Below are 128,293 nucleotides of genomic sequence, written 5' to 3' on the forward strand. Positions count from 1 at the left end.
AAGTTTCATTCAGTCCACCCATGTTGATTTGAACATTTCCTGTTCAAATATTTAAAAGTTGGTCAATAGCATTTAGACAACTTAAACTATTACACGTCTAGCACAAATTGTTTCTATAGTGCAATGATTAAGTTCAATTAAATGCATTGATAAAACTACTTACTATAATAAAATTTAAAGTAGAAACCAATTGCTGCATACTTGGCTTAAACTCTGCTTAACAAATGACTTAGACTTCTGCCTCCAGAAACAGGAGAAGGCCATGGAACAGCAGTATAGAGACCAAGTTGATCAGCAGAGATGGTGGCTGGGTGGGAGGGGATGGGGGAAGTTCTGTTTTCTTTCAAGTAGCCATCCCCACTCCCCTTATGTTCTGGGGTACCTGTGATAGAGTATCTTGCTGTCAGTCAGCAGTTTAGTTCAAGTCTTCTACTACCAGCTCAGAGCCACATCTAAGATGTGGCCTCTAATTTTGACTATCTGTATTTACTACCTGTATTTACAAACGAGAGATGAGTAAGTACTAGCATCTTGAGTAAGCAAAATGAATGTTACTGCAAAGTTTGTGATCAGATTGGAACAGTGCCAAGGATTGAACTTGCACTGTATATCATGTTATTTATAAAAAAAAGATAAAATATAAGCATCTAATTTAAAGTTGTACTGGAATAAAAAAGCATTTCAGTAGGAACACTGTATGTGTAAAATACAGAGTATTTGTTGGTAGCTTTTGTTATCCCAGAATGAAACATACTGCTTACATAAAAATCTTTCACAGGCATTTACCCTTGTTTCACACAAAATAAGCAGTATAGACTATTGAAACCTCCCAAAAGACAACCAAATGTTAATTTGCACAGTGACAGACCTAAAATTAGGTTGCTTCCAATAATCAGTTCAGTTTAAGGAAAACAGATGCAATTATGCTGTGCATACACTAATGTGTATAAGTGATGGCATATAAGGAATTATTTTTGAATCACAGTTTTTCAAGGGGTTGTTGTGACATCAGTCCTTTGTTTGCCAGGCTTCAATTTGAATTGACAAAATGAAAATTGAGCTTTATGTATACTTTTATATATATATATTATATATATATATATATATATATATGTAGCTTCAGGTATAAATAATTTTTTTCCAAATCTTAATGTATAATTTAAAAGTGCAAATATATAATAAATAATAAGTGTATAATAAAAAAGTGGAAATAAAAGAAGTTGAACTGTTATACTGAGAGTTTTACCCATTTTTCCTTTTCTTATTGCCCCTTGGCTAAGTGGGTGGTCATAAATTTCCTGTATTAAATATACAGCAGAACTTAAAATCTTCCCATGTTTACAGCATACAGGTTAACTTGGATGCGTAACTGCTGCAGTGTTACTATAACATACCAGTTTTTTAAATTTTCCATTATTTCTCTTTGCACTTTCAGTGGTTAATACAAATAGGAGGTAGAATTTTATCTCTATGGTAAAGGACACAATGAGAAGCAATGTTAATTTACCACTCCTTTTACCTTGAAATTCTCTCAGGGAATGTCCTAACTGGGTAGGGTATGTTTAATTTACAGTTTTCTCAAGCTGTCTTTCAGCTTTGCATTTTTGTTGACTTGTTGAGAGGATTCGCTATAGAAACGGAAGGGGTTTGTAGTTTCAAAACTCAAAACATTGTGAATGATACCATAAAAAAAAAAAGAGATTTTCCTTTAACATTAAAACAACAACCCCCTCCAAAAAAGTGTAAAACTGTTTCACAGCTAAATTTTAAGGTGGTATTTTTCTTTCTAAAACCACATCTTGACACAAAGCATCTTTCAGTGTCTTCTTTTAATATAATCATTATCTCAAAAGAAAAGTTTGAATCATTTTACATGGTGGGTTTTTTTTTCTCCTTAATGTATTGATGGTCATTGTTTTGCATATACATTTTTCATTGTGAAATATACATGCTCAAATAAACATTTTGGAACCATGTATGTATATATATGCACCTTTTCCTTCTAGCTTTGGAAGATCAGATGAATCACATGACAAACTAAGAAATCAAGTATTCATTTTTTAAAATTCTTTACATACCATAACATAAAGCAGCAAGATTGTTGCATCACGTTCTCCAGTACTCTGCCATAGGAATATGTAGCTAATTTTAGTTTTGCTTATCTCCATCCTCATCAAAGGCCTTGCACACCAAAACTCTTTTCAACATTGGGCCAAAAACAGATGGAAGCTAGATGGAACCTCAGACCACAGCTCTCATTGTGTTGCAAGCAATTCACTCATGCAAGGAACTGTTTCTCAGTCCGTAAAAGGGCAGTGTTTAACACAAATAATCACCTGATGTACAACTCAGAGTTTCATTTTTCTAATTAACAAGCATAGGCATTTGGCTACTTTTATTTCTCAAAAAAATAAAGCCCAAACCTCACTGTCTTCTGTGTGTGGAGACAGGAGGCCTTGGCCTTCTAAATCATTATTAATACAGGTCTGCACATCTTCAGAAGCAATTAGGCTTTAAGAGTTTTATTGAGGTGATAAGGACACTGAAGTTCACGTTTCTTCCAGTTGCTAAAGCTGGCTGCCATTAGTATGTGTTAGTATGTCAATCTATGGATGTGAAGAACCAAAGGTAAGAGTCAATTTCACATAGTATTACTTTTGCCCAAATGCAAGCCATTCACTTACCATCGTGTTCATACTGACATTCTGATTTTTAATGTGCAATCCTAATTAAGGACATGTATAACCAAATCATTTTACCTCTTTCACAATATTTCAATAGCTGCTGCTTACCTAGACAGCTAAAATATCTGTCCAGACCAATACCTTTCTCTTTCATTATTTCATTTACTACCTTGCATAAACTCAATCCCAAGAATTTGCACTTCTTTTTGTTAGTACAGTAATACTTACAAGCTGCCTTACAAGGACACAAGCACCATCTGTTCTTATACTAAGCTGTACAGGAGTACTTTCCTGAGGTACCACATAATCTTAATAGTTTGGCTTCAAATCCTTCTACCACAATTACCTTTTCTGTTGTATATTATAACCAGAGTGGAGAAGATTTTTGTGATCTGAACACCATCTTGCTTGTGCACTAGGTATTGAGGGGCACTTTGGTACTAAATGGTTGTACAATCAGAGCTTGCTCTTCTAAATACTTCATATTTCTTTAAATTTGAATGTTTTAAACACTTCAGGTTTTGTTGTGTGTTTTTTTTTTCCTTTAGGTTATTTTTACTTGTTAACTGCAAATAAGCTGCTCCAAGTTCATTGACTGACATACTTGCAGGTAAGTACCTAAAGCATGTATGCAATGTTAAATATATTGATACATCAAGAATATAAATTCAACTAACCATTGAATGTATTCTTGAGAGTATAGCAGCATAATAATTTATGATGTTTCACAGAATATTCTGAGTTGGAATGGGCCCACAAGGATCATTGGGTCCAACTCTTAAGTGAATGGCCCTTACAGGGATTGAAGCCCCAACTGTCATGTTAATTAGCACCATGCTCTAACTGAGATAATCTCAGGGTCATGTTATTTCCCCATCCTACACAGAACTTAGATTAAAAAACTCAGTATGGTGTTTCCATAGTAATGCACCTCCTGAGTATATTAGAAATCTCCCAGATTTTTTCACGCAGGGCTGAAATGTGAAAAGAAGTCAAAATGGAACCTACAAACATTAAGCTATTCATGTTTACTAGTGCTTTCTGATCCTTCCATTTGACTGAAGGTTGATTTGATGAAACATGCTTTTGGTAGCAACAGAGCAGAAGAGTAAAAAAAGGTGGAGTATTAGCACCAAATGACTCACTGTGAAACAATGCTGTTGGGTTCATAATTTAAGTAATGGAATTAATGAATGGGATGCGATCAAGCTTGGTGTCTAAATCAAGAGAAGTGTGCATTTAAGTATACAGTGAGTCAGATGGTGCAGCCTAATGGAATACATCATTCAGGGATGTTGAAAACTGTCATTAAAACTTGCTGCAAATCTTCAACAGAACACATTCCTAACTTTGAAATAACTTCAATTAGGTATTGCACTGAGTTGAAAGAAATTCAGTTGATCTCTTACTGTAATAACATGGCTATAACTCTGTGCACAATTTTTTTTTAATCTCAAACTTAGAAATTACATTAGAGACACCCATTCTACCTAAAAGTGTAATGTAGGCCATAATCTCACCAGTGTTCTCTCATCAGACCACAATTTGAGTTTGTGCATGTATTTCAGAAAAGGGCCTAGCCTAGCCTTAAGGCAATCTTGTCTGGGAGAAAGATTTGAGTAGTTCTTTTAGCAAAGACGATAAAGAAAGAAAATGCATGTTTCAAGGCATATCCTTAATCTAATAAATGAAATATGTATATGGTATATAAAATGGTTCCACCTCCATCTGCTTCTTCAGATCCTCTTTAAAAATTAAGTGCAGTGTTAGAGTATTTATTTTACCTGAGTCAGTTTCTTACTCTTTTTTAACTTATTAAGAACTCTAAATGTCAACTGGCTCTTTGACACTACATAATTACATTAAATAATGTAATAATCTATTTATTTTTGGCAATTATTTGGACTATTTTTTTTTTAATCTTAAAATTAGCACATTCAGTTGTGCATTCTTGTATTAAGGGTTTGCTAATAATTGAATACAGTTACCTTCCCTAGAGTTCATGGTCCATTTTCAAATGGCTTAGACATAGAGCAAATTAACTTAGTTACTATAGGTAAAAATAAAATATACAGTCTTTATTTTTGTTGAAAATAAGTTAATATTAGCACTTATAAAACAAAATGCTGGAAATATGGGAGGATGGATAAATTGGGATGCAGATAGCAAACTGCACAATCAGGAATGATTTTCTGAAAGGGTAATTCTAAGCTAGATACTTCCTTTCACATGTATGCAACCCACATTAATGCCAAATGTAGAATACTTTTTCAAAAATTAGGATTATATTCATAAAATATAACTAGTTTACTAGTATAGCTAAGAAGTCTCTTTAGTTCTTCATATCCTTCTTGTGAGGTTTGTTGTTGTGGCTCTTTAACTTCGCACTCATGTTGATCACAAAAATGGGAGAGGAACTGCTTTTCTTAACTTAAAAAACTGGCAATCCAGAGAACTATTTGTATCTTTCATGAAAGACACTGAAAATATGCAATGGGAATTCTTGTTTTATTATACAGGACTCACCGTGTATTTATGGCTGTCAAAATAATGTTCCTTTCTGTCCACCTCCATTGCACCAAGAAAACAGAAGAATGACTGTACTGGGACAAAGAGTCTACCTAATCCAGTATCCTGTCCTTGGCAGCCAATACCTAGAGTAGAAGTTAAGATTAAAGAACTATAAATGTTGCTAATGCAAAGTATTTCCAAAGGCTTCACTAACTTGCATATCAGGGAGTTCCAGAATAAGGGACATTGTCTCTGCTTTTAATAATCCACTCTGGATTTCTCTATGTAGAAAAATTTAGAAACATACGTACTGATCCTGATCATCATCCCTGTCAAAGTGGTTTTCTATATAAATGCACCTGTGCTGGAGGATATACCTTAATATTCATGTCTAAGATTGTGCATTTCATTCGAGTTTATGTGGAAAGCTGTTGTTGAAAAAAACTGAGGATGTGTTCGCTATTTTTGTCATGCTGGAATGCTGAAGAACTGCAGCAGTTGCTTCACATCTAGATGTAGCAGTGTATAAGGGGTTACTACGTAGCTTTGAAAATGTGGAATATGGGAACTCTTCTGTGAAATGTAAAAAGGAACCTGACTCTTCTTCCATCATATCATAGTATCTGGTCCTGTGAAAGGTATATTTCTATCTTCTATGGAATAGAAAGCTTCAGCTTTGATCATGCAGCTTTTATCTCACTGTTTGCCCTAGTGTATATCCTTACAGATCACAGTGAACACTGCAAAATGTACTATGATCATATGTTTTTTCAGATCATAATGAAGACTGTTTGCTTATATCAATTAAACAGATGCATAAAGGAGTTTTCCCTAAATGTAGTCCAACAGCATGTTATTACTGTTTAAAATTACGGTACACATGCTTACTACTCTTATCAAAAGAGAGAGATCCAGATCTAACAGTCTTGGGACTTTAAAAGAAATTAGTGCTATGGAAAGGATCCAGAAGTTTTCTCTGTTGTGGCTTTGGCAACTTGGCAAGCTTTGCATATACTGGAACTTTGGGAGAACACTGCTAGAAAGAAAGGAACTTCTAAACTCACCTAGGAACTACAGGAATTGATGGACTAGAGCTACAGTCATTCCCTAATAACTGTAATACCAGCTCAGAATGATATTGTTCATCTTCCATGAAAGTATCTTTGGTAAAAGTAGATGAAATTCTATAGCTCCGTAAACTTCTGAACTACATTTTTCCTAACTATTTTCCTTCATGGAAGTCTTTACTTAGCATAAATTTGATAGAAGTTGGTGAATTCATCAGGTTCTTAAGGATGACCTCAATGTTCTGATCTATCCCTTACCTAATAACTTACCAAACAAAGTACAAAAACCATCAGTATTAAGTTGAAGACAGGTGAGGTTTTTCAAACCAGAACTAATAGGGTTTCTGTCAGGGGGAAGGGAGCCCCTTGAAGACCCAGCAAAGAATATCAGCATCTTAGTTTTTTGTATCTTGGATAAAACTTTGTGCTGACATAATCATAGATCAAGTTGGGATAAAGCAGGTTTGCACTGGACAATGAGCTGCAGCCTGTCATATTGCTGCTTAGACCTGGTCCTCTAATTTTAGTCAATAATGAAAACCTAACTGCTGTTTTGGGCAATGAATCACCTCATTAAGGTAGAACAGGAACTCTTTGGGGTCCCAGAAAGAGCCCAGTCGTGCTGACTCTGCCATAAAGAGTATATATACACACTGAAAAGGAGCACTCCAGGTACAGACTGGTCACAGGTGGCACTTAAGTGGCTCCATGTTCTGGACCAACAATTGGCATCACCCCTGCTGGCTAATAACCTATCCCAAATCAATGAAGGGTCTGGAGACTGAACTGTCATTGAAGATGAGTCAGAGTTTCTCACACTTAGGCTTTAGATAAGGTACATCTCTGTTAGGACCATGCGACTGGAATTGTAAAATCCTGTGGGAGGATGCAGTTAGGAGGGTACACTATGCTTTATCAGTAACATTCCCTGCAGGACTAGTCATCATCACCTGCTTTGAAGGACCTTACCCTTCTTGGCTGGAACAAGGCTTGGCTGTGAAGCCACTTCACTGAATCACAGAACATTCTGAGTTGAAAGGGACCCACAAGAATCACCAAGTCCAACTCTTATCCCTGAAAAGGACATCCCCAAGAATCACATCATGTACCTGAGAGCATTGTTCAAAAGCTTCTTGAACTCTGTCAGGCTTGGTGCTGTGACCACTTCCCTGGGGAGCCTGTTCCAGCGCCCAACCACCCTCTGGGTGAAGAACCTTCAAACAGGAGAGTCTCCTCTCCTCCGTGCACCGTGGCACTCAGTGTAGCCGTTCCCTAGTGGTTACTCCATACGTGTGTGGGGGTTTGCTGGAGGTTTCCGAGCCTGCCCTCTACAGCTGTGTCCGTGTTGCTGCAGGCCGGCACCTCGAACCGCCACCCTCCCGAGATGGCGCCCCGTATTTCTGGCTGCCGGGGCGGCCGCCTGCGCGGGAGCGGCGGCGGCGGGGCGCAGGCGCGGGGCTGGGGCGGGCCGGGAGGCGGCGGCTCCGTCACGGGAAGGGCGAGCGCGCGGCGGCGCCCGTTTCCTTCGGCGGCTGCGGCGGCCACGGCCGGGCTCGCCGGTGTTGCCGGGGCGGCGAAGGAGGAGGGGATGGCGTACTTCGTGGAGAACTTCTGGGTAGGTCGGCGCCGCGGGCCGGTGCCGCCGCGCCGCGGGGGGAACGGGCAGGCGCGGCGCGGGGCAGCCGCGGTCTCCCCCTGCGGGACCAGCCTCGGCTCTTACGCCACCCCCGGGACTGGGCCAGGGCCTGGCGGCGAGGGGCTCATGTCCGCCGCCCTGCGCCCGGGCAGGGCGTGCGGCAGAGGAGGACCTGGAGCCCGCGGCAGGGCAAGGGCACCGCCGCCACTGCCCCGCCGCCGTGCTCGGGCTCCGCTACGGAGGAGACGGCGGCGGAGAGGGGCGGGATGGGATGGGTGGTCGCCGCGGGGCGCTGGGCCGAGGGATGCGCAGACGCGACCGTGTGCTCGGGGGTTGTTCTGGCGGGCACGGCGGTGCCTGGGTGTGCCCTGGGCTGTCACGGTCTCTGCTGTGCGGGGGAGCCGCACTGGCTGTAGCAGCTTCGCGTTTGTGCCGTGCCAAGGCAGAGCCGCCCCTCGACGCTCCGCGCTTGTGGACCCGTCGCTCGTCTCCTTTGCCCGTGAGGAGCTACAGCCCGAGCACCGGCCGTCCAGGGAAACAACAGGCTTTCCCGTTGGCTCCGGACACGCGATTTTATAAGTCATCTCTGCGGAAATATGCGTGTTCTTAAGTGGGTAGATACATATGGATGAAAAGCTAAACTATGGGTTTACAAAGTTTTATTTCTTTACATGTTTGGTTTTTTTTATGTACCTCTCTACCAACTAATAAGGGAAACATAAAAATTGTTATTTGTTGAGACTGAAGTGACAGAAAAATGTCTTTTACGTGTTTGCTTTTTCAGTGTAAGCAACAGTTAAAGTTTAGGGAAAAGTATTTTCACAATTATAATACACTGTTCTTGCATATAGGGTATAGTTCAAATCTGTGTTTTATTTGCAGCTTTGTATTTAGTTTTGACTCCTTACGTTTTGCTCTCAACATACTATTAAAATTTAATGAAACAAAATGTTAGATTTGCTCTCTTGGTATACAAAATCTGTTTAATTTGAAGCCTCAATGTGGGAGATCAGTATTAAACTAATGTGAAAAATTTTTATCTTTCCTAAAAAGAAAATTTATGTAAGAAGATGCATTTTCATTGGAAAAGTTAATATTTCCACCTAAGATCAAAGTAAAATAGGAGTTGTTTATTCAGCTATCGCAATGGAAATCAAACACTTTTCTATTAAACTATGTTAAGTACTATGGTACATTCATTTAACTGTTTGTCTGATCAATTGTATTTTATTTTGTTAATTAGTTAGTAATTTTGTTACATCGTTAAAGACAGCGGGCCATTCCCATATGTTCTGTTTCCCTGTCTGTGTCTTCAGAAATCCTATTGGCAAATATGAGGTAGTAGACATATACCCAAAATTCCCATCCTCTCTTTCTGCTCTGCAAAGTCTCTGCCTTTTAGCTCTGTTAGTAAAACTCCTAGTGTGGGTCATCAGTGCGTGCCAGGAGAAGAGAAATTTCTTCTATTACTGCAGATTTTTCTCCTACTTCCAAAAATGACATAAGGTAGAACAAGACGTGTTCTTGTTTGTATTGCAGTGACAACAAAGACATTAGACAGGATCTTAACTTGCAAAACTTAACCAAGAAACTTTTGTAATACCTGAGCAGGGTTTTCTTTAGTGTAGAAGTAAAATTAAAAGGAATGGGTAATATTCCTTCTTTACTCTTGTGGGTAAGTGTCTTTCAAGATTAACTGTAGTGATGGATTTGTAAAGTCCTAAAGTATTGAGTTTCTATATATCAGCAAAACTAGCCGTAAATTAGAAGTTTGTGCATTTTGAATCATAAGGCTTCTCCATTTCTACTAACTTTTCATAATAGGTTATTGTTCAGTATTGCTACTGCTGTGCTTTGAAAGACTTGGGACACAGTCTCTATAGGCTTTGAATTGTGGTGAGAAAGTTAAGATGGAAATAAGAATGTTAAAATGTACTGAATGCATAATAACTAAAAGTTCTAGATGATTAAAATGAAGAGAAGTGTGTAAGGAGAAAGGAACATGGTAGTGTGTAGAACTTATGAAGAATTGTCTTTTATTTCTTGCTTTTGCCTTACCCTTCTAAGTAACACCAGGTAAAATATTTACGTCACCTATGAAATTGAATAATCAGGCTTTTTTAAGTACTGATGTGAAAATGAATCCAAAACATAATTAATATTTGACATGCATGCTGTCAGCAGTTTGCAGCTGAAATTGTTCATTGGAAATGGAAGTCTGGATCTTGAGCTGTATGGTGCTTTCCCTTGATTTGGTAATTTGCTGCAGCTGATAGGAAAAGACATCAGAGACTTGACTGTCTTAAATGATTTTTTCAGAAAAGGAGAGGGACAAATATGTTAATGTATCAATTCCTTACATACTAATTAAGCTGTTGTCTTGCTAAAAGTACTCGTGTAAACAAAACAAATCTTACCTTCTTTGTTGTAACAGTCTTAAAGCTTATGAGGTTTTCCTCTTGCATTGCTTTTAGAAGTATCTGAATAGTTACATGTGTTGTTGTTAGAGGACGTAAGAAAATTGAATGTTTTATGGACCTACCATCTCTTGCCAAGGGGTCTTGGTAAGAGGTCCTTGATAGATAAGACTCTGAAGTACAGAGGCCTGTACTGTCTCTTGAAAAATTTTACTATCACTTGAAAAATGCGGGAGTCTGCTACAGGAGCGCGGCAGTCTAAAGCAGCGGTTTTCAAAGTCAGGAGGGTATTTTTGGGTATCAAAAGTTATGAACTAGTAGTACAGGATATAAATGGCTTTGATTCTTATGACTGAATTTTAGGCATACAAGTCACGTGGCCAAACATTCCCAATTCCTAATTAGGATGTTGTCATAAAACATTGTGTACTTGCTGCTATGTATGTGTTGAATCAAAACAATATTGTACCTTCAAGGTAACACTATTATAACACTATTAACATTAAACATAGCTGCATTTTGTCACTTTGAGTACACTCAGACTGGTATTGTAGAATAGAAAGTGTTCTTTATTGTTGACTTACTGTTTCCTTAACAGAAAATATTGCTTAAGTTTTGACATTGTATTTAAACTGGCTGGGGCAGATGATGCTTTTGACATAGTTAAATAGAATTACTATTAACAAGTCAGAAAAATAAGCCCCTTCCATACCAGTCAGTGTTTGTTTATGAGTAGTTTAAAATTAATTTGATTAAACTGTTGGAAGTTCTGTGTATAGTTGAAACTGATTTCTGTGTAATTCTGTGCTTGGTAACTCTGGAAGTTCTGGGATATAAAAATGTATGTTCATATTGGCTTTGATGAATTTCTTTTATATTTTGAATTGGTTGTGTTACTTGTAACTTTTAAGAATAGCTGTGTGGAGGATTCATTTTTTCAGGAGCTTTTGTAACATGGCTGGCAGTATCTAGGTTTAATAATCCTAGCTTTGCAAAGAGACTTGCTCTTTTAAGGGTAAAATGTATTTTCCTACAAACATGTGAGTATATGAGTGACACCGAGACTTGTCATGCTGACATCTGTAGTTCCATTCATATGTTTACACAGCATTACTCTCCTGCTTGGCATACAGCTGGATGCTCTGAGCTGTTGTGCAATATTTGCTTAGTCTCCTTCCTGTGCATGTGTGCATCTAGCATGAGTTGCCATCTTTCCATCTATTTGTTAGAAAATATTTTTAGTTGTCTGTTTATGGAGAAAAATATCTGTCCTTCCTCATATGTGTACAGCTTCTCTGGAGCTGATCTTTATTTAATATATTGAAGCTGGAAGAAGGAAAGTGAAATTGCCAGGTTGCTTCTGTATTCAATCTTCTCAAAACTTCCAGAACTAAAAAAGATATGTTGCATCTGTAAGCATCAGGTGACTGCTTTTTTTAAGTACTCCGAGGTTTTTTACAGCTTTTTCAGACACTCACAATTTGAAATTTACTAATAGATAGCTTTCAGAAATGTAACACACATAAGATTAAACACAGGAATGTTTTCTCTATGCAGGGCCCAATAAATCATTATCTAGGTGGAAAGCATGAAACACATGTTACTGATTTGAAACTGCAACAAGGAGTCACAGTCTAAAAAAAATGACAACAGTGTTTTTCAGAGTATCTAAAATGAGTTTACATATCCCTGAATTCAGTATCTGATCAGTAATGGAAACTTTAGACTCACCCCTGTAGGAACTGGGTAAATAGAAAGTGCTTTTAACAGAATATAAGCTTTTTACACTAATAGATGTTAATGTTGAACAGTTTTGATCCAGAGGAGATAGTGCTTGCACTCAATTTGATTAGAAACATAGGAAATAAATGCTACTGCAGATTGCCCAGAAATTTCTGGCTACTTTACTAAATGTAGATTTTAAATTCAGAATCACTTTTATTGCAACAAACAAACATAGTCTTAAAACTTTTAAAATTATTTCAAGTAGTTCGGTGGAACACAGTTCCTGTAATCTGTTTCCTGTTATGCACAAGCCATGGAAATGCTGGTTTCTGAGTTCACATTTGCTGACAGGGCTACTTTCATTTCCATGAGGAAATCATTGCAACTAGTTCTTGATGAAGGGAAGTGGAAGGACTGCTTGCCCTTGCTTTCTGTAACTTTAATTTGTTTTGTGTGCCAGGTTGGTCAGTAGTGCTTCATTGTTGGCTTATTTAAGTGAGGTGTTTACTTGCATTTGGAGTTCTGTTTCCTCCTACGGACTGCTGTGGGGGACACCTGTGCTGTAGATACAAAAGAGCTTTCTTACAGCAGGATATAATAGGAAACCTCAACAAGAACACCAGCTTCCGAAGAGGTTTTGTTAGCTCTGAGAAAGAAGGAGAAAACTGCTAATGAACTTCAGAGCAATTAAATGTTGCCTATATGGAGAGGGGACCACTTATTTTGCGTTCTCATACACAGTTTTACAGTTGTTTTCTGTTGAGTAATGACAGGATCATCCTCACCAGATGGTGGTTTACCTGCAGAATGACACTCAGAATGGTCTGTCAAACTGATCTGGAAGTCTGTTACAAAGAACCTGATGTTATACATGACAACAGAGAATCCTCTTTCTTTGATATGCAACTTGTAGAAGAATATTCATCTGACTTTGCTGTTTATCTGTTATAGCAGCGGATGGTAGCTGCTTCTGAATGGGAGTGGAAGGTTTCACCAGTTCCTTCTACTATGTGCTGCATTAATTTATTTTTAAGTAGGCCGGTACTGGTCTTTTAGTGATCACAGCTGTACTGTTGCCCCTAGAAAAGAGCAGGGAAAAACACCCAATGAAGAAGAAGTGTCTAGGCACACAATTTCCATGGACAGAATTCTGTGCAGTACGTGTGGGGAGGTGAACTGTTGAGGAAAAACAACCAAAACACAGTGTTTATGGCCTGTGTGTATGCAAGAGAATACATAGTTGGCTTTTGGAAATTGAACAACTTTTCATCTTAGCCACCACATATACAATATAAATGTTAAATACAAAATAACTCTAGTTGCTGCTCTTCACAAACATAACTACTGAATGGAGAAACTGTGAATATGTTGTATAGCTTTTCCTAAAGCTCTCCGCACTGAGATGCTGTACTTAATTTGGCTTAGGTACACATGTGTCTCCAAACATGAGGAACATTGTCATCAGGTTAGTCATCAGAACTGTTGATCATGTAAAAGAGTTTTGAAGTCTAGATGTTTATGCTTTTAGGTAGAGCCTGATATTGGTCAGATAGGTTGTACTTCACATTATATGTGAAGCTATGTCTTTTAGTTGTGCCAGGCTTAAACCCCATGAACCCTCAAATCTGGGTGCCTGCTTTCAGCTTGGTGTTTTGTTGAAACTTTAATGTATTTTGCACATAGACTCTTAAGCTCTGATAACTATTGATAACGTATAAGGAATATGGCTTTCAAGGGACTTATTTTAATTAAGAACAGTATCTGTTCTGATTCTCTGTCATGCTTTCTACTATTCTATGTGAAGTCAGGAACAAGAGCAGGACTGATTAAAAAACCTAATAGAAGTGGAAAAATTACTTCCTTTGCAGTAACCTTCAGTTACAGTTTGGGAACAAGATAATGATGGCAATTGATTGTTTTGGTTCGTTCCATTCTCTAAATATTTGCACAGTTACATTTCTGACAGTTTATCAGAAGGGCTGCAGCCAGAGACTGGGTCATGGCTAAGCTATCCTTCCTGCATTTCTAAAGTGACAGGAATTTATGGAGCTCCAGTGTAGAAAAGGCCCTGATGGGACCTTCTCAAAAATTTGAGAAGTGACCTATGTTCAGTGCATTTTGACCCTGTTGGTTTAGAAAGAATAAACACTTTACAGAAAAGAACATTTCATAAAGGAGAATTTTTATTAGTTTTTTCTGGAAGAAATGCCTATCTCTAAATGCTTATCTCTCAATTTCAACACAGTAATAACTTTGGAGTAGTTTAATAAGAATTATATTCTGTATTCTAATTGAAAGCATTGGTGAAGTCTTAATTATAGTGCAGTGGCATTCAGGGTTTATATTGATTAACTGCATAAAGTTAATAAGTTAGTGTACCAGTATTCAAAGTTACCGTGGGCTTCAAACTACAAGAAAAAGCGTTTAGATAGGAGCGAAAGGGGAGTGAAACTATTTAAACTGGTACTTCAAAGAGTAAAACAACATTTAAAAAGAAATTACATTTTCTACTAATTGGTGTTCTTATACTTTTATTTTTCAGTCTTGGTAAAGCCTTACTCTGTGGATAGTCCTTTTGGAGTTTGCTCTAATGTGTTCTGTTTATACTGCTTGTACTTTTTACAGACTGTAATTACACTCATGCCAAACTGATTTGAATTTTGATGCACTTTTTCAGGTTACAACTTACTGCAATCTTAGGAACCGTGATTTTATAGGATTTGTTTTCTCTTTGTTTGGTTTTGCTTTCCCCAGTGCTTGGAAGAAGTAAAGCAAATAATCCTGGCTAGTAATCTGAATCAAATTGCCTTCAGTTATCTGTTATTTGTAAATTTATATGTCTGTGTATGGTATCCTTTAAGGCAATTTGCAGCTTCGCAGAAGTGGAGTTAATACCATGGCTGCTGTGAAGTTCTTCTAGACTGCTTCTACTTATTGAAGATGGCAGATTCCTGCTTGCCTTCTTCTCCTTGCTCCCGCCTCTTTGGCTGAGCAATGCAGCTTGTTCGTGTCCTTGTAGTGATCTGGATCAGTGCTCCTTGTTTTTATTTGCCAGCTTTATTTTTCAGCTGTATAATTTCCCTTATCAGGTTTGCCTTTGGCTGCACAAACAAATTTTTGCAGAACCGAACAGACAGAAATGTTTGGAAGGGTATATGACCAAATTCTCAGGCTCCTCTCACTGACAATATAGAGCTGCCTTTGTGAAAAGTCCAGGATTTTAAGGATGTGAAAGTACTTAGATGCATCCAGAGGAGAGCAACAAGGCTGGTAAGAGGGCTGGAAGGCATGTCCTGCGAGGAGCTACTATGGACTTTGGACTTGTGTAGTTTGGAAAAAAAAGGAGGCTGAGGGTGACCTCATTGCTTTCTACAGCTTCCTGAGCAGAGGAAGTGGGGAGAGACATGATCGTCTCTTCTCCCTGGAATCCAGTGATAGGGATGCATAGGAATGGTTGAAAACTGTGCCAGGGAAGATTCAGATTGGACATTAGGAAGCATTCCTTTACTCTGAGAGGGTAATCAAAAACTGCAACAGGGTTGCTAGAGAGGGTGGTCAATGCCTTGAGCCTGTCAGTCTTTAAAGGGGCATTTGGACTATGCCCTTAACAACATGATTTAACTTCGGGTCAGCTCCGAGGTGGTCAGCCAGTTGGGTGAGATGATGACTGTAGATCTCTTCCAGCTGAAATAATCTATTCCATTCCATCCTATCCCATCCTAGTCTTCTTTCCCTTCCACTCGGAACACGTGTGCAATTTTCATTACAGCATGCTTCTGTATCTTTTATAGGAGCAGCATTATAGATCTGAACCTTCTGGAAGAGAGGAGGGGAATGGATAGTTTGACAGGAAAACTTTTATAGTAGCAGTGCTATTATGCCGTGTCTTGCGTCTCCTTCCTCTCATTTCTATTGTTGCATTCTCCTGTCAGGTGGAAATTCACCATAGTGCCAGAGGTCATAATCTGACTGAGTTTATTAATCAGTGTTTAGGGCAGTGTCTCACTTTTATTACTGAGGTATGCCTTACTCGAGGGAAAATGTTTTAAAACTTAAGAACAGAAAAAGGAAAGCTTTTTGTTAGAAGGAAGAGATTAGTGATTTTTTTTTTATAAAAAGCACAGGAAGATAAATGACATGCAATGTATTGGGGAAACAGGATATCTAGTGATCTCTAAGTGTGAATTTCAGTTCATGGAAAATAATGGAAGATATAAAAGAATGAAGAGATAGTACAGTACTTAGTGAAAGAATACAAGATTGCTAGAAATCTACAAAAGAAATGGCTTTGAATATCATCATCATGGCTGGGCTTCGTGAACTAAGATTTGGGAAGGGCTCTACCCATGTTTGTTGCAAGCGCGTTGGTGGCTAAAAAGGCCAATACGAGACAGGCACGTCCGATTCCAAAAGCACAGCAGAAAGAGTCCTTAGATGGTATATTCTGCAAGGCACAATTCTTTCTGCGTTGTCTTTTCCCCTCAAGAGTGATCCTGCGTGTGTCCTCAAAGGCATCAGCAGCGTTACAGATGGTGTGTCTGCAGACCTCCTGGTTGGAGGCCAGAGTAGACCAGTGATGTTGATCAATATGACCAAGGCTGAGATGTTGTTTCAGGGAGTCCTTGTGTCTTCTCTTTGGGGCTCCTCTCATGCAGCAGCCAGTGGCAGGTTCACCATAGAGAGCGATCTTAGGGAGGCAGTGGTCCTTCATCCTGGAGATGTGCCCTGCCCAGCGCAGCTGTGTTCTCAGTAACATGGCCTCAATACTTGTGATATAGTCAACAAATATGTGATAGATGGGTAGTAGTAGCTGTGAGGTGATTTTAGTTTGGCTTACATTTATGGGATTAGTGGGAACTAACAGCAGTTTTTAAAGAGCTGAAGCATTAGAAATAATTCACTTGATGAAACTTGAGCAGTTATTAAAATGCATAAGTTCAAACACATTGTGTTTCATAGTTCTGCTTTCTATTTATCTTTAGGGAGAAAGGAACAATGGCTTTGATGTCCTCTATCATAACATGAAACACGGACATTTGTCCACAAAAGACTTAGCAGACTTTATAAGAGAAAGGTAAGTATTCATCCTTGGTAGTCCCAGGTCTTTAATATAATGTTTGTGGTTTCTATTGTTTATCATTGCGTTTTAACAGTAATGTGCAAAATATGTAAAAATCAATTATAATTTTAATATATCTCTTATATCCTACAGGAATATCTATATTTATTCCATTCACGTAGAACTGAATAGAGACCAGTTAAGCACCAGTTCATAACAACCTTCTAATTTTTCAGGTTTCATTAAAAAAACTAGAGTAAAAGTCTAGAAGTGTCACATTAGCTGTCCAGCAATTTATTTAAATTATTTGAAATTTTTCATCCTGTTTGGAAGAAAAAAGATAATTTAAAGTTGCAAAAATTATCAATTTTACACAGGTTTTGATTAGAGATGCAGAATTACAGGAACTGCTAGTATAATCTTTAAAAAATTTCAGATATTGAGAGAATACGTTTGTTAAAGAAAAGAGAGTGATATGTAGGCACAGGAAAATAGCATGCAGAAAATAACACAGGTTCTTCTCTGAAATGGAAGGAACAAGACTGAAATCTGAAAATGTGACAAGTTCCAAAACAGTGCTTTTTTTAGTTCTTTTTGAAAGAAGAGTGCTTCTGCTGTGCTGAACAAAAGAATTTCCTTTCTGAAGGAAATTGTATGTTTGCTTCAGGATTTTGTCTTCGTTCAGTTACGGACACTAGATAACACATGGAAAATACTCGCAAGGGACTGATTGAGGAGGGCACAGCCCAAGTAATCTTGTGTTATAAGAAGCCCTGATTTCAGAGAATGCATTATGAAGCCACACAGGATTCCAGTGAATTCCTCTGTTGGATTGAGCAGACGGATATCACATTGTTCACAAGTAGTATGAAATGCTTAACGCTTCACAAACTTGCACATATTAAAACATTCTGGCCCAAGTTTCTGCTAATTAGTTCTTGTGGTTTGTCAAGAAGGGGTCAATTTTTTTTCCTCATTTAAGCATGCATTTAAATAACTTCTGAAGAGTAATGACTATGTAGGAATACATTATCCTTCAGTGAGAAGTCAAGAAATGTTTTTTCCTGTGCATGGATCAGGATGTGCCAAAAAGATATGCAGCCATCTTACAGCATTTTTTGTAAGATTTGTTAAAAAAATTCAGTTCACGTTAACTCACTGAGATTCGCTAGAATTTTAATGCTACCCTGGAATTTATTTGATAAGACCGCAGTATAGTTCCTTAAGAGCGACTCCCTGGGATTGGAAAACATCTGTCAGTGATGAAGACCATAAGCACTAAGTTTAGTCCTTTCCAATGACCTTCTCCCATCAGGATATTAAACCTCCATGGAGTATTCTTCAACCCTCTTTTACTGCCACATCTGAGTGTGCCAGGCTGCAATTAGAAAAAAACAGTTGAGTAATGAATAGATACTTCTTTTCAAGTGAGAGGATGAATCACTGATCAATCACAGCCTAAGCTACCAGTAGTTTGTGGCATACAGTTTAGTTTCAGAGAAATGGAGACACGTCAAAATTTGGTGTCCTCACTGTACTAAAACCTTTTAGGAGATACATCTAGGCAGTGAAGCCCTTTGCTGCCATTCTGAAGTTATTGTGGGATGTCAGTCAACATCCTGGGAGATTAAAATGGTTGAGTAGGACACATTTTTTCACATGAGTCAAATTCTTGGTCTCAAAAAGAAATTTGATTGCACAGTATTTCAGCAGTATTTTACAATGGTCCAGTTGTCTTGTCCATGATCTATTTTGCATATTTGTTTATTGCAAAGAAATTGAGATGTTGCACACAATTATCTGCTCCCCTCCTTGTTTTGCAGATTACAGTCTAAATATTGTTTTACAGTACTGTTTTCTGCTAGAAATATGTTAAGTGGATGGGCAACATTTATTAGGAGTCGCTGAGATTTTATACTCTGTTGTTTTTTGCCTTTTTTTTTTTAATAAGTGGAGATATAAGAGAGTGAAAACTGAGAACTATTGAACAGGTAGAGATCCAAGGTAGATCCAAGTTTTTGGTGATACTTTTAACAAGTTAGAGTACTTACATGTTCTTGGCACTGTGTTTGGATGTACAGACTGCTTAGGGCACAAAGGAGACATGTCTATATGAAGCCCATCTCTGTTACTTGTACTGTTCAGAACAAATAACTAAACTACTGCTTAGTTGTGCTTAGCCTAATTAGCATACTGTTTCCTTTTCTCCAGGATTAGTAATGAAAAAAAGGAGAAAATGTATAAGATATTGGATAACTTTTTTTAATTATAGTTAGCATAAGGATTTCTTTTTTAAGAATTTTCTCTCAAAATTTCTGTAAGACCATTCTGAGATTGTTAAGTTGTTCTCTCTGAGAAAAACAAAAGTGTTTGAAGTATATTAATTTGTAATAATATTTCTATGCTGTATCTACTATTCCTAGTGGATATCCCTAGAAGGAGCAGAGATTTTCCTCTTTGTCTGTGTTCAGTGAGTCAATACCAATTCAATTTTCACTTTTTCAGTTTTGCTCTTGAGTATTTGTTATTGGTCAAGTACTAAAAGAACTGAAAGGCAGTAGGTTCAGGAGCATGTAATCCAAAAGAGTTTTCTGGCAGGCAGTCTGCTCAGAATTGGGGGGGGGGACAGGTTATCAATCTGCTAAAAGAGAGATACCTTTTGTTAGAATCACGGAATAGTTTGAAGGGACCTTAAAGATCATCTAATTCCAACCCCTCTGCTGTGGGCAGGGACACCTTCCACTAGACCAGGTTGTTCATGTCCGATCCAATCTGGCCTTGAATATAAAGGCTATGCTTTCTTGATAAAGCATGTAGAAAATTTTGGGTTTTAAAGAAGTGAAAATAAGAAGGTTGGGCTGCCCACATAGATGTTTTTCCTTTTAATACTGGGAAGATTTTGTAGGTGAGCTGTCTTGGTTTTGTGTGTATTTAGTATCTAAACTGTTTATATGTAAGAAACCACTCTGCTCATCTAGGAGCCAAATAGGAACAGGAATATGTTGGCTTTTCTCCAGTATTTAATGTTTTTCTCTACCAGTTGCCTGTAAGCATTGTAAAAAGAATCTTCTAGATCAGATGAAATTGGCAATGCATATATTCCCATTTAACTTTTAAATGTTAAGCAAGTCTCAAGCAAAGACAGATGTTCAAATGGGTGAAAATTAATTTAATTTTTTTAATTTAAGGAGTTCATTGTGTGTTACCTGTACGTCAGAGTACTCTGGAAAGTCAGTTGATAGGACAAATCTAAATATATATTCCCAGCTGGTCCGTAACAGCATCTTCTAGTTGCTGGTGTTTATAATGGATGTATGTTGATGTTGTGTGGTAAATGACAGAACTCCAGTTTTGTGAAGATTGCTCAGGTAAGTATGCTGTAAATTGGTCCAAGGAAGAGATGTGAATTTTGGTCAGAATTCTTGTATTTAAAAAATAAGGAGGATAAATAAGTCATTGTGATAATTAAAAAGAAAACAAACACTGCCTCTGCTTGGTGTGTATGTTCTTGCTGCTGTACAGTAAGCAAGAATTCCAAACCTTGGAAATTTAAACTTAATCAAAGGTATGTTCATATGTGGAAGTAGGATAAAGTTAACTGAAAGTTAATTGACTTTTTTTTGTGTGGTGAATAACTTCACACTAGATGATATTTAAAATGTAGTTTATTTATTCCATATTACAATTTAATCCCCTTTTCCAAATTGATTTTCAACTAACAGGATAGTTATTTTGGAAGGTTTTAATACATGCCTCTGTCTCAGGTGACTACTGCTGCTTTGTTACATATTTTCACAAAACAATTCTTTTCACTTGGAAAGCATTGCTGTACAGGAGAGATAAAAACCTTTGTCTTAGATTATAGTCGTGCTGTAACTTGAGAGAGGGGTGAATTCTTCATTTCCCTTTTTTATTCTCTTTTCTCCCTGTGTAAAGGTATTATGCAGCAGGCAAGAAATTGCTTCAAGCTTTTCAAAAAAAGGCAATTACAGTATTTACTGAAGTACAGGATGCTTCTAAATCTAAGTTGGTGCTACATAATTAATATTGGTTTAAGGTGGAAAATACTGTGTGTCTTCAATAATAGGAGGGTGAGGAAGGACTTGCACGGTCACTGCTGCAATAGTTATTCCATGTCAATTGCCCCAGCAGAGGCTCTAAGGAGGAAATCTGTGCTGACCCATGGATTTCGCATCTCTGCAAGATAGGTGAAATTATATGTTCAAATGAAGGAAAATATAATAAAACTTTGTGTAGGGAAGAAATTTTCCAAAATAAATCTGAATGTACTGAGACAATCTTCTTTAAAAATAAGTATTAAAAGAAGAACACAAGACTTACCACTGCATATTATTTGGCTTCCAAACTCAGATATCACTATGCAAAGAATTTAAACAAAGGAATAAACAACCCCCCCATAACAAGACTAGACAAGACCTCATTTTGTTTAATGTGATTGCTCAGTAAGCATTCAGTTTGTTTATTGTGATATTTTCATTACAAATATATTTTATTTTGTTGCTGTGTAAGTCTCTCCTGCTTAGACAGTGCTAGACAGGTGATTGTTATGACACTTCATTCTGTCTGTTACTAAAAAATGTTAAAAGCAGTTGAGAACAGCAAACAGGAAGGAAGGAATGGTATTTTTCAAGTCTTCAATTCCTATGTTTTACTTGTTCTGTTCCCTATAATGTTCTGTCACAGGGTTCTTAGATTATTTTTTTAAATATAGTAATGTAATTTTTCATAAAGATTTTGAGGGGTCATTAAAATGGAGTAATTTTCAGCTAAAGTAAAAAGTCCTTTGTCTTGTACCTTTAGAATGCGTATTCAACTCTCTTCAAATGTCTTCAAAATTTCAATTATGCTTTTGATGGTTTTCTTTGTCAGGGCTACAATAGAAGAGACATATTCAAGGTCAATGACAAAACTAGCCAAATCAGCAAGCAATTACACTCAACTTGGGTAAGTAAGTGTACATAAGAGAGAAATAAATATCTGCATACCTATTAAGAATCAAGTTTGATTTTGAATATTTTATTGCTGATGTTGAAGGTTAGCATAACTTTGCCACCTTTAAAAATGATTGTTAGTTCTTCAGTAACAATGCAAAATATCATTCAGCTATGATAAAAACTAAGACAGCACAGTTTTTTAAAACTATGAATAAAAAGACCAAAGCCCAAACATGGAGAAACTGTCTGTTCCCCTGTGCTTAAGGCACAGTTCTTTTCAGACATATGACTTCTGTTATGTGTTCTCAAGCCTGTGGAAATTATTTTGAAGAGAGAACTTGTGGTCTGTAAATGTGGTAGTTAATTTATTTGTTTCTGGTTTTTTCTGGTGTTGGAGTGCTATCTGTCCTCAGAGATGTTCAGAATGAGACTTTTCCATAGCTTAATGGAAGTTTCTATACACAGAGTATAAAAAAAAAGGAATGATTAATGGATGCTTTTTCATCAGAAAGATTAGACTAGTGCTTTAATGGGTATGGTTAGTATTAATTTTTTTTTTAGCAACATTAACCAGGAAATTGAGTTAGAAATGTATCTTTAGAATATCTAGAGAAGTCAATTCAGCACAGAAATCTCAATCTGAGAAATGATCCCACCTTCCTGTGCCATACAGGATCAGTAAATTCCTTTTACTGATCAACAGACCATCTTTGGCAATATATTTTTCTGCATCTTACACCTGCAGTGGTGTAAGACAACTACATATTAACTGACCAATACATTTCTGATTTGTTCTCACTGTTCAAGTATATACATAAAAATACTTACTGCATGTTAGATTATTTTGAGCTGCTCTTGCACCATCTTACCACTTGGTATTATTGTGTGCTGATAATAGAGAGGATTAAATTAACTTTGCTTTGTTTTACTAATAAGAGTCAATACGGGTAAAACAGAAAACATAAAAAATTAGTAGATAGGATGCCAAGTACATTTGGAACATATTTAATATGAATTTACAGCAGTTGTTGGGGGGTTTGTTTGTTTCAATTTTAGGAACTGAACTGTAAATTTCTTGATTACCCTTTGGCACTATTAAAAAAAATGCTACTTAAAGAAAAAAATCCAGATGAACATTAAGTATTATTTTCCTCAATCTAGGACATTTGCACCAGTTTGGGATGTTTTCAAAACCTCAACAGAAAAACTAGCAAGCTGTCATTTGGATCTTGTGCGGAGATTACAAGAACTAATAAAAGAAGTTCACAAGTATGGAGATGAACAAATCAAAGCTTATAAAAAGGTTATTAATTTTCTCTTATGCATGCCCAATGACTTGTTAACATTAAAGTGATTTGCTTTTGACAACCATGTGATATTTGGCAGACTAAAGAGGATGTTTCAGGAACTTTGGAAGCAGTGCAAAATATTCAAAGTATCACTCAGGCCTTGCAGAAATCAAAGGAAAACTACAATACAAAGTGTGTGGAACAAGACCGCCTGAAAAAGGAAGGAGCAACACAGAGAGAAATTGATAAGGTAGCTCTGTCTTACTTTAACTGTGTTGTTAATCAGTAATGTGTTCACCTTGTGTTAATAAAATGCTTTGAGAGGGTTAAGTGTAATTAAAAGTAGTAGTTGCGACTTTTATAATGTGCATGATATTTTGAATACCCAGTGATGTTTTGTTTATTCTTACTTCCTTCTCTGTTCTAATCACACTGCAGTTCTAATTCTTTATTTTGTACATACCTGCATTATATGGTAGTATTGTTTTTAATGGCTTTTAGAGAAATCGCGCATAATTTTTTTAGCATCTATTATGTTTTTGATTATATTTCCTTATATAGTTTTATGTGGTGTATGGATATTTCTTCCCTAGACTTAATTTTTTCCTTCATAAGTTCTTCTGATACACTAGTTACTAGATTACCTGAAATAAAATGTCAATTTTGTTTGATTGACACAAATAGTCAGTGCCCTTGTTACTGAACTAAGGAGTAATTGTGTTGTCCCTTTTATGGGTTAAGGTAACTAATTACACGAATATTTGAAGTCTGTTCCATTGAGAAGAAAAACATGTAATCAGTACCTTCAGTGCTAATTTAAAAGGTTCCAATTTCATGGACCAGAAATTCAAGGGATGAGTATCTTGATGTTGTATTTAGTACTGCCCTTGGGTTATGGCAGGATTTGATCCTTTCAGAGAAGTACAAAATGTCTGAGGTTGGCAGAGACCTCTGGAAGTCATCCTGTCTATGCCCCATGCTCAAGCAGGGCTACCTCAAGCCAGTTACCCAGGACCACATCTAAAGGGCTTTTTAGTGTCTCCAAGGATGGAGATTCCACAGTCTCTCTGGGCAGCCTCTGCCAGGGCTCAGTCACCTTCACAGGAAAAAGGTGTTTCCTGAGGTTCAGAGGGAACTTCTTGTGTTTTCTGTTAGTACCCATTGCCTCTGGTTCTGTCACTGTGCAACACTGCAAAAAGCCTGACTTTGTCCTCTGTGTTACCCTCCCTTCAGGTATTTATATGTATAGATAAGATTCTCCCTAAGGCTTCTCTTCTCCAGGCTGAACAGTTTCAGTGCTCTCAGCCTTTTCTCATGGGAAAGGTGCTTCAGTCCCTTGATTGCTTTCACTGCCCTTTAATGGACTCTCTGCAGCACCTCCATGTCTCTCTTGCAATGGACAACCCAGAACTAGACACTACTGCAGGTGTGGCCTTGCCAGTGCTGAGTGGAGGGGAAGGATCACCTTCCTTGACCTGCTGACATCACTGTAACTTTTTCCTGTTTTCAGGAATCTAACTAGTAGAGGAAAGAGGTCACATTTCCTCATCTCTGACTAGAACTTCTCTTATTAAATCTTGATTTCTCTACTGATTTCCACTTTCATTAACTGATCTGTGTAAGATTTTGTGCTTATTAAAATGATCTTTGTGCTTTTTTTACTATTATCTTGATAAAATTGGTTATTGCCTTTTCACTGGTGACAAAAGTGATTCTGTTCACCATGTTCCAGTTGTTTCAGATTGATATAAATCTAGCCTTTTTTTCCCCCTAGCTTTTGTCTCAAACAACAGTTGATGTTGGATTCTAGATGTGAATCAGAAATATGTGTGTTGGCAGATGTTTTCCTGCCAGTATATTCAGAGTATAATTTTTCTGAATTCTTGTAAATACATTAAAACTTTTCAGTAGGAAAAGCTGACTTGGTGGAAAGCTTGTTTTTAAGATGTAGCATTGCCCTTATTAATTTGGAAACAGAAAAGTGTTCAGCCTGAGAGATGACTACATGAGAAGAGAGAAAGAGGAAGCACTGTAGGAGGAAGGTCATTTTTTACTGGTTTGTGCATCTTCCTAGATACAATTAGATCATAGTTGAATGCTCTGCAAGTACTTAAAAAATGTTTCCAGTGGGAGCAGGTAACCGGTACTGTCACATCTCTTCAGTCATGCATCTATGCAAATTTACACTTGTAATTTCATAAACAGGGTGACTAAAGATTGTATTAATTTATTTTTTCTTTGGTAGAAAATAGATTTATTACATTAAGCACAACATGAAAACTATTTTCTATCAAAACCACAGAATAACTGCTTTATAAGAAAACAAGGGATCTATACCAGTATACAAAGCCAAATGTTTGGAGAGATACTTTATTGAAGAATCTGAGGAGGTATCTGCAGCTGAAAGTTAATACTAAATTGTGTAATGATTTCCTGTTGTTCTCTGACATGTGAACTTCTCTATGTATAGTGACTTGACAAAAAATTCTTGACTGATCCTTTTCTTTCACTTACTGTAAATTTGCTAAACATGGTTCTAGCAATTGCTGCACCTGAGAATAGTCACATCCTGTTTTCAGGAGACATTAGTTGCTAATCAGTGTTCATGTGTTTTGTCATTTTGTCTTTCCTACTGAGTAGTTAGTTTTTTAAATGCTTTTCAGCATTAATACTCGGATTCTGCTCATCGTTAAACATGATAGGAGATGGAGAATGTTTTTGTTTTGTCAAAATCCCTTGCACATGGGGTTCAGTTACATAATGCTTTACCAGAAAACCCTTTTTTTTTAAGTCTTTTAACTTAGCATTTCCTTCCTTTTCAGTGGTTATATTTGGAATGATCTTACTGCAAAGCAGTCTTAATCAGTTTTAAAAACAAGATTTCATGAAGTACCTTTTACTTTTATCACAGTAAATGGCATTTGGGAAACAGGATAGGACTGTGTGCTTCTTCATGATTCCCCTGTGTGAATGTATAAGAGTGAGAATCATGAAGTAAAATTCAGGATAATTAACTGATGGGTTTGATACAACCTGTCATGCTCCTTTTAATGCCATGTTCCTCTTTCATGAACTGTTTTCAGCCCCTGTTATGCTGAGTGTACATGACTATATGACTTAAGATCTGATTAAGCTTTCTTTGTAACTGGAAAAGTGAAACTGTAGTTTTGTTTCCTTATTCCTTTGAAGTCTTGGTTATGCTTCTGCAGGGGAACAAGTGCTAATGCTATATTGTTACTCATGATTTCTGTTATTTTTCTCTTGGAAATTGCAGAGTCAATCTCTCTATTGCCAGAGGGCATATTTCTGTTAATTCATTTGAATGTTAGAGATAATGATCAGCTTTACAACTCATTGCAAGTAAAAAATAGTTTCTGTTTTTACTGTGAGACAGATGAAATTAATTGGAAAGGGGAAGAGGGCTACTCAGAACTGGAACAAATGGTGAATATACAGCTGTCTTTATTGATGTCATTAACAATTCAGGAGTTCTTTTGATTTACAACTGATTGGAAATTTCAATGAGATAAAGTAGGCACATTTAACAAAAAAGCTTAGGGGAAAAATGATGTTCAAAACTATTTTTTTCATTGGCATTTAACTTGGAAATAGAATATCAAAGGTTTGAAAGACTTCATCTCGTTCATCATGCTGTAGACTTTGAAAATAGCTTTTTCTCTACCACAATCAGTCACTTCATTCAGTTTTGTTCTCCATGTAATACTGAGGTTCTCCTGTGTTTTTGTTTTGTCTTTTATTTGACTCCCAGAAAGGTGATTTTGGTTTATTACCAACAAATAATGAAAAAACAATTATAAATCTCGCAAGGACTATTATAAATAACACTAACTTGCATAAATCTGATTATCAGTGTGTTCTGCATTAGCTTCACTTTCAAGTGTCTGTTAATCCATTGATAACGCCTCTTAATCCGTTGATGTAATGCTTTTACTTTTCAATTTCTTCCTTTTTTTCTAAGAGAGTTGCACCATCTTGGTTTTTTTTACCATTAACTCTTTCAGAATTGCACATATAACTTGTTGTTCTATATTCTAACCTAGCTTTTTTTCCTGTTTGCTGTTGCAAATATAAATTTGTTGTAAATGTTTGACAGAGCTAATGAGTTATTGTCAGCAATAAGAATTTGATTTCCAAATAAGTCTATTATAAATTTTTCACTGCTAGTAAGTGGAAGGGATTTAAATGACATAACAGCTTTTTTAGATTTTTTTTTATGTGGTTTATCGTAGTTCTAAATAGAAATCTCTCATAGCTTGAATATGAGTTATTTGGTGATAAAATTTTTTTATGACACTTCCCTGTTTTGCTATGTCCCTGGATAATTTTTAGGGATCATCCTAGGCTATCTTTTAATAATGACTGTAAAAACCTTGGCTCAGCCCTTATGTGTGACATTTGACACTTTTTGTACTGATCTACAGGCAGCAGTTAAAACAAAAAAAGCTACAGATACCTATAAACTATATGTGGAGAAGTACGCTGTGTTTAAAGCTGATTTTGAAGTGAAAATGACAGAAACAGCACAGGTAGGTGTTGTATTAATTGAGTTACCTTTGAAATAGACTAATGCCTATAGACTTTCATCTCTGAAGCCATCTGAAATCAAAGTTTTTGAAAAAGTGGTTAATTTGGAAATAGATTTGTTTGAAAGACAGACACTGACTGTGGTGGTTGTGATAGCACTGTCCTTGAATGACACAGTTGAGCACTAGCTCAAGAAAGACTTTTTGAAGAAATTTTAGGAAGAAAGCAAAAGGAACTTCTGGACGTATTGTAGACGCATTGTGATTTTGTGGGAAATCCTCTGAATTGCTGGGCACCCAGAAATCATTCATAGAAGTTTTAATATTGAGATACATTGTGGCTTTTCCATCAAAACAGTTTAGTTACAGCTTGTTAAAGTGTCTTCCCAGGTTTACCTGAGATTTTGGAAAGCCCTTACATCTGTTAAAGTTTCTGGAATACAGACTGAGTCTTAAAAATTCCCAGAGGATATCAAGTTCTCTGTATCATTGCATGTGCCATTCCTTGCTACATTTTAAACCAAACTTGTCTAAATGTGCTTAGTTCCTTAATTGTAGCAATCCTTTTACTTAAGGATTAAATTTTCACTTAATGTTATATTGGACATTTGTAAACTTTCCACATCTGTCCATATTGGAAAAGAAAATTGCCATTCTGCAAGTTTTGATTTCAATCTTGATTTACAAGTTAGAGTTATTGCTGCAATAAATATGGAAAGGTTTGTTGTGATTGAAGAAGTAGGAAAACACAATTCATTGTTTAGAAATTGGGTTTGACAGAAATTCCTCATGTGGAGGGACATTTTTGAGTACATCTATAGTATTGTTATGCACTTGCTATGCAGTTGCTTAGAAAACATGTTGTCTTATTTGCCAGATCTTCCACTTTGCTGGAGGGTTTTTTAAAATCATGTAGCTCAGGCAATTACTGGAAAGGATCAAATAGTTGAAAATACTGTATTCTTTGAAAGTCCTCTACCTTTTTTAGAACTGGGTAGAGTTGAATTTTGATAATTTTACTGTTGAGCAGCCTGCATATGAATAAATGTCAAGAATAAGTAAGAATGCATTTTAAGAAACACTGTAAATTTACAGGAAAACATACATGTTTATAAAAAAAGATGTAGTGCTTGAGTAAATGGTGTATACTGAGTTGGACAGCTAAAGATTCTGATGATGATTTTTCATTTGTATTGTAGCTTAAAGCACTAAGCAGCGTCATGTATTTGTTGGGTTATTAACATTACAGATCCGTTTCAGTACATCTTTTTAAAATTGATCTTTTGAAAGGGAAAGTAAACAATTTGGCTAGTGATTAGAATTATGGGCTTGTATTATAATACCTAGCTTTATTCAAGATGGCTACACTTCAGAGACTTTAAATCTGAATTATAAAACAATAAAAAAGAAGGAAGAAAACAATTGGGGGGATGCTTTCCACTAGCAGACAAAAAATACGTGTCTGTATGGACAACTGTTTTCATGTGCTTTAAGGAGAAGAGTTTAAAGAACACATTGTATACATGTCTTGACACCCCTGTGACTGAGAGCAGATGTTAGAGACAGACCAGACATAGTCTACATAACAAGGCAATCAGTACAAGAGTAAGATCATAGCATAGGCTACAGAGGATAACCATATCCTCTGTATTTAAGAGGAAGGCTGCTGGAGAAAAAAACATAATTTTAGTCTGCCCGATTGATGGCTAGAGAGGTATGTAAGTATGGCAGAAGATTGAGGGTTTAGAAGTTACAGATATTTGTCTTGTCTGGACGGAGTTGTATTTATGAATCAGAGTAGCAGGAGGTATGAAATGGGGAGAGATGATCTTTAGGGAACCCTGTGCAAATTGGAGAGAGGATTAAGTGGTGCTCCAAAGTTTGGACACACTTGAAAGGGAAGTTACAGAAATAGGCAGAGAACAAGGAAAGAGCAGAAGTAAACAAAGATTTCCAGACAATTATGGTTGACCGTTGGGGAGGATGAGGACATTTTTAGTTCTGATTTTTGGCCAGGAAGGAACCATTGAGAAATTTGGAAGTGATTTTAAAATGGCTGTCAGCTGGAAGCCTGAGTAAAATGGAACAAATTGCAAAAATTATATGTGATGAGTTTAAAATTCACACAAACTAATCATATTTAAAGAAGGAAAGGATGTATACTTAACTAGAAAATGAGAAAGCATGCGTATATTTCTGAGGAGGAGGAGAAGGTACTAAAAAGGAAGTGCAAAACATATCCAGAAATAAGACTTGTCAGTAATGGAGGAAAGAGGGGTTATTTGAACACCCCCTAAACCTATTTTCTTTTGGTGGAAATGGATCAGATTTTTTTGAAAATAAAGATTAGATGAAAGTTCAAAGAGTAAGTAAAAAAACCTCAGTAATGGTTCTAAAAGGATATGTTTCTTTTTAAAGTGCATTATTTCATAACTCTAAATTCTGCGCCTTACTTAAGTATTCTTAAATAATTATTCTTAAGTATTTACAATATTCTTAAATGTTGTAATTGCCATGGTAAAGATTTGGAAGGGAAAAAAAGTTATTTGTTTGGGTTTTTTTCCATTTAATGTATTTAATTATTAAAATAAAAAGTTTAGTCTTTAAAAAAATTTTTGTTATGACTAATTGCTCATATTGGTTTGCAGAAATTTCAAGACATTGAAGAAACACACCTTCTTCGTATGAAAGAGATTATAGAATCATTGTCAAATACTATAAAAGAAATTCATATACAAATAGGAGAGGTAACTTTTATACTATTTTTTGTTTGTTTGGATTATGCTATATATTTTTCTTAACTATTAAATGGAATATTTCTTACTGTGTTTGTGGCAATTACATTTTTCAAATTATGGAAATTCAAATAAGCTCAGATTTCCATGGCTTCCTGTTGAATTTGTAAGTTCAGTCTCACAAAATTTACAGGATAAGTCTGAATATTGTCTTAATGGAAAACAAGATATTATGACAATTTGAAGAAATGTTAGTGTATTTCTAATTGATGCTCCCTAGATATTGAATTAGCACTCATTTCACACATAATCAGGATACTACTTCTTTGATTAAAACTAGAAATTAGATCACTTGGAAAAGTTTCCAAATTTTTTTATACACCTGGATTTTTATGAGCAAAAGATTTCTAGTAACAAAACCTTATATAGTATGTTCTTTTGTTTGGATATAAGTTGGTTTGGTTAATAATCGTTATAAGCAGTTCTATTTTTTTAGATTTTTTTTGAAGTGTCTTTTTATTTCCATACACTTAGAGTCACTATTTTCCTCAGTACTGAGGTTTTCTGCTAGTGAACAGTTGTCACAAGGGTCATGCTATGTATTTCTAAAGCATAAAGCATATACACATACTGCTTTGTTGGAAAAACCTATCAACAACATGTTGCTGTTTCTTTGTCAGACCGAAAACATTACAACAGTAATGCTTTTACTTAAGCAGGTGGGAGCTGTGATAATTAGTAGTAACAGTTCACACCCTTAACTGGTGCTGGCTTAAGAAACTGCTTGTCTTCCTGACACTGTATTGCGACATGTTGCTGACAAATTCAGAAAACTATATATACACAAGTTTTTTAGATGGAAGAAATAGAAGTAAAAACTAGACCTGACATTCCATTTTTAATCTGTATTGTATCCACACTTGCTAATACTAAAGCAAAGTAGGGATTTCCTTGTTAAAATATCTGTTGATGTCTCTTAAGTCCTGTAATATATTTTGGAGGAAAGTATTTTGAACCTTAGCTACAGAGAAAACTAATTTTTAAAATTAATTGCATTCTTTTTTTTTTCTTTTGAAGGTACACGAAGAGTTTATTAATAACATGACAAATACTACAGTTGAGAGTTTAATACAGAAATTTGCTGAGTCAAAAGGAACTGGGAAGGAAAGACCTGGTAAGAGATTAAAACTAACAAAATAGGAAAAGTTGGCTTTAAAACTGGAAATTTCCACTCTCCGTAAAAGGTCAAACCCATGTTTTTTAATGTGCAATATTTTTAATGTATTTGCAGTTTCAAGCTCTTAGTATTCATTACCTTTGATATTAAATGATTCATAGAAATTGATAACAGAATTTATTATATGCATGTGGTATTTGTGTTCATAAAACTTGGTAATTTGTAGATTTATACTACTAAACTATACTTTTTCTTGGTACTCAGTGAAATTTGTCAAGCAACTGTAGCTCCTTGTACAAACTATGTGTTGTCTCCTGAGTGTTTCTGCATAAATTACATTTCAAATCTTTATTTATTAGAAATTTATTAATATATTCAGAGGAGATGTCTATACAGCTGCTTACTGATCTGTTGAAACAGTTGTATCAGTTTGGTTAGCTTACAAAATTAACATTTTAATAGATATGTAGTATATTTTTTATAAAATATATATTTTAATATACAATAATGCATATTGTTTCTTTACTAAGCAGCAAATTGAATGCTACTTTCTGAAGGTAATGCTGGTTGGGTATGGTGTATAAGACTTCCCTGGACTGGCATCATAAAGCAGGCTCACAGTACTGCATATCTAGTGTCGCTTTTAATATTTGCTGTGAAACAGTCACTAGGTGTGTGAATACAGGAATTAGTACCTCTTAGCTGTTTTTTTCAGCACTGGGAGTCCTTACTAACATCTCTGTCTTCTAGTGTAGGCGCAGAAAGATTTTTTTTTTTCAGAGCAAGAATGTACATACTAACGTAGATCATGAAAAATTATAGTAAATTGTTAAATATGATTACTAGGTATCTTGCAATGTGTCTGTGAGGTGTTTTTAACGTAGTATGGTTTCATATTCCTTCTGCGTTCCACTAATGGTCGTAGTAGGCTGCAGTAAGATTGTATGTGGAATGATTTCTGAAAGCTTCCTGTGTATTTTGCAATTTTTCAGTAAAGATTAAGAAAGAAAATGTATGAATGTCAGAGTTTCAAGTTCAGTTGTTTTGAAATCAGGACAAAGACACATGAAAATTCAGTCTTCAGACCTCTTTGATTAGGTGTTGCTGACATGTGATGGGATGGCTAGGGGTCTCCATCTAGTATTCAGGATTCTGACTGCCAGGGTTACAAAGACCCTTGCTAATGTATTCTAGAGCGTGGTGCACTTCAAGTCATCCACGTTATTTTTGTGGCTTTTACTAGACAAAATAGTAATTGTAAGAAAAGTAACACTTCACTTTTTAATTTTATGGAGAAGTTATATACATTTTGTACTTATTTGCTGCTTTATAGTGTTCTTCAAATCCTATTTGTATTCTCTGTAAAAACTTCATCAAATGTATTCTAAGGAATAAGCAAAGTATTCTAAGGAAGGATAACACATTTAGTGTGTAAATATATGCACCTTGAATTTTCTTTTATAGCATTAAATTATTGTATTGATATCAATTTTGTAAAGCAGTCATGGTGCAGAGGGAAAGCACAGTTAAATTCAGCAGCAAAGGAAGACAAATTCATAAGAAGTGTCAGAGACTAGAAACACGGACTAGTAGTGATGTTAATTATAGTTTCTACTTCTGTTATATTTATTTTATTAACTTAGAATCATAGAACTTTGACAGTTACAACGACGTTGAAGGTAGAGTGAGGTATCAGCCTTCTAAGGATCAAATGAAAACATCCACTGTGTTAAGGACTGCTTTTTCTTGATTATAACCTCACTTTTTTCTATTTGAGAACTTTTCATGGTAGAAAGGTATTTTAAGTCATAGGGCAAATGTTGGAAGTCTGTGAGATGTATTTTTTTAAATAGGCTGGAGAAGGAGATGACTCCTCAGATAAATCTAAATATTCAGTGTAAAAAATTATACTAACTTGGCATGCAAAACAAATGCAGCAAAAATGTCTTATAAATGTCTCTGTTACTTATGATTCCGGTCCTAAATCTGTTTGAAGGCAACACTATAAATTTCCCAGGTCTTCTCTCATCCATGTTATTTGTAGGCTACTATGGTAAGTTAGATGGTGGGTATTTTCAAACAAAATAAACTAAAGAGGTAATGTATAGAGTATTTTAGTTTATTTCAGCATATTCTAGATATGGTTATAATTCTTCATAGTTCACTTGGTTTTATTTATATCTGTAAAAATAAGAATGAATCTGAAATGAAGTACTGAGAAGGACTGTTTTATTATGTAGACGACAAACCATTCACAGTAAAGTTTATTGCTTATCTGAAATACCTGTACAGTGATGTCCTTGTACCAGACTATATGGGCTCCCTCTGGTGGCTAACTTCCATCATCTGGAATCATAATACACAGGGACATCTGGCGTTTTAAGTTTTTCTCGTACAAATAAAATTTCTTTCAAGCAGTCATGCTTTGTGAGCATTTTTTAATTCACTCAGGAACTTCTTTACAATAGCTCTTTTTGAACTGCTACCTAAATAACTTACCTAGTCAGCTTTATAATGTACTTCTTATGAATTTGTTTTAATTCTTTTTTTTTCAATCAGTTTAGAATTTACTGGTTTTAGTAACACAGTATTTAAATTATATTTCTTATTTGTTTTCTGACTTCTATTCAGTGCAAAACGAAAAACCAAAACAGAACAACAAAACCCAAACCACATACATAGAGCTGCAAATATTTAATTTTAGCTGAAAAAAAAGTCACTTAATATAAAACATTGAAAAACAGGAAGAGAGCTGCAGGACCAGTAAGGCTTCAGATCAGAATTTACTGTGTTTTGTGAACTGTCTCCAGCATGCAGAGGAGCCAGGACAAGCTCAAGAAGCAGGCCCATGTGATCCTCATGAGGTTTAACAAGACCAAGTGCATGGTGCTCCACCTGGGTCGGACAACCCCTGGTATCAATACAGGGTGAGCAGATCAAGAGCAGCCCTGCTGAGGAGGACTTGGGGGTGCTGGTGGATGAGAGGCTGGACATGACCCAGCAATGTGCACTCACAGCCCAGAAAGCCAATTGTATCCTGGGCTGCATCAAAAGCAGTGTGGGCAGCAGGTCTAGGGAAGTCATTCTGTCCTAGAGTAGATGTCTCTACTCATTTTGAGCAGGATGGACTAGAAGATCTCTAAATCCTTTCCAACCCAGGTTATTCTATGACTATGCTGTGTTCCTGCTGTTAGGTCTAATAGCAGGTTTGATACCATCAATTGTAAGATGCTTTTGTCACTCACATGGTCGTGCATTGTTCATCAAAACTTGTTACCACTTCTGCCGAATCAGTTTTCTGTTTGTGATAGCCTGGAAGTCTGTTGCTTCATATTCCTTGGAAAATTCATTTAATGCATGGCAGAAAATGCCTGCTCTGTTTCTCTTCCACCCAATTTATATGTTAAATAGGTCAATAATGGAGATGATACCAGAATAATCCTATTCCAGATTAATGACATATCAATGAGATCTAGCTCTATATACTTAATCCTATAATAATCTATTTAAAAATTGGTTTGTTCTAGTGTGGAAAGTTGATGCCACAAGGCAGAGACTGGTATGAAATTCAAGCTCATGTTTTTCTTCGATTTCACGTCTGAAATTGTCAAGATAATGTCAAATGTCTCTTAAGAGATTAGTCAATGCCTATAAAGCTATAGTTGATCATGAATATTTTTTTAATTTTAGTTACTGAATTACTATGTCCTCTTCTTATGTATGGAGAGCTAAATGTGTGTGTTTGTTCTTTATTAGTTTTTGCCCACTACACAGTTCACTCAGAAGGCTCCATCCAGCCTGGCCTTGAACACTTTCAGGGTCGAGGCATCCAAAACTTTTCTGGGCAACCCATTCCAGTGTCTCAGCACCCTCACAGTAAAGAATTTCATTCTAATATCTTATCTAAACCTACTCTCTTTCAGCTTAAGGCCATTCCCCCCTTCCTGTCACTACATGTGCCTGTGAAAAGTCCCTGTCCAGCTTTCTTGCAGGCCCCTTTTAGGTACTGACAGGCTGCTCTAAGGTGTCTCTGGAGCTTTCTCTTCTTCAAGATGAACAACCCCAACTCTCTCAACCTTTCCTCATAGGACAGGTTCTCCAGACCTCTGATCAACTTAGTGGCCCTCCTCTGGACTCATTTCAATGGAATATTGTCTTTCTTGTGCTGAGAACCCCAGATTCTGGATGCAGTACTCCAGATGGGGTTTCATGAGAACAGAGTAGAGGGGGACAACCTTCTTCAACCTGCTGGCCTTGCTTTTTGTGATGCAGCCCAGGATACAGTTGGCCTTCTGTGAGTGCATATTGTTGGGTCATGTTGACCCAACAAACCCTCTGAAATCTTTCTCCCCCAAGGCTGCTCGCAGCCCATTCTCTGCCCAGCCTGTATTTGTGCTTGGGATTACCCTGCCCCAGGACCTTGCACTTGGCCTTGTTGAACTTTACGTGGTTTGCACAGGCCCATCTCTCCAGCCTGTCCACTTCCCTCTACATGGTATTCCTACCCTCCAGCGTGTCGACCTCACCACACAGCTTGGTGTCATCGGCAACTTGCTGAGGGTGCTCCCACTGACTGTGTCACTGACACATGTTAAACAATGTCTGTCCCAATACTGTCCCCACACACTTTTGGGAGCTCTGCCTGTTAGCAGAATCATGAAACATTAAGCTTCAATTTAGTAAACATTTAAAAATCAAATTTTACTGAGGCTTTAATTCAACTGATTTTTGATTCATTGAACTCAGCTGAATCATTGATTATTTGATTAGAATAACATTTTATGTGGCTGTCTGTTGGCAGTGATGTGGGGTTAGTGCAAAGATTCGTGTAAATTTATGACCTGCGTTTAAGTTTTGTAATTGCTTATGTGAGCATTTTAGTCCTGAATGTGCATGAAAGGTATTGCTTATGTGTTTTTTCCAAAGCAAATGCAAGTGTCAAAATGAGCTGCACCACAACTGGAAGGTAGTGCCAATAGTGTTAATGCACAGTTGTGCTCACTCCGTGTTAATATTCCTGTTTAGTTAGTGTGTTGTGTTAAACTACATGTTTTCTATCTAATGAAGAAGTATACCAGGTGAATAAGATAAAGCAGGGGGGGAAAAGAGGGTTAATGATAACTGTATTACTCCTAAAAAATTTTAGAAATAAGTTAATCCTTTCCCAGAGCTCGAATGGCAAAACAGGAGCAGGGAGTATTGAAGCTTGCTTTGATTAAAGCTTTTTTTGTGCTTGAATAATGAACTCCGCTTTGAAAGAAGGACTTGAAACAGTGCTAGGTGTGGCATTTATTATTTCCATGGGTTTGTTTCATAACATAGTAGTTTATAGCACTTATAAAAATACTTTTCTAAGACACTAAACAGCAACAAATATATGGAAATAAACACTGAAAATCATTAATAATGACTTTTGAACACCTCTGCAGGATGTCTTTGAGCTTCTTTTCCACAAGGAAGTGTAACAAAGCAAGTATTTATTTTATGTTGTTATAAATTATTTTCTTTATATTTTCTGTAAATATTGTGAATATTTTAGTGCTGCTGACACTTTTGATTAGACGCCAAATAGCCTGAAGTGCTAGCACAATTTCTCAAAGCCTGTGTCCACACCTAATTCTACACAGAAGGCTGACTGAGGAATGAACTTAGTTTATCAACACTGATAGTATCTAAGGGATTCAGGACAGTAGTCTTTGTAAAGGAAGGCAGAGCACTGCTGTATCTCAGAAGCTAATGGAAGAAATTAGATGTGGGTATCTTTGAGAATTTTTATGAGAAGCTGGGCTTAAGGTAGATAAAAGAGTCTTTAAGGGTCCTGTGCTGTAGAGTCCCTTCATAACCAACAAACCTGCTAAAACTTCTGTGGACTTTAGGAAGCCTCATCTGCCAGAGTAGATTTTTAATAATCACATATATCTAAGTTGCAGACTTGTTTTAGGTTGCAGTTTATTGATTTTTAAATGGTAGTGGTGGTCTGGACAGCTATAAATGTACAAGTTTTATTGAAAAGTCTCTTAATGCAAGTGGAAGGCTAGTAGCATTGATAAAAATATCTTAGACAACTTCTCTAGATACAACAGAGCAAAAGCTGGCCTTTCAGATCACTGATGTTTCAGTGATCTGAAACACTTGGTAAGATTAAATACTTTTTGATCCACTTGAATTTTCTTGCTACAAACAAACAAATCAGTTGCAACCTGACACTAATAGTTTTATGGGACTGGAGGAGCAAAGCAATATCCATTTCAGTAACTTAAGTAGGAAGAATATATTAATTAGGTGGTAGTCATCATAAAATGTGGTAGTATGCAGGATAGATTCTACTGTGATAAAAAAGTATTGAAGAGTTTTAAAACACCTGAAAATAGAAATAACATACTGAGATGCTAGTGAAGTAAATAAGACCTGTATTCAGTTGCAAAAGTAATATAACATTGTATGCAATTAATATTTAGGGAGAGGTTTGCAATTATTAACTTATTTATTATTAACTTATTTATTTTTCTTTTAAGATAGGAAATGTTCTTTTTTTTTACCAAATGAAAAAAGATTTTTCTATCTGAAAAATTCTGGATACTATAAAATACACTAGCCTGTTTTTGCTCTTTAGGATCACATTAAACATATTAAAGTCTAACAACTTCATGAGTTTAAGTTCAGAACTTCAGTAAGAAAACATACCGTCTTAGTTTATGGGGAGAATGTGACTGTTACAAAAGATATGCTTCTCTGAAGTGGTCTTTAAAGATGTAGGCTATAACTTTACATGTTTACAATGTCTAGTGTTCCAAAATTTTAGCTGAAAAGTACTTGAATATGTCTGTGCATTTCTTTCATCACTGCGTACTTGCATGGTCTGCCTTCAGCAGCTGAATCATGCACCATGCAGTCAGGCAGGGCATTTGTTACAGATACTTGTATTTCTAGACTAGAATTATGCAATTCTGCTCTTCTTAGTATTTTTTCCAAACACTCCTTATAATTTTCAGAAGATTTTGCTACTTTTAACTCAATTTGATGGAAAAGTAGAAGTTTCAAAGAAATTGTAATAATGAGGAGTTTGCTAGAGAGAAAAAGGACCCAAACTAGTAATATCATATTAGGGAAAGCCAGTTAAGTGTTGTAAGCTACTCGTTTAGAGAGCCAGCAGACAGCTTAGTGTGTGTTTGTATGTATTGTGTATGTTGACCAACCACTTAGTTTGTGAATAGTTAAAACCAGCCATATTTCACATCTGTTTTTTATGCAGTCAGAAAGGAAATATGAAGTTGAAGAAAAAGCAAGAGTAGAAGAGGATAAGGAAAGAGACTGGAAGTGTAACAGTCTGTAGATTAGTGTTTGCAGTCTAGTTGGACCTCTAACTTGAACCGTTGCATTTGGTATATGTTTCCTGTCTCTTGAAAATTCTTGTGTTATCAGAGCAATAAAAAATACTTTTTAACTGATGTTTGCCACCTTTTTATTTTAGAGAAAAAAAATCTGATCTCTCCTCACTGTTGAAAAACATCTTGATTGATAGTAATTATTTTAAGGCTACTCAGATTATGATCCTTTCCTGCTTTGTTTTTGCTCCGTAAGCCACATAGAAATACTGTCCCTTGAGTACAGTGTACTTGCTGTATTCACAGCACCATTGTACCCAGAGTACGAGAAAAGCCTGAGACGAATAATGTTTCCTTTGATCCAGTGAACTGGGTGCAGGGCTGGAAGCCTAGTAACAGAATCAGGGTTAGAATTGATTGCTTGTTTAGTAGATGCTCCCTGGAAGTGCTACATGTGTTGATAGTGATAATAGTTGTTATTTCTGATGCCACTATCACCTCTGCCTTTTTTTTTTTTTAATATATATATGTATATGAATACTATTACCATGCTATAATTTTATCTTTTCAACATGATTTTTTTTTTTTTTAAAAGAAGGATTTGGTCAAACCTTCAGCGTCTCTAGAGGCTATATAGCAGCTAGGTTGATATATAGTCCTAAGGATGTAACAAAGAGCAGTTGAAAATTTGTTGTTGTAGTGGAACTGTATTTATAGGATTAGGTTAAAGGATATGGTTTTACCAATATTATTTCAATGTTTTCCCTCAGACTGACAGGTTAACAGGCCAGTTTTATTTTCTGTTCCTTATCCTCTTTTTGTAAAGAAGAGGTGACCAAATCCATAAACTAACATTTGCCTGTGGCAGTCTGGTACTAGCATGATAGATATATCACATATATGTTATTTACCTCAAAGATAATAGCCATTCATCTTTAGTCTGCATTCCTACAAATAAGATATGCTTGAATTTGGTTTTGTTTCTTCTTTTTTATATGTAAAATAAGAAGTCCTATCCCTGGGAAAAATAAAATTCTCTTTGTCATTTTATAAAATTACTTCTCATGTTTGGACAGGCAATAAAAATTGAAGTTAGTATTAGAAGCAGGGATGTTGAGACAATATATTTTGGCTTGCTGGCTTCTAAATTTGAAAGCTTGAAATTTTTTGCTAAACATGTCACAGGATCAGATGATAGCAAGAAAAAGATTGCTTATATGTTTGTGTACTTACAAAATTGACCTTTGTGATGCAGCTTGACATCTAAACACTAAAAGCAGTCATTTGTTTTGACAGCAGAATTAATTGAGGCTAAAACAGTAGAAATTCCACTTGTATCAAGCTGTTCATTAGGAATTGCTGTCTGGCTTTAGTGCTGTCAGAAAAATAACCTGTTCTGCTATGATTAAATAGCAGAATGATGGTCGGTCCACTGAATTTGAGAGTGAGGTTGAATAAACTTTCTACTGCGGAAACAATTCAGAAGTGACACGCTGCAAGGGGGGTCAGAATGTGCATTGATATCCAGCTGAGCTGTCAATTGGCACTGAGCCAGGCACGCAAAGCTTTGCCATTTGAAGCAGCATGCGAAGCATATGCAGTTTAAAAAAAAATTATCCTACTTTCATGCATGACTTACACTCAGAGACAAACTTGTGTTTTTATCAAAAACAGGAACATGGTTTTTTATTGTAAATGTAACTACAGGTACAGATTTAGACAGTGCTTTTTAAAGCTTTTGCTTGAAACAGATATGTTAATGTTTATATGTGTGCATGCATGTGTGTAAAGTGATTCCTCAGGTTGCAGGGAAGGGCAGTTTTGGAGGGGGAATTGAGTGTCTGAATGCTTGCAGTTACTGAAAATTAAATGCAGTTAATACCAATATAAGCTTTAGTGGGATAATGTTTCTTTCTGTCATGCATACGCCCCAAAAAACAGAAAGGAGACCATTTTCAAAAGCAGATGCAAATGTAAAGCAGTTTTTATTTGATTTGTTGACTTCTTGATTTGTTTACCTTTTTAACTCTGCAGGATTTTCCAGTTCATTAATATACTTACTGGGGGCACTTTTTCAGGGTATGACATAATATTATGTTTTCCTTCCTAGTAATAGTAATTGACTTTTGTATTTGACTTGTTTATTTAAGAATCCAAACAGTAAAACCTTTTTTTTCTTCTCTGTTGAGGAAAGTGCAAATTTTTTTATTGTTTTGACCTGAGCAAAACATTATCCCAGTGTCTCTCTCACACAGGTCTTGTATGAGAGTATTACAGATAGACTGGAAAACCTTTATCTAGATTTTACAGAGAGGTTTTGTAACTGTTCTTTGACTGTCCTCAAGATGATTAGTGTCACTGTAGATAAATTAAGAAGAAGGTATTAAATAGTAGTGTCTATAGTTGCCTTGTGTATACTCTAAAAATACTGTTCCCATGGATGTGGACTAAATACGTAGGAGATACGGTAATATAATTTACAGTGCAATTACATTTTCTCTATTTGTCTTTCAATAAGAACAGTATCTCCTTATTGCTAGCCATATACTTTGCCTTTAGTGGCATGAAAGCCCACATATCACGTGCCACTTGTAACAAGAGAAACAATACATATAGTTACTGAACAGTCTAGGAGATGCATCCTGAGCTGCAGACTCACTGGTGCTTTACTTATGCCGGTGTCACTTATTGTAAGTTATGGGATTAACTAAAATGAAAATTTTCCATTTATTCAAATTACCTTTTGCCTTTTCTGTTCGAGCAAACCAAAGCTTCCTTATTTTCAAGAGCCTAAGGACTGACCCAGTCCTGACGTATTTACTTCAGTCTCTTGTCAAATAGCAGCTGTCTGCCTTATGTATTTGTGAAACCACCATCCATTTGCCTTTTCTTTGTGTCCTTATTTGTCCCAGCTGGTAGAATGCTGTGGCATTCAAAAACTCAGTGCAGCTTGCCTTGGAAAATGCTTTAGGGTGATGCTTGGTGGGAATGTTTACATACAGTTAGAGGAGCTTACTAATTTTTGATACCTGCTCCTTTTGCAAAATACTAAATTTTCATTAGCATCCTGATAGCTAGGTATGTATTCTAAAGCAACTGAAATCCCACTAGATACTCAGATCTCTTTCTATTATAAAGGCTAACCTTCATTTATGCACCATATTTATTCTTTTTTTTCTGTTCTGCAGTATCAAATACATGCAAGTCTATGTAGAGGTATTTGAGATGTTTAAGCTGTAGTTACCAATAATGTAACAGATCAATGTAACAACAGGCCAGACTTTAAAAGTTGCCTTGAGCCTGGAACTATCCATGCAACAGAAGGTTAAATCAGAGACTTTTGCAAGGATTGGACTAGATCTCCGCTATAACATTTTACTTACTCTGATGAGAGTCTTCAAATGTCTTTTTGATTTTTACAGTACTGCTTTAGTTTTAGTATTTACTTTTGTGTTCATATGAACGCTTGAGAACAGTCTTCCTTCTCAATTCACATTGTTTTCTTGTTAGGAGAAAAAGAGCAAAGGAAATTTCAGTGCTTTGCCTGCAATACTGCTGAAGAGCATTAGTGTCAGCATTATCACCTGCATTGCAGTCTGGCAACATCTAGATAGTCCTTTCAGTGCCTTAGGCTACCATGGGGCATGGACTTTGATAAGTCCTCAACTTCAGCTCTATTTTTGAAGTGTCTGAAGCAACTGCTTTTCTTTCTTTGGATGTTGCAATGGACAGTGAATCTGTTTACTTGCATCCGAAGTTAATACCAGCCCACTGGTAATTTTTAACTATAGCAGCTAATGATTAAGGAATCAGAAAGATAGATGTTATGGTGCTTCAGAGAAGAAAGCTTTCTGAGTTGAGTTGTTTGTTTGGATTTTTTCAAGTGCTAGTGCAGATGCTTTTATTTCCATATACACAAGGACAGTGGGCAAGGCAGAGGGAACTTCTTAAGAAACCATCTGAGTTGGTTATTTGATGTAAGCAAATAATGCAACATGTGTTATATTGGTGGGGATGTATTAAATACGAGCTTTACAAAACCAGCTTTGGACATCAGAGGAAAATGCTGAACTTAATTTTTTTTGGATTTTGTTTGTGGATTAATCAGAGAGAGCTACTGGCATGAACTTTTGGGATTCCAAAGCAAGAAGGTCCCTCTGTAAATTCCAGTTAAGTAGGAAAAGTAAGTTAGGATCAAAAGATGTTTTTGGATTTTAACTGATTCATGTGATATCTGTGTGTTTCTGTACTAAGGATGAATGTGTATTCAAATTAAAGTTTATCAAGCTGTACGGCCAAGTCAGATATGACAACACACTTTCTGAACCCTTTCTAATAAAGAATGGTGTGAAACAAGGCTGCGTTCTCGCACCAACCCTATTCACAGTCTTTTTCAGCATGATGCTCCAAAGGGCCATGGCAGACCTCGATGATCAGGACGGTATCTACATCCGATACCGTACTGATGGAAGTCTATTCAACCTAAGGCGACTGAAGGCCCACACCAAGACCTTAAACCACCTTGTCCGGGAGCTGCTCTATGCTGATGACGCCGCCCTTGTTGCCCACACAGAAGCAGCTCTGCAGCGTTTAACATCCTGCTTTGCAGATGCTGCTGAGCTCTTTGGGCTGGAAGTCAGCTTAAAGAAGACAGAAGTTCTCTATCAGCCTGCACCTCAGGAAGTCTTCCATCATCCCCATATCACCATTGGCCAATCAGTGCTAAAATCAGTTCAGCAGTTTAATTACCTAGGCAGCCTCATCTCCTCGGATGGTAAGATTGACAAAGAGATAGACAACAGGTTAGCAAAGGCATACAGTGCTTTTGGAAAGCTTCATAAAAGAGTTTGGTGAAATAAACACCTGAAGAAAAGTACAAAGATCAGTGTTTACAAAACCATAGTGCTGTCTACTCTCTTATACGGATCTGAATCATGGGTCATCTACCACCACCACCTGCGTCTCCTAGAACGCTTCCATCAACGCTGCCTCTGTACAATCCTAAACATCCACTGATCAGATTATGTGACCAATACATCTGTTCTTGAACAAGCAGCAGTCACAAGTATTGAGGCCATGTTGCTGAGAACACAGCTGCGATGGGCAGGGCACCTCTCAAGGAGGAAGGACCACCACCTCCCTAAGATCTTGCTTTATGGTGAACTTGCCACTGGCTGCCGCAAGAGAGGAGCCCCAAAGAGAAGATACAAGGACTCCCTGAAACAACATCTCAGCCTTGGCCATATTGATCACCATAACTGGTCTACTCTGGCCTCCAGTCGGGAGGTCTGAAGACACACCATCTGTAACGCTGCTGTCTCCCTTGAGAAAGCACGCAGGATCACTCTCGAGGAGAAAAGACAACGCAGAAAGAATCGTGCCTTGCAGAATATACCACCTAAGGAGTCTTTCTGCTGTGCCTTCTGCAACCGGCCGTGCCTGTCTCGTATTGGCCTTTTTAGCCACCAACACGCCTGCAACAAATGTGGGTAGAGCCCTTCCCAAATCTTCGTTCGCAAAGCCCAGCCATGACATAACATTATCAAGCTCTAAAAAACCCATGTTCAGAAGCAAGTGTTTTAGGCGAGTGCAATGGGCAAAACAGAGGAAGTTGGATGGGTTGTTGAAGAAATTCTTTACTTTTTGCTTATTTTAGAAGTGAAAGTTAAAGATACTGATCTGAATAAGGATGAGCTATTACACGAACCTTTAATATTTATTTTAATCCTTAGTGTAAAGGTCTTAATAGTCTGGGGATCAGTCTTAGTATCTGGAAAGGGTAAAGGAAAAGATGGAATTCTGAAAAAACTTGAGTAGTTTATTCCTCTAAAAATATGTTTAAATCTCAGTTGTTCACAGGTTTTTTTCCTTTTGTTTTGGGCATGAGTGGGGTTGGGTTGGCTTTTTTTTTTCTTTTCCCAGGCAAATGGGAATATGTATAGAAGCAAGAAACAGAAGTAACTGAATCATTTGCAAAGTGATGAAAAATGTGCTATCTGAAACGTAGTGCTGAAGAAGTAATGGATTTGTTCTTCAGCTTCTGTATTTTATGGCATTTTTCTGAATTTCTTACTTAGTATCTATTGAACAATAGAGTTTAAATTCGCAAAATAAAATGTTGATGAAATCAGTGTTGAGATGTAGACATGTACAGTTCTCTAAAACTGTTTTTCTGGATTTTTTTTTTCTGTGTTTTGTTTTGCAAGATACCTGAGTTTGCTGATTTTTGGAGCATGGTGATTTGGGTTTACTGTGAATTTAGTGGAGAGCAAAGGCGAAGGGATTGGAAAACCAGCTTAAAATGCCCATATATTTACAATTTGAAGAGACTGAGAGAGCTGTTAGGAATTTGCATCTTGTCTTGTTCTATTGAATAATTAGTCTTGCATTTGAAATTATTTAATAATTGAAATTTAAAGAGCTGTTGAGACTGCCATTTGAGATTTGTCTTTTCTTATTCTGCTTTCAGGAGCATCATTTGGAGGCCAAACAATTTTATTATGATAAATGGGCTATTGATAGGTTCTAATCCCAGATTCTCATCCTGTTGCTAGTTTTACAAGCACTCTTTTTACAGGTCTCCTTTTACTGACTGGGAAATTTTTGCAGACATAGTCTTAGTTACAATAAATACAAGTCAATACTTTGAGCCTGCCTTAATTAAAGAAAAAAGTCATTAGAACTGTTTTTTCCCCCTGTCTTATCTGTAGTATGTCTGTATATAAACTTGTGTGCATGCCCTCAAAGTGATTACAGAAAGGTAAGTAATAACCCCTGTAGCACAGTACTAGCATGCTAAACTTTTTCTTCTGTGGGTACAGCTGCAAACCACTCCAACATGGGTGGAGGAAAAGGTGCCTGCCTCCGTGAGCTCTCTGGGTTTTTTTGCACTTCCACAAGTGCTGGTATGATTCTGCCGTTTCCTGAACAAGGTCCTATGGAAATTCAGGCTTTTTTCTGCACATTTTCTCCTTAAAGTGACTCTAATAAATTCTAGAAATGACCAAACTGAATGAATGAGGGTTAGGACATCACTTTGCAATTGCGGTTGACGGTCACCTTGTGTCAACTGTAATTTAATGAATTTATTTAGATACAGAAATTAACTAGTGTTCGCTGCTTTTTTTTGGTCCTGTTGAGACTTAATGATTATTTTTTTTAAAGTTTATCTCCTTTATTACTGTGTTTAAGGTTCTATATGCCACTTTTAACTGTGTAGGTAATTGGCTGTGGAGAGGAAACACTAGAACTAGCAATGCAGATTTAGCAAAAGTGTGAATATCAAAATTAAGGCTATAGCTATGCTTTTCTCCTTTTTTATTTTTCTTTATACAACTCTTGTTCATTAAAAGAGGATAAATGTAAAACCTTACGCTAATACTACATTATAGATACAATTTTGAATGAGAAGAGGACACCAGATAGATGTTTCATGTGTTTCTAATAGCATAGGTAATTGAATTGTATTTAGATGATGGGTACTAGTATTTCAATTTTTCAGTATGAAAGAGTCAAAATATTGCTTTAAATGTATGATTTTGTAGTCTCTTTGGCCACTGGCATGGTAATTGTGCTTTTTAGTTGCCACCTAAATTTTTAGTTAGATTATCTTGAGATCTTCAGGAAATATTAATAGTCACTAAAATAGATTAAATTTGACCTAATGTTTATCTTCATTGTCATTTCTTTAAGGCCCTATTGAATTCGAAGAATGCAACACATCCAGTGTAGTTGAAGGTGAGTTGCCGTGGCATAGTTATTTACATGAGAATGCTATGAGGCAAAGGGTACTCAGTGTGTGAATCTGTGTAACTCTGAAGTGCTCCAGTAGTCTGAAAAGCAGTTTTCCTTTTGGGAAACAAAATACAGTGACAATAAGACTAATGCACAAATGTCAGAGAATTTGAGTGTTTATATCAAGTATATTTTGGCTAAGCCCTGTCTTTGCAGAGGTTTGGATTTAATTCATTTATGACTGTGTTGTAACTTAATTTACAAGTGTCAAAACATGGCCCAGGCTCTTCCCATTGTTACCATGTTAGTTATACCAAGTCTAATGTAGTGTTATGGTTGCAAAGTCTTTCTTTGTTGCCATTGCTTATTTTGCTTAGGGGATTGTTTTAAGTGATTAAGAACTGCTTTATGTCCATAAGCTATGTATTTACTTGTGAGACAGAGGAGTTGACAGTATAACTGTAGCATATAAAAACTTTTAAGTTGCCAAAGTTGCAGCTGAGTCTTAAAATCTCTTGACTGAAGCAGAGAGCATCTGTATTCAGAAATTACTCTCGTACTTTGTTTGCCATTGTTTTGGGCTGCGTAAGGCACAGAAAGAAAATAAAATAAAGCCTGGACATTTAAAAATAATCTTGGAGCAACTGATGTGCCTCTGTATATATGACTGACTCTACAGCTAACTGATTTGAGAAGTTTTGAGTTATTGAACCCTGAAAATTTAAGAGAGGGGAGAGACTGCACATACGCACTGTGTAACGTATTACTATGAAGGGGAATATAATAAAGTGCTTGAATTGTCAGTTGTTAAATTTTGGAAACCAAATTATTTCCACTGTTCTGCTCAAAAGCATGCTCTCAGTAGTATCATACATTGAAACAAAATTATAGACTACAGTTGGATCAGATGCTTGCACGTAGTCATTTTGTTTGGCAGTCCACTTTGCTTAAGCAAATGCTGTAAGAAGCAGATGTGACAGTAAGTCTGGTGGAATATTTAAATGTATTTTAATTTTAGTACATTAAATGGGAATGAAAGCAAACTTTTTTCAGTACTGTAGCTATATGTATCCAGTGCTAAAAGCAGGAAAGAAACAACAGAGGAGAACCATGATTCCAGACTCAGTGAGAACCAGTCTTAGAGCTGGCTACAGCACTGGGAAATCATGAGCTCAGCATCAAGTGGAAATCCAAGAGACAATCTCCTTTTTATAAGGACCAGGATCCTACTTTTGAGGAAAAACAGGGTCTTGCAGCTGCTGGGAACATGCGGAGAAATAACAACAGGATATTGAACTGCAGTAGCTGGGGAAGGCAATGTTCTGTTTCTATCCAAGTGCCTTGGCTATTCAGGATCACCTGGACCAATAGCTCCTGTTGAGTTTCTTTGAGCAGAGTCCTGTTCCTCAAAGTTGCCAATGCACCTCTTGTCAATCGAAAAACCACAGTCTTCACACCCAACTTGGAGATGCAAATCAGTTTTATAAGAACCTAGGTTATTAATGTGAACCATATTTAGATTTTATTTTTTGATTGGTATGTTAATTAAAACAAATTGTAACAATGTTCCCTTAGTTTTACTCCATACCTGTCTCCACTGTTAAATTTTTATAACAACTGAGGCCAATGTTTGACAGTACTAAACATGTATTTATCTCCTTGATCTTTAAATGAAAAGTGTTTGTTCTGTAGGAATAAAACCACGGAAGAGGAAGCCTTTTGGTTTATCAGGAATAATGAAAAAAGAAAAAGATACTGAATCTGTGTAAGTATATTTCCATCCTGAAGCTGTGTCTTATATGAAAACTAGTAAAAGCATGGGAGTAAAAATCAGCTGATGTTTAACCGAAAAAAACTAGGTTTATAACTGCAATTTAAAGGAATGCAATGAATATGAAAACATCATACCTATTTACAGTTTTTGTAACCAAGGATATTAAGGAAATAACTTAAGTGTATTCATAGTAGTCTAGTCATGTTGCATTCTTTCCTGTGCATAGGTAAATAGTTTTCCCTTCTCCTATATTTGAGTGTTGTAGATAATGTAATTTGCATGTGTACTCCTAATGAAATAGTAGCTCTGTGCGTGGTAAAAGTACTGGATGCCCATGTGTGCAGAATTGAAGCTTTCAGTTATTCTTCCATCAGAAGAATATATAGTATATAGTATTGAAGGAGAGAAAAATCTTTGGATGTTTTTGCAATACATCATGAGCACACTCCCTGCTCAAAGACTGTCAAATCTAACTCAGGACTGATATCCCAGATATACCTTTTGCCATATTCTTTGCATGTGCTCTGTCTGACAGGAGTTAAACTTTCCAGAAAGTGAGTTTGAATAATAGTTCTGAGATGGATTGGTCACAGTGTCTGTATTAGTAATTACGGTTACTGTATTTCAGTGTATTTTTTTCACAATTTCTACATGTGTTTCCTCAATGAATTAACTTAACAGAAAATAGCTTAAAATTTGACAAACTTAGCAGTATAGAAATATTCTCAGAGGCAACATCTGCATACATACTTTTTAAAATTACTTTTAAAAAGTATTTTACCAGCCTTAGTTTTCTTTACATAATGCTGAAAAATTCATGACCTAAGAAAGCAAGTGCTAATACAATTTTATTTCTACAAAAAAGAGTAGATTCTGAGAGCAGAAAGAAAAAGCTATGATGGCACGATATCAACCGCTATGTAACATGTGACATGGGCTTTTACAGAGATTCTTGCAATATTCCATGACTTCTAAATGAACTAGAAAATTGCAAATAAATGACATAGGATTCATTCTGCTTTTGTAAAATGCTCTAACACTTTTTTATGATCTCTTTAAAAAATTTTATTGCTTGTCTGTATTTTGTCTGGTTTCGTCTTCAATTGATGATCCTGTTAAAGACTGCACATAATAAAACTATGTCAGCAGAAACTTCTCTGCACATAGAAGTCAAGTCCTCTCTTAGTCTCTTGTTTTATTAGTCTATATACTTGTTTAGTTTGTGTAGGGCTAGCTTTCCACATCTAGAAAAACCCATGATTAGCAGACTTTTCAGTTTATCAAGACAGTTTTTAAACTGTTGACGCCTGAACTGGTGGTGTGTCTAGTAATGCTTTTACATGGGGAAATACCATACAGGGTGTATTCTGTTGCATATTACTATACAGTTTAGCCAAGGATTTCACTTCTTTTTCTAATCACTGCTTTGCACGATTTGATTGTTTTAGTTTTTATATACAATTACTTTCATTCATTTGCCTCATATTTCACATTTCTCAATTTGAATTGGACTTCAGTCTGTCTTGTTTGAGTACAGGCGCTTTTGAAACCACGTCTTGAGAGAAGTCTAAGACTTTTTCTTTTCAAGCAATAAAATAGCTTTCAGAATACCTCTATTGCTATGAATTCAGTTCAGCCAGCAGAGGGAGATAAGATGTAAATCAACTAGAAACTTGGTAACATATGTCCTCTTTTATGTGAGGCCTCTGAGAGGACATGAGATCCTTCATCTCGCTGTCAGTTCCTTAACAGGCTGTACTGCATTTCATATTAATGCTTCCATGTTAGCAAGTTTTTGTACCTGTTTTAATGCAATGTAGTAAAAACTGTGTTTTTTATATTTAACCTATTTAGCTTTTCAGAGATGTTTTAGATTGCAATAAGTTTTATTTTTTTTACACTTTTTTTCTCTAAGTGCATATTTAGGATGTTCAGATTGATGATATAAAATCACTGTTGTTCAGTTACACCATCACTTAAGGCTTTATTTGTCAGGATGCAAATTAGAGAGGACTTGTATGCTATTTAAATATTCCTACACATTTCTTCAAAGTGCTTACTAGGAGGGTACTCAGTTATTTTTTCAGCATCTTCTAGTACTTGACTGCAACTGTGCTTGACAAACATGTACTAAGAATGAAATTCTGGAAGAAGAGACTTTGAATTCTTCTAAGAATAGTCTTAATTTCTTTGGGAACTGGTTATTGTCCAAAATGTTTTGCAATTGTATATGGACTATTTCATTAGCGTTGATGACTTCCACTTGTTTCACACATCAACTGTGGAGACCTGAATCTTAAAGTATATTCATCCAGAGTACAGTGTGGTAGTCATCACTTTCCTTAATACTTTTTTTTTCCACCCACTAATATGTGATTTTGCTTTTTCATAATTTCTTTTGAGTTTTTCTTTCGCAGTATTTTGAGCATAAACTGTCAGCTATTGTTTAAATTTCATTCAGTTGAATGTGGATTGTTAAAGTAAAAATTTCAATAGTCTGAGAGCCAAAGGGGTCAAAGGCACTGTTTCAAATTAATTGAAAATATTAAAGGAAGTACTTATAACTGCATGAATAAAATAACCTGAGCATTTTATAATTGTAAATTTCCTTTTTTTTTTTTAATAGGGAGTGTCCAGATGCAGACTCAGTTGTAAGTACTTATTTCTAAAATAAATGCATATGCTAATATTAGCAAGCACTACAGTCTGATGAAACGTAATTTACATACAGTCCTTGAAATGCATTGTTTATCTGATAGAGGATTTAGTAGTTTCAAAGCATACTTAAAGTGTTAATTTTGCTCAGTAGGTAATCTTCAGCAGTATATACAAAGGTGTCAGTTACATTCAAGTACATTTTGAGTACGATAACGTTTTGAGTAACATTTTTGTTGCCTAATAATTTTAGGTTTTAAGCAAGATCTTTTTACTGCAAGTGTATGTTACTTTATTCTTCAAGTTAATAGTTTAAATTCCTTGGTTAATAGATTTTAAGTAAGAAAAAGGGTTGGGTTATTGTGGACCTAACTTTGTGTTACCATATTCCTGTTCTTACCACTGCTTTCTTTGAGAAATCCTTCTAGTATTGACAGGGTTCTGCTTTACCACTGGCAACAGTGTAGGAATATACCCTTTAAAACATGGCTTTAAATGCAGTATGTCTAGATGCACTTTATTAATGGTCTGCTTTTCATTGATGTTAGTTTGATAGGTCTTACAATTTTATTTAATAAATTTTGATAAGTGACAGTTGCAAATTAAATTGGTATGTTAATGATTTTTTTATTTCCTTAATTGAATATTTTTATTTAAACATGTATGTTCTCTTGAATTAATGTGCAGCAGATATTGTAGCTCCCTATAGCTATAGTAGGCAAAAATCAACAGAATAATTTAGTGATTTTCTGGAGACTAATTTGTTTTCCAGTTCATTTCTTTAGATGCCAATTATATTATACAATTTAAGTTTTAAAGTTCACTGTTTTGTGGATTTTCTTCTTTGTATTTAATAACTGGGAGGTTTTAGTAGCTAATATTAAAACTTCTTTTGAGAAACTTGATCTGAAACATCTACTGGAACCATTCTTCTAAACAGGGAAAAGTAAGTTTTGTCACATAACAAAACTATATACCTAAGAACAGCTGTGTAATCCTCATCAAGACAGTTATTTTATACTGTGCAGTCATCTTGACTTGGAGCAAATTTCTTTTTTTGGGTACATTTAAAATAAAGTAACTTTGGAGTTGTCCTTACAATTATCAGGCTTTTCATGGAAGTAATATCGTTTGACGGTTCAGGTTGAGTCACTGGAGTGAACTGCAACTGGGTTTGACTTGCAGTGTTTATTTTCTTCTTTATTTATTTTGGTCTCCACATTTATTGAAAATAATTAGTTAAAAAATTCAACTATAAGTCGTTTTGACATTCTTTCTGGCTGCACTCCATATGATCACCTGAGTTAATTATTCTGTCTAGATATGTTATATTTTGTTTTTTAAAAGAGAGAACTAATTTTCGTTGTCTATCAATAAAAACAGATGCTTTTGTTGTATTTTCCTTTTTTTTCCCTGCCCAATATTTTATGACTGTATTTGGAATTTAAAGTTCAGTCTCTGATTTCTTCTTGCTTTTTACAAGCAATAGTATTATTCTGAATATGGTGTTAGAATGCTTTAATAAACAGACACCATTACTGTAATTTTTGTGAGAACATGATGCAGCATACCACATATGAGATTTCATTTCACCCCTTACAAACAAGCACCCCAGAATGCTTTTATGTTTTGTGGTTGGAGTCCTCTTCTGGAACGTCTCATTTCAAATGTTTTTCATTTTTCTTGACTTCTTTTAGATTTCCTTTCTGTTTAATTTTTCAAACTTCATCTAAATAATTATAGCCATCTATATTATTATCTCTATGAGGATTTGTTTTGTATGGATCTTTGCAATAAATTACACACTTCAAGAAATAGAACTTGAAAAAGTATTATTGAAAAAAATTTAAGGCAATTATAATTTTTGTTTGATTGCTAGGAAGTGCTGAGGACCAGACCTCAGAAAATTCAAGTTAAGATGTCCCAGTTACAGTTTTGGTCAGTTTTGGTCAGTCACAGAAAATCTGTCTGGCTTATATATGATTAACATAATCAATTTTTTTAAAGGTGGCTTTTATTTGTCAAGAATTTTAATTGTGTGAAAGGACTGTCAGAGGTAACCATTCAACAATTATTTATAACTGTAGGCACTGAAGTAAATACATTGAAATTTTAAAAGTTAAGAGTTCAGTAATAACTGACTTCAATACATTATCTGCCAGTTCTACGTGTACTGTGCATCTTTGAATGCACAGTTATGGCCTTCTCACTAGTCCAAAATGTATAATGCAGTGTGTTTGAATTTGTATTCTCTGTTTCCAAAAAACAAAACAGTGAGACATCCTAAAAAATGTCTTTTGTCCAAAAGTGGAAGTTCTCGAATTTATCTGTGGCAAACCACTTATGCTCATCCTTTTTGTAGCTGCCAGGTTATATATATTGGAAAATAAATTAATGATATATTAATTCCTCTAAGTATTTTTGTTGTAACTGCCGTAAGTTTTCATGTGCTCATGAGTAGGAAGGTAGATGTGAACTGAGAACTGTTTTTTGTTAAAAAGGTTGACCACTTCAATAAGGAATCTCAGTTTAAATATAGGTGACAGTATCTCTTGAGATTTAAAATTTCTGGGTTTTTATATGTCAACCTACACATGTAACTTCCATTAAGTTAAGCCTTAGAAAATTAACAGTGTGAGCACTAGAAAGAGATAGCAACCGAAGTCTGGCTCTGTATGTGGTTTTTGCCTAGAAAGTTTTTCTAAAGGATGAACTAATTGTCTTGTTTCCCATGGGTTTGCCATGTCTCTAGGGATGGTCTCTAGGAAGATAGGAGCTCTAAAAGAAACTTCTATTTTGGGGAAGCATTTACAATGTTCCACTTGTGTCCAGTAAGATCTGAATTGGAACTGCAACCCTTCTCTTGGTTGGGATACTTGCTGATCTCCTTCTTCTACTTGACTGCATATTTTCATGAAGAGTGTAGTAATGTAATTATCTTTGAGTTCTCTGTTCTGTCTGTCAAATCCATTTGAAATTGTCCAGTAAGTTTGAAAGTAATTAACAGGGGAGTCACAGATGTACAGAACATAATGCTTAAAGTTTTCTTCATGGGAAAGTAAAATGCAAACATATATCAAGGCATACAAGACTATTCATTAACCTCTTCACATATGAGTGTAGCATAACTACAGTTATATAGAATTATAGACTGTTTTTATTGCTTTGGAACCACCAAATTTTAATAAGGGGAACACAAGTGTATTTAGTGACATTCAAATGCTTTTCTTTCTTTGCGTTTTACAATGTTTCATTCTGGCATATTTTGAATAGCTACCATTGATATAGAGTACAAGGCTTTCTAGTCACAGAACAGGATCAGGGGCACTTTGAATACCTGTTTTTCTTTCTTTCTGCATTTCTAACAATGGGAGAAACTGATTGTCTACTCTCTTCTTCTGTGTCTGTTGGCTTAATAGGCACCCTAAGGAGAGGAGGCCAATAATATGCCTCCGTCTTAACCTAAGGATATGCCAGAGTCAAATTTACATCTCAAATATGTCAAAAGTGGAGAGGCTTTTTGTTCTCTTGTTGCAGCCTATGAGCTTCAGCTGCTTACTTTGAATCCACCTCAGTCCTCGTCTGGATTACAGGAAGTTGAGTTGTGGCATAAAAAAAACAGTGAGCTGTTCAGCTATGCCGTATCGTGAAGCATACCTTGAGGAAAACTTGACAAGGAGCTCTCATAACCACTTAGTTATCCCAGGACAAGACAAAGTGGAAAGAAATCAAGCTGAAGCATAGTGAAGGTTCTTCACTTTTTGACTAATGACCCAACTGTAGGCAGCACTAGTGTTGCAGACGAAGGGCCAAATAAAGTAGCTACACTGCAGTATGCTCCTCGTATTTCTTTCTTGTCCTTTGTATGCAGCCCAGAGATATTAATGACAGGGTAATGGTGTGACTTCTTCCGTTGCTTTTGGGTGACAGGTGGGACAGAGCAAGGAAATTAAAATAAAGTATTCACCAAAACTAAAAAAATATGTTTTGTCAATAGAATGCTTAGTTCTCAAGCTGTTTATGCAGGCTATTTTTCTTTTATTTACTGAGGTCTTGTTTTATTTCTTTGAAAATTTATTCGCCCCAGAAAGCTCACAGAAGACAGAGTAATAGGACTTAAGTTTTAGTGTATGTTTAAAGCTATATAAGACCTCAGTTAATGTGTTATGTTACATCTACAAACACAGGGAAAACTCTGTGTCTTTTATAGCTATGTGTTTAATTGTTTAATAGAACATCAGAGAATGTGAAACCTTCAAATCACATGCATACTGAACTTTTTTTTTTTTTTTAACTGCAAAGACTACTACACATGTTTGTTTAGGGGGCTAAACCAGACCTTAATCCCCATCATATTAATAACTACACTTACCAAAGGCCAAAGTTTACCAAGATCATCATCTTATGTGTTGAAGTTTATAAATGACACAGGTATACACGAAGGTTGTGGACTTCACCTCTGATCAACAGCGTAGGCAAATCAGGTCTTGTCTGTATTGTGTGCTCGATACTTAAGACACACTGTTATCTGTGTAACTGCAGGAGTGTGAAGAAGAGAGTAAAAATTAGTCAAGTAGATATAAATGCCTTCATTAACATCAGATTCACGAGTATGTGTCTCTCTCAAGACGCTGTGTCATCTACCACTGTTACAAAATGTAATTTTTTAAATTAAGTTCTGTTGTTTCAGAAAGCAGAACCGTTCACCTGTTCAATCTTTCAAAATATTGAAAACAATATTTTGAAGTTACTACTTGTAAGATTTTTGGGTACTGTTTTGCTTGTACATGACACAATTTGCCTGTACAAAGGCACATCAAGTATCTCTTCTTCTGTTGGTTTACACAAAAAAATGAATTCAGTATCTCACTAATGACCATAAATTGGTACAAGATCAATCTGAATCATTGACAAAGCTGGAAATAAAATGCAGATGATTTTTGACTCTGCATACACTGTGTAGAGTCAGATGTTTTAAATTACATATATTTAAAATTTAGACATACAAAAAAGTATACATTAAGTTTTCTGCACAGAGCTAGTAAAAAAGTTTTAATGTAGGCTTGCTGAAAAGCAGCAAGGAATTTTGTGCTCCTGTGTTCAGAACTTAAGCTGTAAAGTATCCAGCTCTGTTATGTACATACTAACTTTGACTTTTTTTATGAAGTTATGGAAACAGACTACATGGTAAAGGGCCATTGCTGAGGAATAAGTGATTCAAGTTCTTTGAAAGACTAGAAAAGGTAGATACTTTAAGATTTTAGTGCTTTCTAAGGAGTTACTTCATCCTAGAGATTATTCAGTAACTTAAAAATAATGCAGTGAAAATAACTTCTACGAACTAAGTTCTCTCAAAATTTTATATTAAAATAGCTATATCTGCCAGCCATGCTGAGCATGCTGGGTGCTCAGGAATAATATCTCTTACATATATGGCCCAGCTGCAAGAAAAACTAAATGTTGTATATTTAAAGATTTTTATTGGTTTTCAATTCATCTTAACCGTGAATGATCCTGATCTATTGAAAATTGCCTAGTGTGACAACTAAAATAATTTCAGGATTCAGAATTTGTAATATTACAGGAAAATATACCTACCCTCTAGCTATATGTTTTGGTTCTGTTTACTTTGATGTCAAGTTTCATTAGTGTTTTTTGGTATATAAACAAGGTCAGCCTGAGGTCAAGCGTAGCTAAGAACTCTGATTTGAGCAAGTAGAGCTAAAGTACTGGACCGTGTGATTGTACTCTTATTACTTCTTTTTTGTTGTTCTTTTTTAAATTTATTTATTTTTTAACCACATAGCAGTGAAGTCTAGATCTTACAAGTATTTCAAGAAATTGCATCTCTGTGTTCCATATTTTAAGGCTGGAGCTTAAGTATTGCTTTTTGGCCTTAGTTTGATGTGGTATTTACTTTGATACAGCGTTACATCTGTACAGCACTATATTTCTTAGTCTTTTTAGCAGAAAGTTTGATCTATGTTTAAATTCCATTTAATTCAGAAGTGCTAAATTTAGGGAGCTGTATAGAGGAGGATCTTTCTTAGTAAAATATCAGATATCCCATTTATGATATCTGTAAACGAAATAGAAGGACAACTCCATTTTTATGTTTGTCTTATTCTGTAACTCAAAAGCTATTCAGAGATATTCTCTTTAAATTTGGCTTCAAACTTTAGCTGCAGTCATATGTTTTCTTCCTTGTCCACTTGAAACTTCCAGTGTAAGTAATTTGGTTATATCTCTTGACTTCTAATAACAAGTTAGATTTTGACCATACTGTGGTATATATCTGTTAGTCAAACTGCCTCCCCTTATCTGCTTTCTGGTAGAACAAACTGATTGCTACACTAGAATAAATCACCTTTTTTATATTAATATTCTTATTTTTTTAAGGTATTTATAACTGCTGATCACTGCATTTTGAAGGCGCCTCAGTTGTAGGTTTTTGTAATAAACTTACTGGGACATTAAGCAGTTCACTTACACTTTATCCTGTATATATAACGTACTTTAATTTGGTTTTTTGCACATTTTTAAAATTTAGATTATCTTAGAGACTTGTTTCTCTCTGTCCCCATGTCTTTTTAATGATATTTTAATATAATTCTTGTCAATTTATATTTAATTTCTTGCAAGAACTGAAAAACAAAACCAGTCTGAAATTCCCAGATGCTTGTTGGCTTTCGAGATCCAAGATGGTGCTGGAGATGTGTAAAGAAAAACCTTGGAAAGCAATTTTGAGCACTTGTGGTATCCATATTTCTTTCTGAAGCAACAGTGCAGGCACGCTGCCTTTTCTAGGGGGAATGCACTGTTGGAACCTCTAGTGACTTAGCTGAGAGAAGTAGAAATCGGGAAAATGTTTTGGGGCCAAGTGTCAGTAAAAGCAGATGCCTTTAAACTTCTCAGTTTTCATAGAAGATTTAGACGTTGTTTTGTTGTATTCTGTTGCTGACGTATCTTGTAACACGACTTCTGAACTACAGATCATAACATCAGAGAACTGAAATAATTAATATTTAATAAAAATAACTTTCATGAGTTGTTATAATCAAAATTTATCATTTATATAAAATTCTGTCTGATGTAAAAATGACTTTTTTTAGTTAATTGTCAATACCATAATTTTTGTTGTTGTTTTTAGAACTTTCCTGATGTAGATGACGAAGGATACAGCATTAAACCAGAAGCAACACAGGATATCCTTTTCACTGTTACTGTGCCAAGTTATTTGATGTTACTACAATTCTTTGGAGAGAGAAATTACTGACTATGAAGTTTTAAGTAAAGAAAGATGAATGACATTTATGCTTGTGTTGCAGCTTTGTCTTCTTACGTTCATAGCTTTTGCAAAATGAACCAAATTTGGTGTATCTTAAAGTCTGTGTGTGTGCAACTGTTAAAGATTAGATCAGGTGTCTTGGGAGCTTTAAGTGGACAGTAAAAAATAGAAATTAAAACAAAAGCCAGAACAAAAACTTTAAGGTAGCCATGCAGATCTCTCTCCCTGAAAAGTCTCAGAGAGTTTGTAAAGTTTGTAAACTTTTTAAAACATGTGGAATGGTTTTCTGTTCTATACCTGCATCCTCCCATTTTTTTTGTAACACCATTAAAATGATTGGGAGCTTGAGCAATGTAGAAATAGAATTTCTGTTACATCTGGTGTCATTATTTACACCACATGCTGTTTCCAATGTTTTCAATTAATAATAGCTTTCATATACAGAATAGATTTTGTTCTGAGCCATCTTTATAGAGGCTCAAGATTTTTCTCTGCTCTTCTTTTGGAGGAAAAATTCTTCTTCACTTTTTTTCCTACCATCACAGAGGAAAGCTCTACCTAAGAGCTGGGAATAATTGCTGTAGATTGATCTAAGCGAGTCTCATACGTTAGCAAGACAGCTGATTTTTGGAAATGTATTCACTGAATTTTCTGGGTACTGCAGATAAAAAGTAAAATTAGGCTATGCAATTTCCTTAAATTGCAAAAACTTTTAGGCAGTTAACAACCTAAAAGGAGGCCAGTCCATCCTCATAGCCTCCTTCTTTTTATCAACTTTGCAGAACATACCTCTAGTGTCCACAGTGAAAATTTCTGTAGTGATTAAAGCACTTAGTGTTCTCTCCTATTTACAAAATTAATATAAAAGTGATAGACTTTGATCCAGTTTTGAGAAGAGCATTATTTCATGCCTTACATATATTATGAAAGGGAGAGAGAAGTGAACAACATTCATGCTTGTGATGAATGATTCCTCTGGGGCATCCTTTCCTATATTATCTCTTTTTGTTGTGAAACAAGAGAAAAGGCGTATATTCAGTGAAAAATATTAATGATTTGCAATCTGTCACCTAGGTAGTACTTCAGCTTCTGAAAATCTTGACCAGATTCAGGAACTCATCTGTTCCCTTCTTCTTTTCTTCCCTTAGCCTCTAGGAAGGGATATTTATTTTGTTGATGGGAACTCTTAAGATAATTGTTGTAGGACATTATTTTACTATAATTACAGTCAGTCTTAATAAGTCTGACTTAAATCTGTGTTGAAAAAGCACTTTACAAGAACTGCCTGATTTGTAGGAAATTAATCTTGAAGGTCAGCAATAACTTTAAGATGAGATCTTTTGATGAAATTAAAATTACTCGTTTTTGAAACTTTTCTTTTGTAGATATGCTCCATTTTGATGGAACAGATACACTGTAAGATGAAGACTTTTGGCTTTTTCCTCAGTGTAACTTTCAGATCATTTCAGTTGAAATGGATTTGGAATGTCTCTGGGGTTCAGGTTTAAATCTTTGTTAGGGAATAGTTTGAAGGAATTTATTGCAAATGCCTGTCATATTTTCAAGTGAAAATAACAGAAGTGACTTACAGAATATGTATGCTTCCCCCACGTGGTACAAAACTTTTATGTTTCAATAGAGGAAAATTGTCAAATTTTGTCTTGCCAAAACAAATGCATTTTTTAAGATTTAGCATAGCCCTTCTAGAGCTTTTGTTCAGTACAGCTCCTGTGCTTATAAAGAGCCAAGGTTATATTTTCCTTATTTTGAGGGCTTAGTTGTCATTGTGATTCCTTTTTTTCCAAGCATGAGAGTGCTTTAAGCAGCTGACATTGTTCTGTTTCTGTGAAGCCTTCTGTTTAACTGGCATCCTTTCTTGCAAAATCTTCAGTGACACAGTGCAAAAGGGGTAAGTAATGGTGGCTGCTGCTCTTTCCTCCACTGTTAGTGTTAGGTTCAGGTACCATGGACATTTCACTGCTCATTAAAAAGACTAGGGCACCTCTTCACTTGGTTGAAAGGATTTCTACATTTTTCTTATGCGTGTTTGAGTCCGTGGTTGAGTCTTGCAAATCATAAATGTTACTACTCTAGAATCTTTAATTTAACCTGATACCTTCAAATATGCAGTTGTTCAGTTATATGGCAGATACTGCCATTCTTCAGTTATATGACATCATGCTTTTCTGAACAAAGTCATCATTATGGAGATGAATGGAATAAAACTCTTGAATTTTAATTGTGAATTTTGGACTGTGGATATTTGTGAAACATCTGTATAAGCGCAAAAGAGGTCACTTAATATGAACATTTTGTGGAGCATAATTATGAAATAGATTAAGCAGATGAATTTGAAGTATTTCCACCTTAACTGAGAAAAACATACCAAAGAGAATCATTTCTATTCATCCAGTGATTCTGACTCTGAAGATGATGAACCCAGGAGGTTCCATGTAGAAATAAAACCTGTCCAGCCAAATAACAGCTCTCAATATACTATGCCTTCCTTGGATGAGTTAAAAGTATCTATAGGGAACATCACTCTTTCTCCAGCAATATCTGTAAGTTTTGTACCTTGTATTTTTAATGTGTAGAAAAGGGGTAGAGAATCTGTAGTGTAAACATGTATTTTACTGTTCAGAATTTATTCTAGGTTTAATGATTCTTTTTTCTTGTGCACTAGGTTGTTTTTGGTACACTTCATTGCAATATAACATTATGTACTTCTCTTTTCTCAGATTTAGACTTTTCTTTCAGTCTTGTGAGTGCTCAGTTTTTGTCTTTGTGCAGTGGCCACCACAAGACACTTGAATACATCGTGGAATTGGCTGAGCATGTCTTTTAACATAATTTGCTAATTTGTAATCAATAGTATACAAGTCTTTTAAAACAGATCATATAATGTGGATATATGTAACATTTACAGTGCAGCTTTACTGATGTATTCAATTCACCAAGTAATCCTTTATACCACAAGATGATAAATAGTATTAAAGTATGCTAGTACAACATTCAGATCAGAATAAGACTGGCTCTGATTTTAAGGAAAATAGTGTGCATAACATATTAAAATAATAATTTTTCTCTTTTTTCCCTCACCACATTTTGAAAGCAGAGGCACAGTCCTGTAAGTAGAGAATGGTTTTTTATTCCTGTTTTTAGTTAAAACCAAGTAAGTGTAGTATGTGAGGGGAGTTATTGAGAAAACATTAGGAATATTTCTTTTCATGTATACCGTGTGATATAGAAGCTGTTTAGTTTTACTGCCCCAGGCAGTAAAGAGATTTAATAATACTGCTCCCTTTGTCAATTCTACAGTATTTATTCATTGCTGCCTTTTCTTACTGGTGTGGCAGGTGTGCACTGGTTGCTCTGTCCTGGCTCATGTTCCATGGTCTTCTGCAAGCTCATAATGTTTTGCCTGACATTGAAAGCAGAGTATCTCACAGGAAGTTGAGTGGAAATAAGAACCCTGGGACTATTAACTGTTTTATTTTACAGTTAGTAGAAGAATTTATTCCTAATTATTTTTTCCTGTTTCAGGCACAAATGAATCAAAATTCATCCAGTAAGTGTGAATCTTTTAGTTTATGCTAGCTTTTTAACATAGAATGAAAGTAGATTTTTTTTTTTAATTGTTGAAGAAATAAGCTTCCTAAATAGTGGTATTTTAAGTAAAAAAAAAAATATTTCCCTTGTCAGTTTTATATTCCTCTTCTTTATCTATATACTTGACTGTTCACTGTTGTGGGGACCAGACAAGCCTGTCTCTGACATTGGTGAGGTACACATCCAAAAGCCAAAGGGGGTACTCCATGGAAAAAACTCCTGTACAGGTTCTTAAAACCCTTCCACCTGCTCAAGTTTAGTACAATTCACAAACCAGCAAAGCACAGTGTCTCTATTTGTATGATATAAAATATGGCCATAGAGGTAGAGGACAGAGCATTAATTTCTATCCTTTAGGGTTTTTTCAGTGGGAAACCAGGACAAATTTGCTGAAGAACAGTATTGATGTAAACAGTAAAGCAGTATAATTCAAGGAAGAAATTTCAAGTGAACAACACTTCCTCACAAACTGAAATGCTCTGTGTAGTCTTTTATTTCAGGAGTATCTAAACTTAAACTTTCAGAAATAATGTATTTTCTTTTTTCCATTTTAATATTTTATTATGAACTGCCAACATTAATATTTACTGTCTTTTTATAACAAAACTGAAATTTTTATTTTATAGTTTCACACTTTTGGTGATAATACTGTATGCTTTTCTTAGGTGAAGAGTTAACAAAATCAAAGCTTTCTGCTCCATCTAATGAGTAAGTTCAAATTTAAAATTCTGTCAAATGCAATTTTTCAGGAATTTGATCTTATTTTTCTTATACTCAGAAACTCATTAGAAATAACAGCTGACTCCTATTTGAAGTTGGTCATCTATTGCATTATAAGACTTAAGAATGAATTGTGTAACCATGGAGATTTCTGTTGACTTGTTTACTCCTTTTAATACATTTGCTTTATTGTGATCTGTCTCAGTTGATATTTATAATTACATGATTGTGCAAATTTTTTTTTATTAAATTCTCAGTTTTTAAATAAGACATATTTTGTTTTTATTCTACAGTGTTCCATGGTAAAGAGTTTAAGATTGCAACCTCCAAGTTGCATCCATTCCTTATATGTATATATACTGAAATAAATGGATTTGAAGATGAAGGTCCTTGAAAATGACAGTCATTTAACTGATATCATGAAGTATGCCCACACAGAAACTTGCACCAAGGTGTCAGCTCAGATAGTCTCCTTATGTGTGAATCAGTTCTTTGACCTGCAATTTGTAATTTTTTTCCTTTTAGATGCAAAGAATAACTAATATGGACAAAGAGGTCAAATGTTTTTATCGTATTATTGAGGGACATTTTACAAGGGCATGTAATGATAGAATAAGGGAAAATGGCTTTCAACTAAGAGTAGGTTTATATTAGATATTATGAAGAAATTCTTTTCTGTGAGGGTGGTGAGGCACTGCAACAGGTTGCCCAGAGATGTTGTGGATTCCCCATCCCTGAAGTGTTCAAGGCCAGGTTGGATGGGGCTCTGAGCAACCTGGTCTAGTGGTTAGGTGTCCCTGGCCAGGTTAGGGTGGTTGGAACAACCTTTTTAAAGATCCCTTCTAACCCAAACCATTCTGTGATTATTATCTTTATTACATTATCAAACTACTGAAGTTGATTTGATTTTTATGAATGCGTACATTTTTCATTTATATTCCAATTGTAACTCTTAACATAGAAAGGGGAACAGTGACCTCCTGGCATGGGATCCACTCTTCAGCAGTTCTCTTGAATCTTCCTCTTCAGTTTCCTTGGCATCCTCATCCTCCTCAGGTAAAATATTTAATAGTAAAGAATTTTTTCTCTATATACTTGAGGATGATCTGGTGTTGGTTTTTTAGTTATTGCAAGGGGACGTACTTTGACTATAAAATGAAAGAATTTTATAAAGCAGTATACTACCTTAGAAGTATTACACAACTGAGGATACAAGGCTTTCAAGCTAGAGAGCAAGATGCAAGAGGGAGTGCTCGAGACCTTAGGAAAATTCTCTCTTTCTTCTGTCCTTTCTTACTTTCCAAGAAATTCTTACCATATAGAATGTAGTCGTTTTATGTTCTGCTGGTAGAGCTGGGAGATTAAATGGAGGCTGTTGCAGCAACTGTGAGACATGCTGACCTTGCACAAGGAATAGGGATGAGTTTCTTCTTTCCAGGAAAGTTGATTGAGCTGTGTAATATAAAGGCATTGCACAGCTTTGCTGTGAGGAATTTGTTTCCTGTAGTTAACAATGATTGTTAGATGTGCATAATCCTGGGGCAGATGGATAAAAATGGCAGGACAGAGACATGAATTAAGGTGAGATCCTGAGAGCAAGGGTACTGGGAAGAAAAGGATGGTCCGTGGAGTGTGGGAAGTGGACTGTAAGGGCTTATCTTGCATGGGCATTTTGGGGTGCAGGATATTAGTGTGGGCAGAACACTGGCAGGCTTTCCTGAAACTTGGTCTTTGCAAAAAATAGTTCGATAGTTCTTTTCCATCTACCTACTATGTATCTATTTCCCAACCTTTGCTTTCTTAATGTAGACACCTTTTTCCTCCCACATACCTGAGAAAGGAAGTATGTTCACTGATTTTTTTTTTTTAACTAGGTATTCATTCTCAAAAAAAACGTAATAGACCTCCCTTCTTTTTTCACAATTATGGCTTTCTAACTGCTTTCCTCTGTGCTTGATCATACTTGAAGATCAGATTGAAGAACAGTAAAGAAAAATACATATATCAATAGGAGAATTATGAAAAACTGGTGTTAATTCTTGGCTTTAGTAGCATTCTTTTAGCAAAAATCCATATCGCTATGTAACTCTTTGGGTTTTCAGTAGAACTTAGTCTTTCACTACAAATTCTTGTCCCTTAAAAGTTATGGTCTTAACAAATCTGGCTTACAGAATTCATTAGATTGTCTCATTCTCACTTAGGTAACTGGTCAATAGTATTGGCTAGTGAATCCACATGTGTGATAACACATCTAAGAATAAATTATATAGAGACAGATATTATTGGGATATTCAGAAAAGAAATTATGCTTTATCAAAATAATCTGTTTTGCTAGCTTTGATCTGGTGTTGCAATCTGCAGAGAAAGGCAGAGAGTACTTAATTTGTTGTGCTGGTGGTTGCTGCTGTATTCAGTGTTTATTGCTGTGCCAGGATGGGAAGTCAGAGTAGGTTAGGACATCTTCATACAGTCCCTCCTGGCAGCAGAACTGTGGAGGAAGGTAGTCTCTGTCTGATGAATAGTGACAGAGATCTGTTACATCCTCTGTAGCCGTATCTGGCAGGGAGTCATCTACCCTAGTCCTCATACCCATGAGCCTTATGCACAGAGCCCTAGGCTTCACTGAACCTGATGGAATACGGTGTCCTGTGGACATAAGTCAAGTTTAGATACATCTGTGCCTTTGAAAACTTTATTAAATAATTATTTCAAGGATTGTTGTTCTAGGACTTAACTAGATATTTAGCCTTGTGAAATAATCTGTAGAGTTAAGTAGAAAGTAAGTGTTCTCAAGTATAACAAATTACTAATACATTTGGGGAAAAAACAACTGGATCTATGTATTGGTTAAATAGAGTTCAAATGCTTACTAACCTGCAACATAGTTCTAAAGACTTTTGAAAAATACACAACTTTGATCTGATTGTATTTTCCTTTAAATCCATGTTTTATCTTCAACTTGAAGATTCATGTAAGTAAGCTGATGCTTAAAGCTTTGAAAATCTCAATCCAAAACTTACATAAATTAGGTTTTTTGAATACATCATATCTGTATATAATGATATAGCATGCCTCACAGAGAACTTTATTTTTTTTACTGTTTAAACATTTGTTTAGCTATTGTTTCATAACTGTGTTAATCATTGAACACTCAAACTACCATGGCATTTGAGCAGACAGTGGTTTATGCAGCACAGAAGTTGTCTTTGGTCATCCATGAATAATCCTGCTTTATTACAAGCTTAAGATAACTTTGTTATCTTGAACAAACACAACAGACATTTTTTTAGCCAGCTCTTGATAATGTAAAAATGCTTCTTTTTCATTTTCTTCCTTATTTTCATCTCTATGTATTTTTAAAATAGTTTTTAACATTTCCACATTGTCTTTTAATAGGATTTATTGTAGTGTTTTAAAGCCTTTGAATAATATTTAAAGTATCTCTTAGAGAGGGAAAACTGTGTTAAAACTCTAATGTTTACATGGACTTAGAGAATGTACTCGTTCATGGCAAAATGGCCATGGTCCTGTAGAGAGGACAATTGTACTTTTGATCTGAACTTTTAAATGTATTTCTCTTTTTTCATTTCCTATGTCACTCTGCTGTTGCTCGTCACTCTGCTGTTGCTCCTCGCTCTGCCAATCTGCAAGATGTTGAGAATTGCCTAACCTTGCATTTTCTGCTTCTATTGTCATCTCGTGCAACAGGCAACAGCAAGTGCAAGGAATACTTGTGGAAAACTCATTTTTTCAGCAGCCTGAAGACAATAGGATGAGAAAGGAAAAACCTGGGGTGTATGATCCCTCATCTATATTGTTACTCATTAGACACAGGTTGATACAGACAGAATAAATATCAGACCGGATCATGTAACTGCATTGCCTTCACTCACCTGAAAGCCAGTTCTGTTGGGCCTTTCTTTTACAAGTGTTAGGGCTAAGAGGACCAAAATGTTTGGAATGAACAGGATAGATTTGATTAAATAACTTTGAAAGAAAATGAAAAGAGAAAGATGTAGAGAGGAACCAAAAATGGATTAGGATGCAAGAAGGAAAAGACAAAGATGAGAGAAAATTAAATCACAGCAGGGGGGAAGTAAGAGGAATAAAGGAAGTTGTGAGAAGCAGAGCCTTAAATGAAGAGATAGACAATAAAGTCTTTTTTATGTGCTCGAAAATGGAAAGTGACATGTTTGGCAGTATGCATAAAGTACATGTGATATATCACTAGTGCTTTTTTTCTTACAATGGGGGGATTTTTAGCCCAGTAGAGCAATTGTTTTTCATGCTGGCTAGTAATCTTCCTGCAGTGGATATTGAATACTTTTTTGAATATTGAAAGTTTTATCTTTTCAGTATGGTTCCTAGTTTCGATTCTTCCTTTTTCCTTCAGCTACCCTAAAAGAGCACAGTAGGAGCTCCTCCTCATCTACCACTGATTTGGCTGGGTGTAGAGTTTCTCAGTCTTTGCTTGGACACCAGACAGATTCAGGGTCTACAAGCCCATCCTCACCAGACTTTACCATTAGCACTTTGTGCAAATCTAGTGTTACAGCAGCACCATCAGGGAGTACCAGTACTTTATCCTGTGTTTCACGGTCTCAGAGTGAGTGGATTTCCTTTGCTGATGAACTTCTTACAATTAGACACACAAGCACAGATGAGAAGGAACCCCAAAGATTGCATTTTAAAACTGAAAATGCCTGCCTTGCCTCTTCTGCTTGGCTTGGGAATTCTGCCAACAGCTGTGCTTCTGAGGATCAAAGAGACCTTTTCAGTAACACTATATGCCATGAACAATTATTCATTGAAGAAACTGGCACTGCTGCTGAAATATCTTCCGCATCATCTTCAACATTACTGGACTATAGTTTAGTGTCCTCTTGTGCTCGTACAAATAAGGGTATGGCAAGCATGCATTCTGTACTGCTCTTTGCTAATAACTGACTACAAAAAGCGAGCTTTGGACTCATTTTTCTTTTTGTTATTATTGCTCACCTGATGCTAAAATTAACACGTCTTCTTACTTAGAATGTACTAAACTGCTTGCTAGCACCAATTTCCTTGAAAGTTTAATAAATAAATAATAAAGTAAATATTCAGCTTGAAACAAGAAGAAAACTCAAATTATTCATTGAAGGCATTGCTTTCACTTAACTATGCAGTATTGCTTTTCTAGAAATGGGATTGTGTTTTTGTGGGATGTTAGACAGCAGTGAGATCTCGAAGATTAAGTAATTGAATTTGCAAAACCAATTATTTTTACATACAAACCCCCATGACTGCTTGGTATAAAGTCACTTGTGAGCAATGAGAAAGCCCATGGCACTATTTTAAAAGCACTTAGTGCTAAATCTTAGACCATGGCACTTGTAAAATAGGAGCTTCTAGTCAAAACATCACTTCCAGTTATTCTATTCAAGTGAGTAAGTATTTATGTTCGGTGTGATCTTTTAATACTTATTTTCTTAAATTTGCTTTCTTCCAGCGAGGCCCACCACTCCTCTTTCTGTAGGCACCATTGTACCCCCTCCAAGGCCTGCTTCAAGACCAAAGCTGACTACTGGGAAACTTAGTGGGATTAATGAAATAGTATGTATTGATTGGTTTTTGTTTTTGGGGTTTTTTTTGTTCGCCATTGTGACTTGATTTCCAATACACCATTTATTTACACTGTTACTCTGTAAGTGGAGTCACTTTCTAGCCAATGTTCTAAGAATCACATAAGCAGATTTTCAACATCACCACATAGGCATGGAAATTGTTTATGACAATTATGTTACTAGAACAGGTAATTCTTAACAGAAATACAAAGGTCCAAAACATAATTTTTGCATCAGTTGAATGTTTTTAATTGAGCAAATCAGTAATTTGTTAATGAAAGGATGGCGCATGCATAAGACTGAAATTTTCAAAATGTGAAATACTAGCCAAGTTATTTACAAAGCTCCATTGATTTAGGGATACCATCAATGCTTTGGGGAATGAGTGGTATTGAGTAGATCTTTATCAGTCATGTGTTGACAAAAGTAGCCCTGCTGTGACTTCTTCCTGCCCTTGGTGCTGAGAGGGGAGGTGGCACCTCAGATCACAGCAGTTGCCCATCAGGATAGTGAGAGATTGCATGCTGCCTGCATCTGCTCACTGCCTGCAGTGCAGGTTCACCTGCCAGTAAGGAATGTGGTAAAGAATGCAGATATCCAAACAGCCCATCAAACCAGGCCATACTTCATTTCCTCTGTGTGTTTCACTTGACTTACTGACTTGGAAAAATGTTCCTGTGGTAAGATCCTCTTATTGTATTTCAAAGTAGCAAGGTGTAAGGATAGGTACAATTTCGGAAGAATTCGTAACGGCAAGCTAGAACTCATTTCACTAAGGAAGACTGCAAAATGCCTTCTCAAAAGGGTTAATTTTTTTTCCCTTCTGCAGTTGCAGAGGGAGAGCTGTGTTATTTCTTTCTGCTATGCTGGAGAGAGTTAACCCTCACAAACATGTACGAGGCCCCAGCAGCCCAGAGAAGGCAGGAAGGACAGGGAGGAGAAGACAAAAAAGCCCTGGAGAGGGTGAGGCCTTGCCATTTCTCCCAGTGCTTCTACAGTACTGTGAGGTTTTATAAGTTTTTCAAGTTCTGGCCTTCTAAATAAACTTTTTGAATTCATTCCACTGCCTTGGCATTTCTGGGGATACCTGCATATCTTACTTTACACAGAGTACTGTCACCTAATTCTTTCTATAAATAAAATTTTGATCTCATGCTTTGACAAAACTAAAACATTTTCAAACTGTTTTGCTTTTCCGTAGGGTCAGAATAGGGTTCATTTGGAGATTCTATTCTCATTCCAATATAAAATGGGAGTAATTCCTCTCAATCCAAGGAATCAGTTCTTCATGTCATCATTATTAAATAAAAGAATTTATCGGGTAGTGTTCTGCTGTAAAGTATGATCCTGCACAAAGCTACATTCATTTTATACTGTTTTAGAAATTGACTATTATCTGGATACAAGTGGGAGATTGTCAGTTGTCTTCATTATGTGTCAACTCCTTTTACAATTCCCATAGTCTATCAAAGCCGCATACCCACCAATAAGTGCAATAAAACGGGGTGGGGAAGGAGTGGGGGGTGAAGAGTTACTGCGACGTCCCACCCATAAGGAGAAGGAAGCACCTAAGATTCATAAATGCTTGTGGTTGAAAGAAACAAAAAAAGTCAGAGGGTCCACAAAACCTCAAAGCTTTATTATTAAATTATACATTTGTCATTGAAATTGGTATGTTGGTCCCTGACTTACCATACAAGCATCTGGCAATGGGCTTTGGATAAAGGGATAAGATAAAAAGAGAGAAAGGAAGACATTAAGTAAAGAGGAAGAGAGAGAAACGAAAAGAGAAAAAAGAGATTGCCAGTCCTGGTTCCAGTGTCAGTGCAGCCAATGGGATGTCCAGGTTCATGAGGGCACCACCTGGGCTTCGTGGGGGTACCTTTTTTGTAGATGTTTCCCCTCCCTGAAGACAGGTTTCTCACTTTCTGTGCAAATTAGTTATCATAGGCAGTCTATTCTTTCAGATCTCTCTGGAAATGGGTCGGATGGCTTCATAAGTAAGTCTTGGATGGTCTTGATCCCCCCCTGCAGTCCACACCCACTTCTCAGCCTCATTCCTGCACTTGTGTGGTACTACATTGTGCTTATCTCCAGGAAACAGAGCAAAGATGTTTGTCCCAGAAGAGTACTGTCCTACCTCCACATGGCCCCTTCTCCAGCCACATCTTGTTCTTTCTCATGGAGTGTTATTACTAACAATGCTCGATTATTACTGACAGTCCTCGTCTGTTATTACCAACAATCCTTGGTTGGCTCCACAGCCATCCAGCTATCGGTGTTTTAGACATACACATTAGTCCCTTATCTTCTGAGATTCTACAGTTACTCTGCCCAAATGATGCTTCAGGGTTTTCAGTACCTTTCAGATAGGTTAATCCCAATATCATCATTAGTTAAATACCTTAACACTTCAGTGAATCATAAAAGCATCCAGAGATCTAGAATGGAAGAGACTTTAAGTTCCCTAGGCCAACTTGCTTAAAGAAGGGCTGACTTCAAAATTGCATCAGATTGCTTAGGCACATGCTGAGTTTTAAAAATCTTGAGTGGGAGATTTTACAATCTGCCAATATGGCAACCTGTCCCAGGATTTAACTACAAGGTTACAAGAAAGAATTTTTCCCAAAGTCCAGCTGAAATTTCCTTTGCTATAGCTCTTGCATCTCTTAGAAGAGCCTGAATGTGATTTCTTTGTGTACCTGCTTTTGCCTAATGAGAGACTACTAATAATTCCTTCCTTAGGTTTCTGTTCTCCAGGCTGAACAAACCCTGGTCCTTCAGCCTATTCCTCTCTCTCCTGTACTCTAGTCACAACTATTTTAGTAGCCTTCTGCTGGTCTTACTTCCAATTCATTAGTAGCTCTGCTTTAGCTTTCTAAATCCATGTTCACTGCAGACATGCAAAGTAGTCTGTAGTCTTAGGTTCTAATACTGTGTTATATCACTACTATTGACAGGCTGCTAAATAGTCAAACATATTAGACTTGACTATTCCATCAAAAAAATTTATAATCTATGAAATAATGGAATTCATTCCAATGGAAAATGTGGGTTCTCTGTTTTACACTTAAAACTAAGGTAGATAAAACATTAAAGGAACTATGTTGAGAAACATTATGAAATTGATTGGGGCATGAAATTAAGAACTTTTCTATTTATAGTCCTTTTTCTGTCTCTTTAAAACCACTTTGTGTCATATTCTTGTAATTTCTTTTGTCCAGCCTAGGCCATTCAGCCCTCCATTGACCTCTAACTCAAGTCCACCTCCAGCAGCTCCTTTGGCACGTGCAGAGAGCATTTCTTCTATATCCTCTTCTGCTTCTCTCAGTGCAGCAAACACACCTACAGTTGGTAAGTTTAATTAACCATTTTATCTTATTTTAGAAATAGGATAACTCTACTACTGGGTTGCACCTGTTAAGAAAACTGTTTGTTGAGGTTCATTTTTCATATGCAAGTCTAGGTACTTCAAGCATCCTTTGCATACTTGCTTCTAAATGACACTGAGAGACATGAAAGTGGATTCAATTAGATTAGACCATAGATCCAATTATAACATGTTCTTTAGAAAAATATTATTTGGAATTGATATTCCATTGATTCCTATTTGGTATGCTGTATATCCATCAAGTACAACATGTTATCATGTATTTTTTCAGAAGATGTTATTATATAGGTGCAGAAATATTTTGGGATGCTGAAAAATTTGAATGAATGTAAAGGTTCATAAAAGTGAGTTCTTTTATGCTCTTTTAATTTAATTTGTTGTCCTGTAATTCCAGTTCCCAAAAAATTAATCTAATGCATCTTTTTCTTCAAGTTAGTTAAGTATATAAGCTAAACAGAGGTGTTTAGTAAAAATAAAACAAACAACTAAGCAAAAATGACTAAGATGAAAAGCTAATTCGTCTTCATGTGTTGACACTAATTTCAGAAGATTTTCTCTTGTTTTTAAAGGATAGTCCTTCAGTTTTGATATTTGGTTACAACAAATGAAAAGGAGATATATAGAGGTCTTTTTTAGTTAGAGGGTTTTTTGTTAGGTTGGGGGGCAGTGGGGTTTAAAACATTTTAGCTTGTTTATGTAGTAGAATTGAATTGTTTCATTCCTGAACACTATTACCTCTTTAGTCCCAAGTTAAATAAGATTATCAAGTTATTGTTCAGTTCTCTGTGAATGTTACTGATGCCAAGGATTCCTCATTCAGGCTTAGCAGCTCAGGAGAGCATTTTTTCAGCTTCCAGTGGGAGTTCTGCACTGAAAGCAATGCAGCTGTTTCCACCTTGTGCAGGAGCAAAGCTACTAAGTTCTGCCCAACGTTAGCTCCTACAGTTTACTGTACACCAGTTTCACAAATGCTGAGAAGCATCACAGAAAGACAACTGATATTTTGGTTGCCAAGTCCATCCAGGCTCACATCCTCAGGCCTCAGCTCTGGTGCCAAGGAACCAAAAATTTGTGGCAGGAGCATCAATATCCCCAGCTCTCAGTGTGTGCATGTTGTTGGAGACAGTGACAGAGTGAAATCATGAGGTGAGGGAGGAGGTAAGGAGGTGTGTGCTGACACCGAGGTTTGACATGGTTATTAATCTGGACTAGGAAAAATAAATAAGGCCCGTTTCATCTGCACTGACTGTATGAAATAGTCCTGGAAAAAGAGGAAGGTCAGTGCAGAGAGCTGAAAGACTTTGGGGCATGAGAATATACTCTGAAATACTGTATGTATTCTTTTGACTTTTGCACAGTCCAGTGTTTCCTGTACCCCATTTGTCCTGAATAATGGGGAGTTGACTCTTATTGTCTTTATCCAAGAGAACTTTAAGGCATGCATAACTGAGTGTTTTTTTATGCTTTAGCCTTAATTTAATTTGTGAAGTATTTTTTTAATACATTAATTTTTAACATCTATTTTTGCTTGAAATATTTTGTTTTCTTGCAATGTTTTGTTTCATTTAAATGTAATAGAGGATGATCTTTTGATTCGAAATCTTCCTACAATTGAAAAGCTTAGTGGGACACCACCAGGTATTGTACTCAAAGCAGATTTATGTCTCAACTAATCATCCTAATTCACTACATCTAATAAAATTGTATTTCTTTTGAAACAAGTTTCTCTAGATGGTATCTGGCAGATACAAATGGCTTGAAATCTCAACTACTTAACAAGTTATATGTTTCTCAAATCACCGAAACTCGATATAACCACTTTTATATAATATAATCTTCTGCCTATCCCCTTCCCTGCTCCGCAGACAAGCTGAAACTTGGCCTTGCTTCTTCAGTTTGTCATTACTACTTTCTTTCAAGTAAAATGAATATGTTTTTAACTTGACAATCCTTATTCTCATAACACAAGTAGGTAAAAATGTCTGTATATTTACATAGAATACAAATCTTTGAATATAGACATAATAAAGGTAACACTTTCTTAAAATAAATTTTATTTTCATGACAGCTGTTTAGCCAATATTAAAATTGTCTGAATCTTTTTTCCTAAACTTAATTAAAACCATTTGATCAGGTTTATTCATTTGCCCTTTTTATGACCAACAATGCAGTCTTTTGCTTTGTAGTTTTGGTCTGCACCTTGAGTGTGTCAATGCAACCATTTGTATGGTTGTGTCACTAGCTCTTATGTCAGCACAGCTCAGGGGCTGGTAATGGTGGTCAGGCTGAGGTAGGTGTCAGGGCATTTAAGACAACTTTTCTGTCACTGCCAAAGGTGGTAGAACTGGAACTTTGCACTGGGCTTCAGCCTAAGCTGGAGCCATGACACCTTGGTGCAGCTCTGTGATATCCTGTTCCTCTGAGACCTCACAGCAGACATGGAAGACCCTGAAGCTGGATATTGCTGCATTGAATTGTATTTTCAGCAGCAAGGTGACAAAAGGATGACTTCCAGAGTTAGATTAAGCAGTTATGTTTGTTTTATGGAATGGAATGGTAGAATCATGAAGGTTGGAAAAATCCCCCAAGATCATCAACTATTGACCAATCACTACCATGCTAATTAAACCATGCTAAGTGCTCCAGTTGTTTCTTGAACACCTCCAGGGACAGTGACTCCACTGCCTCCATGGGCAGCCCATTCTAAGTGGAGAAATTCTTCCTGATGTCCAACCTGAACCTTCCCTGGCACAGCTTAAGGCCATATCCTCTTATTCTGTCAGTAGTTTCCTGTGAGATAAGGCTGACTCACACCCTTGCTCCTTTCAGGTCACTGTAGAGAGTAATAAGGTCTCCTCTCCAGGCTGAACAACCCCAGCTCCTTCAGCTGCTCCTCATAGGACTTACTCTCTAGACCCTTCATCAGCTCTGTTGCCCTTCTCTGGACACACTCCAGCACCTCAATGTCCTTCTAGGAGTGAGGGGTCCAGAACTGGACACGGTGTTCAAGGTGCGGCCTCACCAGTGCTGAGTACAGGGGGACAATCACTGCCCTGGTCCTGCTGGACACACTACTGCTGATATAGGCCAGGATGTCACTGGCCTTCTCGGCCATCTGGGCACACTGCTGGCTCATGGTCAGCCACTGTGGACCAGCACCCCCAGGTCCTTTTCTGCCAGGCAGCTTTCCAGCCACTCTTCACCCAGCCTGTAGCACTGCCTGGGGCTGTTGTGACCCAAAGGCAAGAGCTGGTACTTGGCCATATTGAATTTATAGCAATTTATTTGTTTCCATTTATTGGTTTTTAGGAGAATGCATAGATTTTTATGAATCAAAGAGTGACCAACAGTGGAAACAGAGCACGTAAAAGAGAAGATATCTCATTTGTAATCCCCAAAATAGAACTCAGAGAAATATGTATTTGCTGTGGTGTTTCCTAAAAAAAAGTAAAAACAATGTTAGTATTTCTAATGAATTTCACTCTTCAGTCAAGAAAGCAGTATTTGTCTTTTACCAATAGGAATAATAATTGATATATCTGCATTACTTGCATGATATTCAAATATCAATATAAAAATGTACACAAGGCCATTAAGTAAAAAATTTTAAAATAATTTATACTCCTGTATGCAAGGTAATCCAGTCTGCTCTGCAATTGTTTGTTGTTCCTTTTTAAACTGGGGGAAAAAGACAATAGAATAGCTCAGCAACTGTATTACTACCTTCATTGAGTGCATATTTTGGCTTTAGTGAAGAATAATTCTGGAGTTCAGTATTTCATCAAACAGAACTTCTAGTTCATCAAACAGAACTTCATTATTTTATTGCATGTTTGCTTCTTGAAATAATGATTTCTGGAATCACAACTTTTATTGGTCATTTTCAGGGAGAGAAAAAACTTTGAAACATGATCCATGTATTGTCTAACCTACTGTTCACATTGAGAAAAACTAAATAAATCTGTTTTGTAGCCAGCATCATAATAGTTCATTCTTCTAAGAATTTTTGGTTTTCAGCAGCTGTGACTAGATCTTTTTGATCTAAAGAGGCCTAAATGTTGCACAAATGTTTTCATGGTGCTGAGAAGCATTCTGAACATTTTACTGTCTTAGGTAAGAAATTGTGATGTATGAGAATGAGGTATGAGGTAGAATTAGACCAACTTCTGTCTTTTGCTCTCTTTTTGTTACTACTTCATTTACTTATCTCTGAATTTAAGGTTTAATATGAGATATTAGTTCTTCTGTGAAGAACAAGGTCATACCTTACTTTTTGCTTCTGAAAGAGCTCAGGAAGGACAGCCACTGTTTTAAAGTAAATAAGTTTAATATGCCATGAGCAGTATTATATAGAAGCATTTTGTTTCTGCTTTATGATATGAAAGAGAAATTTCTCAATTTGCTTATGAAAAGATGAAGACTGTGCCTCCTTTGTGGTAGATAATACTGTGTGGTACAGGCCACTTTAGCAGTGGGACAAAAAAAATTAGTAAGATGCTCTCTACTACGCTGCTTCACTAATGAAAAAGACAAAACTTCCAGTATTGTCTTTTATATTCAGTACACATGTAGAAAATTTGTGAAAAATAAAATCCAGTGACAACCTATTTCATCAGTTGTTTATACAACAAATTATTTCAAAATGCCTTAGCATGAGATCTGAGTTGATTTTTGCATTTCTGTATTGGAATTGTGTTGTGTTGGCACAAGAAAAAAAAAATGAAGACTTCTCCAACAATTTCTGGTTGGGAATTGTAATGTTTATTGGCTGAAAAAGTTAAAAGATATTCAACAGTTCACTTATGTGGTGTAATATTGATGTATTTGCATTCAAGTTCATTCTTGTTGTAAGTAAATTCTTTGCATTTCTATGACCATTTTATCATACATTTTTCCATACAAAAAGCATACAGTAGGGGTTTTTTTTAAAGCATTCTAGTCAATGTCTTATTTCCTTTGGGTCTGTTGACTTCACTTTCACCAGTGGCCATTTTAATGCAGTGTTCCTCTGCCTCATATGTATTTCCTTGTGTCTGTCTACATAATCTACTGATAGCCCTGTGTTCCTGATTGTACAATTGTACTGTACTATTTTTATGTATTTCTACATACTTTTCAAGTAATACTTCAGATGCTGCTGTGACCTTGATGGCAGTAACCTCTAGTGAAAATTACAGATGTAGTCAACCATTCTGAAATCTATCGCTAAGCTTTTTGAAAATTAAATCTATACACTGTATGTATTCTAGGTGTTTCACGTGGTCCCAGCCCTGTCAGCCTTGGAAACCAGGACACCTTGCCTGTTGCAGTAGCCCTTACTGAATCTGTTAACGCCTACTTTAAAGGAGCAGATCCCACAAAGTTAGTTAAATAGTGAATTGTTTTGAATGTAATAAGTTACAATAAGAAAAGACACTGAGTCTATTTGTTATATTTTGGGGGAAAATGTAATACCTTAGGAGGGGGATTCAAAATGGGTTTTTTCCCCTGGTATAAATGACAAGAGTGGCTTATTGCTCTGTGCTGGCCTACATCCTGCTAGGAGTTCATATATACCTACTTTACAGAAATGTGTTCACACTGAGAATGACAAGGATATTTATCATGTACTACATGTAAATTTGGACAGATATAAGCACCTCATTCCCTCTGTCACATCCCTTGCTATGCTACTTAGGCCTTGCCTAAGCATAGCTGTACCATGTTTTCAAAGCCCAAAACATATCCACCAAGACTACTGTATGCTTAAGCAGTTAAACTTCTTTTCTTTACTTATTTCATCTTACTTCCAAATTGAAAGTGACAGTACATTGTCACATTGCCCTCATTTGAGATTGATTTTCTGGTTTTAATTCAGTTCATCAGATAGTGCAAATACAATGTTTGCTTTAAAATTAATATTAAAACTAGGCAATTAATGAGTTGCAATGAAACTGATGTTTTCATTCTCTTTTAGATGTATTGTGAAGATTACTGGTGATATGACAATATCATTCCCAAGTGGGATTATTAAAGTCTTCACCAGCAACCCATCTCCTGCTGTGCTCTGCTTCAGGGTAAAAAACACAAGCAAACTAGAACAGATTCTTCCAAATGCACAACTTGTATACAGGTTTTGTATTTTTTTTTTACATAATTTTAAACTACATGATTTATAAAATATGAGTTGTACGTGTAAATCAGAATTCTTTATAGAATTCTGGTTGATTTACTTACATATAATTATTTTCTTGAATTAATCGTTTGGCTTAGTTCTCTGCACTGTCATCATTAAAAATCTCAGTGATTACTTGCCTTGAAACTTGTGCTGATATAACAGGAGCCATAGAAAATATTTTGTAATTTTAGCTGTGCATTGTATAATTTATATTTATGCATTTTATAAATTATTTTTATATACAGTAGTAACTATAGTAACTATGGTAGAAACAGTAGCCTTAAATGGAAAACAAATAGTAGGAGCCTTAAATGGAAAACAAGGAGTAGGAGCTTCACCTACTCTTATTTGTCACCTATGAGTGTATTTTTAAACTAAATAATTTCTGCACTAATCAGATTCATTACATAACTGTCTCTCAGACATGTAGCAGCATGCTTGGGAGAATTTGTAAGAAAAAAGTTTGCTGATTGAGTAGGGTTATTGTTGAAATCACACTTGGAGATATTGTTTTTTAAAAAATTAGGAAAAGCTGGAATTTTTTAGCAGAGATATGTTCCAGAGATATGTTCTATTTCATTTATTGGAGAAATTTTTTGAAAACTAGTTAAATGCTTTTAAATGCAGAATTTTTTAAATTACTGAAATAATGAATCAAACCATATGCATCTGGGTTTTTTAATTTAATTTCATTTTGATCATTCATTCTTAACATAAGGAATGATTCATGTCAACATTAAATTGCTGTTTGACATGACAGTTTAAAACTGAAATGTTAGCAGAGCTGTATTTGACAGAGTGAATTATACTGAAAAAGCACTTTTTTCAAATTGTTAAAATGTCTAGTATTCTTGTTTGAGTGGTGTAATACCTCACTCCTGATTGGTGATCTTTCTTTGTAGTGATCAGTCACAAAGTGACTCCAGTACTAAGGATTTTTGGATGAACATGCAAGCTATAACTGTCTACCTCAAGAAATTATCAGAGCAGAATCCATCTGCATCCTATTACAATGTGGATGTTTTAAAGTATCAGGTAAACACTTTTTTTTCCTTTGGAATTTTTTAAGGCATTCCAGATCTGATATCTACCCCAAAATTAAAAGAATAATTCTTTGTCTGCCAGAATGCAGATGAACTGTCATCCCTCATCTAGACCAGTTCTGGGTATGTCACTGCTTACAATGCCTAGACTCTGCCTAGGCTTAACACATTCCTGCTATGCTTCATGTCATTCATTTGGATTCAGGACCTGTTTCAGCTTGCTTATGCACCAGTCCAATTCATGCATGCAAGCTTCAAACACTGCTTTTTTTTTTTTATATTAGCAAAATCAAATTTTCCTTTAAGATTTGGTGGGGGCTTGTTTTAGTTTGTACTTGTACTGTCTTTGATTTTACAATTGCCTAAGTTTAGGATGCTGTAGCTGATGAATTTTAATATATGGTAATGGATTCCAACTGAAAGAGAGAGTAGGTTCAGATTAGGTATTGGGAAAAAAATTCTTTACTCGGCAGGTGGTGAATTACTGGCACAGGTTGCCCAGACAAGTTATAGATGCCCCATCCCTGGAAGTGTTCAAGGCCAAGCTGTATAGGCCTTTGAGCCTGGTGTACTGAAAGTTACCTGTGCCTATGGTGAGGGAGGGTTGGTACTATTTGTTCTTTAAGGTCCCTTCCAACCCAAAGCATTCTGTGATTCTATTTGAGAACATAAGACATTCTGACCTCTCACAGTATAATAAAACAGGAGTAGTCAGAATGGAGTTACTAAGGGAAAGTCATGCTTGACCAAGCTGATAAACTTCTGTGATGACATAACTGCCCCAGTGGATGAAGGTAGAGCAGTAGATATTGTCTACTTAGACTTGAAGAGGGCTTTCAACACTGTCTCCTGCAGAATCCTTACAGAGAAGTTGGTGAAGTACAGGCTGGATGAGCAGACACTGAAGTGAAAACTGGCTGAACAGTTGGGCCCACCAAGTGGCATGAAGTCTAGCTGGAGGCTGTTAACTAGGACTAAACTCCAGGGGTCAATACTGATTTTACCATTTAATAGCTTCATTAATGATCTGGATGATGGGGCAGTGTACCCCTGGCAAGTTCGCTGAAAACACTGAACAGAAATGACCCTCTGGATACACCAGAGGGTCATTTTGCCCTCCAGAGGGAGCTCAACAGGCTGCAGAAATGGGCTGAAAGGAGTCTCATGAAGTTCAACAAGCAGTGCACCTGTGGTGGAACAACTCCATGCAACCAGCTGGAAAGCAGCTTGGCAGAAAAGGACCTGGGAGACACTGTGTTGAACATGAGCCAACCAACCTGTCCTTGCTGCAAAGGCAGCAGATGGTCTCCTGGGCTGCACTAGGCAAAGTATTGCTAGTAGGTCAAGGAAGAGGATTCTTCGCCTCCACTCAGCACTGGTGAGGCCACACCTGGAGTGCTGTGTCCAGTTCTGGGTTGCCCATTGCAAGTGAGACTGGAGAGAGCTCAGTGAAGAGCCACAGAGATGATGATGGGACTGGAGTATCTCTCCCATGAGGAAAGGCTGAGCCTGGAGAAGGGAAAGTTCAGGGAAACCTCATCAATATGTATAAATACCTGAGGGAGAATGCACAGAGGACAAAGCTGGGCTGTTTTCACTGGTGCCCAGTGACAGAACCAGAGGCATGCTGAAGCACAGGAAATTCCCTTTGAACAGCCAGAAACATTTTTCTCCTGTGACGGTGACTGAGCACTGGCACAGGTTGCCTAGGGGAGTGGTGAAGTCTCTGTCCTTGCAAGTGTTCAGAAGTTATCTGCACATGGTCCTGGGCAGCTGGTTCAAGATGGCCCTGCTTGAGCAGGAGAGTTGGACCAGACAACCTCTGGGAGGTTCCTGTCAACCTCAGCCATTGTGTGAATCAGTGAGATATGTTCTGGCTGTTAATAAAAAGCCTTTGTGAATATTCAAGGCAGATTCACCTCAATGGAGAATGAATCTGGGGCAGGGATATGCCTGCATTGAAATGTCTGGATATCCGAGACAACTGTACCCACAAAAACACCCTGAAAATAAGCTGTCAGTCTACCTATTCATACCATTGTAGTTTCCACATCCTCCCAATATGGTCTAAAATCTTGGTATACTGAATCTACAAAAAGCATGTTAGGCACATAGAATTCCTGAGAAAAATGGAAGGAACAAAACATTTCTTTAGTTGGCTGAGATGAATACTGTGGATTCTTTGTGGAAAAATGAGGCACTGGCACATGGAAGCCCAGGCAGAGAGAAAAGGTTCTGGGCTGCCAAGGAAAGGTGAGAGTGTGCACCAGGACATAGAAGCTTCCTCAGATAGGCTGAGAACATGATAGAGGTGCATCAGGACAGTAGCACAAGCTTAGCTACAGAAATGGCATTCAACCTTCTGCAGCAGGAAAATAATGCTTTGAATAGGTAAGAACTATTTTGCTGGCTGCCTGTCCCATGATGACAGGTGTTGTTGTCTGCTGCTGGCTGCTTGGGCAGCTAAATTGGCATGGCACACAACTGCTATGGTTGAAGTCATTTTGCTGCAAGCATGCTTGTGTAAGGCAGAACACAAGACAAAAACAAAGCTTACAAAATGTTATAAAAGTAAGAACAGGGAGGAACCTCATAGGCCAGAAGGAGTTTAAACCTTTTCTTTAACTATTTCATTTAAAATTAAAATAACAAAAATTCCTTTTGGCTGCAACATTCTTCAGAATTCTGTGATTAAGGACTCTAAGGTCAGTTGTTCTCTTGATATTTTGTCAGTATTTAGAGTTGTGTTTGTTACAGTCATCCCCTAATTCTGCCTAAAAGGGGAATATTTTAATTAAGCTGCTGTCAATGGTTTATTCTTTCACAGGTATCTTCAAATGGCATACAGTCTACTCCATTGAATCTTGCAACTTACTGGAAATGTGATGCTAGCACTACTGATGTGAGAGTGGATTATAAATACAATCCAGAGTCTATGAATGTGCCTGGTATGCTGTCTAATGTCCAGGTTGTGGTACCAGTAGATGGAGGAGTAATAAACATGCAGTCACTTCCACCTGCAAAATGGTAATTTTAATACTTTCAGTACTTTTTTCAGATTCATTTCAGTGCACTCACTGATGTCATAGGCAAAAAAATTTCATAGGAAAAAACAGCAATATGTGTAGTATCAAGTGTATAGATATTTTCTGGTCTGAAACAGATCACATGCAGCTAGTTCATATAGACTAAAATGAGACAATATGCACCCATCCCAGATGTGTAATAACACAATCCCATTATGAAATTTCCAATGTTTGCTTTCTTTTGGCCAATAGATAGGATAGACAATTTTAATACAGTAATTTGAAATGGATAAAAACCAATTTGTGCATGTGTGTATAAATATATTCATATATATGGATTATATAAAGTATCAGAAATGCAGTTCTTAAGAAGATTTCCTGATTGTTTAAAACAAACCTCAGTAACTGAGGAGCTCTCCATGGGCCAGTTAGCATTGTCTCTCAGTTCAAGTGCAATGCAGATTATGATCCAACTAGGAGCTATCTGCTACCACTTTATAAGCTGCATTTAAAGTAACACTTAGAAGTGAAACATAGATCTTGAGTAGTTACATTACTACAAGTTTGTGAAAACAAGCAGAGCAGTACAGCCCTGGTGCAAAAGCAGAATTCAATCACTGTGCCTGTGTTTTGGTGTCACGTAAGAACTTACCCAGCTGCAATATAAATCCTGGACAGTTTATTTTGAAGAGGATCTTTTTAACATGAAGAAGTCAAAGAATACCAAATTGAAGGAAGTCAGGCTTTGTTAACATTGTTTCTTCTCGATCAGTTTACCTTAAAAAGCAAGGCTTAGAAGAAAAATAAACCTCTATCAGGTAGATTCTGATGTTTCTGGAGGCAACACATTTAAAGGTGTTAATTGGACAAAGTAGTAATACAGTATCATTTTAAGTGAAGAAAAATCCTGGGCAGGACCAAATCTTTCTTAACTTGGTATTTCAAGGAAATGTTACTTTTAACCAAGATCTTAAGCTTATTCTAAGCAAGGACAGGTTCAGAATCCTGCCTGAACAACATGACTACACTGTCTGGTGAAGCCCATCTCCCTGCCCATAAACCCCTCTATAATGAAGCCTGAGTGAAAGCAGGAACAGCCACCCAGAAGACCTAGTGTCAGCTAGGGAAGACTTAGTGACAGTTGCATTACTGATTCATCAGATTAGGAAATTTGAGTCCAAATTCTCTCTTTCACCTAGGCAGGTACCAAAAGTCAGAATTTTGAGCCTAGCAAGCTGACCAAAAAAAAAAATAAAAAATTCAGTTATGTCCCAGGCAGCTCTAGTATTTGTGTTGTGCTACCTGCTTGGTCTAGTGGGTTAGGTGGTGGGGTTTTGGTCTTTTTTTAGAAATAAATGCTTTATGTCTTGACCTCTTGTGAGTAAGTGCTACCATCTGTGCTACTTATGTGAGCATTTCAGTCCTGCTGCATCAATGCCAAGAGCAATTTCAAACCTATCAGCACTTCATGCTGCTCACGGCTATAAGTTGTTGACTTTCCTTTGATGGAAGTGCTGGAAAGTGCTCCGGGAGTTAAAATGCCCTGTCAGCTTAGAGACTCTTGTGCTTGGTGCCCTTCGCTGCCCCTTTACAGTGTCTGAAGTTAGCTTAAACAGTGTGTCACACCAATTAGTTTTACTAGAATGGAAATGGAATAAATTTCATGGTTCCAGGACTCTCACAAAGGGGAGAGCAATCAAGATTGCTCCCCCTCCTACCATCATCATGAAGCATAAGGCATAGCTTCCAAACTACTTCCAGGGTAACTTACCCTTTGAGACTGCAGAGGATCTTGAATTTTAGAGCTGTCCCCCAAACCACCACAAGAGCCATAGGTGGGAACATAGCACAGTGTTAAATGTATAAAAAAGTGTTGTATAAGATGTATAAAGAAGTGTATACTTCTGTTCCATTGTTCTGGAACAATGGAGACGCTCCCTTCTCTTTTCCTCTTTTCCTACTGCAGTTTTCCACAGACTTACCTTAAAATGAGCAAATATTTTTTATAGACCTCCATTTAGAAATGTCTGTAACATACCAGTGCAATCAAGGGAAATAATGTGCTAAAACTGGTGCCTATAACTAATTTACCGTTCTCTTACAGGAATGCAGACCAGATGAAAGCATATTGGAAAATATCTAGCATTTCAGAGAAGTCTGAGAATGGAGGCAAGTTATACTTTTTTGTTTTCTTGTACAGAAAATTTTAATAGTAAAAAAGTAATCATTGTAGCTTCTACACCCTCGTGCCTCTTTACACATTTTCTCATGCTGTATCCTATTTAGCAGTTTGTTGCCTTGTCAATTAATTGTCTTCTGAGAGATTCCATTAATAGTGAGATGTCAAAATATAAATTTATTAATGAGCTATACAATGGAAAATAATGAAGTCCCCTGAAAGCAGTTAGCTCTAAAATGGAGTTTAGATCAGGTAGAAAATTATTGCATTCATGTTATTTGGAAGCGAGCAGTTATTCAAATGAAAATAGGTTTAATATCCACACACAGATAATTTAAATAAATTTGAAGAAGGTAAGTGGAAGAACTGTAGGAAAGAAAAAAAATAATCCAGAAATTGTGTGCTGAGATAGATGATTCTTGACCAACATTTTGAGTCTTGGTTTTGACCATAATGACTCTAGGAAAAAAATGAATCTATGCACATCTGATGAGAGTAGTAATTTATACAGTTTTGTGTAAGGTACCAATAGTTGTCCTCTGCCCAGCTGCTTTTCTCTGAGCTCCAGTTGATGTCACAGCCCTTACAGTCTCTGCAGGTGCAATATTTTTCTGAAGTAGTACAGGAACCAAAGGCAAGCATCTCATCCTCAAAGCCTCTGTGGAGAAATGAACTCTAGTGTAAAGGAAAGGCCTTTATCCTATTAAGAATTTAGTGAAGAGTATTGTGAAAGCACAGATTTGCTTGTAAATGTGACTGGTTTCATCTAAAAATCACAAGCCTGAAAAGGGAAGATGATCTCTATTCCTGCAAAGGCTGCAAGGTTGTGATTATCATTCAAACAAAATCAGAGAGAATTTTATTGGACAGAGGTGGTTACTGTAGTCTAGTGGACTTTGTCCTTCACTGACCTCACAGTTCTTTTCTGTCTGTCTTCTATTAAGATTACATAGAAATAGCCCTCTTTTTTTCCTCCCTCCTTTCCTTTTCCAATCTGTGCAGCTTCTTTTAAAAGAAAAAAATCATACTGAAAGGCAGATGCAGCAACTTTGCACCTGCAGAGCATACGTAAAATCGGCTGTTAGTGATATGATTTGCACCTTGTGTGTTGACAACAGACTTGCACATATTCCACTATTTCAGCTATATTCCTTCTCTTCCCACCATCTTTCTTCATCTTTTCTTTGAGTATATACACAATAGTAATCTCAAGGTAGTGTTTAAGAGGAAGTAACAATATGCTGGTCCTACACTTACAGAAACGGAGAGAGAAGTTTCACAAACGCTGTCAATATTAGGACAAATGTCTTGAAGTCTTGATGGATAGTGATAAAATGTTTTGGGGTCTTTTATGGTCCAACACATTATGTAATCTGTCAGTTGGAGAGAGATAAAACAAACTTTCAAAGCACTTGAATATATGAGTTTCAGTACTTACAGTGGAAAGAAGTTCCAGTTTAGTCAAAATACAACAGACCTACTGAAGAAATAAAATTGGTCTTAAGCTAAATTTATCAAAAACAAGCCACTGCATAAAAGACATTAATTTAGTACCGGCTTTTACCTCAGTAACGTTTCAGTTACTAATTAGCTTTGTCCTTTAGCAGTTCCTATTGACTAGGAATAGCAAGTTGTTTTACAGAAGTAAAAATACTTGACATTTGTTATTCCATTATTAATTATTTAAATCTCATTTTTCCCAGCATACTTTTGCAAGAACAAGAAAAGACTTGTTTAAAAACTAGAAACTAGCAACAATGTGGGTTTTTTTAAATGCCTTTCATTGACTACAGAAATGTACTTGAAGTAATTTTGACCTATTGATGCTTTGTAATAATATCAAGGTGATGACACTTCACCAGTGTCTCTGAAAAAATCAACTGAAATTTGTGAGGAAAAGTATTTAATCAGACCTTTTCTTTATTAGAAAAAGAGTAATTTCTTTCCTCTGGGTACATTACTGTATAGCTGCATTTCTTCAATGGTTTCGTTCCTGCACTTTCATGCAGACAGACCATGACAATTTTTAAGTATTCTGAAATACTTTCAAATCTGCTACTGAAAAGCAGATATGTCCCACTTATCTATATATCAGACAGTTTCTACCATGAGATAGCTGGTATTAAGTACTTACAGACCAGCAAACATAAATTATGATTACAGGGACCAATCAGGTATTTTAAGTCATTAAGTAATTACTAGGCTGTCTGATGCACACGTTCTGTGTATGTGTTCCTCTTTAAATCATTCACTAATGTCACTGATTTAAATGTGTATTTTTTCTCTTTAAATCATTCCCTGGTCATTGTCTTAAACAGAGTATTGGAAAAAACAGACTTGTCCTCTCATCTCTTTTGAAAATTTGTGTAGGACTGCCAATAGGAATAGGTCTCAAAGGTCACAATGTTAGTTACACTTCTTACTACTAAGAATTTTGGGAGATCCTTTTGTTCTTGCAAAACAACCAACTTTTCAGTTTTGTTTTTATAGGTTCTGGATCCCTCAGGGCAAAATTTGAACTTTCAGGAGGACCCAGTAAACCAGCAACACTTGCAGTGCAATTCATCAGTGAAGGAAGCACCCTTTCAGGAGTAGATGTGGAGCTTGTAGGCACTGGCTATCGGCTTTCCCTTCTCAAGAAGAGATTTGCCACTGGTAAGACACTAAAATGCTTATATATTCAAATTATTATTATACATTCTGTAGTGTTAAATTCTAAAATATGATACTGTTAAATGAGTGATGATGTGTAAATAGTTACTTTTCATTAAAACATCTCTGACAAGTGTTTCATAGGTTTTTTGTTTTTCCATAGTTACTCAAACTGCTCCAAGGAAAGTACTGACAAAATGTGGTTTATCTACTGACTGCAAAAAAACCTACCTTTGTTTTTCAGGACGGTATATGGCAGACTGTTGATGTACCTGTGAAAGTCATCGGATCAAAGGAGTGCAAGAAACCCACTCCGCCCTCTCTACTTTTCAAACACTATTTTAATACGCATTAATTTTTCCAAAATGTTATTTACTTTGAGGCTAAACTACAGAAAGTAAATGCACTTTTGAAAGTCAATTTGAAAACTTTTTATTACTTTACAATAGCACTGAAGTTAACTTCAACACTGTCTGTAAATGATCAACTGCAATATTTGGGATAATTTGTTGACAGTTTAGTAAATTTATATAGATGAAGTCAAAATAGTAATCCACAGCTGTAATGAAAGTATGAAACTGTATGTTGTACTGTAAACATTAAACCTAAAATGTAGGACAGCAAGTAAGAAATATTTGAGCTTTCCATAACTAATATTAATTTTTCAGATTCTTTAATTGCCAGCTTTTAATTGCCAGTTTTTAAAGATAGCAGAGGCTAAGTCTCGTGTAGTTCTTCTGTCCACCGATGCCACAAAACCAGCTGAGTTAGAGATGTATAAAGGAAAAGTAACTTCATTCCCCTGTATCATATATTATTAACATGTAAGTTGTTTTATAAAGGGGGTTTTTTCCCTAAGTGCAATGTGTTACAAAATTGCAAAACGCAGCAGAGATTTCCTTCTGCAGTTGGTAAATTTTTTGGGCGTTGTGATTGCGACGCTGTAGATTTTAATTTATTTTTATATGAATTGCATAACAATTGTGCCTTTCAAAAAAGCCTGTGCCTATCCAATTTGATATTCACGTGCCTCATTTCCTTTTTCAGAGTTTAGCTCTTCATGAAGAAAGCATGATATTTGTATTATACATACAATTTTATAAAAATTCCTTTCACTGGGATTTATTTCAAAGGCAGATTTGCAAATAATGGAGTTTGTTTTAAAAGATGTTTAAAATATTGAATTACTTCCTCATGGGGTAACCACAATAAAATGTGGCTGTAGTAAAGGGAGATGCATCATTCAGGACTCAGAAACTTTCATTAAGTAACTTTATTGTCACCAAAGATGAGAATCCTGAAAAATTACTGAAGACAGTAAAAGCAAACTCTAGAAGCAAACAGCATTACTCTTCACTTTGACTGTAAGTCTTTAGACTTTGAGTGCTTTTGGGGATGTGTGATGTGAAAGTTCTCATAGTACTTTGGGAGGAGTATTTTATGGCAGCATTATGACAAATACTGACTTGTCCATTAATTTTTTTCTATAACTACCAATTTTAATATTTCTATTGTCATCTAATCTGCTTGCCACAGCCTAGGCAGAGGGAAGTGACATCATTAATATTTTTTAAAGCAAGTCAGTAATTTAGAAAATCTTTTATGTATTTATATTATCAAGGGGGTTTTTTTAGTGCTGAAATCAAAAGCATTGGGGCAAGATAATTCAATAATCTTCATAGAGGAATTTCAAATGAATATTTAGAGTACTAGTATCTATTTCAAATTCTCTGTTAAAACAGTAAAATGTGCTCGAGTTAATTCATGCAAAGCCAGTAGTGAAATGAACTGCTGAAGCTTTACAAGAAATAATGCCTTTGTAGAGGCTACACAAATTCTAATGTACACTACACACTTTTGCAGATGAGAATTCCATTGTTAATACTAAGAACATACTGTGCTGTAGATTTGATTGGAAGAGTATATTTGGCTCCTAATTTGCTAATCTTATTGGTGGTGAATTTATAACTCCTAAAATGGTACAGTGTTTTTACTGGAATTTAAATTGTAAACCGCTTTGTAATCAAACTGATTAATGTGACAATATTTCATAAATGAAAACCAAACTGTTATTTCAATTTCTAATCAAGTATTACTTTAATTCCTAAGTTAAATGAAGTAGTTAATGTTTCAGCACTTTTAAACTAGCCTTCATTCAGATGTTTTTACATACATTTGTGTTGGGTGCAGGTTACAATTTTGAAGCCATACAAGTTTATATCGCATTTTTGTAAAGAAACTCAAGAACAATGTAAAAAGTACATGTAGCTATCTGATATTAAAAAGAAGTATGTAGCAAGCTGGTTCTTGCCTGTGTATACAGCAATATCCCTTGTAGCTGCCTCCTAAGAAAATTAATTTGTAAACACAACTCTAAAGGATCTGAATTTTTATGAATTGTTGCTACATCAGACTGTAAATTAGAGCATACAAGTTTATCTTACAAAAATTGTAAATACTTCAGAATTTTCATAAAATGTAAATTTTAAAAAATTTGCACCCATAATAAACATGTAATATATAATTTAAAGACTGATTTATATTGCCTGTACTTTTGCAGTTAGTTCCGCAGATCTTCTAAGCAGTAAGGTAATACAGCAAAACTATGCCTATATTGAACATTTTAAAAGTGTTAATTGATTTTAAGTGGTAGAGGGTAGAGATAATTATGAACTCTTATATATTTAAAAACACCACAGAGAAAGTGAATGGAAAGATGACTTCTACAAAGAGTTGCATCCTTACTAAACTGGAATGCCTGAGATGTCTATAATGGCCCATGCCTTTACTCAACTGATATGATTAACTAATAAATTAGATTAGGCAAATCTGCAGATATTTTGAGAAAAATCTCAACTTTGTAGACATGAGCTGCTCTTTGTAAATAGTGCTATCAAATGCTATACATTCCCTGTCTTTCTTAATAACCCTATATTTTGTTGTGTCTGCAAGAAAAGAATTAGTGACAAGATTAAAGTAATTCCTCCTGATTTCTTAGGTTCTACTAGTCAAAAAGAGTAGGCAATTTACACACTGCTTCAGCAGCCCTTCTAAGCTTTGGGCATAGGAGCAAAAGTTGAAACTGAACAGATGTGCTTGAATCTGTTTGTTTCCTACTAATCCCAAGGCTTACAGAAGTTTCATAAATAATGACTTATTAAATTGACTTTCTCAGCTGGTTGAATATCACTGCAATAGAGGTACCATCTTGTCGCACAGGGAAGCAATAGTCCAAGGGCTTGATTCTAATCGTCTGCGGGCAGGCAGGAGTGAAGAATGCGAGTGCTCGGTGCTCAGGCTGAGTGGTCCTTCTAACCCAGTAGTCTGTCTTCAGCAGTGGCCAGAGAACAGGCTAGAGCCTCAGAGAGCTCACATGACATTTGCTTTCTGCTCCCCCAGGATCCTGAGTTATTTTTTAGGGATGTTAAAGGGTGCTGCCCAATTCTTTTAATATTCATTGAACTTAAAGTGCAACAGATTCGACAGAGACTGCTCTGGCATGTCTGTTAACATTTGACTTGTGCCCATGTACTCCTCATAACTACTGCAAACTGGATCTACACTGCTCAAGCAGATTTTTGATTATTTAAGTACATGATCAGGTAGTTTTTCAGGCAAACCTGACTACCTCTACCACTGCAAAATAACATTTATGTAGGGTATTTGGAGGAGGTAAACTATTTGATTAAGAATTGAAACAGCAGGAGAATTACAACCGTGTTGAGTTTTGCTATCTAACTGGAAAGGAAGGTCTTGCATCATGCCAAAAAGGGTGACATTTCAAGTCTTGTATGTTTGTGAAGCTTAAGATAGGCATCTTAATATCTGTGTACCTTTTATTTTCATGGAATTTCTAGATAAATGGTTTCCATTTCAGTTGTTATGAAAGGGCAGTTTTACTTTAGAGCATTCAAGGAAAAAGTCAGGAATTCCTCCAAGGATAACATAAGCTAAAAACAGTTCAAGGTATTAAAGCAGTAGATCACATATTTACTGTATGGTGCCATTGATTGGACTGATTACGTCTCTCATTTGAAAACTTAATGTTTATCTTCAGCTCTACATACTATTTATTACACCACCAAATATTCCTCCTCAGCTCAGTTTGACCTCCATGCTTACTAATAGGTTGATTTTTGCGTTCTCCCTTAATTTGTTCAATAACCAATAGAAAGCATACAGTCTTAAAAGAATAAAGTAATCTTAAAGCACAAGAGGCCTCTTCTGGATTACTTATTGAACACTTAATACTTTAATTCTGCATTTTCTCTAGCTGCTTTCACTGCCCTCAGAATCCATTCTTTCTGGTTTAAATCTGGGATGGCTATTTTAATTATTGTAACCTAAAATACTATTTTTGTTTGACATTGTCCCAGCTGTATTTGTTTTTAGAAATCTTGTTCTGTAACTTTATTATTATTACTTTTATTATTATTATTACTACTACTAAAACTCAGCAGTTTTTTATAAAAATTCAATAATCATCAGACATAAATCCTGCCAAATCATTCACCACTCTGATTCAGCTTTTCCTCTTGGCATCTCCCAGGCTTCCTACTTGGAGTTCTCATTTTCTAAGTCATGTTTTCTGCTCCAGAAGATTAGCAGTGGTAATATGTTCAGTGACAACTCAATTCTTTCTCCATGCTGGTAAAGGAAGCAGCTCATTTTTACAATTGCTGGTTCTCCCCTCCAGATGTCCCCTCCTGCTTTGCTGTTTGATAAGCTACTTATATAATAACCACAGCCTTCTCTTCTGCTTCCCACTACTGTCATTGGTAGGTTATATGAATAGTCATCACTAATACAGAAATACTAAGGCTGCTCCAGTGATGACATTGCATCCAGGCCAGATGCACCAGTGCAACTTGAGAAGGAAAAAAACCCAAAACAGAACAACCCAAGCTCAGAAACTGTTATTTACCTTCCACCTGTATTGAACTCTCTTCTCTGACACGTTATACAACCATGGATTTTGACAGAGAACACACATAGCTTTCAGCCCCTGAGCACCTGATCTCATTCCTCAGTGCAAGTTTATCCTCCACAGGTCAGAATCCCTTGTCATATGTACACAAGTCCCTTCTTGCTTCTGAGCAGTTCCTAGATTGACAAAACATATTAAGTACTTAAATACCTACGTGACCACAAGAGGACTGACTGTGGTCTGCCATCTCTGCAGCTGACATCGCTCTGCAGTCTCACCAGTCTGTTCCTGTGGGCCAAATGCTGCCACATCCTTTCCCCTGCTGAAATCACGTTTCTATGCTCTGAGTCACTTGATAAGGAACAGTAGGCTGGATGTCTAACTAGTGAGATTACAGAATAAATTTAGTTTTATTTAAGGACTAAAATGCAAAAGATTTCTCAGTTTAAGGATTGCATCTTATACATCTAGGACAAGAAACTCAGCCTCAGACAAACACACTGTTACTCTGGCATAATTTCTCTAGGTATTATAGAGTAAACACTATACTCATAGGAGAGAGAAGAAGGAAATTACCGGGAAAAACAAACGTGGGCTCCAGTGTTCCCTTCAGATTAAGGGGGAGAATAGATATTTGCCACAACTTTCCCATAGAGAAGTTGAAATTAAAAAAAAAAATAAATAAAATTCAGGATGATAGGCCATTAGAGCTACTCTCTTGAAGTTTTGCAAGATGTTTGAGAAGACCTCAACCTTCTCAAAACAGAAGTTGTATCTTGAATACTGTGGGAGAGCATGGAGGATGCCTTCCCTTGTAAGAAGTGCTGCTCTGTCCACCCAGCTATGAGCTAGAACTTGGCAGTACTGCATTCAGTGCTGGGTGAGCATGGGGAGCACAGTTCACCTAAGTATCTGCCTTTGCTTATAGGCAACAATGAGTTTCCAGAGGGAGAAACGTGGAACCTCTACCCCCATTTTCCTGAGCAACCTTTCCAGATTGCTCAGGGTCGCAGCACTTTTGCCAGCTGATCCCAAGAGATACCACAAAAATGCACATTAGAATTCAGAGGGTTTTGGCAAATAGCATCTTCTAGTCTCCTCTAAGTGATCATCCATCTTAAAACAGTCCTACGGTAACCTGGTTTTGGTCAAAAAGAGTAAAACTGTAATTTGTGTTTCAGGAAGCAATTCATCCCTATGTAGGCAGGAACAGTGCACTCTCCTGCTTTTCATGCTACCGATGGTTAGGAAAAGCCAACTCTAATCACATGTTGAAAAGCAGCTTTCAAAAAATGTTACATCATTCTTTAAGTGGTGTGTGTTACCTCAACATCAGTTTATAAGCAAAAAATCTGAGTTTTACCCTTAAAGAGTCCTTCCCAGCCCAGGGGAACATAGACTCAGCTATACCTCCTATTTAGGTCATCAATAAAGGAGCAGTAGTATCCAGAAGACATGTTCTCTATTTCAACTACTGACAAAAGCCTACAAGACATTATTGTAGTGTCTGGAGCAAATCTTAAGATTCCTATGTCAAGCAGCACCAGTAGGCTACACAGAAGCTCTGAAGTATTCACTGTGCAGTCACAATAGCCACAATGCTGTCTGAACACAAGACAGATTTCTGCAACAACCCTGTAAAAGTTACATGCTAACTTTTGGAATCTCCTGCTACTTCATTCAAATGCCCGTGGTCTGTTCTGTTGTTTTGTTGTTGTTTTTTTTTCCTTTCTGGAATTAAGAAAATTGTAGAATATTTTTAAGACCTTGGTTAGTGTTCATAGTGAACACTAGTCCAAGGATTGCTTACCAAGTCTGTTAAAATTCTCGTTAAGTCTCTTTTGGACACTTCCCTTTAGTTAAAGGATCTTCTCCTTAACCTTTAAAAGCATTCTTTACTTGCTCTATATCTCCACCATTAAAGTTTCGCAATGCCTTTTTCACCTTTCTACAGCAAGGTAGGTTTTGAATTGTTATTTCTGCCATTAGCTGTATTTAAAGACATGCCTGAATTGTACATTTACAATATATACACAACCAGATCTAACCAGATGTTTGCAAGTAATGATTCAAATAAATGTTAGATCACATCAGGTACATCTTTCATTTTTGTCCTTAGATGTTATTGGATCTACAGAGAAAACTATCAGCATCTTGTACACACTCCACTGTCATGTCTATAATCCAACTATGGTAATAGTAGCAATCAGGTCAAGGTGAGGAATATGTTAAAAATAATGTGGGAGTATTTCTACAGTGAATAAATTGATGTCTTCCTTACAAAATAAAGCACACAGCATGACACCTCCTTGCTGTAGTTAAGATTTACTTTTAAATCAGGAAAACACGTGCCTGCTGGTAAGGGTCATATTGGAGCTACTTACAGTCTGCTTACACCTTGACTTAGAGAGATACTGTTAGTATTTGAGCGATCTGCTGTCAACCATACCTAATCTTGGAGATTCCCTTTGGCCTGTCACTTTCCTGAGTTAAGAAATTCAGTGCTTTTGTACAGCAGCTGTTTTCCTCTAGGAAGGTCTTAGACTCTCCAGAAGCTCCCATGCTTGCTGGCTGGGAGCAGATTATGGGCAAAATTCATTTGTAGTGCTAAATGAGCTCAAAAGTGGAGGTTGGAGCATAGAGGTTGTGGAAAGAAGTAAACATAAATTAAACACTCTCTAATGCAGTCGCCAAACAATCAGTATTATCAGAGGGTGTGGACTATGCTCTCCATCTTCACTCACCACACCTTTTACCACCTCTGCCATGCATCATATGTGCTTGTGATTCAACTTACCCACAGACATATGTCAAACCCAGAAAAAAGTTAGGAAAATATCTGTGCTAAGTTAAGCCAACTGAACCAGTTTGTAGCAAGCACCAGACACAGGAATTCCCAAACTAAGGGCAGAGAAGGGATAGGAATGAGATCTCTTTAGGAAACAACACATCACCAGCCCAGGCCACCTGTTCACTAAATCACAGTCAGAGAGGGAAGCTAAAAACAGCTGGCTCCAATGACATAATGGAAGACTTCTCTTAAGAGTGGCTATAAACCCTGAAGTTATAAACAATAAGAGATTGATAAGAAAAGCAAATTAAACACAGGGGGTAGGAAAGTATGTGTAGATAGTTTAAGGGTGATCATTTTAGGGTGATAAAAAGGAGTCTGTTCCAAAAAACAGCAACAAAAATGTTTAATTTCCACTGTATTTTGGGATCCATACTAGCTGGAAATGCCAGAATCAATAAAAACAAGAAAGAGAGAGAAAGAAAAGTATTTGATAAATATTTTGCCACGTTTCTTAAAGGATATATAGATCATGTAGTCACATGGTGAAAATAGTTTGCAATCCAACAGTATCTAAAAGAGATATTAACACATCATCTACTAAAGCTAAATATTTTTAAATCATCATATCAGATAAACAACATCCAGGAATTTAGTAAGTTTAATAAGCCATACTATGGATCATTAATTTTTATTTCAGTGACTCTCAAATGCTGGAAAGTATTAGAAGATTACAAGAAAGATAACATTGTTACAAAAAAAAAGAAAAAAAGAAAAAAAAAGGTGTCAATCCAAATAACTGTAATATAGAACTTAGTGAGAAAATTAAAAAAAAAAGATAATTAGTATCAATCATGGATGTACTGAATAGAGGTCTTAAACTAATTTAGGTTGAAAATCTGGATCATAAGAATAATAGGGTCAGAGGAAAAAAACATTTATGTAAGATGCCTGATTTAGAAGTATACAATATTTGATTTATAACTAGAGCAATGCAAGAATATAATAGATTAAAAAATTGGTCTCAAGATCTAACTGAAGAGGGAATCAACTTTAAACACCTTTCTGATGGACTCCTGCAGACTTCATAATATTTCATATTTTTCCAGTTACTGATGTTAAAAAAACCGAAGTTTTGCAGATGACAAAAGGTTGGAGGAGAAAAAATTCAGCTAGATCTCAAGTGCAAACAGTTTTTAATCATTTAACCATCATCCAATATGGCGAGAAGATACTTTAGGATTAGATAAATAAGGACAAAATAACATCACTTTGGGATAACTAAGGATGTTTCTGAACTATTCTTAGAAGTCATCCAGGGCTAGAACTTCTGACAGAAGATCTGAGGCTAGAGGGAACTCTCTACATCACCTAAAACAAACAGGCAAACAAACAAAAAACAACCCATAAAACAAAACAAAAAAAACCTTACGCTGGGGTTAAATAAAATATAATTTATAATTATACCTGAAAGTACTGGTCATGATTAAGCTAACAGTCTTTGTTTCTTTTTTTTTTAATTTTTAAACCAGATGCACTAACATGTAAAATGCAGAGGTAGAGACATTAATCTTAATACTAATCCATTTACCTCACTTTAAATTCAATATGAAGAGTATTCAAAAAAACCCATGGGACTTGCAAATTGAGTGGAATAGAATACCAGTGACTTGGGTCTATTTTATACTATCAAAGCCTAAGAAATGACTTCATCATAGCTGAAATGCACATAGGTAGAGAAATAGTATTCCACGTGTGGCAACAGCACTATACAGGAAAAGTTGCCAGAAGCCTCCCCCATATCCAACAGAGCCAATGCCAACCAGCTCCAAGATGGACCTGTTGCTGGCAAGGATGAGCCAATCAGAGAAGGCAATAACACTACTATGATAATTTATTTAAGAAGGAAAAAAAAAACCCAAACCTACCTCACTACAATCTCCTTTCAGGTAGTTGTAGAGACTGATGAGGACTCCTCTCAGCCTCCTTTTCTCCAGGCTAAACAACCTCAGCTCCCTCAGCTGCTCTTCATAAGACTTTTGCTCCAGACCCTTCATCAGCTTTGTTGCCTTTCTTTGACACACTCCAGCACTTCAAGGTCTTTCTTGTCATGAGGGGTTGTAGAAAGAAGTCCTTTCTCCTGAACTTACTCATTTACATTTAAAATTTAATTGAATTCAGTCAATGACACACTGTCAACGTGCATGTTTTTTCTGGTTAAGTGTATATCCAACCTACTGGCCTTGTGTTCCTCTTAAAGAAGGGCACTGATGATGAAATCTTAAACAGAAAATTGCGTGGTTTTTAAGATTTCAAATATGCACAGCTGAGGTGGGGAAATATTTCCTCAAGTCCAGACTGGATCTCTGCATGCACTGGATGAGAAGTAGTAGAAGAGCTTTGCATCCCTCTTTGCTTCCTTCTTCAGCACAACAAAGCTGCCTTTCTGCATGATTAAATTTCTGACTGCAAGAAGCAGCACAGCCTTCAGCAGGGAAGGGTTTTCTGCCCTATTCTGATGGATGTAGCATGTAAGAGCACTCACAGGGCTTATCCTCATTTCCTCGTCCCAGTGCCATCACAGTGCAGTGCAACAGGTTATGCATTACCAGTGCCACCAGCTGAAATAGCTGTCATGCCTTTCTCTTAAAAGTCAAATGCAAGCAGAATAAGCAAATCCAAAAAATTAAGATGCAGATTTGAGATATGGATCTACCTCTCCTGGCCAAAACAAAGCTATTTGATTTTTATGATGGTTAATGAATAACCTCTTTGAATTTCATTAATTTTTAATCACTTGTCTCTCACTTCCTTTTGATACTTACAGGGGGCTTATAAGAAAGATGAGTATAGACCTTCAATCAGGGTCTATTGCAATAGGATAAAGGTTTTAAACTGAATTGAGGGTATATTCAGAGTACATATAAGGAAGAGATTTTTTATGATGATGGTGGTGCAGCACTGGAACAGCTTGCCCAGTTGGGTGGTAGGTGCCCCATTCCTGGAAGCGTTCACAATCAGATGGGACAGGGCTCTGAGCAATCTCATCTAACTGGAGAAGACCCTGCTTATTGCAGGGGGGTTGAACTAGATGACCTTTAAATGTTCCTTCCAAGCCAAACCATTCCAATTCTGTGATTCCATGATTTACTAACAGACATATTGAATAAGACTGTTCCATTCAGACACTTTTTAAAAGGATGGAGCAGGAAGGGTGGGAAATAAGATTTAGGAAGAGGAGACAGTGACCATCAGCCAGGTCATGAACACCACTAGCATGCCCAGGCTCTGAAGAGAACAGTCAGCTTGGTCTTCTTACTGGGTCTTTCTCAGTTCCTCCTGGAGGAGGGATCTTCACAGGTCACTAGGGTATGGTGCATGAGCACAGTGCCACAGACTCAGCTGGCTGCTGTTTTGTGGGGAGGGTGCCAGTACCTCATTCACCCTCCCTTCCAGTATAGTCAGCATGATACTCTTTTCTGTGATTCTTTTGTAGCTATTTGCCAAACTGCAGAGAACTATTTCAGGGTTAATTAAGTTTGGTCCAAAGCTTACTGAATGTTGACAGCAATGCTTTTGTCACTTCTGACTATTGACAATCCTAATAAAACAAACATTTTATATCCTTGTATTTCTAAGTATAAGTCTTTCGACTCTACCAGAACCTAAATAAAGCAAAACACACAGTTCTTAGCTATTCAACTGAGCTTTGCAGTTCCTATGCACACTGACTGTTTGCTGTGAACTGGCTGTACAGAACTTAATGGGAGCTGGAGGACTGGGTCACTCTGGACTTGGGCATCATCATCTCATTTGGTCCACACCGTCACAGCAAGCAAGTAGCAATTTATAAGTTAAAATTTACTATGCATTTATTCCATGTGCTCTTGCTTCAAAGCATACTAAGAAGAGGTTAGCTGTGACTGAAACAAAGCAAGTAGCATCTGCCTTGACTCAGAGATGTTTTACAAAGCTTCAAAGTGTGCTGTAAATTAAAAACACTAGGTATTTCTTTAGTAGTTACATTTTCACCAGGACACTTTAGGACAGCCTGAATTTTCTTGCTTTGTTTTCAAGCATCTGAAAAGGTTCTGCAGATCATGCTTAATGTTTTGAACTAAAGCACAATCTCTGCACATCCAGTATTTCGCACGTCTAATTTCAACAGCTGTGGTTTTATTGACACATCTCATATTGCTCACAACAGATTAACATCTCTTCTGCACAGTGGAATCTTAATCTAGAAGTGACCAGTATTTAGTCTTAGTTACTGCACTTGTGCCCTCATTTGTAGAGAGCATCATCTTTAGTCAAACAATTCAAACAGTTCAAACATTTATAAGCATGTTTGCTCAATTAAAAAAAAAAGAGGAATGAGAAGTTAGTAATTTCCATTTATATTTCATCGGATTATTGCCTTAAGTAGTGGCTTCCATCAGAATAGCCTCAACTGATTTCCAGTCAATAAATCATCAACCACTGTATTTCTCTGCTCATCATCCCAAATGCTATTCTTCTTGTCAGTGTCTTCACAAGTGTTACTGACTGCGACCCCAGAAATAATTTCAAAAGCAATGATTTTCTGGTAGTTCTGGATTCTCTGTCATACTCCAGCTATGAATGTACTGCACTTTTCCATAGCTGTAGGATTGTGTTCCATGCCAGTCAAAAATACTTAATTTTCTCTACTACCACTAGCATCCAAAAACTATTGTTATACAATGCTGTCCAGACTTAACACAAACAACTCTCTTAGTATTTTTCTGTATTGCAAAACATAATGTGGTTCCATTTTTGCCAAATATTACCACTTACACTTCGGAATTAAAATACTCATTATCTGTACTTAAACAGTTACTGTGTTAAAAGTTAAAAAAAAAATATAGTTAAAAAATAATTCCTGTCAAATCACAGGATATGGCTCAAGATTTCACTTTTGTAACTGCAGTCCCATGACAGGAATCAACAGCCCCTTAATCCACTCAGAACTAATACCAGGCTGAGTCAGAATCTCAAGAACTGAAGACTGATGTCCCTGAAATCCCTTCTTTCATCATGGGGATCAAATCCATAAGCCCAACACTACAAGAAACCCAACTGGTGGATGGAGGGGAAAGGCTGATGACAAGCTTTGGAGAGAGAAATCATTTTTGGGTAGATACTAGCCAACAAGCTTGTTAACTTTTGTTAAGAGTGACCTTTTTTGGTTTTGGTTTTGCTTTGTTGTTGTTTTTAAATTGAAATTCTTGACATGTTAGATTTGGTACAAGAAGTATTTACATAAAATGAAAAAACTGTTTATATAACAGCAAAAGAGACGGAACATATATCACAGCAGCAATAGTTTAAAAGTATCAGACAACTGAAGGAAGTTTGGCCTGACAAAGTACTTCATACTGAAATGTTTTTATTAATTATTTAAGCTCTATATTGGAAAAACAAGAGAACCAGAGTCAGGTATTAGGAAACTGACATATAAATGTAAGTAAATCTCCTTATGTCACTGTTGTCAGACATCATAAAATAGTCTGATTCAACATTCTGATGCTCTTTCACTCTTTGCAACAATTAATCTTCATCTTGTGTTTCTAACAAGCAGCGCTGATCTTCTTTCATTCTCTTTGGGTTTTTTTTTAAATGCTCTGGGGTTTTTTTCATTGAAATATTTTCCTCACTACAGAACACAAGAATTGTTACTTCCCAGTCTCTCCTTACCATGAGACCCTTCACAGCAGTATCAGAAGTGTTTCATAACTGAAGTCACCTTCCAGTCGGTGGTATCTGAGTCGGGACATAAAACAGTTGAGACAGCAAAGGGTCACTAACACTCAGGAACATACAGCTCTGGAAAGCTTGAAGTCTTCTACTCCATTACAAGTTCCTTCCTACACCCAATGTATATTTTTATATGCTCCTTGGTTATCAATTCAATTTCAAGTTCTGCCTAGTTCTCTACCCAAATCCAGATCACCTTCAAAAACCTATATGTACTATTTCCTCCCAATCTTACCATGTAGCCAAACTATCTCCCTGTCAAGCAAGACTTTAATCCACTCTCCTTTCCTTCTGACATCTATTTTCTGGGCATCACTCTATCCCTGTTCTGGCTCATCTTGTTTTGACTTGCATAAACTCAAACTATTTTCCCCACACCTCACTGACTACCAGGCTGCCACTAACCAGCTGGGCAAGATTTAGTCCCCGTGTCGTTCACCCAGTGTCCTACCACTGCTACACCACTTACAAGTGGCACATCCTGATCTTTCTTCCCTGGCTCCTTGTCCTCTCACACAGCTGCTTATTACATGTCACAGGTCTCTGTCTCAGCTTCCAAAAGTTGAGCCAGCTTCTTCCTCCATGCTGCCTATATCTAGCAAGAAGGAATCTTCTCCCGTTTCCAGTGGCTACACTGAAAGAAAACTGTCATATCTAGGCTCTGCCTGTCTTTAATGCCTAGCAAGTTCCCAAGTGTGCGGAAGTAAGGCAAACATTGGTAAGTCTAAAGTGACGACAAAAAGAAGGGCTCCTGAAGTCGGAGGCGTGGCACTACCTCCCTCAGAGGGCTGCTCACCTACCTTACCTCGAAGCCACAGTATTTCATGGGCACCCTAGACCTTTCTACGTACACAAGACTCTAGCGGTGCCTGCCGCAGGCCTGCCCTGCGACCTGCACCCGTGCTCCTGCACATCACCCCGGCGATGTCGCAGCCGGGCAGCGCACACACCCGCACCGCCCCGGGGCCGGCTCGCCGCCCGCTGGGAGGGAATCCCGCCATCCCTCCGGGCCGGCCGGGGCCGGGCCGCCGCCGGGGACGGGCGCTGCGGGCAACAGGGAGGCAGGTGCTGCTGCGCCGCCCCGCTGCCGGGGGGCTGGGCCGGCCCGACCCCGCGCTGCCGGGGGCGCAGGTGGCTTAAATTAGCGGCGCCGGCTTGCGCTGCCGCGGTGCCTTCGCGCCGGGGAAGTAGGAGGGGGCGGGGCAGGGGCCTCGTCGCAGGGCTCCCGCCTTTTTGCCCGCGCGCCGGGAGGCCGTCAGGGGGCCCTGCGGCTTTGTGGCCGCCAATGCGGGGCGCTGGGGACAGCCCGAGTTTCCGGGGTGCTTGGGAGACGGTCCGTCCCGGTGTGGAGCAGCCGGGAGCGCGGTGAGAGGGGCGCGGGGCGGGCGCCGCCGGGGCGGCCCGTTCTTCCATCTGCCGAGCGGGGGGCTGCGGGCGGGCGAGCGGGGTCGTGCCGCGTCTCCCAGCCGCCACCATGCCCGTGTTTTCACTCTCCTGCAGGGTGCGAGCGGAGCTGCCCCCGACCGGCGTCTGAATTATCAGGAGCGTAAGTGTCCTGTCTTCTTCCTGGAGAGCCCACGGCTCCCCATACTGCTTCCACAGTGAGCTTTACGCCATCTCTGTGAGAGGATGGAATATCTCTGAAGGGGTCTCTTCGGCTATTCTGCTGACACACAGTATTCTCGTGACTGATGCTGGCATACGACTGGGAGTGCGCAGGTGAGGAGGCTCGGATGCCGCTCCCTCGCGGAGAGGTGGTGGACAGGCTGCCCTGTCCCACTCCTTGCTCCAGAATGATGCACGGGAGCTTTCGGGACATAGTCCATCCTGTTGAAGACCTTAGCGTGTCTTAAAACACCGATTGACTTAGAATAGGGCGTGCCTGATGGATGAGGATGACTGGTGGATGAGGAGGGGTGTGCCATGGAATGCTGCCTTTCCTAGATGGAGTAGAGTTTACTTGCTTGTCCATTAAGTTGTCTGTGGCTTAATGCCCCAGGCCAGCCTCAAGAAGCTGGGACAGGATGGCTTCAGGTAGCTTTTGGAGCCCTACATCTCCCTGATGGTCTCCATGGTCTGTCCTGTGCATCAAAGATCTGTAAGTCTCTTTGTCTTGTGCCTCTTGCTGCTTTGAGGTACATCAGCCCTATGGGATAGAATTCCCATAACTGATCTGTCTTGTGTTACCTGTTTGAAAAATGTCAGCTCTGGCTCTAACTGTGTCTACCTTCTCCCCAGTCTCCCTGCAGGTACTCTAGAAAATAGGAGATGTTTTGCCATGGCTCTTGTGTGCCACTAGTGTGTCACGTAAAAAGCATCCCACCCACAAGCATTGAACCGTTCAGAGCTAATTTTTGAATCTAGGTGCTGTCCTAGTTGCCTGCATGGCATCCAACCAACAGGTTACCAAGCTTTGTTTTGCAAGCTCCTCACTGTTTGGGATCCTTGCATCCAACTGTGGCATCAGTATTCTTCCCTGATGCAGTGAGTGAGGAACATATGTGGATCAGCTTTTACTGTAGCTGCTTTTCTCTTGAAGGCCAAAGAGACAGGAGTTGACAGCTTTGCAGAATGCAGTTCTGTCTAGCACAGATCAGAATCCCTGACAATGCTGGTGAGAAGATCCCTGGATCCCTGGGGCACATGTGTCTGGAGACTGGCAGGATCCCACTTTCTGGAATTTCCTACTGCAGCTGTTTTCTAGCACTTCTCTAGGCACTGACTCTTGCCCCACCTGCAAGTCATAAATCATAGCACAGCATTACCCTTCCTATACTGTGAGCTGAAACAATGATTTTATCAACCTGGATGGGCAGAGTTTCCCTCCTTAGTAATCTTTACGCACAGTGTCTAAATCTTGGAATCTTCCTCCTAAGATATCAGAGTTCTATATTCTGTGACGTAAGAGCATTGTTAAGCACTGATTAGAGACTGCATATATAAGAGATCAAATTGGATGTATTTGACATCTCAGAACTTGTTAGAGTATGTAGTCTTAATGTTGCTTGAAAGTAGAAAACTGAAAGTACATCCTTTGGGCATCTCCCCCTAGTTCTTCAAATAAGTTCCTCCATGGGGAGGGAGAAGTGTGGGGATGAAGGTTGCACATTCCAATTTAGTTTAATCAGCTGTACTCATTGCTGGGTGTCTCTGCTGAATGTCAGGTTAAGAGTCTAGTCCAGGGGGAAACTCTGTGTGTGTAAAGAACAGAAAATTATGTGGGTACGGAGGCAGATGAGAACAAAGAAGGAAATTAGGCACAGGGAATGAGAAGAAGTAGGGAGCCATTCATGTTTTGACATGGAAGTTAAACTGAATGAAGTCTAGAGAATTTTTCCTTACAGGTAGCTTGACCTCTAAGGAATTGTGATTTAATTTGAAACCTGGGAAGAAAAATAAAAGAAGACATGACAAAAAATAATTACGCAGTGGCAACTTCCCAATAGCAGTTCAAACTTTGGAAAAAGTGGAAAACTTGAAGTCCTTGAAAAGGATGGCTTGAAAATTCTACTGGGATTTCCATTGTGGTCTACAGCTGACAGGGTATTATAGTTTTTGAAGTAGCAATACAGACTATACCTGATCCTTCTGCATGAAAGTATTTGTGTGCTTTTGCAAGCAAAAAGAGGGAGAACTGGGGCTAGTCTGGGAATCATAAAACAGAGGGTTAGCAGTGTTGTAATTCTTCCAATGCTTTTTTTTTTTCTTTTTAATTCTGTGTTCCTGAATTCAAAATGTCTGCATGAGGCTATCAAATTTCATATGAGTAAGAGGAAAGTAAATTTATAGCCCTGCTGTTTGCAGTGGAAATCTTGGACAATAGGACTCTTTTGTCCTCTGAAGGCTGAAGAAGAATTGTATTAGAAATGTTTTCAAATTCTTGAAGTTGTCCATAATGTGAAAGTTGTAATACAACTGTTACACACAGAAGTGGTAAGAAGTTGTGATGTTATTTCCTGTTCCATATACCTGGCATGGACCTGACTTAGAAAAAGGTAAAGCACTATATAATTTAAGTTAAGCTTATAACCAGACTTCCATTACCAGCTATGTTTCCAATTCCCTTTTCCCCATAGGGTAAATTCCCCTATATCAATATGCCTGTGGGGATATCGGATCTAGTGGAAATATTTCAAGCACACAGTCAATTTAAGGCTTACTTCTTTGTTAAGATACTTTTTATTGAAACACAAGAAATAAAGCTTAATCTTTTGGGGGGTTTTCTGTTTAAATTTCATGATAGTGTAAATGAAAATTAGTCCTCTCTTGGATTTTGCAGCACAAAATCTGTGGCTTTCATCTTCAAAGCCACAACAGACTGTTCTAAATGTTCCTTCTTTTGTGGCCTGAAAGAATTGAAAAAATATGCACAAGCTTAATTTCTAATGTGTGTTTTAACTTAATCTCATAACAACAAGATTGGTGAAAGAGAAGCAGGCGCTGTGCTGGAGTAACAAGAACAAATCTCAAGATTTTTCTTTTTAAGGGCTATACATTTGTATTTACTTCTTCTTCCCCCCTTCACATTTTTTTCTTTTGTCCTAATTTACTTGTACTTATGTCCGTGTTTTCTTCCCTAGAGGGAACTGCAAAGAAAGGCTTTAGAGTTCTGTCTAATTATAATGTGTTGTTGTTATAATGGTTAATGTGCCTCAACAGAAAAATATCTCGAGACAGTTGTGTCTGGAACTGGGTTTTGTTGGGATTTTTTTTTTTGGTGGTGTTTTTTTGTCTGTATGTGTTTCAGAGGCCCTTTAGTCAGTTTTGTGTATTTGTTGGTAAGTCAGTAAATCTCAGGCTCCTCGGATAATTTATGAGAATAGGGAAAATTTCTAGACAGGAAGGAGCATATGCAGTTATCAGAAACAGTTTTATTAACTTAGGAAAGACCACTGTAATCAAGGAAGGGTGACCAACCCAATCCATTTTCTCTGCTCAGAAGAGCCTTCAGACTGACTGTAGCTCATGCAGTATTGAAAGTGTGCTAAGGTAAAGATCTTCCGTTTGAAATCAATCAGAATTTCTGTAGTTTCTTTTTTTTTTTTTGTGACAAGCTGTCCTATCTTTAGTGCTCTTTATAACCAGTTTTTTTCCCCAGTGTGAATCTGACTCTTCTACCAAGGGAGCCTCAGTTAGCAGTTTTTCAGATCAGTCTTAGTAGAGGGCTAGACTGAATTCAGAACCTTGAAGAAACACTTTGCAGACATAGTTTACAAATTAACTGATCACAGTAATGGAGCACATTAAGGGGAGGTCCTTCAGTTTTACTATTCAAGATAGCCAGATAGGAGATTTTGTTGCTTCCTGGAGTGGCCTTCTTGCTGTGTTTCCTTACCTGTCAAGTCTTGTGCTTACTGTACCTTTTACCTGTGTGATATGCTCTGCCTTCTCCTCTGCTGTTGGTGGACCTCGTTTGGTGTTTAACACTAAAACCCCTTGTAACTTCATCATTCGTGCGTCTGCTCAGCCAATTGTTTATTTGGATTCTGCTCTTACAAGTGGCTAAGTAGTGACTGAATAGATTTTCTTGCATTGCAGATAACTAATTATGTATTTGAGTGACTAGGGGGTTTTATGGTTGTGTTTTGTTTTCATCCCAATGGGGCGCTGCAGTTACTGGGGAGTGACACAAAGCATGTTGTGGCTGACGCACTTTCAACAGTTTGCTTCCAGAAATCTCATGATACTTTGTTTTTCTTGTGGAATAACTGTTGGTGAGGCATATGTGCGAAGGATCCAATCTAATTGGACTTTTTTTAGCTTCCAGTCATCTGAATTAGTAGCAGGGCAGTGGAAGCTGGTAGAGAAAAGGCTGAAGGTTAACTAACAAACAGCAGTAATTAAGTCAATTTCCTGCTTCCATCTGTGACAAACTTCACCAGTCCCTATATATATCCTTCCTCATATATCTAATTCATAGGTGAAATTCTCTGTCACAGGAGACTGCTAGTAAGGGGAAGAGGGCAGTGGTAAAACAGTGCAGCATGAGCATGCTTACTTCCTACACTTGGTATATGGAATGGCTTTTTTCATGGTTTATCCATGAGACTTTTCTTTTCTGTAGTCTGAACTTCCCCTGTGTTTCAGGTTGGCTTTTGATGGATGGTATCCAAGATCTCCGTGGTTGCTATTCACCATGGAGGTGAGTACAGATGTTCATCTGAGCCCTGTAGTCCAGTGTGTCAGAGCAGCACAAACTTCCTTGTCAGTAATGGCAGAATTTTTGTCTTTTTTCCTAGAGCTCACTGAATGGAACTCTCTTCTAACTTTCAGTCAGGCTTTCCCAGCTGCAGTTTACCCACATCCAGCAGATTTGTTATCCATAGTACCATATGGGCTGTTGTTGGCCTCAACACTATTTTCTATTTTCTTCTACTTTACTTCTGAATCTAGACTCTTGTGGGCTCACAAGCCTTCTGCAAGCTGCCTTTGTTGATTTCTTTGTAAAGATTTTTGGAACACAGACAAAGGATTCAGAAGCAGGGGAAGTTGAAGTGTAGGAGCACTATGCTTACTAACTCTAACTATGGAATCAGTGAGAGTTGAACTGTGTGGTATTTATAATGTGGAGGGTTTGGGGTTTGGTGGTTTTTTGGTCATTTCAGAACAGAATGAAAAATCTTCTCTATGCTTACTTTTGCAACTGTATAGGACAGGAAGCTTATTTAAGAAGAGAAACAGAAAGGACTTTATTGCTTGTAGAAGGAGAAGCAAGACTTATGTGCTTTGAAAAGGTATGTATGTATTATGCTTGGTTAAAAAGTCCAATAGTCATTGCTTATTTGCAGTAGGATACTGTCTCTCAAAAGCTGTCACTCCCTGCTGGTCACAGAAGTTTCCTGTAGCTTTCTGTTTTCAAGGGGAAAGCTAACCTGTACTTGTTCCAAATTTTCAGCCTTTGAAAATAATGTCCCCTTAATCAGAAGACTGTTTCTCTAAAGAAACAATTCATTTAGCTGTGCAACAGCAATTACAGTTGATTTAAGTATAACTGTAAAGCAAGTTCAGTCTTTTTATTGGCATTTAACATCAGCAGACTTGATTAGGCCTGTAATCCATAGTGGAGGTACTACAAAAGAGAAAGTACAGGAGAGTATACAATGAAAGCTGAGTAGCAAATTTGGAAGGAGAAAATATAATGCAGCTAGTCTCGCTGAGTTTTTTTTCTTTTGATTTGTGTATTTTCATGTTCACAGATCTGCTGTAGTTTGCTGCCATTTAATGCCAACAAGTCATCTGCTTGAAGAGATTCTGTTGTAATGTATCCAGTGGCTATTCCTGCACCAGGAGGTGAAGGAAATAACGGACAGCATGGGAAACTTATTTTTTTCCTTTTTGTTTTTGGAGCTGTATTGCTGTGCACTGGATTTCTGCTTTCAGTCTTTATTCTCCAGTCATGCCCATCTGGAACCTTCAGTGACTGTAATGAGGTCCTTAAGGCTGCTGGACCAGTGCTGGCTGTAACTGGACTGGTTTGTGTTTTACTGGCACGGTCAAGGGCCAGGATGTATATGAGACAAAGACAATTGCAAAATGAGCAGGTGTACAGCCTTGTTTTTTGCCATGGGAACTGTCAGTTTGCCCAGTTTCTCATATTTGGATTCCTGTTTTTAACTAGTGGAATGCTCATTAGCATCCTGGGAATTTGGGTTCCTGGTTGCAGCCCTGGCTGGCATACCATACAATTCAACCACACCGGCAGTTCTGATGTGAACCTCCAGGGCTGTGGATTCCTGTCACTTCAAATCATGGGACCTTTGATTGTGCTCACTGGGTTGTGTTTCTTCGTGATAGCTCATGTTAAAAAGAAACAAAACTTAAATCTCAACCACGAATCTTGTGAAAGTGAAGAACATCCTCAGAGCCCTGAATCTTTTCACATTACAGTAGGTGGGTAAATAATGTTGGAACTTTATATTTGAGAGTTAGTAGGGATTTTTTCTCACTAGTTATTTATCTCTGAATATTACTTATTCGAGCTCTAGGCATGTCAGTTCTGGCATTTCAAGCCAACCAAAACAGAAAAATGTTTCTTTGTCTCGTATGTTTTCTGTATGGTCAGTTCATTTTCCTTTCTCACAAAGGAAAACCCCTTCTTTGGCATAAAAAAGAAGGTCTGACTGTCAGTGTAAAGGAAGCAACATAACATGACACAAATGAGTCCAATCCCAATTCCTTTCTCAAAGGATGTAGTTGACACTGCAGATCACAGGTCTAATGAATTCTGTGACTATATTTTTCTTTTAGCCTTGAGCCTCTGACCCCTTAAACAGAAGAATCTGATTCATAAGCAGTGTATTGTATTTTTTTTTAAATTGCGGCCATATCTTCTATCCGTCAGAGATATAATTGCAAGATGCCTCAGTTAATTGCACAGTATTTGAGCAAATGTGGTGTGTTAGCAGAGAATAATACTCTGTATGTAGCACTGGTTTGATGCCCGATGAATACATTCCATGTATAGGTTGTTCTGATAATTCTGATTACTCTGATTATTGTAATAAACTCACTGATTAATTAAAAGTCAGTCATTGCTTGACTGTCATCTGATTGACTGAACTTGAAATCCATAATGAAATTCAAGCCTATTTATAGACCTGTAACCTGGTGACCTTTAGGAAACAGGAGGCTTTGAAGTCAGTTTTCCAGCCACTAGGATAAAGCAGTAGGAAGGAATTCAGATTGTCTTTTAAGGCAAGAAAGCGAAATTAGTGGATTCCTTTTATACTTCAGTTGGGAAAAGTAAAACTGAAAGGCTGAGGGTAGACGTCTGATTTACAGTGTTGTTCTGGAACAGGGGTGACTTTGTTAAAAAACACTGCCTACCTCACAAATCAAGAATTTTGATGCTCTCTGAACTGTCCCAGCACACAAATTACAAAGGAAGAAAGGGTGCCAGGCAGCTTTGAATGTTTATGTAAATTATGCCAGCTCACTGACTGATACAAACTTTGTTTTTTAAAAAAAAGTTTCAAACTTTTCAATTCTGAAGTTGCAATTGACAGATATGCTGCATAGTATACTTAATAGCAAACTGTGTATCAATAGCCCTGGTTGTGGTTATTGTTCCTTGATCTGCAAGTAATTCAGTAGAGAAACTGTCAAGGCGCACAAAATCAGTCATCGGAACCATTAATGACTTGAATTCTTTCATTATAGCACTGCAGTAGATGTGCAGAAACTTAGACTGGCCTATTTTAGACATGTGAGGAAAACTAAATGCTTGCCTACCCTTAAAATGAGCCAACAGTAACTGTGTGCTTTGCACTTTTAGTTTCTGAAGACAGACAACAGTGTTTGTGTCTCTTAGCTAGATGGAACAGTCCCCCTCCCCAGAAATTTAATTTTTTTTAGAAATTTAATTTTCTAAATTAAATCTTTCATTTATGAATATGCTGCATCTTTATTTTTCAATGATTTTAGTTTTGAATGTACCTCTGGCGTTCTCTAACAGTCTAGAATATAACAATTCTGTCTGTGGGATCATTGCACTCTATCTTAAAAGGTAGGCAAGTACAAATTCTAAGGTACTGTTAAAATAACCACTGATGCTCAGTTTTTCAGAGGTAGTAATTGGTGTTTTTAATTCTAGGTGATGCTGTAATGGTGTTCCCACCCCCACCACCTCCTTATTTTGCTGACCCTATGTCACCAACTGTGACACATTGTCTTATGTCGAGTGTTTTGCCTGCAAGTGAAAATCCTCCACCATATCACTCTATCTTCACTAATGGGTAAGACTGTGTTCTTCTCTGTCTTTGGAAATCTGAGCTGTTTCTCAAGGTATCTGAGATCATGATCTTATATAATCACTGTGAATTAACTGCTAGCCATGACAAAATTTTCTAGTGCATAACTCAGTTTACTTCAGCTACATTACTTGAATTGGCATTAAAACATTATAAGTATATAAGAGGAATTACAAACTGCAGAGTGTCCTTTATGAGGACTAAACTCTTACCAGTTTATTATGATTGGAAAGAATGTCTGAAGTGAGAACAAAGTCTTAGATCAGTGGCCCTTAGAGTAGATTTCTTCCACAGGTTGTCCAAGAGAAGATGCCCTTGGCAGCAGTGCTTCAACAGCATGATATCCACATTGCCATATTTTAGAAGCCTCTGTAGAACCAGTGCAGCAAGCCCTTCATGACATCTACCCACAGTCACTTCATCTGTCAGTGTGCTCAGTTCTCCTGTGTCCCTTATCTCACTGCTCGAGGCAGTGAGACCTGCTGTGCTGGTCTGCCTTGTTCCTACTCTGACAGTGTGTTGAGATCAAAGGATACTTTGATATTGCAAGAACGACCAGAGAGCTGATAAGGGAGGTTGCAAAACCAACTTCATCTCAAGATGATGTGCCTTACCTATGTAGCCATTCTTTAAATACCTTTCGTATAGCTGATGTGCTAGATGCTGCCACCACCAAGCTCAGGGATTAGGAGCTGCCAAATTGCTTGTTGGAGCAAGTCTAGAGAAAGCCACCAAGTTTGTTATAGAGGTCTGGCGTGTCTCTCCTTTGAGAAAACGCTGAGAGAGGTGGGTTTGTTCAGCCTGGAAAAGAGAAAGCTTCAGGGTGACCTAACTGCAGCTTTCCAGTATCTGAAGGGAGCCTACGAGATGGAGGGGGACTTCTTACAAGAACATGTAGTGACAGGACAAGGAGGAATGATTTCAGATTGAAAGAGTAGGTTTAGATTAGATATTAGTAAGAAATTCTTTACTGTGAGGGTGGTAAAGCCCTGGAAGAGGTTGTCCAGAGAAGCTGTGAATGTCCTATCCCTGGAAGTGTTTAATGCCAGATTGGATGGAGTTCTGAGCAAACTGGTCTAGTGAAAGATATCCCTATCCATGGCACAGTGGGGTTGGAACTAGATGATCTTTCAAATCTAGACCATTCTGTGATTCCATGGTTTAGTTTTGGGCCCTTCATGACAAGAAAAATACTAAGGTGCTAGAGAATGATGAGATGAGAGAAGGGCATCAAAGGTCATGAAGGGTCTGAAGCACAAATCCTCTGAGGAATGAGAGGGAGTGGGAGTCTTTCAGTCTGGAGAAAAGGAGGCTCAAGGGGATACCATATTGTTCTCTCAACTACCTGAAAGGAGGTTTTGGCAAGGTGAAGGTCAGCCTCCTCTGCCAGGTAACAAGTGACTGGAGAAGAGGAAATGATATCAGGTTGTGCTAGGGGAGATTTATCTTAGCTGTGTGTTAGGAAACCTTTTCACAGAAAGGTTTGTAAAGCGTTGGAACAAACTGCTCAGTAAAGCTGTGGAGTCACCATCCCCTGAAGTATTGGAAAATCCTGTAGATATGGTTTAATAGTGAGGACATGGTTTAATGGTGATGGTGCTAGGTTGGACCATCAGTTGGACTTGACAGTCTTGAAGATCTTTTCCAAACTTAACAATTCTGTTATTCTAAGAGCCCTAGCTACCTGGCTGTATCCAGTCATAGTAGTTGATGGACTGCTGCTTTAAGAGCTTTCCACTGTACTCCAGATTTTTCCACTCATGAGGCAGTGTGTTCCATGACCAGCTGTACCAACTATGTGCCTGATGTCAGTGGTACTTCAAAACTCTAGTGCTAATCTTCCTTTTAAAGCAAGCAAGCACAAACCCTTTCCCTGCCTGAAGGCCTAAATGCCACTGGAAAGGGATGCTTGTGTTAGCACTAGTGTTTATTCTTGTTACCACACTTTGTACAGACATGTCTGTGTTGGTTTTTTTTTAGCAATCCTTTGAAGTATACCTGGTGGACTGTTGAGGTTCAGCTTCACTGTGTGATCGACTCAGTTCTCTAGTCAATCACCCTCAACAAGCTCATTGTAGTGTAGTGCCCTCCTCCAAACTCATTCTCCCCATCAGTGCTGGAGACAGCAAATGTCTCCTTCTGTTGCTGTTAGCACAACCCAGACTGTGGTTCTACCTTTTGTCAAAATCACTTTCTTCTTTATTAACATAGAATAAACACCTCTATCAAAAACCTTACTCACTCTTCCTTGCTACCAGTATAACACTCTAGTGCACGGGGGGACTGGTCGCCAAACAAAAAAATGAGCATATTCATATCACCTAGGGAAGGGAGATACTCAGTGTTTGGTTTCCATGGGCCGAGGTTGTCCAGCTTGAGGTTGATGACTTGTGTTGAGGGTTGCAATGCCTGTTAAGGCCTAGCTATACACACAAATCATTCAGTTTGCTGCTTTTCCACCTAAATTGCTGTATAGAGAGTTCTTTTTGTACTAAGCTGATGAGAATCTGTTGATTACTCAGTGCCTACCTGCCAATTCAGGATGACAAGGGTAGATGTAGGGATGAGAAGATGTCAGAATTGATAGAACAAAAGTGCTTTGTGGAAGACAGCAGCTCTTATGACCAGGCATGAATTGTTGTGTGAAGAAACATTTTATTTTGTTCAGTATAGAAGTTTTTGCCTGTTGTCAGGTTGCAAGTAAAATATATCAGCTCTTGGAGTTATACTAATGCAATCAAAGGACAGAGCAATAGGAGAGCCAGTAAGCTCCCGCTGCTGAAAAAGAAAATTTACATGACACAACTGTTCTTCTTGGGCAGAGTGAAGGTGTCCGCAGCTGGATGGTGCTTCATACCAGGTGCTGCTACTGCTGGAGTTAGGCACCACATTGAGCCTGTCTGTGCTACAGCTCCAGCATGTGCTGTAACTCCCTTCTGACATGTTCACTGATATATGTAGAAAGCAAATGAATGTGTGTGAAGAAATTACTTGTCCTGACTGTGAACCTGGACCTGCTGTGGAGTTTCAAGCAACTGAGAGGGTGACTTTTGTACCACCTGTCTGAAAAAGTACAGTGCAGAGCCACAAGTTCTCTCTATCCTGCAGTTTCAGGCTCTGAGTTCAGATGTGGGCTGCCTGCCATGTGCTTGATAAAATGTGCAAGATTCATAGCGTCCTAGTATATCCTGAGTTGGAAGGGACCAGCAAGGATCATTGAGTCTAGCTCCTGGCCCTGCCCAGGACAGCCTCAAGAATCACATAATGTGTCTGAGAGTGTTGTCCAAATGCTTCTTGAACTCAGACAGGCTTGGTGCTGTGACTGCTTCCCTGGTGAGTCTGTTCCAGGGTGAAAACCTTTTCCTTATACTCAGCCTAAACCTCCCCTGACACAACTTCAGGCCTCTGGTCCTGTCACTGGTCACCACAGAGAAGAGATCAGTGCCTGCCCCTCCTCTTCCTCTCACAAGGAAGTTGTAGACTGCAATGATGTCTCCCCTCAGTCTCCTTTTCTCCAGGCTGAACTGACCAAGTGCCCTCAGCCGCTCCTCATACAGCTTCCCCTCAAGGCCCTTCACCATCTTTGTTGCCCTCCTTTGGACACTCTCTAAGAGCTCAATATCTTTCTTATATTGTGGTGCCCAAAACTGCACACAGCAGTCAAGGCGAGACTACCCCAGTGCAGAGCAGAGCGGGACAATCCCCTCCCTCGACCGACTGGCGATGCTTTGCCTGATGCCCCCACAAGGTTGGCCACACAGTCCTTTTCTGTGGTGTTGCTTGGAAAGGGATTATCAAAGGGTGTGAAAGAACTCAAAGAGCGCATCCTGCACTGGAAAAAGTCAAACAAAGGGTGGTGAGAGAATGGCAAAAAATCTAGTTCTTCAGACTTTTTCTGAGCCCTCCCTGCTGGTGCACAGAGCAGCAAAAAGAGCTGACATACCAGTCAACCCCTCTTTCCTTCATCAATTCTACAAAATCCTCTCCAGCTGGATCAACTGTCTCAACACAGAAATGTTCAGTTTTGGTGCTCTGAACTTTGTGTGATCCAGTCAGCATTGTTGATTGCCTGTCTGGACTTCTCTGTCTTGTGAGCATATATACACAAAGAGGCAGTTTGTTGAGACAGTGTCTAGTGGAGTGCATAAAGCACCTCAACACTGGATGCAGAAACCCAGAATCTCTGACCTCCTGCTTTGGTGTTCTGTGACTGGGGGTGCTCTAGCTGTTGCCCTTCCATGTTCCCTAGTGTCCTCACAGAGACCCTCTGAGTTGATACCACTTCTGGGTTTTTCACTCAATCCTGCTCTGTCATGGCTCAGCACTTGCTGGCAGACAGGGCATCTTGAATAATGCAAATTGTTTCCCAAGTGCTTTAATAGAAGAGAAGCAATGACCTCATTGCTCATAACATAGTGCCATGATTGAAGATCCCAAATATGGCAGGGTATAGTATTTCATATATATTTCATATATGGATGGCTACTAGGAAAAAGGTGATTCGCCTCTTCAGTCCATTGCTTGGTGTTCTGTCAGCAAGTGCTGTGGTGAAGGCTGTGCTGGATGAGAAAGCTTGTAGTAAGCTGAGTCATGGTCTGATCCCTGAATTATTTTTTTTTATTCCTGCAATCTGTTACATAGCACCTCGGCATTTGTCTTTTAGTATTTCTCTCTCTGTTAAACACGCACGCTCACCGATTCGTCACAGCACTGAAGACGAGGTGACTATGCCCTGTATTCTGGCTCCTCACTCAGTATTGGTACAGATGTATGCACAAAGGCAAGCGTCAGCTCTGGGAGTGAGGCATGAGGAGAGAGGAGTTCTCTTTCCTTGGAAAGCAGCTGAAGCAATGTGCTGAGGGCAAGATGAGCAGGGTATCAGAACAATGTGGGTTCAACCAGTTTGGATTCAGTTGTGATCGTCAGAAGAGGACAGTGAATACTTGGCTGCCTGCCTTGAATGTCACTGGGAACTTTGCAATCTGGTGATGTCTGGTTGCTTCTGTTTCTCCAGCTCTGAGCAGGAATATGACTCCTTATGTCTGTCATGGATTGCTGGAATGCCTAGTAAAAGTTTCGGATGGCCTTTCATGCAAGATTTCAAATGGCTCAGGATTGTGATTTTTGTGATGCAGTTCTAAGTCTAGTAACTGTCTTTCATAAGGGAAGGGGACAGTGTGTATGTGATATACTACAAAAGGGAAAATACTTTAGGAGCTATGGATCAGAAGGAGATTTAATAAGATTGTGAGACAGCACTGCCAAAAGCAGCTAATGCCCATAAGCCAGGCTGTGACTGGTGATTTGAGAGGTTAGAAGGGAGCTTGTTTTGCCCTTCCCCTCAGAAATAATAGAATTTTCATATGAGTCATAATGTAGCCCACCGAATGAACTCCTAATTCTTGTGCAAGTTCTTTGCTTCAGGGATTTTTAGGAAGTGTGTGCATACATGTATGTTTATGTAAGTCAAGTAGAATTTCACTCTCTGTAGATAAATGAATTATGCTAATACACAGTTTTGTGTTTTATAGAGCACAGCTTGCAGATGATGAAAGAATGGTTGCTGTTAGAGACTACGAAACCATATGTACAATTTCTGGAAGCAGCTCACCTTCAGATATTTTACCAATGCTATACCTCTGCTCTGAATCTCCTCCAAAATATGAAGAAAAAGCATCAATAACAAATAATGAATATTCACCATCTTCTTCCTCATCTTTTTCATCTATTTCCTTAGCCACATCTGACATCAGCTCATAGAAGACTGTCAGTTGACTTAATTTTTAAATTAAATTGTACACAGAGATTTACAATTTTTGAATTTATTTACATTTTGTAATAAAAGCAATAATGTTGGTTGTGTCTAATCTTTCATCAGGAAGAACAATGAATTTGGATTTCAAGAAATAACAGATAATGCTAGGCTTCTGCTAAAGTAGTCTGAAGGGAGTTCACTGCAGGAATGTTAAACAATCATCTGGTTCTGTTACAGCTTCAGTTTCTATTTTTAATTGTTCTTTTTATAATGAAGGCGTTAAGTAGAGACCAACTTTTTTGATTATTTTAATTAAATCTGTTTGGAGCTTCAAAAAAGAGAAATAATTAGAGTGTTTTCATTTCTATTTTTGCATGACTTTTGTGGAAAATAGTGGTTTGCGAAGTTATTGACTTTGTAAGTATTCTGAGACCATTCGCAAATAAGGCTGTTTAAGCTTGGTACCAGAGATGCTGTGAAGAACTTAAATGGTTACATTTTGTTCTGCCTGGTAACAAACACTCCATAGCTTTATTTAGACTGTCTCTGGTCCTTATGTAAGTATAATCCCTGTGAAAATCAGTTTTAGCTACAGTTAAGAGCCCAAAGGCAACCCTGAGGATAGTTAATAGGCTAACAGTTTAACTGTGGTAATGACTGATTTCAGGGGGATTATACTGCAGTTTTTTATCATTATTCATGGTTTATACAGGGAGTGCTGTGCTTGTGTGAGAGTGAGAGCCACAAAGCAATGGTATCTTTCAGGTGCAGACATTACTTATCAGCAAATGCAGGAGAGGCAGTTTCGTGGAAACACATGCAACAGATGTTTTTAACCAACACAGCACTTGACAGACCCTTCAGAAATACAACCCTCTTTGCTTCTCCATCCCTCTGCAGCCCTTAGGTTAGTGGTAGCAGCCTGTCCTCCAGCTGGAGGTTCTAGTTCTATATTGTGGTTGCTTGCACCTCTTCCTGAGCAGAAGGGTTTGCTTGTAGCAGGTAATCTTTGACATTTTACAACTTGCTCTGAACCCTGTTTGAGAAAAACAGACATGATTCTGTGCCCAGAAAAAGAAGTGGCAAAGCTAATCTTTAGGCTCGGTTCAGAATGATGAACTTGCCATCATTAAAACATCTCTCAAGAGTGATGTCTGTATTGTTCAGCTGAGTCTCTGAACACCTGTGTGCTTTGGGACCTCACCTACACCTCAAACTTGTATTCTACCTTGCTGAATCTGGCTGTAACAGAATGCCAAACTATGAATTAAGCATTCGAATTCCCTCCTGTGCCCACCTTGTGTCATCCTTCTATGAACATGCCCCTCACCTGCTGAGTGCTTTAGAGAGATGTTCAGGAGCTCCTGCATTTGCCTTTTCCAACTCTGTGTTGTTCACTCAGTCATGCTAGAGCAGCTCTTTGTGTAGCCACACAAAAACAAACCAGCCAGCAAGAGGTATATTTAGCCAGCAATAGAGCTGAGGGGCTTATGCACGCAAAGTAATGAGCAAACACAGCACAAAGAGGGATTTTGTATGTGGGAGCTGATTAAACTGGCATGACTCAGCCATGGGAAAAGTCTGTATGAAAAAAGGGAATCCAAAAAAGCCAGTAGGCATATTGTCCTCTTTACTCTCCAATGTTTCTTACCTAGTGAGTTTTTCAAGGATGCTGCTCCTTATATGCCATCTGCAATACAAGCTATGGTTTGCCATCTTTTTGATTATTCTGTTTTTAGCTTTTGTTTGACCTGTTTTAACAGTGATGCCCACTGCTGTGCATGATGTGTGCATACAAAGCCTTGAACATGTCGAAGGAGCCTGTGTATCTCTGGATTTCTCATGCTATTCTATAACAAGGACAGAAGCTGGGATATTTTACCTGAAAGATATCATGCAACCAAGAGCTATGTTGGGTTTGTGCTGTTGTCTGGAGCACTCATTTTCTCAAAAGGCTTACCATCAAAAAAGTGTTTAAACAAATCTTGAAATATGTCACCATCTTTAAAAAAAAATACAGTTGCATCTGGTTGCTAACTGAAAAAGTATTAACCTTTTTTGCTGCCTGCAACCTGCTGAGTTGGTTGTTCCCAAGATGCACCCGAGAGACCAGTCAAATCAAGTAGTATATGTTGACTCAGCTGAGTCCTCTGTAAAAGTGACATGATCTTGTTTTTCTTCAAGATCATTGTGTTTTGATCATCTACTGCAGAGTCTTCAGTGTGGATCACATTATTTCTAAAAAAGCAGTCTTCACAGAAAGCACGGTTTAGAAAGCTGCTGACCTGACTTCAGACTCAGCACCTGAGTTTCCTGTGAAGGCTAGGTGTTACCTCTGAGAACAATGATTGAAAACTGAATTTCTTTCTGTATAATTTTGAGAAGATGCTTAGGAAATAGTTCAGTGTGTAGCTGTATAAGCATCTTCTACTTTTGACTTGAAGAATCATTACTTGAACACTCAGAGGATGTGCTGGGTGCATCTCCATAAAGTGCTCAGCACTGAGGGAGTTAACATAGCCAGTGCAACAGTATTTGCCTACTGTGTTTTTGAAATCTTGCAGCAAGGTCAGAAAATGTGAGTAAGGGGCTAAGCAGATCTGCCTTCAGCACTGAAGACTACCACTGGGTGAACAGCATTAGAGGGAGGAATTTTTGATGTGGGGAGTAGGAGTGAAATGTCTATATTAGAAAGGAAGCAACTCCTTGTAAAATTATAAAAGTAGCTTAAAATAATATGGAATAGCCTTTTTATTGAGGAAATGAGATACTTTACTGTCACACTAATGGTGCTATAACCCTCTTTCTGTCCTAAGGTTAGCTGAAGTGTTTGACATACAAATGCTAGGGAGCAAATCAAGTTGGTTACTGATTCACACTTACTTAAACAAGCAAAGTGGGAGGTAAGAGTTGCTTATCCTTTCTGAGTGAAGTTAAGGTCTCTCTTGCTGCCAGCACTGACATTGCTCTGCTTCTAACTGCAGCACTGCAATCCTTTGAATATGAGAAGGATTCACAAAAATATAATTAATGCCTTTTCTCTAGGAGTCTTTCTTCCTGAATCACCAGCAACTGAAAAAAATGAACACTTAACTCATCTGAAAAACTGAGGTTGCACAGATCTTTGTAATGTTGCTGTGTTTTTAGGACAATGACACTCCCTGGATTGCACCCACTCCACCCTTGCCCTTTCTGTTGCTATATCCATTTATCCCTTTTCCGTCCTATCTCTTCAGAGTCATGACTTCTAAGTCCAATCCCTCCACAATTCTGCAGTGAATGTGCCAGACTTCATCTAGATCAGTGCTCTCCCTCTATCACACATGCATATATCTGAATAGTTAAGTATGGAAATACTTTCAATTTGGTGTGCCTGCCAACAAGATTTCCCTGGAGCACATAAAACTACCTTGCAGGTAAACATAGTTGTGGGCAGCTGGCTGAACCTGCTCCTCTCAATTTGTTTTTGCTTTGGTGCTGGCAGTGCAGTAGTTCAAAGCCCTGGAGTGCAAGGCCCACTTGTGGTGGTTCTTCATATGCTGGCCTTACACATATTATTTGTATTTTCCACTAAGGATACCATATGCAGTTGCCTTTCTCTAGGAAAAAGTCTTACTAAGTCAAGTCATTGGCTAAATCTCCCTGCAATTGAATGTTTCATTATGGAGTGATGATTTGCACCTGCTCATTTTTAAAGCCAGTCGGTGTGCAATACCACGTGTTATGTGGCTTCATTTGCCTGTTCTTTGACTAAGTCCCTGCCTACGTTACAGGCGTGTGAGAAAATAAAACCTTACTGCAACAGGCTGATAACATGTACAACTGTGTAAAAATAAGTAACAGAAGGAGAGAAGAAAAGAGTTAAGTGAGGGGCTGTGAGTCTTTACTGGGGTGGCTCTTGAAACAGGTTGGAGAACTGAGGACATGCAGAGCACCTGCTTCCAGCAGCAAACACTGCAGGAGAAGTCTGCATTGGTGATAGAAAATTACATAGAAGAACAGAAGGCAAAGCAGTGCATGTGTTGAGGGGTAAGGTCTGAAGCAGATAAGAACAAAACTGTAGTGAGATCTGAAAACAGCACTCATTCTGAAAAACCTCACTCTGACCAATTTCCTAGGTTCCACAAAACCGTTTTGCTTAGGAGTTATTCAAGGTAAAAGGGAATGCATATAGTAAATCAGCACCTTTAAATGAGTTCCCAGAACACACACTTACTGGCAAAGAGAAGTACTGGCCTTAAAAAAATCAGTGTGATCCAGTAATCTCTTAAGACCTTGACAGCTACCTAAATGCAGCATTAGCATTGTCTGGGGAAATAATCAGAGAAGGCTTAGAGGAAACTATCTCTTACAAAGAGAGGGCAGTTTATAGAGAAAGTAATTTTAATGTAAGTTTCACAGAAATTTCACAGAATATTCTGAATTGGAAGGGACCCACAAGGATTATTGAGTCCAATTCTTAAGTGAATGGCCCATACAGGGATCAAACACACAACCTTGGTGTTATTAGCACCATGCTATAAGCAACTGAGCTAATCTCGGGTTAGATTCTACTGCACCAAATGGAAAGTGTTTTCCATCCTATTTTCAAAGTTCCAGTGGCAAGTAGCCTGGGAAAGAAAAAAAAGAAACCTGTATTCTCCATCTCTACTGTGCACTTGCTCAACAATCATGAAGTCGTCCTAGACCAGAGGCAAAGAGAGAGGTGAGGGGTGATGCAACACCCAACCTGGAAAATTCTGATTCCAAACAGCATCTAAGGACAATTGCTTGGGATTGAGGAAGTTCTTCAGCACAATCCATTGCAAATAGCAGTTGCAGAGTTCTTGAATGAATGAGAGGAAAAAGGTGACAATACATCTGTATATACTATTAGTAAGAGAGCCATTATAATATAATATAGTGCTGCTTTTAAAAGGTTGTTGGAAAACCTGGAAGATTCAACAGTGGTAAGAATGATTCATGGTATGGAAGAACCTGATTTTCAAAGAGCAATCACAGAAGTTCATTCCATTAAGTTTAACAAACATAAGTTTAAAGATTGCTTAAATTTTGGCTATAATTACCAATACAAGGACAGATTATCTAGTATTTCAGCACTTTCTAATTTAGTTATCATATGAAACCACTGCATTGCAAACCTGAACTCTTTGCTCCTTAAGAGGTGCAGAGAATCCTGACTGGACTTGGTACTGTGGGAAAAGCTGGTCTTGAGTGTATTTGTCAAAAAATTTGCTGGCACCCTGGATAGTGGATGAGACATACTATTGACTTTGGTAACTTCACAGATGTTTTCTGAAGGAATCCAGCACTAATATTCCTCAGGGTCTATCTGCTAACAAATGAGAAAGACACATCTTAATTGCATTCAGCAATGGGGTTCAGTTCTAAAGGTGCCAAATTTGGTGGGCAGCCTCTTTCAGAAGAGAGCTGTTGTCACACTCTGTGATATGAATGCACAGTAGACTAAAGGCGCCTTTACTGACTTTGAAGAAGCGGGCTGAAAGGTCAATTTTCTAGTTCTAGAGCTATTTTTATCTTAAAAATCTCAGGATAAGCTTGCTTCCCCAGAGCTGCTGGTAGCAGGAAATAGTATTATGGGTTCTACTGCCTGAGTAGTAATCAATGTCCTGTGTATAGTCCTCTGCCATGCTACTCAAACAGATCAAGTTGTTGGAGATTTTCTTCCTTAAGGAATTGTACAAAGACATTCTACCATAACCCTCCAACAACAATTACTTTGGTCTGAAACTCTTAGGAAACAGAAAATCCCAAAATTCAGTTAATCTTCCTGCTTAATATATGGCACATAAATTCAGCAGAACAATTCATTGTGATGGGGAAAAGTATTCGAGGTACTTCTGAGTACAGGGTAAGATCCCTTGCTCTACCAGGTTTAGCATTACAGGAGATGTTTTCCCATTCCTGCAGTGATGTGCTACTCAGGGTATGTAGGCATTAATCTGTATAAACTCTGAGGAAGGGGTGGAGATCCCACAACCAAAAACGTCCACAATTAAGGGGAAATTACAGGGCAGTTACGCTACCTTCAAGCAGCTGGAAAGCTTTGGTTGGCTTGAAATAACATTTCTCCCATAACCAGCAGCTCTTCCAGGTTTTTCAGTGCTCATCACCCTGTTGCTGCTTACCCTCCCGCCCCGCCCCGGTGGTTGCCCCAGCAAAATATCAGAAAGGCTACTTTGATATTTTTTTAAACCGTGGAAGCTCTGGACTGCAGAACCAGCTGCAAAAGAGGTCCAGCACAGCTATAAATGTCACGTTTCAGAGCACAGCAAAGCATTCCTGGCAATGGCCATGCGTTCTCCTGCAGAAAATGGAGCTGGAAGTGGAGAGTCAGAATTGCCACACTGCTGTTGACTAAACAGCTGCTGTCCATATGTTGGATGCATCAGCTAGCTGGGGCCTAGGAAAAGCTGCAATAGTTCTGTTTTCCCTTTTCTCCCATCCAGCGTGGGCACAGTAAGTATCACAGGTGCTAAATTAGAGGATAAACAAAGAGATAAGCAGCCATTCAAGGGTGAAACCATTTCGGAAGTGATAGTGGTAATTCAAGAAATTTTTAGCAATGGCTTCAGACTTCACTTCCCAGACCTTTATTCTCCTAAGCAAAGTTTATTTTTTCACATGATGGATTCTGTTAACCATACACACACAAAGTTCTTGTATAACTAACCTGAACCTTAGACTTTAAATGCTCTACCAAGTCCCTTACAAGGCCCCTTTCTCTTGAGGCAGAAGATACATTATACTCAGTAATGGAGCAAAACAACAACAGTGTAGAAGATTTCTCCTTGAATGTCTTTTCTGTTACTCCTTGTCAGACCAACAGATCTGATGCCGTGGTGTCAGACGGGGATAAAGCTGGCACCACTCTACTCTTTTCAGGTGTGTTTTTGGGACTGGTGGGGATCACTTTCACCGTGATGGGATGGATAAAATACGATGGCATTACTCACCTGGAATGGACTCAGTTACTAGGACCTATTCTGCTCTCTGTTGGGGTGACTTTTATTCTGATCGCTGTTTGCAAATTTAACATGCTCACATGCAAGCCCTGTAAAGAAAGAGAGGAAAATGTGTCAGACCTCGACCAGACTGCAAGCGGACAGTCCTTTGTCTTCACCGGCATTAACCAGCCTATAACTTTTCATGGTGCCACAGTGGTACAGTACATCCCTCCACCGTACCCATCCCAGGAAGGCATTCCTGTGAGTCCCAGCTACCTTCACCCAGTGCTTAGCTGCTGCAGTGCTGTTTCCTCCAGTGCCTCTCCAGTTCCCACCCCAGGCTCTCCTCACTTCTACCCTGCTTACCCTCCGGATAACCTGGCTTTTACTAGAGATGAGAACTACACCACTTATCCTGCAGAGAATACCAGGAATCACAGGTACATCTTCTGAAATGCCTTAGCGTGTTTGGACACAGGCTTCTGAGTATTTTAAGTACTATGTGTGGTTTCATAGGAAACGAGAGCTAGTCTGGGGTATTTTCCTTTCTCAGACTTTTTTTGTCTTTGTTAGAAATTCTTCACAAGTAAAGAGTAAGGAGGCACACTTTTCTCAAAAGTATTTTTGTCTAATTTAAATTCACTTATAAATGCCTTTCAATTTTCTACTAAATCTCTTGTTATTTTTGAAGATACTAGTATATGCTGATACTATATATGCTCCTGTCTGTGGAGGTTTTTTAACGCTTATCTTACTACCTTTAGGTTTTTGTATGTACAGCCAGAGGCTTCCACTCAAACGCAATCAAACACATGAGTCAGCACGCAAAGAGCATTTCTGCAACAATGCAGTAATCAGTCTGGTACCAGATGCTCTCCCTCCTGAATATGCCTGGTGACAACATGCTCCTTTCCTACTGTAGAAACCTTCCAGCTCTTACTCTTTTACTAGATTTGAGGCATAAACCAGATCACTAATATTACACAGCAGTATGAAACTTCTTAAATGGTACACAAAATAATTTTATATAATTCTTTCCTCTAAGGAAAAATATTCTGATTACAGGAATTGCTCAGAATTATATCCTTCCTAGAACACGAGTCACTGTTAGTTCATTTATCAAAGCCTGTTTGAAAAACTGCTGACTGCCTCATCCTCAGCAACCTAGTGACAGGCATAGGCAGGATGAAGACAAAGGTCACCTCCTGGCATGTTTATACTTCACAAAAAGAACAGAGCAAACAGCAGAATCTCAGTAAAACTTCATCTCATAGCATTTTCTCAAGAAGCCAGGAAGTACTTCACCCAGATAAGGCTATCAGGATGAAGCACTGAGGTTACTTGTATGCTTTGTGTTTGGTAAATTCTTTTTGCATCTGCTCCTCTTCCTCTTTTCAGGTCAGAGGGCAGTTCTGATGAGCCAGAAGAACTGGGGGAAGACTGTAATAACTTGTCACCTCCACCTTATGAGGAAATATACCCACTGTCTTCATGAAATCACCATGGGCAACAGATGACAATTCTAAGAAATGCCAACATGAATCCCAGAAAATCTTTTCTTTAAGCACTTGTGTGATAAGCAAGTGTGAGCAAGATCTTGGTATTGATACACAGTTCAGTATCACTGAAGATATTTATCCAATCCCTTCTTTTTCTCTGTCAAAATTCATTAGCCCTTTGTGATGCAGTTTAATAGCAGAGCTATTAATTATTTAATAGCAAAACTATTAATCGCAAAGCTATTAAACTCAGGGATCTAAGTCCCTATTAGGCCTCCCCAGTAAGAAGCTTGATTGCTCCTGGACATTCAGCATCACTGGAAAACATTTGACTTATTCTTGATATATTTTTACTCTTGATTGCTTGGGAAACTTCAAAAGTGCTCAAGTGTCTGATCCATGAAAGTGCATATTATATCTTAATTCTGTCTGATTCTTTAGACTAACTTACTCATTAATAAGTCCAGTCTACAGATTAGACTCCCTCTGCTTGGTTTATCTGCACAACCCAGTCCTGTAGCACAGCTCAGTCCTGTAGGCATTTTTGGGGCACCCTGCTTAAACCAGAACATCTCAGAACAGAGAAAATACAAATAATGACTTCTGCCCACTTTACACAGATCTCTAAGAGATCTTGCATGCGTCAAATTCAGTTCCCTTCTCCACCTGCTGGGATGCAAAGCACTGTCTCCCACCAGAAGTCCAAATAATAACTGCTAGGTTAATGTCTCTAAAGAAAATGGCACCTTTCTGAAGCCTCGACAGGGGTGTGTGGTCCTACCACTGTTAAGGACTTTGACAATCACAGCTTCTACCTGCTGCACCCTCACTCTGTGGTAGAGCACACAACTCAGTCTGTAGGTTTCCCCAGAGCATTCAGGCAACTATGGGCCGCAGTGAACTTTCTTGTGCAAGTTCAGTTTTCAAGATCAACATGGTTCCAGGCATTGTATCCACAACAATGTATTAGCTCAGTTGGTTAGAGCACAGTGCTGATGAATACCAAGGCTGTGGGTTGGATCCCTAAATGGACCTTTCATTCAAGTGTTGGACCTGATGATACTTGTGGGTCCCTTCCAACTCAGAATATTCTGTGATCCTCTGAAGTGTATTTACAGCTGCATCTATCAAAGAATGTGACATATAAGCTCTGAAATTTTGCAATCCAGAATGAAGGTCCAAAAAAACTTTGCTCAGGGACTGTTTAAACCCCAGAGCAATGAGATTGCTGTGAGTCTCTATGTTTTTATTTTGTATTTCCACACTCTGTGCCTAGAAGTGCCATGACACAGCTGGACAAGCCAGTATTTCCCTATGCAGAATCCTGTCAGGTTTGCCTGTCTACCTCAAAGGGCTCAACCCAAAAGCTGTTCTCAGACCTCACTTACGGGAGTGGACATCACACAAAATGCTCTAGAGGTAATGGTCACCAAATGGTCATCCAAAGTAACCAAGTGGTGCACTGCTGTTGGGCCTGTGGGTCAGTCTCCAGGCCTGGCCTAGCACAGCCAAAAGCAGGTGCCCATTATGGAATGGATCAACTTTCTCTTACTTGTCAACGCAGCTTTCTCAGCTCTTGCCAGATTTCATCTGTGATTGATCTCATTCCTAAAGGCTGGAGAAGCTTGGCACTTGAGCACTGACAGCTGCATACCAACCGGATGTATCTGACAGGTTGAAGTCATGGAGTTTCCATGCAGCCTCCCTAGGCTCTGGGTGGAGTGGTGCATTCAGAACATTGTCCAGTTGCATGGAGCTGCAGGTGCACACTAACCTCCTTGTCCTGTATACATAGAGGTTGCCAAGAAATAAAGCATTTTTGGAGGGACAAAAGCCAACCACTGCACTCCACAGTTGTGGACAGACGCTGACAGAGGTTATATTTGAGTCACGAAATGTAAACTGACTCAAAGCTGGATTAGCAACTGAGGCAGCAACTACGAAACAGTGACTACAAACTATGTGCGGGGTTTTTCTCACTAGAGAAATATGGGGCGTGCTGGTTTTCAGCAGCAATGGCTGGAGTTAGCAGGTAGGCACGTGTGGTTGGAGAAAGGGAGGCATGCTGTTTTCAGTATGATCTCTATGGGATTGAGTGAGAGAACAGAAGATCTAAAAATAAATGCAAGTTTCTCTTATGGAAGTCTCTTACTCCTCTTCCAGAATTTACGCGGAGGTGAACTCATCCTCCCTCCACAGCAGGAAACTGGAAGGTCCCAAATCCCCAGTTAGTTCCACATGGACAGATCCCTGCACTTAGCACGTAGTTCTGCTGACTCCAGCAAGCACTGCAATAGCACAGAGGTCAGGCTTGATGGATCCAATTGCAGGACTAGGGTCAAAATTTCTACTCGGTCACCCTCCCCCACAACAGGAAAATTCCTTCAGTCAGAAACCACAGACTTTTCCTGCTGCTCTTCCTTCCCATATATATGGCATTAACATGTTTCATGGGGTAATCATATCTTTATTGCATCAAATCACACTGTCAGACTAAATGAAAAAACCTAGAAGGTTGCGGTGTGGACTCCATATTTATTTTAAAGTTTAGTTCTGTAGACTCTAAATTCATTGTGAGAGTCCTCAGTTTCTTTTTGAAGAGAAGACTGAATATTGAATTTAAATAGCTACATATTAAAATGATCTTGACCGATCAGATGAATTCTACCTGCATTCTGTGGTAGTGTTTTAATGCTGAACAGATATGAGAGGCTCCAGTCTGATGACATTTCCTTGCTGTACTCATTGCTGATTATTGTTTTTAAGAACAGGGGAAAATTCTATGAAGGCTTTTCTTCCTTCTTCTCCTTCTACCTTCTCCTTTCATCCTTTTTTTATAAACAGTTTTTTTATCTCTAGGGTGGTTTTTTTGTTTGCTTGGAGGTATTTTGTTGGGGGAGGTTGTTGTTTTTTTCTCAGTGTGGGGGGGTATTGTTTTGGTTTCGATTTATTTTACTGTGGTATAACCATCACAGGAATTCTCCTCTCAGCATTATGAATTCTTTCTGCTCTATAATGAGTGAAAGAACAAACCTGTTTGCGAAGGTCTTCAACCTAGGTGAACTGTCACAGCCCTTCTAGATTATACTGATTTAGCTCCACAGAGCATCTGGAAGATTGTATTTGAGATTTTGCTCAATCTAGTTTTCATTTAAACTGGAGCTCTTCAAGCAAAATTACCTTGTCTGACATTGCTTGCCACGCTACTGCAGAGCTGTAGAATGTTGGGGGTTTTATAGTTAAAGGTACCTTGCATTCTAGTCACAGTGACAGAATGTTGTGAGTTTTCAACTATGTAACCCTGCATGAGTTGTTGAGATTTTTCCTAATAGGACTCTATTTATAAGATTTTGACCATAAGCTGGTTAACATATGAAATTGGTTGAGACATCTATTGATATGAAGCTGAGCATGACCTGTTCATTGCAGTAAAAACTTTGCACAGTGCTGCTCTAAGATCAAAAACCTATTTCCAGACACTAAACGCCACGTGCCAAACAGAGCTGCAGGGTGCGAATTTCTTCTCGGATAAAATCTAAATCCGAAGTCTGACTTTTAACATCGGCACTGCCGTGTCTGTGAGGCAATACGGGAGTACAGGAGACAGGGTTCGATTTGCTTTGCTCTAGCAGCACTTTCTCACAGCAGCGGAATCCCACCAGCGGTACCCGCTGCTGACACCGATGCTGCCGTGCGAGTGATGGTCCCCTGCAGGCGCGTACCCCAGCACAGAACCCGCGATGGCGAGGGTGCTGAAATCCTCCGAAAGGCTATTTTTAAACTGAATTGGGATTTAGGAAATCTGAGTCTCGAAACAAAACAAACCAAAAGAAAACAACCAAACAAAAAAAACCAAAAACAAACAGAAAAAAAA

The 128,293-nt window shown here is 37.7% G+C and overlaps 3 protein-coding genes across 13 annotated transcripts; all 3 read left to right on the forward strand.

Annotated features, from left to right (window-relative positions):
- Positions 1-7,768: 7,768 nt before the first annotated feature.
- On the forward strand, positions 7,769-89,485 carry FCHO2 (FCH domain only 2). Of its 10 annotated transcripts, none has more exons than XM_029958976.1 (27): positions 7,769-7,877; positions 17,023-17,114; positions 21,990-22,064; positions 23,216-23,357; positions 23,441-23,593; positions 27,786-27,890; positions 30,536-30,634; positions 31,700-31,796; positions 46,817-46,861; positions 48,551-48,623; positions 51,259-51,283; positions 58,438-58,492; positions 60,958-61,136; positions 61,688-61,702; positions 62,119-62,143; positions 62,850-62,892; positions 63,866-63,960; positions 67,298-67,807; positions 68,393-68,496; positions 71,732-71,861; positions 77,148-77,259; positions 77,855-78,010; positions 78,958-79,090; positions 81,926-82,125; positions 84,229-84,293; positions 86,794-86,958; positions 87,200-89,485. In XM_029958976.1, the coding sequence occupies exons 1-27, from the start codon at positions 7,851-7,853 to the stop codon at positions 87,220-87,222; spliced, it is 2,943 nt and encodes a 980-aa protein (XP_029814836.1). In that variant the 5' UTR covers positions 7,769-7,850; the 3' UTR covers positions 87,223-89,485. The 10 variants fall into 10 exon arrangements, 7 of the variants coding, with proteins under 7 accessions (XP_029814836.1, XP_029814837.1, XP_029814839.1 ...); XM_029958977.1 differs by having other exon boundaries at positions 61,691-61,702; XM_029958979.1 differs by lacking the exon at positions 67,298-67,807.
- Positions 89,486-101,946: 12,461 nt separating this feature from the next.
- TMEM171 (transmembrane protein 171) lies at positions 101,947-116,279 on the forward strand. 2 transcript variants are annotated; one of them, XM_018070521.1, is made up of 6 exons: positions 101,947-101,994; positions 106,536-106,590; positions 107,100-107,182; positions 107,645-108,338; positions 110,041-110,182; positions 115,729-116,279. In XM_018070521.1, the coding sequence occupies exons 4-6, from the start codon at positions 107,708-107,710 to the stop codon at positions 115,955-115,957; spliced, it is 1,002 nt and encodes a 333-aa protein (XP_017926010.1). In that variant the 5' UTR covers positions 101,947-101,994; positions 106,536-106,590; positions 107,100-107,182; positions 107,645-107,707; the 3' UTR covers positions 115,958-116,279. The 2 variants fall into 2 exon arrangements, with proteins under 2 accessions (XP_017926010.1, XP_008919908.1); XM_008921660.2 differs by lacking the exon at positions 101,947-101,994 and adding an exon at positions 102,002-102,167.
- A 6,420-nt stretch (positions 116,280-122,699) lies between these two features.
- TMEM174 (transmembrane protein 174) lies at positions 122,700-127,244 on the forward strand. Its single transcript, XM_008921661.3, has 2 exons — positions 122,700-123,360; positions 124,319-127,244. The coding sequence occupies exons 1-2, from the start codon at positions 122,729-122,731 to the stop codon at positions 124,413-124,415; spliced, it is 729 nt and encodes a 242-aa protein (XP_008919909.2). The 5' UTR covers positions 122,700-122,728; the 3' UTR covers positions 124,416-127,244.
- The last annotated feature ends 1,049 nt before the right edge of the window (positions 127,245-128,293 follow it).

Source organism: Manacus vitellinus, unplaced genomic scaffold (assembly GCF_001715985.3).
Source record: "Manacus vitellinus isolate BGI_N305 unplaced genomic scaffold, ASM171598v3 scaffold_18_pilon, whole genome shotgun sequence".
NCBI lineage: Eukaryota > Metazoa > Chordata > Aves > Passeriformes > Pipridae > Manacus > Manacus vitellinus.

Bases quoted from the DNA above. Each gene is read 5' to 3' on its own strand.
- TMEM171 (XM_018070521.1), top strand. From the start codon at position 107,708: ATGTATCCAGTGGCTATTCCTGCACCAGGAGGTGAAGGAAATAACGGA. The intron at 108,339-110,040 runs GTGGGTAAATAA...TTTTAATTCTAG, and splicing joins ATCTTTTCACATTACAGTAG to GTGATGCTGTAATGGTGTTC. The intron at 110,183-115,728 runs GTAAGACTGTGT...TGTGTTTTATAG, and splicing joins CACTCTATCTTCACTAATGG to AGCACAGCTTGCAGATGATG.
- FCHO2 (XM_029958976.1), top strand. From the start codon at position 7,851: ATGGCGTACTTCGTGGAGAACTTCTGG. The intron at 71,862-77,147 runs GTAAGTTTAATT...TATGTATTCTAG, and splicing joins AGCAAACACACCTACAGTTG to GTGTTTCACGTGGTCCCAGC. The intron at 86,959-87,199 runs GTAAGACACTAA...TTTGTTTTTCAG, and splicing joins CAAGAAGAGATTTGCCACTG to GACGGTATATGGCAGACTGT.
- TMEM174 (XM_008921661.3), top strand. From the start codon at position 122,729: ATGGAGCAAAACAACAACAGTGTAGAAGATTTCTCCTTGAATGTCTTT. The intron at 123,361-124,318 runs GTACATCTTCTG...TCCTCTTTTCAG, and splicing joins GAGAATACCAGGAATCACAG to GTCAGAGGGCAGTTCTGATG.